Source organism: Zingiber officinale, chromosome 7A (assembly GCF_018446385.1).
Source record: "Zingiber officinale cultivar Zhangliang chromosome 7A, Zo_v1.1, whole genome shotgun sequence".
NCBI classification, from domain to species: Eukaryota; Viridiplantae; Streptophyta; class Magnoliopsida; order Zingiberales; family Zingiberaceae; genus Zingiber; species Zingiber officinale.
Genome location: NC_055998.1, coordinates 40,742,177 through 40,886,355, shown reverse-complemented (window position 1 = coordinate 40,886,355; position 144,179 = coordinate 40,742,177).

Sequence of the window (144,179 nt, the reverse complement as noted above, 5' to 3'; positions counted from 1 at the left end):
TTCACAGAGCCGACCAATTCTTTGTCTTCTGCCCGAAGTCGTCCCTCTGTGCCCTAGCCGGCTCCGACTCCACTACCGTCGCCCGATCCCTTCTCCCCTCTGCCGATCGGTCTCTCCTTTTCCTTCCCGAGCCGCACCGGACGACGCCACCACTAGAGGCTGAAGGGAGCAGTGTTGACAGTGCCTGGTGCCGCATCTCTGCAGTGCCGATCTCTCACCGTGCCCTAGGTCTTTCACCGGAACGTCTCTGCTCGGGTGGTTTCCGACCAGGAGCAAGGAGGGTCAAGTCTTAGTTCTTCCTGCTTGGTCTGATTGTTAACAGCAAGGTAAAAGATTAGGTGGTCAGGTGGGTTGTGGTTTGATGTGTGATCCCATTTATTGAACTCAACATGATCTCATCAGTGGGAAGGATTTCAGCAGGGGGATTTGGTTTCATGGGGACTTCGTTTGGTTCTAGCAGCACTCTAGTGAGCAGTTCCCTTTGTTCCAACATCAAGAGGGGCTGTGAATTTAGGTATCGTGTAAATTTTTGATACATGATGAATTAGGTTTATGTATAGAATTGGATTGGTATTGAATTTAATCCATTGCTTGTTTTGTTACATGGGATCAATTCCATTTCTAAGGAAGGATAAGGTTATTAAATAGGTTTGGAGATTTTTATTTAGCTATATAGCTAAATACAATATCAGTTTGATATCACAGGACTTTGACTTGAGACGGTGTCTCGACGAGGGATCTATTTTGGATACGACCTTTCCTATTAGTGGCGGGTACTTTTGACTTATGTCATTTGATATATATAGTAGTGAATTTAACAAATTGCATTAATTATGTTTCTCATTCTGTTTCGGTTAATCACTACCCGATACTTGTTACATGATTGATTGATTGCTTGTTTTGCATCTCATGTATTCCTTACCTGTTGATACATGCTTATAGAGGTAGTGATATAACATGCTTCACCATGTTCAGGACCTAGGTTTTATACCTTGTGTACCTTTGATTTGATTTGATTCGTTGACCTATGATGCACTTATATATATATGAATTAGGTCAGGATATGTTGTGGTTAGTGCCATGCACCATTTGCATGATTGCATGCTGTGTGATAGTTCGCTCCATTATTGTGAGCACATCGCCAGTTACATGGATCTGCACACACCACCACTCATGGGTTAGTGGTCGATTCAGGCAGAGTGTGTTGCAGCAGGGACTCTGTAAGGCACCGTTGGTCCGCTCATGGGTAGTGTGACACAACGTGTTATCCGGCAAGGATTCCTCTCTGTCAACGTGTACCGGGAGATGAGAGAATTGCGCTCCCCCATTTATGATTTGGGGTAGGAGGATAGGTGTACTTCGACAGCATCCCGTCCACTCGGTCACTCATCAGGAGTAGTGATGACAGAGTGCACGGTTGTCACAGCCCTACCCACTCGGCCTCTCTATTGTGTGAGATGATCGACTGGCGTCAGGGGTGACCAGGACGCATCATTGCCATCATATGCATGATGCATTTATTGCTTGTGTTTGTGTTTGCTGCATTTATATGTTGCATATTGTTTGGATACCTATGTTTGACATGCATACAGGATTTCCATATCTCTCGGACTGCTTGTCTTTATACCCAGGTCCTGGTTAGTACAGTATTCTCCTGTTTACTTCAGTTTGCATTACCTTTATTACATCAGGAGACTGTACACATAGTTTGTAACGCCCGCCCTCCCTGCTAACCCTAAGGGACGGGGCTACGATACTCTATGTATAAATTTTTCTTTTTAAAACAGCGGAAGACTTAAAATAATTCTCTTAGTTTAATAAAAACTTTTTCTTTTGTTTTCTCTTTCATCAAATCTGAACTACACTATCATGGCCTCAATAACATAATATCAAAATTAGTAGAAACATAATATCAAGTCACACATACGGCACTACAATTCATGATACCAAAGCATAGTTCTTTAAAAGTTTTTAAAGCAGGTTCTTATTTGGTTGCCTAGCCACTGCCACACACATCTCCTTGCCTCTCCTGCTGCTCCTCTAGCTCATCCAGCTTTTTTCCTTTATCTGTGGTACAAGGACAGTAAGCTGTGAGCACTCATGGCTCAGTAAGTTCCTTTACTACTCACTAAAATCGAAAATCATGGTATAATCAAAGAATGTCTCAACATGGCATCATTTCAACTAGTCATGATATAATGTAACATACTCTTTTAAGCATATCATGCAACATGAAGAATTCATAACTAGTCATGGCATATCATAGCGTAAAGCATAGCATGAAGCATAACATAATCGTATCTAATCATGGCATATCGTCATAAGGAGTCATGGCATATCATACACATGGACATATCATGGAACATAACATAATCATATCTAACCATGGCATATCATAAATCATCATAAGGTATATGCAATATGATTTTGAAAAACATGTATCCGAAAACATGTGTATGTCTCATGATCTTTAAAACCATTTCTTCTTACATATATATACTTGAACATAATCTCAACTTAAAGGGGATCCCGGCTATGTACCACTTACATATTGTGCGCAACCTATGTAGGTCCAAGGTAGCAAGTCTTGAACCCTACAAGGCAAACATACTAGGCTCGAGTCTTACTCCATCGACCTAGGGGCACTTAGGAGCCCATCCCTAATGAGGCCCGAGTCTTATTCCATCGACCCCGGGGCGCTTATGGAGCCCACCCTTGGTACAAGCCATATAAAGTAAAGTACATGTCATACTTATACATATCATACATCATAAAAGCATGCATCACTTAGGCACACATCCTATCATAAAAGTATGCATCACTTAGGCATACATCATGTCATAAAAGTATGCATCACTTAGGCATACATCATATCATAAAGGTATGCATCACTTAGGCATACATCATGTCATAAAGGTATGCATCACTTAGGCATACATCATACCATAAAAGTATGCATCACTTAGGCATACATCATATCATAACAATATGCATCACTTAGGCATAGATCATAAAAACATGCATATCTTAAGCATAAAGCATATCATCAAGCATGCATAATTTAACCACATAGCATATCATGAAAGCATGCATATTTTAAGCACTAAACATAGCATCAAAGCATGCATAATTTAACCACATATCATAACATAAGCATGCATATTTTCAGCTCATATCATATCATCAAAGCATGTAAAATTTACCCACATATCATAACATAAAGCATGCATATTTTGAACTCATAACATATCGTAGAAATTCTCATCTTGTATAGCTCACAAGCATACATGTCTAAGCATAAAAGTGTATCATGTGCTCATCCAATCATAAGGAACAATGTAACATGATTAATTTGGGTACTAAGCTTCCTAATCCTTTGGGTTCTTATCTTGGCCGAAACCCTCTTAGGTGCCAATTCAGGTTTTAAACAACATCTAAGCATGTAGAACCTAATTCATCCACATATCATTTTCATAGGAAGTATTATAAACAAGATTTACTTGGACTCTAAGTTCTCCAAGTCCTTAAACCTCATTTGGCCGAACCTTAACAAGTGTGAAATAAGGTTCTAAATGACATAAAGCATGGAAACCTTAACCATATTAATAGCATTTGTTTCAAGGAATATGGTAAGCACAATTGAGTTAGTTCCTAAATCCTTTAAGCCCTTAAAATTATGTCATGGCCGAAACTTACAAGTACTCATTTAGGTTTTCAAGCAAGCATACAAGCATGTGAACTTACTCTAACATCATGTATAAATTTATAAATGGCATCATACAAGTGGTCATGGCTGAAACTTCCCTTAGCATCAATTTAGGTCACTAACAACATATAGCATGTGAATTTTTAGCTTTCTACATTTCATATTTCATGGAGAGTGACATGAGCATGTTCAATGTAAGTTCTAGGGTTTCTAAGGCATGTATCCCTTCATGGCCGAGACTTTAAGGTGTCCATTTGAATCATAGTTAAATCTATAAGCATGTGAACACAATCAACATGTTATCTCAATTTCATAAGAAGCATCTTTAACACATGAGGTCTAAATTTTAAGGTTTCTAGGTCTTTAAACCCTACATGGCCGAACCTCACCAAGCATGGAATTTGTTCAAATGGCATAAAAGCATAGAAAGTCATAACACATTTCATAACATGTATAAAAGTCAAGCACTATAAGCATACATTTAAATTGTGTCTTAGGTTTCCTAGGTTTTTCCTTTCTTTATCTCATAGCATATGTTTGGCCGAAACCTTCCAAGTCTTTAAACTAGGTTTTAGGTGGCCTAAAGTATGGAAAACCTAAACAAGTTTTATGGCAAAAATATCAAAGAAACTATACATATAAGTTTGGTTCACAAACAAGCTAGGACCCTTGTGGTCATAATTATCATATATCATGCAACCAATTTTCCTATACTCTAATTAAGCATGGGAGCATCAAACAACTTTCATATCTTATTGTCATGGAGGTTTTGAGCATGTTAAAAAAATCTGTTTAAGCTATTCTAAACCATCCACCTTACCATGGCCGAAACATTAAAAGTGATGTTCATGAGTTTCTATCAACATACAAGCATGCAACTCTTTAAGAAACTCTATATTCTATCATATAAACATGGTGAGTTTAAATTCAAAGTCTTCCTAACCCTAAACCCTTCCTTGGCCGAAACTTGTGAGTGGGGTACTTTTGGTTCCAAGTAACCTTCAAGTATGAAAACAATAATGGATCCTTAACCATTTATTTAGAGGGTTTTGTGCAAGTTAGGTAAACAAATAAATTCCCTAGCCCTTATAAAACCTTTTTGGCCGAAACTCTAGGGTTAGGTACATCTCTAATCCAGCATCACATGTATATAAAAATATGAGAGAAAACCTTCTTACAAAGCATAGAAAAATTATCATGAATCAAGGCTTATATTAAACATTCCTAAGATCAACAAGTCCTTTCTTTGGCCGAATTTTCACAACTTTGTTTCTAGGTTTTAAAATCCTCATAAAATCCAAAAACACATTAAAACCACTTGTACCACAGGTGAGGGGATACTTACTTCCTTTTCGCTTGTGGTTCTAAAGTGTGGTGATGGAAGAAAGGGTCTCTTCTTCTTGTTCTCCTCCTTTGATTTCCCTTGGTAGCCTTCCTTGTATCCTAGGAGGAACCTTGTTTTGGGGGCCGAAAATGGAGGAGAGGGGGCTGAGGGCTCTCGGTGGTAGAGAGGAGAGAATGAGAGAAAAATAAAATCTTCTCTTTACATGCTCCCTTTTATGTTAAGGGGGAAGAGGTAGCAAAATTGGTTTTTGCTTTCCTTCTCCCTTAGCCCTTTTTTTTTCATTTTCTTTTTATTTTATTTATTTATTTTTTCTCATCATTAATGATGAAACAAGGGGGAATGAATCCCCTTAATTGTCCTCTTTAAGTCACGGCAAAGGGAGAGGAAGAGGGAGAGAAAAGAAGGAAGGCAAGTTGCCTTTCTCTTGCTCTTTTCTTGCTTTCTTTTGGCTAGCTTTTACTCTCATCCTTATCATGAGTTTCCCTCCTTTGCTATCAATATATCATTCCTATCCCAACTGGTTATTACCCATTAATCCTATCATTTACATCATGAGAGGTTCAAGGTTCAATCCTTGACCACTCCCTGTTTTTATTTCTTTTTATTTCTTTTTGGTTCAACATTCTACTAATATTTTTCTAAGGCAAATTCATCATTCTCATATTTATCTTAAAAGCTTAGTGGGTGTTACATAGTTAGTGCTAGGTGTTATTTCCTTACTTTGTATATCAGTTGTACCTGCTGAGTTTTGGACTCACCCCGCCTCCATTGTTGTTATTTTTCAGGTTGATGCTGTCGGGAGAGAGTTTCAGTTGCTAGTCCCCTGCAGACCACAAGCTGTTTTTTTTATCTTTTGGTTTGTTATTTATACTGTGTTAGACTTATTCTGTTTGAGGATTTGGATATTGTATGGACTCTTATGATCGATGGATTTTCGTTTGGTTTAGATTTGTTCTACTACATACCTGCCTGGACGGCAGAAGAGGTAACTTTGTCGGATTTGTGTTTTACGAGTGTAGTTGAGTAGGGTGATTTTTGAGTCAGAGTATTACTGCTTTGTTTGATTATATATAACTGCGTGGATGTTTGTGTGGTTGTGTTATATTTATTGTTATTATTCCAGCCGCATGTGGCTGAGGTATATAGTGTTTGTAGAAAGTTTCAGATTGTCCGCCATACAGGGGAGATGCTGCCGAAATTTCTTCGGACAGGGACTCCTCTGGGGCGTGACATATTTCATGCTATATGATTATGATATATGTTTTTAAAAGAACATCTTGCATATACTTATTTCATGCTATATGATTATTATGCTTTAGGAAGATGCTCTTTTGAGATATGTCTATGATATCTAGATGAACATGCTACTACCTTATGCTTATGCTCTCATATGCTATGTTTATGATTTGCCCAAATGAGTATGACACTACTTTATGCTACCATAAAATGTTAAATCTAGATGTTGGTTAAATGAATATATCACTACTCCATGTTTAATTCATGATTTATGGCTTTTGTGAGTTGGAAAGGATCTTACTAAGCCTATGTGCTTATAGTTTTAAATTTCCTTGTACTGCAGAAAAGGGTAAAGAATGACTAAACTAAAGGGAGCAGCAGGAAGGGCAAAGATGTGTGTGGCAGTGGCATGGTAGAAGAGATCTGTTTTTGTGTTTCAAGACTTATATATGTTTTAAGCTTTTGCATGTGAACTATTTCTTTCTTGCTACTTTTGATGGTTGCTACTTGATATTAATTTGGACTTGTTTGGATGGTTTATACTTAAAGTGAACTTATACTTTCTCTTGTTTCCATGAAACCTTGAAATGTTAAGCATTTGTTTAATTAGAGAATTGTTAGTTATCATGAACTCTAGAGAACAATATACATGTTTAGTTTCCCTCTTATTTAGTATGCTTTATGCTCTAGTTAAACAAGCATGTATCATGTTTCAAGTAATAGATAGTAAATTCAATTTTATATGGATGAATGCTGGCATGTTCACCTAGTTTGTTTATATGATTAAGTTTTAATTTTCTTCCGCTGCAATGATTGCATATGCATGTATGTATGTTCGCGTAGCGCCGCCCTTGCTATCAGTAGGGGAAGGGCGGGCGTTACACCTTAAGGGAAAATCATCAACCTAAATAAATAGGACACAGTTTCCTTTTATAATTAACAACACACCATATAAATGGTACTATCTCCTAACTCATCGGGCCTATTAATTTAACGAATAAATCTCACCCATTGATAAGTCAAAGAAACAAATAATAAGTATACGTGTTTGTTATTATATTGAGATTAAGAGAACACACATCCATAATAACAAAGGTTCTGTTCTTTTATGCAGTCAGTATAAATTGAATAACCTCAAATGGTCCTGCTCACTACACACATAGTGTACTAGTGTAATTTTATAGTAAAGACAAACTAATACCAAATTACACTACAACCGTTCCAATGGTTTATTCCTATCCATCTCGGTCGTGAGCTACTATTTATAATTTATAAGGAACTGATAACATGATCTTCTGTGTGGCTCCACACACCATGTTATCTACAATATAAATTAAAAGGACAACTGTATTAACATATAAAATACAATATTTGACCAAAATGATTCTCATTTCAAAATATAAATGTTCATACAAAAAGTTAGGCTTTTAGTATACGTCCTAACATGATGTGTGTGCTGTGATGTGCGTGCATGATTAAAATTTCTCAATTTAAATAACTAAGTAGGAGGGTGATTATTTGACTAAATTCTATGGTCTTCATTACTGGTTTATAAGTGATGCATTCAAACTTGCGCGTTGGCTTTAAGTGTCTTGCTCCATATCGAATGAGTTTGCTTGCGGAATACTAGATCAAACTTCCTTTATGGATGATTATAGGAAATTATTTAGGTATGTGTGATCTTCTTCATCTGAAGGGGCACAATCCTAATTAATGGACTAAGTATCAAGTAATGGTATATACTTAGACGCATTTAATAGTATCCTCCCAATCGGAGTCACAGCTATTATTTGTGTGACCAAAGATGAACCAACTATTAATTTTATTTGTCATAAAGTTAGGTTGACAAGATAATAAAATTAATGGATAAAACCTCCTCTTACAAATGTTTGAATTAGTATACGCCCACACTATTATGGCATACGAAATTCATGGTGTTTTGAGTTGTTGGTGAATTTAAATTATATTGTTTAAGGAATCAATATTATTTTAAATTCTAAAGTTTTGACCAAGTATTTTATTTTGTGTTTCTCAGGATTTCAAAATGTCTTTTAATCCTCTTGCTGTTATTTTAAAAGAAAATAAACTTACTGGTCCAAATTATATTGATTGGAAACGAAACTCGAACATTGTCTTAATTGCTGAAGAATACAAGTTCGTACTTCTTGAGGTCTGTCCTAGCATGCCTGATAAGGATTCTAGTGAAGAGGAGATAGAGAGACATAGGAAATGGGTCAAAGCATATGAGATGGTGCGGTGTTACATTTTAGCTTCTATGTCAAATGTGTTGCAACATCAGCATCAGGCCCTACCCACTGCCTATAACATGATACTCAATCTCAAGGAACTCTTCGGACACCAGAATCGGGTTGCCAGGCAGGAGAACAATAAAGGTGTATCTTATGTTAGAGTGTATACTAAAAGCCTAGCTTTTGTATAAACATTTATTTTATAAATAAATAATCACATTGGTCAAATGTTTACATTTATTTGCTAAGTGTATTTGTTCAATTAATTTATATTGTAGATAACAAGGTGTGTGGTGTCACACACAGAAGATCATGTTGTCAATTCCTTATAAATTATAAACAGTAGCCCATGACTAAGATGGAAAGGAACAAACCATTGAATAGTCGTAGTGTAATTTGGTATTAGTTTATTTTAACTATAAAATTACACTAGTACACTCAGAGTGTATTGAGCTGGACCATTTAAGGTAAGTTCTTTTTATACTGACTGAATAAAAGAATAAGACCTTTGTTATTCTGGAAGTGTGTGCTCTTAATCTTGATATAATAACAAACACATATATCTAGTATTTATTTCTTTGACTTATCAATGGGTGAGATTTAGTTCGATAAATCAAAAGGCCCGATAAGTTGGGAAATGATATTATTTATAGTGTGTGTTGTTGATTATAGAAGGAAACTGTGTCCTAGTAATCTAGGTTGATGATGCCCCCTAGAGGAGCTCATATGGATTGTCAGGTAAACCTTGCAGGTGGACTTAGTTCGACATGACGATAAGGTTGAGTGGTACTACTCTTGGAGCTAGATGCTAATTAAGTGAGTTGTCAGTAACTCATTTAATTAGTGGACATTCTCTATCTTAAACATAGGGAGACTAACACACTCATGATAAGAAAGAGCCCAAAATGTAATTTGGGATTGGTGCGGTAGTTCAATAATAATTCTTTATTGTTATGAATTATCATTGATGAAATTAAGTTGGGTGTTCGGGGCGAACACGGGAAACTTAATTTCATCGGGAGACCAAAACCAATTTCTCCTCTCGGTCCCTATCGTAGCCTCTTATTTATAAAGTGTTATACTCACATATACCCACTTTCCTACCCAACTTTAGGTGGCCGGCCAAGAAAGCTTGGAGTCCAAGCTTGGGCCCGGCCAAGCCAAAGGTTGAGCCAAGTAAAGGTGGTCGACCTTAGCTTGGAGCCCAAGCTTGGTGTGGTCGGCCACATATAAAATAAAAAGATTTTATTTTTAAAATCTTTTCTTATGTGGATATCATGGTTTTAAAAGAGAATTAAAAATTTAAATCTTTCCTTTTATAGCTTTCTACAAAAGATTAAGTGAAAGGTTTGATATCTTTCCTTATTTGTTGTTAAAAGGAAGATTTTAATTTTTGATAAAACTTTCCTTTTTTGTAACAATATTCATGATTTAAAAGAGAGTTTTAAAATTAAATCTTTCCTATTATAGTTTCAACAAAAGATTAAGAAAAAAATTTGATATCTTTCCTTATTTGTAGATTGAGAGGAAGATTTTAATTTTAAAGAAAACTTTCCTTTTTGGAAATCATCCATATGTTTTAATAGAGAGATTTTAATTTAAAAAATTTCCTTTTATAACCAACCATGAAGGGAAAAATTATTAGAGAAATTTTTATTTTAAAAATTTTTGGAAATAAATAAGGAAGTTTTAATTTTGTGTTTAAAACTTTCCTTATTTGGAGCACATGAGGTGGCTGGCCATGTAAAGCGTTAAAAGGAATTTTTAATTAAAATTTTCTTATTAACCAATGGAAAGGAGAATAAGGGAATTTTAATTATAATTAAATTTCCTTATATGCCAAGACCACGGAATATAAAAGAGGGCGTAGAGGTGCCTCACCTCACAACATATCTTCTATTATTCCTCTCTCTTTTCTTCCTTGGTGTGGCCGACCCTAATCATCTCTTCCTCTATTCTTCTAGTGGCCGAACCTATCATCCTCTTGGAGCTTGTTTTGGTGGCCGGATTTACTTGGTGAAGTAGGAGAGAAAGAAGGCTTTGTTACCTAGTTTTCCTCGGAGCTTGGTTGGTGGCCGAGACTTGCTATCTCTTGGAGAAGGTTGTTTGGCTGAAACTTGGAAGAAGGAAGAAGGAGGCTTGGTCGATTCTCATCTCGGTAGATCGTTGCCCACACAACGTTCGAGATAAGAAGAGAAATATAATAGAAGATCAAGAGGTTGTTGCTTACAAAGAAATTTATAACTAGTAATTCTATTCCGCATTATACTAGTTTTCTTTGTATAAATTTTGAAATACCAAACACAAGAGGCTAGAGATTCTAAGTTTCGAATTTGTGATTCGAGTTTGGGTTCTTTTATGTTCTTTTTCGATCTTGTGATTCGATTGTTCTTATTGGTTAAACCTTGGGTTACCATAAGGAGATTGAATATTGAATTTCTTTAAAAGGCTTTGTCAAGGAAGTGGTGGATGATCCCATAACCAAGAAGGCCTAGTGCCTCGCCATGTTTAACTTGGAAGTTAATTTTAGAAATAAATATTTAATCAACTTTGTAACATGGGTGGAATTGGATTAATAATGTTAAGCATCGTTTGCGATCCAAGTCTAAACCTCTAAGAACATATAAGTAAATTTGGAATCAATAATATTAAGTTCCGCTTGTGATTCCTAATTTAATTTCTAAAGAACACAATAGGTTGTTAGGAATGGTTCAGGACTTGTACAAAATTTTTGTACAGGAGAACCGGTACGATATTTCGAGTATCAACCAACAATTGGTATCAGAGCTAGGGTATGCCTCTGTGTGTTTGGTTTTCAGTTTAATTATGCACATGCCATACATAATTTAGGTAGGATAATAGTATGATGTGCTAACTCTGTGGTTGCAGGACCCAACTATTATGGCTTATAGATATTGTGTGTGATTGGACCCTTGGACATGTCAAGGGTATTTTTGTGTGTGCATGATTGTATGTATTAAATACAGCAGGAGCTGTATTAGTTTTAGGATTTTACATTTTTGTTTTAGACTCAAATTACATGTACATTCCTTTGTGGAATATAGGATCGATATATGTAAAATTCTATTTTTATCGCGGATCATATCCTTGCAAGGCGTGGTACTTTTTGTGGACCAGAGGCGTAGTGAAAAAAGAAGCAAGATAGACGCGACGATTGGACCCGATTGCGGTGGCTAAAGATGGCAGCAGCTAGGGTTGGCAGTACACGGAGGACAGTGATGGAAAAAGTCATAATAGTTGGAAAATTAATTTCCATATTTATTGCTTTTATTTACTATGATGTGTGTGTGCATGTGATGTGTGCTTGCATAGTTTAAAATTCCTCACCTTAAATAACTAAGTGGGAGAGGGATTAGTAAATAAATTCCACGGTCTCCATTACTGGTTTGTAAGTGATGCAACAAACTTGCGTGTTGGCTCTGAGTGCCTCCCTCCATAACGGATGAGTTTGTTTACGGATCACTAGATCAAACTTTCTTTATAAATGATTACTGGTTTGTAGGTGATGCATTCAAAGTTGCGTGTTGGCTCTGAGTGCCTTCCTCCACAACGGATGAGTTTGTTTTGCGGATCACTAGATCAAACTTCCTTTATAATTACTGGCTTGTAGGTGATGCATTCAAACTTGCATGTTGGCTCTGAGTGTCTTCCTCCACAACGGATGAGTTTGATTGTGGATCACTAGATCAAACTTCCTTTATGGGTAATTATAGAAAATTATTTAGGTTTGTGTGATCTTCTCTAGGTGAAGGAGCACAATCCTATAAGTAATCAAGTAATGGTATACATTTAGGCACATTTAATAGTATCCTCCCCAATGGAGTCACTGCTATTATTTGTGTGACCAAAGGAATACCAACTATTAATTTTATTTTTCATAAATTTTGGATGACAAGATAATAAAATTAATGGGTAAGACCCTCCTTTTACAAATGTTGAATTTGTATATGCCCACACTAACATGGCATGTAAAATTCACGGTGTTTTGAGGTGTTGGTAAATTTAAATAATATTGTTTGAGGAATCAATATTATTATAAATTTAGAGTCTTGACCAAAAGTTTATTTTGTGATTCTTACGATGACTTTCAACCCATTGGCTATTATACTGAAAGAGAACAAACTTACTGGTCCCAACTACATAGATTGGAAAAGAAACCTGGACATTGTCCTAACTGCTGAAGGCTATTAGTTTGTACTGTTAGAGGTCTGCTCTAATGTACCTAATAACGATTCTAGTGAAGAGGAGATTAAGTATCATAGGAAATGGGTCAAGGCAGACGAGATGGCGCGGAATTACATTTGGCTTTTATATCAAATGTGCTGCAACATCAGCATCAGACCACGCCTATTGCCCAAGACATGATGTGCAATCTTAAAGAACTCTTTGGACACTAGAATCGGGCTGACAGGCAAGACTGTATGATCTCTAGGTACTGGATTAAAAGCAGGAATGAAGAAACTGAAAGGCAAGTGCTTCATTTGTAAGTAGTCAGGACATTTGTAGGTGGGATGTCCTCATAGGAAGAGAGCAATATAGGTATATCTTATTATCTAGTTGTTGGAACATGATTAGTGGTGTTATCTACTGGTACTTGGCGTGTAGATATGATAACCACTGATCATCTCTACAAATCATTGCAGGGGTTCCAGGAAACCCGGCAAATACACGAAGGAGAAATCACTGTTTACATGGGCAATGCTACAGAAGTAGCAGCTGTTGTAGTGGGAGATGTTTATAGGAATAAAATATTAGTTTTAAGAAATTGTCTTTACGTACCAAGTTTTAGAAAGAACTTGATTTCAGTACAAAACAAGGATGGATATTCTATCTATTTATGATAACAAAGGTGTTATCAAGATAAATAGGGAAGTTATCTATTCTGGTATGTTGGTTGGCAATTTATAATCCAATAAATCTCACGATATAATAAATGGAAATTAATAACACATCTTCTAACTCTATTAAGAGAAAGCAACCTACGAAAATGAACTAATCATATCTTTGGCATCTAAGGATAGGTTATATTAACTTGAGTAGGATTCAAAGGATAATAGCTGATGAACTTTTGGGTTCATTGGTAGTGGAAAACTTTCCAACCTACGAGTCTTACTTGGAAGGAAAAATAACCAAGAAGCTTTTAAGTCGAAGGGGTATGGAGCCAAAGATGTGTTGGAAATAGTTCATTCTGATTTATGTGGTCCTATGTCTGTCCAGGCAATAGGTGATTTTGAATATTTTATCTCTTTTATAGATGACTATTCGAGATATGGGTACATTTACTTGATGCGCTACAAGTCTAAGTGCTTTGATAAGTTCAAATAGTACAAGACTGATGTGGAGAAACGTCAAGGTAAAAGTATCAAGACTCTACGGTGAGATCGTAGTGGCAAGTACCACTTAGGAGAGTTTAGGAGTCACTTATCAGAAGTTGGGATTCAATCCCAACTGACTGCACCTGATACACCCCAACAGAATAGTGTGGCAGAACGAAGGTATAGAACTCTTATGGAAATAGTTAGATAAATGATGAGTTATTCAGAATTACCAAATTTGTTTTGGGGATATGCTCTGGAATCAATAGTGTACATTCTGAATTTGGTACCTTCAAAGTCAGTACCCTCTACTCCCATAGAATTATGGAATGGACATAAGCCTAATTTGAGTCATATTCAGATATGGGGTAGTCCAGCACATGTGCTGAAGGGAGATACTTATAAGTTGGAATCACGTACAGATGTTTGTCTGTTTGTGGGATATCCTAAGGGAACGAAAGGTGGTTTGTTTTATAATCCTAAAAATCAGAAGATCATTGTAAGCATCAATGCTTGATTTTTTGAATAAGATTATGTAATTAACCATAAGCCCATGAGTGAAATTGTTCTAGAAGAAATTAGAGAGGACACGCCTAATTTAGTATCAATAGTGTAAGATGAAATATCACAAGAAACTGCAACACGTATCACAAATGATACACAACAACAGAAAGTGCCTCGTCGTAGTGGGAGGGTTGTTAGGCAACCTGAAAGACTCATGTTTTTGGGAGAGTCGTCGGACTTGGTCCCAGGTAAACGTGAACCTGATCCAAGAACATATGACGAAGCACTCCAAGATATAGATGCAGCATCTTGGCAAAGAGCGATGAATTCAAAAATAGAATCTATGTATTCTAATAAAGTCTGGGAGCAAGTAGAACCATCAAATAGTGTAAAAGCTATTGGATGTAAATGGATCTACAAAAGGAAAAGGCGGACAGACGGGAAGGTGGAAACCTTCAAAGCAAGACTTGTTACAAAGGGGTATACTCAGAAAGAGGAAATCGATTAGGAGGAAACTTTTTCGCTGGTGGTCATGCTTAAGTCTATCCAGATACTCTTATCCACTGCCGCTCATATGGATTATGAGGTTTGGAAAATGGATGTCAAGATAGCTTTCCTTAATGGAAGTCTGGAAGAAAACATCCATATGAAGCAACTAGAGGGGTTCATTGAAAAAGGTAAAGAGCATCTAGTGTGCAAGCTAAAGCGGTCGATTTATGGACTAAAGCAAACTTCAAGATCTTGGAACATCCGGTTTAATGAAGTAATCCAATCATATAAATTTATTCAATGTCTGAATGAGTCTTGTGTATACAAGAAGTGTGATGGAAACGTGGTGGTATTTCTTGTACTATACGTAGATGACATTTTTGTTAGAGTGTATACTAAAAGCCTAGCTTTTGTATACACATTTATTTAAAAATAAAGAATCACAGTGGTCAATATCTACATTTAATTGTTAAATATAATTTGTTCAATTAATTTATATAGTAGACAACTTGGTGTGTGGCGTCACACACAAAAGATCATGTTGTCGGTTCTTTATAAATTATAAACAGTTGCTCACGACTAAGATGGAAAGGAACAAACCGTTGAAGTAGTTGTAGTGTAATTAAGTATTAGTTTATTTTAACTAATAAATTACAATGATACACTCCAAGTGTGTTGAGTAGGACCATTTTAGGTAAGTTCTTTTTGTACCGACTTTATAAAAGAATTAGATCTTAGTTATTATGGAAGTGTGTGCTCTTAATCCTAATATAATAACAAACACATATATTTAGTATTTATTTCTTTGACTTATCAATGGGTGAGATTTAACTCGATAAGTCAATAAGCCCGATAAGTTGGGAAATGATATTACTTATAGTGTGTGTTGTTGATTATAGAAGAAATCTGTGTTCTAGTTATCTAGGTTTAGAATGTCCCCAAGAGGAGCTCATAAGGATTGTCATGTTAAACCCTGCAGGTGGACTTAGTCCGACATGACAATGAAGTTGAGTGGTACTACTCTTGGAGCTAGATATTAATTAAGAGAGTTGTCAGTAACTTACTTAATTAGTGGGCATTCGTTATCTTAAACACAGGGAGACTAACACACTCATGATAAGAAGGAGCCCATAATGTAATTTGGGATTGGTGCAGTAGTGCGATAATAACTCTCTAATTGAATGAGTTATTATCGATGAACTTGAGTTATGTGTTCAAGGCGAATACGGGATACTCAAGCTCATCGGAAGGCCAAAACTAATTTCTCCTCTAGGTCTCTTTTGTAGCCTCATTAAAGCCTCAGGTCCATCCAAAGAAAGACACATCTTGGTGTCCAAGAAGGGGGCTAGTCTATTGCTTGGTGACCAAGCAATGGTCGGCCATCATATCCTCTTAATGGGGCTGGCCCCTTGCTTGGTGCCCAAGCAAGAGGGGGCCGGCCACAATAATTCAAACAAGGAGGGGTGTTTTTGAATTTTTTAAAATCTTCTCTTTGTAGAAAACTACAAGTTTTACAAGAGAGATTTTAAATTTAAAAACTTTCCTTATTTGAATTAGGCCACATGTTTTTAAAAAAAGCTTAAAAGTTTTAAAACTTTCCTTTTTTAACCATCCTCATGGTTTAGGAAAAAAGGAAGAGAAGTTTTAAAATTTAAATTTTCTATCACCATGTTAAAAAAGAAAATTTTATAAGAGAAGTTTTAAATTTTAAAACATGGTATTAATTTTTAAAACTTTCCTTTTTTAACTCCTACTTTAGGAAATTGAAAGAGAGTTTGTAAAATTTTATAAGAGGATTTCTTCTTGTAAAATTTTATATATATATATATATTTCCTTCCTTATAGGGGCCGGCCACCCTTGCTTAGTGCCCAAGCAAGGGGTCGGAAAATAGGATTAAATCATCATCCAATTAAATATATGATTGGTGATTGATTCAATCAAGAGGAAAGAAAAGGAAAATAAAAAGGGAAAAGGAAAAACTAGAGGAATATTTTAATTTTTGTAAAAATTCTTCCCTTATTTGCCTTGGGCAAGTATTATAAAAGAAGGGGTGAGGAGGCTTCATGAGACACAATTCTTATTCACTTGGAGGAGTCTCTCTTGGTGTGGTCAGCCCTCTATCTTCTCCCTTTCCCTTTGCTCTCTTCTCCTTGGTGGTGGTGGTCGCCGGATTTTAGAGGAAGAGGAAGAAAGCTTTTGGGTGGTGTTCATCTTGGAGGATCGTCGCCCACACGACGTCCAAGGCGAGGCGAGGAATACAACAGAAGATCTCGAGGTCATTAGTTAACAAAGAGAAGGTATAATTAGCAATTGTTATCCGCATCATGCTAGTTATTTCTTTTTGTAAGAATTCCAAACACAAGAGGCATTAGATTTAGTTTTTCGAATTAGTTTTTCGAGTTTGTGTCTTCTTCTTTTTCGAATTTGTGATTCAATTGTTCTTTTTGGTTAACTTAGAGTTATTTAAGGAAATTAAATATTAGCTTTCGTTAAAAGACTTTGTCTAGGTGGTGGTGGTTGCTCCTATATCCAAGAAGGCCATGTGTCTCGCCATGCAGTCCTGGAAGCCAATTTTGGAAATTAATATTTAATGGAATTAATAACATAGGTGGATTTGAATCAATAGTATTAAGTTCCGCTTGCGATTCAAATCTAAACCATTAAGAACAGATAGGTTAAATTTGGAATCAATGATGTTAAGTTCCGTCTGCGATTCCTAATTTAACTTCTAAAGAACACAATAGGTTATTTAAGGAAAGGTTCGACACTTGTACAAAAATTTTTGTACAGTGGAACCGGTACGTTTTTCCTAGGACTAACCAACAATTGGTATCAGAGGTAGGGTTTGCCTCTGTATGTTTAGAATTCAAATAGGTTATGCACATGTCATACATAATTTAGGCAGGATAATAGTAGGATGTGCTAACTCTTTGGTTGCAGACTCTAACTATTATGGCTTATAGATGTTGTGTGTGATTGGACCCCTTGGACATGTCAAGGGCATTATTTTGTGTGTGCATGATTGTATGTAACTAATACAACAGGAGCTGTATTAGCCCTAGGATTTTAGAATTTTATTTTCGATCTAGATTACATATACATTCCCTCGAGGAATATAGGATCGATATATGTAAAATTCTATTTTTGTCGCGGATCGGATGCTTGCTAGGTGTGGTACTTTTGGAGCACCAGAGGTACAACGAAATAAGAAGCAAGATAGATGCGACGATTCGACCCGATGGCGGTGGATAAAGATGGCAGCAGCTAGGGTTGGAGCTCACGGAGGGCAGTGATGGAAAAGGTCATAATAGTTGGAAAAATAATTTCCATATTTATTGCTTTTATTTACTGTGATGTGTATGTATGCATGTGATGTATGCTAGGATAGTTTAAAATTCCTCACTTTAAATAACTAAGTGGGAGAGGGATTTATTTTAATAAATTCCACGGTCTCCATTACTGGTTTGTAAGTGATGCAAGCAAACTTGTGCGTTGGCTCTAAGTGTCTTCCTCCATATCGGATGAGTTTGTTTACGGATCACTAGACCAAACTTCCATTTAGGATGACTATAGGAAATTAATTAAGAGTGTGTGATCTTCTCCATAGGAAGGGGCACAATCTTATTAATGGACTTAGTGTCAAGTAATGGTATACACTTAGGCACGTCTAATAGTATCCCCCCCATCGGAGTCACTGCTATTATTTGTGTGACCAAAGGAAAACCAACTATTAATTTATCAAAAAGATAAGTTGACAAGATAATAAAATTGAAACCCCCTCTTACAAATGTCGAGTTTTTGTATACGTCCACACTATCGTGGCATACATGTTGGGTTTTTCGGGCCGCGAAAATCATTTTTTCGCGTCGCGGAAACCCCGAAACCCCCCGCCACTAGATCCGTGCAAAGAAAAATAAAACAAAATATGAGTACGAGTTTCTAAAGTCTAGATCTACACTAGATAAGAGCGTTACCCTCGATGCGATGCCCTTCGCTATCCCGCTAGTCCAACGGTTTGCCGGATCTCAAGATTATCAAAGTAGACAACCCTCTAGAAGTATCCACACGAACAAAATTAGGTGGAGGGGACCAAACAAAGGTGTGCTAGCACCTAGGGTGTTCAACCAAGAGAAGAGGGAGAGCAAGAAGAGAGAGCTCTAGGAGGAAGAAGATGAGAGTTACTTAACAAATGAAAACTCACCATGCTATTAATGTGGCCGGCCACATTAAGAGGAGTTGTAACCTCCATGGAATGCCAAGAGTCACAACTCTTGGTAACTCCCATGAGGTGGCATCCCACTTAAGCAACCATGATGATGTGGAGCACCATCATTGGCCCACTCAATGACAACTCACCAATGAGGTGGCATAAAGTCAAGTCAAACTTGACTCTTCATCTTCCTCTCAAGTCAAGTCAAACTTGACTTAATCTCTCTTATGGTGATCTAATCCAACCATTTAATTCAAGCCAATTTAATATAATGAATCTAATTCATTTAATTAAATTGATTCAATGGGTCATAATCTAAATTAGACTCATTAAATACATGAATCAACTTGAGTCTAACTCAATTAGCCCAATTAGGATTACTCTTAATCCAATTTGATTTATTACATGAATCTAATCCTCTTGGTTCATCATATGAACCTAATCTCCATCTAATTATCCTTAGTGTGTGACCCTATAGGTTCTTGTAACGTTGGCAATGCCCCTAAACCCATTTAGGAGCATAAGTAATGAGCGGTATCTAGAAATACATCATTACTACCCAAGTTACAAGAATGTTGAGATCCAACATCACCTTGTGTCTACTAATTGTGACTCCTCATAATATATGACAAGTGTCCTTCTATCCAAGACATCTAGATTGATCAATGTGAGGCATAGACTGTGTCATCCTCTAATCAATCTAAATCTTGAACTCCAAGTAGACTCACTAAATCAAATGAGCTCAATATCTCATATTGACTCATTTGGGCATGGTCATGCACTTCGTGGTCTCACTCTATCAAGAATATCGATGTCGCTCCCGTTATATAGGAGGGATAGATCCCATCTACATCACTCACATCCCTCTACATAATTAGTTACATACCCAGTAATCGCCTTTATAGTCCACCCAGTTACGGGTGACGTTTGACGAAACCAAAGTACATAACTCCTTATGTAGGGATCCATGGTGACTTCAGGTCTAAGGACTAGTAGTCATACTAATAGCCACATGAGAAAGTATATGAAACTCATATAACGATCCATGATACTTTCTCATGGCGGGTCATTCATTATACATTCTTCAATGCATACCCATGTGTCAACTTGATATCTCTATATCCATGACTTGTGAGATCAAGTCATCGAGTTGACCTACATGCTAGTCTTGTTGCATTAACATTGTCCTTGAATGTTAACACTCGACTAGGAATGACTAAGAGTAGTGTTCCCTATATCATCTCACTATCGGTTCAACTAACCGATTGATATAGGTGAGAACCTTTTACTCAAGGACGCTATTATACTTAGTTTATTTGGCACCAATACAAGTAAGTATAATAACCAAAACAAATGCCTTTATTTATATAAGAATATGATACAACAAGTCCATAATACAATCATCAAATGATTTGCTCTAGGGCTCTAACTAACAATCTCCCATTAGCACTAGTGCCAATCAGTCTAGGCTCTAAGCCCCAATGACCTAGTGTGACCATCATGCTTTCTCTGTGCCAAAGCCTTGGTCAAGGGATCTGCGATGTTAGCCTCTGTAGGTACTCTGCATATCTTCACATCTCCTCTCTTGATAATCTCTCGAATGAGGTGGAAGCGCCGCAGTATGTGGTTGGTCCGCTAGTGTGAGCGAGGTTCCTTAGCCTGTGCTATAGCTCCATTGTTGTCACAATAGAGCTCAATAGGGTCAGCGATACTAGGAACCACCCCAAGTTCAGTGATGAACTTGCGGATCCAAACTGCCTCCTTTGCTGCCTCTGATGCAGCAATGTACTCGGCCTCTGTCGTAGAATCAGCTACTGTGTCCTGCTTCGAACTCTTCCAGCTCACAACACCACCATTTATGCAAAATACGAACCCTGACTGTGATCGATAATCATCCTGATCGGTCTAGAAGCTAGCATCACTGTAACCCTTTACAGCTAGCTCATCATTGCCTCCATATATCAAGAAATATTCTTTAGTCTTTCTTAAGTACTTAAGAATATTTTTGACCGCTATCCAGTGACTTTCACCTGGATCTGACTGGTATCTGCTCGTCATGCTCAAAGCATACAAGATATCAGGTCGAGTACATAGCATGGCGTACATGATAGATCCTATGGCTGAGGTATAAGGGATATGATCCATGCGGTCTCTCTCCTCTTTAGAAGAGGGACCTTGTGTCTTCGAAAGACTCACACCATGTGACATCGGCAGAAATCCCTTCTTGGAGTTCTGCATGGCAAACCGAAGGAGTACCTTGTCAATCTATGTACTCTGACTTAGGCCAAGCAATCTCTTAGATCTATCTCTATAGATCTGTATCCCTAGAATGAGGGATGCCTCACCTAAGTCCTTCATTGAGAAGCAACTCCCTAGCCAGGTCTTGACAGACTGAAGCAAAGGGATGTCCTTCCCAATGAGTAGTATGTCATCCACATACAATATGAGGAAGACAACTATATCCCCTACAACTTTCTTATAGACACAAGGCTCATCTTCGTTCTTGATGAAACCAAACTATTTGATTGCATCATCGAATCGAAGATTCCAGCTCCGATAAGCTTGCTTTAGTCCATAAATGGACCTATGCAGCTTGCATGCTCTGCTAGTATGCTGTGGATCTACAAAACCCTCAGGTTGTGTCATGTACACATCCTCGAGTAGGTTTCCATTCAGAAACACGGTTTTGACATCCATCTGCCATATCTCATAGTCATGGTATGCTGCAATAGCAAGCATGATCCGAATGGACTTAAACATCGCCACTGGAGAAAAGGTTTCATCATAGTCAATACCATGAATCTGCTTGAAACCTTTAGCTACAAAGCGACCCTTATAGATAAGTCCATCCATGTCAGTCTTTCTCTTAAAGACCCACTTACACCCAATGGGTTTTACCCTTTCAGGTGGATCAACCAAAGTCTATACTTGGTTGGTGTACATGGATTCCATTTAGGATCTCATGGCCTCTAGCCATTTCTCGGAATCTGGTCTCATCACAGCTTCCTGATAGGTGGTAGGCTCATCTTCTATGAGCACAATGTCATCATGGTCAGACAAGAGAAATGAGTATCTCTCAGGCTGACGATGTACCCTATCAGACCTGCGAAGAGGTATGTCTACTTGAACTGGTTGTTGTTCCTCAACTCTTTGTGGAACAACATCATCCACAACACTTTGTGGTTCTAGTTTAACTTCCATCGAGGCTTCAGTCCTATGGTCCGCATCTTGAACTTCTTCAAGATCGAACGTGCTCCCACTAGTTTTTCTAGAAACAAAGTCACTTTCTAGAAAGACCCCAGTCTTTGCCACAACTACCTTGTGCTGACTGGGAATGTAGAAGTAATATCCCTTCGTTTCCTTGGGATATCCAATAAAGTAGCACTTGTCGGATTTGGGTCCTAACTTGTCTGAGACTTGACGTCAAACGTAAGCCTCACAACCCCAAATCCTCATGAAAGACACCTGGGCATCTCTCCCAGTCCATATCCTATATGGTGTCTTTATCACGGCCTTGGATGGAACTCTGTTGAGTATAAAAGCTGTCGTATCTAGAGCATAGCCCCAAAGGTATGTCGGAAGATCTGTGTGACTCATCATAGATCGTACCATATCTAATAGGGTACGATTTCTCCTTTTGGATACACCATTCCACTGTGGTGTTCCAGGAGGAGTGAGTTGGGATAGAATCCCACACTCAGCTAGATAGTCACGAAACTCATGGCTAAGGTATTCTCCATCTCGATCTGATCGAAGTATCTTAATACTCTTGCCAAGCTGGTTCTGTACTTCATTCTTGAATTCTTTGAACTTTTCAAAGGATTCTGACTTATGTGTCATTAAGTACACATAACCATATCTACTGAAGTTATCAGTAAATGTGATGAAGTACCTATAACCGCCTCTAGCGGCGATATTGAAAGGGCCACATACATCACTATGTATAAGTCCTAACAAATCAGTCTCTCTTTCGCTGTGCCCACTAAAGGGAGTCTTGGTCATCTTGCCTAGTAGGCATGACATTCAAAATCAAATGAGTTTAGCAAACCATCCTTATGGAGCTGGAATAAACGCTTGTCATTTATATGACCTAAGCGACAGTGCCAAAGATAGGTTTGATTCAGGTCATTTTACTTGAACCTCTTGGTATTTATGTTATAGATAGGGCTTTCAAGGTCTAGAATGTAGAGTCTGTTCATCAGAGGTGCACTACAATAGAACATATCTTTTAAATAAATAGAACAACATTTGTCCTTTATAATAAAAGAGAAACCTTTCTTGTCCAAACAAGAAACTGAAATTATGTTCTTAGTTAATGCAGACACATAACAACAATCATCCAACTGTAATACAAGCTCAGAGGGCAGAGATAGAAAATAAGTCCCTACAGCAACAGCAGCAACCCGTGCTCCATTGCCTACGCATAGGTCCACCTCGCCCTTTGCCAATGCCCTGCTATTTCTCAGCGCCTGCACATTAGTACAAATGAGAGAAGCACATCTGGTATCTAATACCCATGATGAAGAAATAGATAGATTGACTTCTATAACATATATACCTGAAGTGGAAGTCTCACTTCGCTTTTTCTTAAGATCTTCCAGGTACACCTTGCAGTTCCTCTTCCAGTGCCCGGTCTGACCGCAGTGGAAGCAGGTAGCATCCTTGGTGACCCCTCCTTTAGGCTTCAGTCCCTTGCCTTTGCCCTTGGCTTGGGACTTTCCTTTGCCTTTGGGCTTGCCCTTGCCCTTGTGTTTCTGAACCATCAGAACAGAGTGGGGCTTTACCTTCTTAAGGTTCAGCTCAATAGTTCTTAACATGCTAAGCAGCTCGGGCAGTGGCTTGTCAATTTCGTTCATATTATAGTTTAGAACGAACTGACTATAGCGATCCGGCAAGGATTTCAAGATCAGGTCAGTGGCCAGCTCTTGGCCAAGCGGGAATCCCAACCTCTGTAGGTTTTCTATGTACCCAATTATTTTGAGTATATATGGGCCTACGGGAGCCCCATCTGACATCTTGCACTGAAACAGTGTCCTTGAGATCTCAAATCTCTCATGCCGCGCTTGTCCTTGATACAATTGACGAAGATGTTCAACCATATCGTAAGCGGCCATTAACTCGTGTTGCTTCTGAAGATCAAAGTTCATGGTCACGAGCATTAGAAAGGACACATCTAATGCGCCATCTTGATGCTTCTTGTAAGCATCTTTGTCAGCTCGCGGGGCATTGACAGGAGGAGCCTCCGGAATGGGCTGCTCCAGAACGTACAGTTTACGTTCCTGGGTGAGAACTATTCTCAGATTCTTGTACCAGTCCAAGAAATTTGCTCCGTTGAGCTTGTCCTTCTCATGGACAAAACGCAGAGAGAAGGTGTTCGTATTCGACGTCATGGTTATCTACAATAAAAAAATGCAGAAAATAAATATCATATTCTTTTAAATCATTTAATTAGGCCTTTAACTAATTGATGCTTCCACTGAATTCTATAATTCATGTGGGACAAAATCCACATCATACTAACCCTTGAGTTAGCTTTGGCTAATACGCCCAAGATTTAGTATGATCGGTAGGTAACGATTTACCAATTACATCTCTATGCAACTCTTGTTTATAGGATCATTATCCGCAGTTATATTAAAACTTGAGATAGCTTTGGCTAATACGCCCAAGAATTAATATAAATGTGATTTATGTCCTATCTTTCCAACCATTGGAAGAATGCCTATAGTTGTACTCGATCCAACCGAGTTAACTAGGAATACTCAATCTAATTGAGTTTTTATTCGCCGATGCGTTGATAAGCGGGACCAAGATTGTCCCTTCGTACCCTACCAAGATAATATGTGTTGCTCTACTTTGGCAGATTCAACAACACATGTGATCGAGGTAGTGATAGGTATCACGACACGGTAGACATTAGAGTTGATGTGATTTAGATCTAATCTAATCGTTGATGTGTATCAAATACGCGATAGATCTAATCTAATCGAAAGGGTGCATCTTGTACACGATTTAGATCTAATCTAATCGTTAGACACTAATTAATTACTAATCATGTATCACATACATACAAGCAATTAATTAAATTAATTTATGATTAGTCATGGCCCTACTACGATCTTCTCAAGCCAATGAGAAGATCGAATGGTCAACCTAAGGTCAACAGCTTCTCAAGCTCCTCCCTTTGACCACCTTGTGTTGCTCGCGCCTTCCTCGTAACTCCGTCTCGAGTGGACCTTCCACCGCTCCAATTTTGTACTTTACAATTTTGAAACTCGAGTTACATTCGAGTCTAAACTAATTTACAGCAAGAATACAAAATAGAGAAAGGCACGACGCGCAGGTCGTGAATCAAATGTACAACACGCACAACACAAATGACGACGCGCAGGCCGTAATATGAATTACAACACAAATCCAATCAGATTGGGTCCTTTTGGGCCATGACTATCACAAATTATACATAATTCTAAATTATATAATTTTCATAATTTTCTGTAATTTTAATACCAATTTTTATAATTTTTACGAGTAAAAATTCCCGGCGGTCCCGTTTAGCGGTTTCCGGGCGCAATCGCGGAACGAATCCCCTTGCGGGGCCAGGGGTAGCACCCCTACCCGCGATCTAACCATCGTGAGTGTCCCTAACCGATCCTACAGTGCCTTAGTCCACTGTTCCAAAAATTTTGGGGCGAAAACTTGCCCTTTCGGAAAAAAACTTCTCGGTAGTTGAAGCCTACAAGCGTATAAACACTTGTGCTTCGCTTCTACGAGAAAATTACTCATAAAAACCATAAAAAAATTAAATTTATAGAAAATCACAGAAGCTATATTTTTCATAAAAAATCAAACTAAACTCGTACAAGTCTTCGTACGTGGCTCTGATACCACTGTTGGGTTTTTCGGGCCGTGAAAACCGCTTTTTCGCGTCACAAAAACCCCGAAACTCCCCGCCACTGGATCCGTGCGAAGAAAAATAAAACAAAATATGAGTTTCTAAAGTCTAGATCTACACTAGATAAGAGTGTTACCATCGATGCGATGCCCTTCGCTATCCTGCTAGTCCAACGGTTTGTCGGATCTCAAGATTGTCAAAGTAGACAACCCTCTAGAAGTATCACACGAACAAAATTAGGTGGAGGGGACCAAACAAAGGTGTGCTAGCACCTAGGGTGTTCAGCCAAGAGAAGAGGGAGAGCAAGAAGAGAGAGCTCTAGGAGGAAGAAGATGAGAGTTACTTCACAAATGAAAACTCACCATGCTATTATGTGGCTGGCCACATTAAGAGGAGTTGTAACCTCCATAGAATGCCAAGAGTCACAACTCTTGGTAACTCCCATGAGGTGGCATCCCACTTAAGCAACCATGATGATGTGGAGCACCATCATTGGCCCACTCAATGACAACTCACCAATGAGATGGCATAAAGTCAAGTCAAACTTGACTCTTCATCTTCCTCTCAAGTCAAGTCAAACTTGACTTAATCTCTCTCATGGTTGATCTAATCCAACCATTTAATTCAAGCCAATTTAATATAATGAATCTAATTCATTTAATTAAATTGATTCAATGAGTCATAATCTAAATTTGACTCATTAAACACATCAATCAACTTGAGTCCAACTCAATTAGCCCAATTAGGATTACTCTTAATCCAATTTGATTCATTACATGAATCTAATCCTCTTGGTTCATCATATGAACCTAATCTCCATCTAATTGTCCTTAGTGTGTGACCCTATAGGTTCTTGTAACGTTGGCAATGCTTCTAAACTCCTTTAGAAAACAAAAGCAATGAGCGACATCTAGCAATACATCATTGCTACCCAAGTTACAAGAATGTTAAGATCCAACATCACCTTGTGACTACTAATTGTGACTCCTCATAATATATGACAAGTGTCCTTCTATCCTAGACATCTAGATTGATTAATGTGAGGCATAGACCGTGTCATCCTCTAATTAATCTAAATCTTGAACTCCAAGTAGACTCACTCGATCAAATGAGCTCAATATCTCATATTGACTCATTTGGGCATGGCCATGCACTTCGTGGTCTCACTCTATCAAGAATATCGATGTCGCTCCCATCATATAGGAGGAATAGATCCCATCTACATCACTCACATCCCTCTGCATAATTAGTTACATACCCAGTAATCGCCTTTATAGTCCACCCAGTTACGGGTGACGTTTGACGAAACCAAAGTACATAACTCCTTATGTAGGGATCCATGGTGACTTCAGGTCTAAGGACTAGTAGTCATACTAATAGCCACATGAGAAAGTATATGACACTCATATAACGATCCATGATACTTTCTCATGGCGGGTCATTCAGTATACATTCTCCAATGCATACCCATGAGTCAACTTGATATCTCTATATCCATGACTTGTGAGATCAAGTCATCGAGTTGACCTACATGCTAGTCTTATTGCATTAACATTATCCCTGAATGTTAACACTCGACTAGGAATGATTAAGAGTAGTGTTCCCTATATCATCTCACTATTGGTTCAACTAACCGATTGATATAGATGAGAACCTTCTACTCAAGGACGCTATTATACTTAGTTTATTTGGCACCAATACAAGTAAGTATAATAACCAAAACAAATGCCTTTATTTATATAAGAATACGATACAACAAGTCCATAATACAATCATCGAATGATTTGCTCTAGGGCTCTAACTAACAATCTCCCACTAGCACTAGCACTAGTGCCAATCAGTGGGAAAATAAAATTATTTATTTGTCAGGATGACAAGAAAATAAAATTACTAGAAAAAACTCCTCTTACAAATGTTTGGTTTTGTATACGTCCACACTATCGTGGCATACAAAATTCACGGTATTTGTGATAATTTTATTTGTCATAAAGATTTATTGACAAGATAATTAATGGGTAAAACCCTCCTCTTACAAATGTTTGAATTTGTATACGTCCACACTATCGTGGCGTGCAAAATTCCCGGTGTTTGAGGTGTTCGTGAATTTAAATAATATTGTTTGAGGAATTAATGTTATTTTAAATTCAAAGTTTTGACCAAAATATTTGATCAAAGATAGACCAAATATAAATTTTTTTTGTCATGAAGTTAGGATGACGAAATAATAAAATTAATGGACAAAATCTCCTTTTTGAATTTATATACGTTCACACTATCGTGGCATACAAAATTCACGGGAATTTTAAAGTGTTGGTCTTAACCAAATATTTTTGTGATTCTTAGGATTTTAAATGTTTGTCAATCCCCTAGTTGTTATACTATAGAAAAGACTTAGTAGTCCCAATTATAATGATAGGACTTGGACATTAAGGTAGACTGTCCTCTTAACTGAGAACAATATAGGTGTATTTAATTCATTAGTTGTTGAAACATGTTTAGTGGTGTTATCTACCAGTACTTGGAGTGTAGATACAGATGCCACTAATCATGTCTGTAATTCATTGCAGGGTTCTAGGAAACCCGACAGCTATACGAAAAGGAAAACACCGTCTACATGAGCACTACTGCAAAAGTAACAGTTGTTGCAGTGGGAGATGTTTATCCTCTGATAGGAATAAAATATAGATTTTCAGAAATTATCTTTTCGTACTAAGTTTAGAAAGAACCTGATTTCGATTTCTAAACTATTAAAGAATAGATATTCTGTCTATTTTGATAACAAACTTATTATCAAGAAAAATAGGGAAGTTATCTGTTCTGGTACATTGGTTGACAATTTATAATCCAATAACTCCCACGATGCAATAAATGGAAATTAATAACACATTTTCTAACTTCAATAAGAGAAAGTAACCTTCGGAAATGAACCAATCATATTTTTGGCACTAAGGCTGGGTTATATTAACTTGAGTAGGATTCAAAGGATAATAACCAATGAACTCTTGGGTTCATTGGTAGTGGAAATCTTTCCAACCTGCGAGTCTTACTTGGAAGGAAAAATAACCAAGAAGCTTTAAGTCTAAGGGGTATAGTGCCAAAGATATGTTGAAATTAGTTCATTCTGATTTGTGTAGACCTTTGACTATCCAGGCAAGAGGTTGTTTCGAATATTTTGTCTCTTTTATAGACGACTATTCGAGATAAGGTTACATTTACTTGACGCACCACAAGTCTAAGTACTTTGATTAGTTCAAAGAGTACTAGGCTGATATGGAGTAATGTCAAAGTAAAAGTATCAAGACACTACGGTGAAATCGTAGTAACGAGTACCTCTTAGGAGAGTTTAGGAGTCACTTATCAGAAGTCGAGATTTAATCCCAACTAACTGCACCTGGTACACCCCAACAGAATGGTGTAGTAGAAAGAAGGTATAAGGCTCTTATGGAATAATTAGATCGATGATGAGTTATTCAGAGAATTACCAAATTCGTTTTAAGGATATACACTGGAAATGGAAGTGAACATAGTACCTTCTAAGTAAGAACTCTCTACTCCTATAGAATTGTAGAATGGGCGTAAGCCTAGTCTGAAGCATATTCGGATTTGGGTGGTCTAGCACATGAGAGACACTGATAAAGTTGGACATGAGTTCACTTGTTTGTGAGTTATCCTAGGAAAACGAAAAGAGGTTTATAGTCCTTAAAATCGGAAGGTCATTGTTGGCACTAATGCCCGATTTTAGAAAAGAACTATACTATGAACCACAAGCCCATGAGTAAAAATTGTTCTTAAGGAAATTAAAGGACACGTCTAATCTAGTACCAACTATACAAGATGAAATATCACAAGAAATTGCAACACGTATCACAAATGATACACAATTGCAGAAAGTGCCTCGTCGTAGTGGGAGGGTTGTTAGGTAACCTAAAAGATTCATGTTTTGGAAGAGTCTTTGGACTTGATCCCTGGTAGACATGAACCTGATCCCCGGACATATGATGAAGCACTCTAAGATAAAGATGCAGCATCTTTGCAAAGAATACAGAATTAGAATATATGTATTCTTATAGAGTCTCGGAGCTTATAAAATCATCAAATGGTGTAAAAGCCATTAGGTGAAAATAAGTCTACAATAGGAAAAGAGGGATAGACAGGAAGGTAGAAACTTTCAAAGCAAGGCTTGTTGAAAAAGGAAACTTTTTTACCGGTAGCCAATGCTTAAGTCTATCCGGATTCTTTTATCTATTACTTCTTATATGGACTATGAGATTTAACAAGTGGATGTCAAGACAGCTTTCCTTAATAGAAGTCTTGAAGAAAACATCCATATAAAGCAACTAGAAGGGTTCATTGCAAAGAGCAAAGAGCATCTTGTGTGTAAGCTCAATCAGTCTATGGACTGAAGTAAAGCTTCAAGGTCTTGGTACATCCAGTTTAATAAAGTAATCTAGACCTATGGATTTATTTTATAACCGAATGAGTTTTGCGTATACAAGAAGTGTGATGGAAACGTGGTGGTATTTCTTGTACTATATGTAGATAACATTTTTGGTAGTTGAAAACAATATCAAAGTGTTGTCAGAAGTAAGGGTATGGTTGTCCAAACAATTCGATATGAAGGACTTGGGAGAATGCATATATTCTTGGGATCAAAGGGATCGCAAGAAAAGAATATATTTTACTTATCCCAAGCTTCATATATCGAAACAATCCTTGCTCATTTTAAGCATGCAAAACTCCAAGAAAGGTTTCTTACCTTTTCAACTTGGAATAGCTTTATCTAAAGAGATGTCTCCGAAGATATCAAAGGAGATGGAGGAAATGAAGGTAGTTCCTTATGCTTCGGCTGTCGGAAGCCTAATGTGTGTTATACACAAGATTAGAAATCTATTTTGCCAAGGGCATAGTTAGCAGATATCAAAGTAACCCTGGACAAGGACATTGGACTGCAGTAAAGCATATATTGAAGTACCTTAGAGGCACTAGAGATTATATGCTAGCTTACAAGGTAGATAATTTGGTCCCTGTGGATTGCATGGATTTTGACTTCCAATCGGATAGGGACAATAGTAAGTCAACCTCGGGGTTTTGTGTTTACTTTAGGAGGTGAAGTCATAACTATGGAAGAGTGATAAGCAAAGGTGTTTTTTCGGACTCCACTATAGAAGCTGAGTAAGTAGCAGCCTCTGAAACAGTCATAGAAGTTGTATGGCTCAGATACTTCATATTGGATTTAGACATGTTTTCTGGTTTGCCCAAAAATTATTACAATTTATAGTAATAATAGTGGTGCAATAGCAAACTCAAAGAAACCATAAGTCCATAAGGCAAGTAAACACAATAGAGCGCAAGTACCACCCAATACGAGAAATCTTATAAATGAGGAGAAGTTGTTGCCGCCTAGATTGCATCAGGTGATGACGTGTAGATCCTTTCACTAAGGTCCTTAAGGCAAGAGATTTTGATGGGCATGTTGAAAGGTTGAGAATCAGATGTATGGTAGTATTTATGGTAGCATAGTCTTTTAGTATAAGTGGGAGATCGTTAGAGTGTATACTAGAAGCCTAGCTTTTGTATTAACATTTATTTAGAAATAAAAAATCACAGTGGTCAATATCTACATTTATTTGTTAAATGTAATTTGTTCAATTAATTTATATAGTAGACAACTTGGTGTGTGACGTCATACACAGAAGATCATGTTGTCGGTTCTTTATAAATTATAAATAGTTGCTCGCGACTAAGATGGAAAGGAACAAACCGTTGAAGTAGTCGTAGTGTAATTAAGTATTAGTTTATCTTAACTAATAAATTACACGGATACACTCCAAGTGTGTTGAGTAGAACCATTTTAGGTAAGTTCTTTTTATACTGACTTTATAAAAGAACAAGACCTTAATTATTATGGAAGTGTGTGCTCTTAATCCTAATATAATAACAAACATATATATTTAGTATTTATTTCTTTGACTTATCAATGGGTGAGATTTAACTTGATAAGTCAATAAGCCTGATAAGTTAGGAAATGATATTACTTATAGTGTGTGTTGTTGATTATAGAAGGAATTTGTGTCCTAATTATCTAGATTGAGAATGTCTCCAAGAGGAGCTCATAAGGATTGTCATGTTAAACCCTGCAGGTGGACTTAGTCCGACATGACAATGAAGTTGAGTGATACTACTCTTGTAGCTAGATATTAATTAAGTGAGTTGTCAGTAACTTACTTAATTAGTGAACATTCGTTATCTTAAAGACAAGGAGACTAACCCACTCATGATAAGAAGGAGCTCATAATGTAATTTGGGATTGGTGCGGTAGTGCGATAATAACTCTCTAGTGGAATGAGTTATTATCGATGAACTTGAGTTGTGTGTTCAGGCGAACACGAGATACTCAAGCTCATCGGAAGGCCAAAACCAATTTCTCCTCTAGGTCCCTGTCGTAGCCTCATTAAAGCCTCAAGTCCATCCAAAGAAAGACCCATCTTGGTGTCCAAGAAGAGGGCCGGTCCATTGCTTGGTGACCAAGCAATTGCCAGCCATCATATCCTCATAAGGGGGTCGGCCCCTTGCTTGGTGCCCAAGCAAGAGGGGGCCGGCCACAATAATTCAAACAAGGAGGGGTGTTTTTGAATTTTTTTTAAAATCTTCTCTTTGTAGAAAACTACACGTTTTAAAAGAGAGATTTTAAATTTAAAAACTTTCCTTATTTGAATTAGGCCACATGTTTTAAAAGAAAGTTTAAAAGTTTTAAAACTTTCCTTTTTTAACCATCCTCATGGTTTAGAAAAAAAGGAAGAGAAGTTTTAAAATTTAAATTTTCTATCACCATGTTAAAAAAGAAAATTTTATAAGAGAAGTTTTAAATTTTAAAACATGGTTTTCATTTTTAAAATTTTCCTTTTTTAACTCCAACTTTAGGAAATTGAAAGAGAGTTTGTAAGATTTTATAAGAGGATTTCTTCTTGTAAATATATATATATATATATATATCCTTCATATATATATATATATATATATCCTTCCTTATAGGGGTTGGCCACCCTTACTTGGTGCCCAAGCTAGGGGCCGGCCAATAGGATTAAATCATCATCCAATCAAATATATGATTGGTGATTGATTCAATCAAGAGGAAAGAAAAGGAAAATAAAAAGGAAAAAGGAAAAACTAGAGAAAGATTTTAATTTTTGTAAAAAATCTTCCCTTATTTGCGTTGGGCAAGTATTATAAAAGAAGGGGCGAGGAGGCTTCATGAGACACAATTCTTATTCTCTTGGAGGAGTCTCTCTTGGTGTAGTCGGCCCTCTCACTTCTCCCTTTCCCTTTTCTCTCTTCTCCATGGTGGTGGTGGTCGCCGGATTTTAGAGGAAGAGGAAGAAAGCTTTTGGGTGGTGTTCATCTTGGAGTATCGTCGCCCACACGACGTCCAAGGCGAGGCGAGGAATACGGCAGAAGATCTCGAGGTCGTTAGTTTACAAAGAGAAGGTATAATTAGCAATTGTTTTCCGCATCATGCTAGTTATTTCTTTTTATAAGAATTCCAAACACAAGAGGCATTAGATCTAGTTTTTCGAATTAGTTTTCGAGTTTGTGTTTTCTTCTTTTTTGAATTTGTGATTCAGTTGTTCTTTTTGGTTAACTTAGAGTTATTTAAGAAATTAAATATTATCTTTCCTTAAGAGGCTTTTTCTTGGCAGTGGTGGTTGCTCCCATATCCAAGAAGGTCATGTGCCTCGCCATGCAGTCCTAGAAGCCAATTTTGGATATTAATATTTAATGGAATTAATAATATAGGTGGATTTGAATCAACAGTGTTGAGTTCCGCTTGCGATTCAAATCTAAACCATTAAGAATAGATAAGTTAAATTTGTAATCAATGATGTTAAGTTCTGTCAGCGATTCCTAATTTAACTTCTAAAGAACACAATAGGTTATTTAAGGAAAGATTCGACACTTGTACAAAATTTTTGTACAGTGGAACCGGTACATTTTTCCTAGGACTAACCAATAATTTTGTTAGTTGAAAACAATATCAAAGTGTTGTTGGAAGTAAGCGTATGGTTGTCCAAACAATTCGATATAAAGGACTTAGGAGAATGCATACATATTCTTGGGATCAAAGTAATATGGGATTGCATGAAAAGGATGTTGTGCTTGTCCCAAGCTTCATATATTGATACAATCCTACCTCGTTTTAGCATGCAAGACTCCAAGAAAGGTTTTCTACCTTTTAGTCATGGAGTAGCTTTATCTAAAGATATTTCTCCGAAGACATCAAAAGAGATAGAGGACATGAAGGCAGTTCCTTATGCTTCAGCTGTCGGAAGCCTAATGTATGCTATGTTATGCACGAGACCGGATATCTGTTTTGTCGTGGGCATGGTTAGCAGATATCAAAGTAACCATGGACAAGGACATTGGACTGCTGTAAAGCATATATTAAAGTACCTGAGAATGACTAGAGATTATATGCTTGTTTACCAAGCAGATGATTTACTTCCTGTGGGTTACACGGATTTTGACTTCCAATCAGATAGGGACAAATAGTAAGTCAACCTCGGGGATTTTTGTGTTTACTTTAGAAGGTAAAGCCATATCAATGGAGGAGTGTTATGCAGAGATGTTTTTTTGGACTCCACCATAGAAGCTAAGTATGTGGCAGCCTTTGAGGCAGTCATAAAAGCTGTATGGCTCAGAAACTTCATGATGGACTTAGATGTGATTCCTGGTTTGCCCAAAATTATTACAGTGTATTGTAATAATAAATGGTGCAGTAGCAAACTCGAAGGAACCATGAGCCCATAAAGCAAGTAAACACATAGAGCGCAAGTACCACCCAATACGAGACATCGTATAACGAGGAGAAGTTGTTGTTGCCTAGATTGCATCAGATGATAACTAGAAGATCCTTTCTCTAAGGCCCTTAAGGCAAGAGCTTTTGATGGGCATGATGAAGGAATGGGAATCAGATGTATGAAAGTATTTATGGCAGCATAGTCTTTTAGTATAAGTGGGAGATTGTTAGAGTGTATACTAAAAGCCTAGATTTCGTATAGACATTTATTTTATAAATAAAGAATCACATTGGTCAAATGTCTACATTTATTTGCTAAGTATAGTTGTTCAATTAATTTATATTGTAGATAACATGATGTGTGGTGTCACACACAGAAGATCATGTTATCAATTCCTTATAAATTATAAACAGTAGTTTATGAATAAGATGGAAAGGAACAAACCATTAGAATAGTCGTAGTGTAATTTGCTATTAGTTTATCTTAACTATAAAATTACACTAGTACACTCAGAGTGTATTGAGCTGGACCATTTAAGGTAAGTTTTTTTTTATACTGACTGAATAAAAGAACAAGACTTTTGTTATTATGGAAGTGTGTGCTTTTAATCCTAGTATAATAACAAGCACATATATCTAGTATTTATTTCTTAGACTTATCAATGGGTGAGATTTAGTTCGATAAATCAAAAGGCCCGATAAGTTGGGAAATAATATTATTTATAGTGTGTGTTGTGGATTATAGAAGAAACTGTGTCCTAGTAATCTAGGTTGATGATGTCCCCAAGAGGAGCTCATAAGGATTGTCATGTAAACCCTATAGGTGGACTTAGTCCGACATGACGATAAGGTTGAGTGGTACTACTCTTGGAGCTAGATACTAATTAAGTGAGTTGTCAATAACTTATTTAATTAGTGGCCATTCTGTATCTTAAACACAGGGAGACTAACACACTCATGATAAGAAGGAGCCCAAAATATAATTTAGGATTGGTGCGGTAGTTCAATAATAATTCTTTAGTGGTATGAATTATTATTGATGAAATTAATTTGGGTGTTTGGGGCGAACATGGGAAGTTTAATTTCATCGAGAGACCAAAGCCAATTTCTCCTCTTGGTCCCTATCGTAGCCTCTTATTTATAAAGTGTTATACCCACATATACCCACCTTCCTACCTAACCTTCGGTCGCCGACCAAGCAAGCTTGGAATTCAAGCTTTGGCCGGCCAAGCCAAAGGTTGAGCCAAGTAAAGGTGGTCGGCCCTAGATTGGAGCCCAAGCTTGGTGTGGTCGGCCACATATAAAATAAAAGGATTTTATTTTTAAATTTTTTTCTTATGTGGATATCATGGTTTTAAAAGAGAATTAAAAATTTAAATCTTTCCTTTTATAGCTTTCTACAAAAGATTAAGTGAAAGGTTTGATATCTTTTCTTATTTGTAGTTAAAAGGAAGATTTTAATTTTTGATAAAACTTTTCTTTTTTGTAACCATCTTCTTGATTTAAAAGAGAATTTTAAAATTAAATCTTTCCTATTATAGTTTCTACAAAAGATTAAGAAAAGATTTGATATCTTTCCTTATTTGTAGATTGAGAGGAAGATTTTAATTTTAAAAAAAACTTTCCTTTTTGGAAATCATCCACATATTTTAATAGAGAGATTTTAATTTATAAAATTTCCTTTTATAACCAACCATGAAGGGAAAAATTTTTAGAGAAATTTTTATTTTAAAAATTTTCGAAAATAAATAAGGAAGTTTTAATTTTGTGGTTAAAACTTGTCTTATTTGGAGCACATAAGGTGGCCTGCCATGTAAAAGGTTAAAAAAAATTTTTAATTAAATTTTCCTTATTAACCAATGGCAAGGAGAATAAGGGAATTTAAATTATAATTAAATTTCCTTATATGCCAAAAGAAGGAATATAAAAGAGAGGGTAGAGGTGCCTCACCTCACAACATATCTTCTATTATTCCTCTCTCGTTTCTTCCTTGGTGTGGTCGGCCCTAATCATCTCTTCCTCTCTTCTTCTAGTGACCGAACCTATCATCCTCTTGGAGCTTGTTTTGGTGGCCGGATTTACTTGGTGAAGAAGGAGAGAAAGAAGGCTTTGTTTCCTAGTTTTCCTTGGAGCTTGGTTGGTGGTTGAGACTTGCTATCTCTTGGAGAAGGTTGCTTGGCTGAAACTTGGAAGAAGGAAGAAGGAGGCTTGGTCGATTCTCATCTCGGTAGATTGTTGCGCACACAACGTCTGAGATAAGAAGAGGAATATGATAGAAGATCGAGAGGTCGTTGCTTACAAAGAAAGGTATAACTAGTAATTATATTCCGCATTATACTAGTTTTCTTTGTATAGATTTTGAAATACCAAACACAAGAGGCTAGAGATTCTAAGATTCGAATTTGTGATTCAAGTTTGTGTTCTTTCTTTTCTTTTTCAATCTTTTGATTCGATTGTTCTTATTGGTTAAACCTAGGGTTACCATAAGGAGATTGATTATTGAATTTCTTTAAAAGGCTTTGTCAAGGAAGTGGTGGATGATCCCATAACCAAGAAGGCCTAGTGCCTCGCCATGTTTAACCTGGAAGCCAATTTTAGTAATAAATATTTAATCAACTTTGTAACATGGGTGGAATTGGATTAATAATGTTAAGCATCATTTGCGATCCAAGTCAAATCTCTAAGAACAGATAAGTTAAATTTAGAATCAATAATGTTAAGTTCCACTTGCGATTCCTAATTTAATTTCTAAAGAACACAATAGGTTGTTAGGAATGGTTCAGGACTTGTATAAAATTTTTGTACAGGAAAACTGGTACGATATTCCAAGTATCAACCAACATCTTATTCATTAGTTGTTGAAACATGTTTAGCAGTGTTATCTACCAGTACCTGGTGTAACGCCCGAAAATTTTCAAAATAATTATTAGAAATATCCTAGTATTTTTCTGGAATTTTAGGAAATTTTTACAGCATTTTTAGAGTAGCCGAAGTAGCAAAAATAAATAGAATCGTAAAATAGCCTACGCGGGAATTGAACCTGAGACCTATTGGGTCCTACGACTTATGGTGGACTCTAGTAACCAAGTGAACCCAGCAGGGCCGTGCTGAAAGAAGAGGGAATCAATTATATTTATATTTAAGTTGGGCGAGTTAAACACTTAATATAAATAGGGAAAATAATTAAGTGAGGAGTTATTTTGGATCGTGATTTTTCCTCCTCTCAAACCCTCACCGCCGAACCCTCTCCTCTTCACCCTCTCGGTGCACAAGCTCAAGGAAGCCTAGGGTTTCATCTCTAGGGTCGTAGGAGCACCTCCCGGCAACATTAAGGATACGAGGACGCTTCTCTCCGCGAGAAGAACGCATAGATGCGAGAAGAGTGTCGAAGAGATCTCTTCTCCGGGGAACCTAGCATTTAGATTTGTAAGAAACTTCGAGCAGGAGGTAAGAAACCCCTCACCTGCAGTATAAGTAGCTTTTTTTGAGGTTTTACGCATTAGTTTAGTTGTATGCAGAATTTTAGTACGAAGGGTGTGGACTAGTGCACAACATATGTTTGATAAAATGTGTAGCTCAGTTAAATGCCACCATAGGCATTTTAATAGCTCAGTAAATGCAATAGAAGCATTTTTTACAGCATGTTCAGTTTTATTACAGCTTATATGGGACTACGGTCCAATGGGTGGGCTCCCACAGTCGCCTCTAGGTTCAGATAACCTAGCTTTAGGTTCAGATAACCTAGAAATAGCAAGATAAGAAAATTCAGCTAAACCAGTATTTTATTTTCAACAGAGGCACTGTGCTAGACTAGATGTCCATTGGGTTGGGCTCCCATAGTCGTCCCTAGGTTTAGATAACCTAGTAAACCCTACTAGATTCAGAATTTGCAACCCCATGTTTAGTTATGGATGCGCGCATAGCAAGTACGATTGTCGGGCCCATCAGCAGCATGATTAGTATTTTGATCTATTATTATAAATAGTTTTTCAAAATCTCACAATCAGTTATGTGAAAATGATTTAAATTTAGTATTAGCTTAGTTCAGTTCAGCTCAGTGTTATATCAGTTTAGTTTCTTTCCATAGTTTAATGCTTAGCTCTTGATATTCCATGACTAGTTCTGATGCCATGTTTTAGTATACATGACTAATAACTTCAGTATTTATATTTTAGCATGTTCAGCACATATTTCAAATAGCATGTTTTCAAAGCATAAATTGCATCGTATGCATGGTTTTGTGAGGTAGATGGTTTCTTACTAAGCGAAAGCTTACAGATACTTTTTCCTTATACTACAGATAAAGGTAAAGGAAAGATGGACTAGCGGAGGCTGGAGGACAATGCGATGAAGGTGTGTGTGGAAGGAATTTGGAATAAAGATCTTAGGGATCTAGCGAGTTTTGTTTTAAGCATTAGAACTTTCTAGCATTTTATCATTCCGCACTTTAGTATGTTTAAATGCCTTGAACTAGTGAATTATACACTATGTCATGCTTAGAATGTCAGTTAATTGTTATTGGTATGTTTATAGCCATATTAGAACTTATGTGGGTGAATCTGGCATGAAGCAGTGCTGAAATCAGACTCCTGAAACGAAATCAGAAACCCCGATCGATCAGCCGATCGATTGGGGGTCTTCAGTCGATCAGTTGACCGATTGAGGAGTTTGTACCGCGAACAGTAAGCTTCGGGATCGATCCGCCGATCGATTCGGACGCGTTCTATCGCAAACAGAATGCCTTGGAATCGATCACTGGATCGATTGGCAAGTCTGGATCGATCAGTCGATCGATCTAGAATATTACCCCGCGCACAATAACGCATTGAATCGATCAAGGGATCGATTAGTCAGGATGGATCGATCAGCCGATCGATCCAGAATCTTGTCCGTGCACAGTAGCACGCTGGATCGATCAACGGATCGATCAGATGACTCCAATCAATCAACCGATCGATTGGAAGGCCTGATAGCAGCTGCAAACCCTATTTAGATTCCTTGACCATAGGGGATGTAATAGATGACATGTATATCTTAGGTTACACCCCTTAGCATATGTCTGATAACTAAATTCCGAATTTAGTAGCAGTTAGCAAAGATTTTAATTGGTACAGTTTTCCACACCTAGACTTAGTGATGGTCATGGATATAGCTTAGCACATCATAATGTGGCGGTCCGACCTCGCAGCCTAGCCAGTAGGAGGAGGGACGTTACACCTGGTGTGTAGATATGGGAGCCACTAATCATGTCTGTAATTCATTGCAGGGGTTCCAAGAAACCCGATGACTACATGAAGGGAATATCACCGTCTACATGGGCAATGCTACGAGAGTGGCGGCTGTTGCAGTGGGAAATGTTTATTTATCTTTTGATAAGAATAAAAATTTGATTCTGGGAAATTGTCTTTATGTACCATGTTTTAGAAAGAACTTGGTTTCAGTTTCTAAATTATTTATTGATGGATATTCTGTTTCTTTTGATGACAAAGTGGTTTTCAAGAAAAATAAGGTGGTTATCTGTTCTGGTGCGTTGGTTGGCAATTTATATACTCTTAATCCAATAACTCCCACGATGTAACAAATGGAAATTAATAACATATCTTCTAAATCTAATAAGAGAAAGCAACCTTCGGAAATGAATCAAATATATCTTTGGCATCTAAGGTTGGGTAATATTAACTTGAGTAGGATTCAAAGGTTAATAGGCGATGGACCTTTGGGTTTATTGGTAGTGGAAAATTTTCTGACCTGCGAGTCTTGCTTGGAAGAAAAAATGACCAAGAGACCTTTTAAGGCAAAGGGGTATAGAGCCAAAGAAGTTTTGGAATTGGTTCATTTTGATTTGTGTGGGCCTATGACTATCCAGCCAAGAGGTGGTTTCGAATATTTTGTCTTTTATAGACGACTATTCGAGATACAGGTACATTTACTTGATGTGTGATGTCAACCATATTTCATGTCATGTGGCACATCAAATTGTTTAGTATTGGAACCCTAATGAAACTAAAGACAATACGTGTAGTAAGGAGTCCCAAGTCGTATTTTTCCAAGGATAGCTAACTAGTGTGTGCAAATTCTAGAATTGCTTCAAATTGAATTCTTACATCAACAAGGTCCGTGGGGGCATTTCCACTTGATTCACATCACAAATTGAACTTGTCTAATAAAATCAAGAATTGAACCAGAAAAGGGTTATTCTCTTCTAAACATGATCCAATTCCTTCTCACCAAGTTAGTTTCAACTAAATTCGGATTCCTCCATTCACAATTGAATAACAACATATACAATCATCAAACAAACTTGTAGAAGCCAAAATAGTATTCCACTCACATTCATAATCAAATTCAACAACTAAACTCAAATGCTCAAACCAAATAATGTTGAATAGAAGTAACAATCAAAAGCTCAAGTTAAGAATTCAACATTTAAGCAAGATCACAGTCACAAAGATTGATTAAATAGAGCAAGGAATTACCAACTAATTAAGCTAACCTACAAACAAGCAGTAACAGAATTTCAAATTCATAACAGAACATAAAAGAATTGCAATGGTTTAATAATGTCAAGATTGAAAGCAAGAAATCAAATTCAGAATTGCAAAAACTCAAACAAAAATGAAATCGCAATGTTAAGAATCAGATTTGAAGATCTGAGAAAGTTTCATGCAAAAGAAAAACAAAGTTGTAAAGAAATAAATGTTCACACAAACTCAGATCCATGCCAAGCTTCTCCACTCTGCTATGAAAATAGAGATAAATCAGGGAACGCCCATCAATCACTCATTGGCAAAGAACCAAGCTACCAGCTAGTGCAAGCTTTCAATCACAGCCTCATGGAATGCTCATCAAGCTCACGGACTGACTGGCACTCTCATCGCACAAAGATCAAATGCCAAATTCTAGAAATTGCTTCATCCGATCAATTGATCATATCGGTTCTAATGCAGCAAATGAAATGGAAGATGGAATGAAATCTGACGCTTCTGGGAACGCCCTTCAAGCTCCGTCGACTGATGGGAATCACAAATATAGGGAACATCCTCTAATCTGGATTGCGGAAAGGGGAAACAGAGCTTTGACTCATGGACTAGGGAACACCCTCTGCCGCTCTCTAACCTCGGACAATGAACATCGGAAGCTTAGGGATCGTCGGTGATGAAGAAGGCTTGCTCACAGATCGGGAAGTGTAACGGGAGCTGCGGGATGAAGATGAACAGTGCCACAAGGTCACAAGGATGCCCGAGCTCAGGTAACAATGTAACTTCTCACGTGATTTAAATTAACCTCACATCTGATTAGACGGTCCAGATTGCGTCGAGTCTTAATCAATGGTGAATACATCTCAGATCTGGATCAAAACCTCTGGATCTTCATCAATGGTTGTGATGTGCTTCCTCGTGGCTTGGATGAACCAGATCCATGATGGATGGCTCAGATCTCTTTAATCTTCAATGAACGGTCCAAATCGCTCTAAGGCTTGATCGACCTGATTAGCCCTAGATTTGAGCCCAAATGTAGTCTGATCTGATCGGGTCCATGACCCTCTTGTGCCTACAAAGAATATAATGAATATTAGCATCTAATACCATGATTATAAGTCAATTTGTAATAAAGTCTAAGATTAAATGCAATTATGAAATGTGATGTAGATATGAGTTCAATCTATGAAAAAATCATTAAAAACTTGCATTATGAATCAAGATAATATAGCCAAAATCATGGTTATCAATGCGCCGTAAGTCTGAGTGCTTTGATAAGTTCAAAGAGTACAAGGCTGATGTGGAGAAACGTCAGGGTAAAAGTATAAGACACTACGGTCTGATCGTGATGGAGAGTACCTCTTAGGAGAGTTTAGGAGTTACTTATCAGAGGCCAGGATCCAATCCCAATTTTCTGCACCTGGTACACCTCAACAGAATGGTGTGGCAGAACGATGGAATATGAATCTTATGGAAATGGTTAGATCAATGGTGAGTTATTCAGAATTACCAAATTCGTTTTGGGATATGCTCTGGAAACAGCGACGTATATTCTAAACTTAGTACCTTCTAAATCAGTACCCTCTACTCCCACAGAATTATGGAATGGGTGAAAGCCTAGTTTGAAACACATTAGGATTTGGGATAGTCCAACACAAGTGCTGAAGGGAGACACTGATAAGTTGGAATCATGTACAAAAGTTTGCTTGTTTGTGGGTTATCCTAATGGAACGAAAGGTGGTTTGTTTTATAGTCCTAAAGATCAGAAGGTCAATGTTAACACCAATGCCCGATTTTTAGAAGAGGACTATGTAATGAACCACAAGCCCTTGAGTAAAATTATTCTTGAGTAAATAAGAGAGGGCACTTCTACGTTAGTACCAATGGTACAAGATGAGATACCATAAGTAACTACAACACGTGTCACAAATGATGCACAATTATAGGTAGTGCCTCGTCGTATTAGGAGGGTTATTAGGCAACCTGATAGATTCATGTTTTTGGGAGAGTCTTTGGACTTAATCCTGTTGGTGCAAGCTGCACCAGAATCAAACCTAAGTTTTGATGTTGTCAAAGGTTCAAGTTAAGTCTTGTTGTGATCTAACAAGTTTACTGAGTGTGCAGAATGTTTACTCAACCGGGAAAGACCTAGTTGGAGGCTAGGCAGGAGAAATCTTAGCAGATCGTGGAACCCAGGTGAAAGTCCAAGAAGGTCGAGGGGAGACGAAGCTTGGCAGTGTGATCGAGAGGTCTGAAGGACTGAAGATCAAAGGAAAAGTCCTGGGGAGCCAATCAAGGCTGAGTGAGAAGTCCAAACTAGATCTAGAGGATCAATGTTTGGCAGGTAGATTGAGGTAAGCAAACTGGAGGAGCGACAGTGAGGTCGGGTTCCCGGAGTGAACAACCTTAGGTCGCTGATCCAACTAAAGAAACCGGGAAAGTTTCCAAGTTGAGATCAAGAACAGTTCTACTGTTCTTTTATTACTCATGCATTATTATACTGTTATGCTAACATCTGTGTTGCAGGGTGTTTTTTGTTCTAACACTGTTTCGCAGGTCTAGGCGGATCGGTCGACCGAACCAGAGGACCGGTCGACCGAACCAAGTAAGATCAGCACAGAAGTCAGTCCAGATGAGAACTGAGCCAGAGGCCAGTCAAAGCTTGATAGGTCGACCGAAAAGTAAGATCGGTCGACCGAACCTATTGACTCAGCAAGCCAGTTCATCAGCACCGAATCAGCAAGCAAAGGAAAGAAGGGCTGTTCGGTCGATCGAACAAGAGGATCGGTCGACCAATCCAATCAACATTTAATCAGCATTAAAGGGTGATCTCGGCAGATTTCAGCGAACAAGGAAAAACCTTGTTCGGTCGACCGATAAAAGGATTCGGTCGACCGAACCATTGAAGGCAAATTAAAGCACAATTATGAGCCAGCGTCAGATTGCTAGCTGGAGGTGATCGAAGCTGGTTCGGTCGACCGAACCCTCAGTACTCCTATAAAACCAGGCTCGAAGACAGAGGCGAAAACAATTTTTCTGATCAACTCTTGTGCTCGTTTGCAATCTGTCCACGCTACAAGTCTTCATCAAATTTGCAAGCGACTTCATCCGATTGCCGACCGAGCTACGACTTAAATTCTGCAATTGTCGGTATAGCTTTATTTTTGTACTGCACTTTAATTCTGTAAGATAGTAGAAGTGTTACTATCTTACATATCTGTACTTGTACGATTCACTTCTTTTCGAGGAGTTCGGAAAGAAGGATTATAGTGTTTTGCCTATCGGTGCGGTCAAGGACCGCGGGCCTTCGAGTAGGAGTCAAGCTAGGCTCCGAATGAAGTAAACGATTGTGTCTCCTTTCTTATTTTCCACTACACGATTCTGACTTAAAAAGAAAAGAATAGTTTTAAAAGAAGCGATATTCACCCCCCCCCTCTATCGTGCTACTTGATCCTATCAATTGGTATCAGAGCCAAGTTAGCTCTGAAATTTCTTAACCGATTTTCTAAGCATCTTTAAAATCTTTTCTTTTCTTCAAATTTCTTTTTCATTATCTCTATTTTTTCAAGCACTACTAATCCCAAGACAAAGGTCTTGGAAATATTTTTTTTTAATATGTGCTTTGCAAGGATGTCGAATTCATATCAAGAAGGCTATAGCACGGTCCGACCTCCATTATTCAAAGGAGAAAACTTTAATTACTGGAAGAATAGGATGGAGTGTTTCCTGAAGTCTGACATCGAGCTCTGGTTCACAATCTTGAAAGGTTATACTCCTCCAATGAAGGACGGAACAACTCTAGAACCGGAAGAATGGACTCCACAAATGGTCAAAAAGGCACAACTAAATTACAAGGTGATCAACACCATTCAGTGTGGACTCACAATGGAGGAATTGAACCGAGTTGGTCCCTACGACAACATCAAAGACTTGTGGGACTCACTAATCAAATTACACGAAGGAACCAACGACTCAAAGGTAAACAAACGAGATCTTCTTTTAAATAATTTACTTAATATAAAAAGGTTTCCTGGAGAGACGGCCTCGCAACTACACGCTCGACTGAAGGACATCCTCAACGGTCTTCACCTGATCGGACACGAACTCAAAAATTGTGACACGATAAGGTATGCTCTGAACGCCTTTCCGAGGAATGCTTTGTGGGCATCAATTGTAGATGTATACAAAGTTTCCAAAGATCTTTCAATTCTTAAGTTAGACGAATTGTTTTGCGAGTTGGAATTACACGAGCAATCTAACATGAGCCATGTCGAGAAAGGAGTTTCTTTGTATGCAGGTTCAAGCAAAGAGACAAAATCAAAAACAAAGATCGAGTCTGAAAGCGAGTCAGACTCAGATTCAACAAACGAAGGAGAACTAGTCAACATGGTCCGAAGATTGTTGACTAAGAAAAAGTTCAGAAGAAATACCAAAAAGATTCCACCGAACCAGATCCAAAACAAATAAGAAATGATTTGTTATGGATGCAATAAAAAGGGGCATTTCAAAAACGAATGCCCAAATCAGAAAGAAGAACGACCCAAATCGACAAGACGGAAGAAGGCACTTCAAGCGACTTGGGACGAAACCTCTTCCGACGAATCCAACACGGAGCAAACGAAGCACTCGAGTCACCTTGCATTTATGGCAAGGAACGAAGATTCCGAGTCCGAGTCCGACGAAGAATACGAGTTCGAGATCAACCTCGATTCCGAGAGAAACCCCGGATCGAAAGATCCGAATATGGTAACGATTTATTCAAAGTCAAATTTACTTAAAGTAGTTAAATGTTTGTTTAAAAAATTAGCAAATTCGGAAAAATAAAATAACTTGTTACTTAAGGAAATAGACCACCTTAAGCAACAAGTTAGCTTGAGTGACTCGACTAACCAAGTTCAAGTCGGAACTTCTACTCAAGTTGAAAAACTTGAGGTAGAAAATTCAGATTTGAAAGGTCAAGTCGAGCGACTCAAGAAAACATTGGAAAGGTTCAAAATGAGATCCAAGTGTCTAAATATGGTACTTGGATCGCAACGAGCTGTGTACAACAAATCGGGGCTTGGCTATAAACCGAACAAAACGAACAAATCATACATGTCTCTAATTAGTCAAAATGTTAGAAGTCAAGTCCAAGCATGGGTTCAAACAAAACAACTAACCAAACCAATTAAACCAAATTTCTACTTGGTTCCCAAAAGTCAAATTCATTACTTAGATAGACCTTATCTAAGCTATGACTCAGGGGGAGCAACTAGAAAAACAATCCAACCAACTTAATTAAACCAAACTCAATACTTAGGATTAGGATTATTAGAACGGTTAGATGAAAAAGGTTTACCAAATCCTATAACATAGCACTGGAATGGATTGGGATGATAGTACGTCAAGGAAACTCTGTCGAAGGCATGTCTAGGTTGAATATGGAATTCTACCTGGTGCACTAGACTTAGTGGATCTGACCGAAGCTACCCCAGTCAAACATGGGCTAGTTAGACCAAAATTTAGTATTAAGTTTTTTGGGCGGGAACAGTTTGGAAAGCCTTCAGCAAGGGGTCTAATGATATCCAAGTAGGCCGTATGCCTCGCCACTGAGCTGAAAGCTTATCCTTATGAAGCCTGCTTGATTAACCCAAAGCTAAGTTTGAATCTAACATGGGTTCAATAATCTTTTTCAAATTCGATTAATTATCAAACCAAATTCATACCGAGTTATTTAAACTTATTTTAAAAAAGCTTAATTAAAAAATATTATTTAAACTTAATTTAAAATTATTTTAAAACTTTATTTAAACTTAATTAAAAGCATTTAAAAACATTATTTAAACTTAATTTAAAATTATTTTAAAACTTAATTAAAAATTATTTTAAGACATTATTTAAACTTAATTTAAAATTATTTTAAAAAAAACTTAATTTAAACTTAATTAAAATTAATTTAAAACATTATTTAAACTTAATTAAAATTAATTAAAAACATTATTTAAACTTAATTAAAATTAATTAAAAACATTATTTAAATTTAATTAAAATTATTTTAAAACATTATTCAAACTTATTTAAAAATTATTTTAAAACATTATTCAAACTTACTTAAAAATTATTTTAAAACATTATTTAAATTTAATTAAAATTATTTTAAAACATTATTTAAACTTAATTAAAAATTATTTTAAAACTTAATTTAAACTTAATTAAAAATTATTTTAAAACTTAATTTAAAATTAATTAAAAATTATTTTAAAACATTATTTAAACTTATTTAAAAATTATTTTAAACTTACTTAAAAATCATTTACACTTAAAAAAAAAAAATTTGGTTCCGTCGACCGATAAATTGGTTCGGTCGACCAAACCTTGTTTATGCCACACTAAGACTATTCAATTATTTGGTCGACCGGACATGGTTATCGGTCGACCGAAAACATTAAATCTCATTCGTTCAACTACCCTTCACCTTCTCTCTCTCTGTGCCAAAGTTAAAGTATCGGTCGACCGAACGTTTGTATCGGTCGACCGAATGCCTACTCACCGGTCAAAAGGATGAGAGATTTAAGGGATCGGTCGACCGAACACTTGATCGGTCGACCGATCATCTTCTATATAAGTAGACGCGAGCAACCCTCACAACTCATCCAAATTCATTCTTCTACTCCTCTATCTATTCGCCGATTCTAGCCTCTTCCTATCCGAAAATGCCTCGGTAACATTCTTTTATTCTATTCCTTTTAATATATTTTTTTGCACAATTTACTTATTGCATTTTATTTTTATATAGTGAGAAAAGTAGAGCTATTGCACAAAGAGAGGCTAGCTCTCTTAATCCTAGCCAAGATCCTAGGTTCTCTACCGACGAATTGCGTCTATCCTTTCCTAATAAAAAATTTAAGGTTATCGGTACTCGTTGTTTGGATCTCCAATTCTATCAAACCTTTTGTCCTGAGGTTATAGAGATCAATCAACACTATCAACTTGATAGCGTCATCTTTTGTAGACATGCATACAATCCTATTCTCTGTTCGAAATTTTACCACAACTTGTGCGAACTTGATCCCCATCATTTTAGGACTAGAGTTGCTACTCGAGACATGTTGTTTGATCTTGACATGTTTCTTCGATTTCTACGGATCCGACCGTCAGTTAACCGTATCTTTTTTAGTAAGTCTCTTCCTGATCCATTACCTGCTCCTTTTCTCATCTGACTTTAGACCTCATGTATGCTGACTTCTTTGAGGGACCTCGTCCTAAAACAATGTCAACTGTACCTCTTAATCCAAGAGATAACGCTTTTTGTAAGATGGTTGTGTCTTGTGTTTATCCTTTATCATCTAGAGATCAGGGCGTTTTGCATCCAGTTTATCTTTTTCTGATGTACGCCCTTAAACACAGACTAGACTTTGACCTAGGCTACTGGGTATTCAGATCTACCATTTACTATTCAGGGTACAGTACTTCACTTAAGGTTCATATGATTCAGTGTCATGTTCTCATTGCTTATATTGCCAATCTCGGAGTAGGAGTTCATCGAGGCGAGTTGATTGAGTTGTCTGACTTTGATCTTGTCGGGGTTAGGCAATTATCCTTGGCTGGGATTAAGACAAGCGCCGAAGGCCTTGTGTACAAATGAACACATCCACACTACATCCCACCGGTTGTTGACGATCTTATTGATGAGGATGATCCGGTTCCCGTTACTGCGCCTCCTCCTGTGGTCATTAATCCTGGATTTACCATGACACCCTTCTTCGATTTTCCTCAAAGCAGTTCATATGCTCCTCCTCCTCCTCCAACTAGTGACTTCTTTACCCGTCTGCGAGATGATATTTTCAGTCGCTTTGACTCATTGGAAACAAAAATGGATGATTAGTATAGCTCTCTTCAGGGACAAGTTGTTGATATTCGTCATGAGATGATAGAACGTACTGATGCATTATAGAAGGAGCAGCAGAGGATTTTTGATTATCTGAGAGATGATGAGGATGAGAATGAGTGATTTAAGGATTTATCTTTTGTGACTTATTATATCTATTACTTACCTTGAATTATGACTATGTTTAATCTTCAGTGTTTCTTTTTTCAGTCTTTAGTAGTTTTTGATAACTTTTGTAGAATAGGAAAATTACTATATAGTCTAATTTTCAAATTTATTTTTGTAAAAATCCTCATTTCAAAATTTTTGTTTTCAAAATTCTTTAAATTTTCTGGAATAGCCTAGGTCTTACCGTAGAATTGCAAGATCCTATAGTTCTAGGAGCCAGCATCTCACAAGCACAGTAGGACCCCTCGTTTGAAGACTTAGAATGAGTGAGATGCTTAGGACCTAGCCCTAGATTTAAGATGCTTATGTCAGTGCATCGTGTTGGATCGAGACCACGCTAGAGGGGGGGGAGAATAGCGTTCGTGGCTATTTCTTTCGATTCGTAAAACAAACGAGTAAAAGCGCAGCGGAATAAAGAAATAACAAACACAGAGAGACAGGAAGATTTACTTCGTTCGGAGCCTAAAGCGACTCCTACTCGAAGGCCCGCGATCCTTGATCGCTTTCCATGGGCAACAACTATAAGCACGATAAAACTATTACAGATTAACTACAATTTAAAGCAGTAAACAGATTATACCGACAACAAAAGACTAAATCGAAGCTCCGGGTTGTCGGGGTGTCGTTGCAACACTTTCTGGATCGAGTCGTTAGCAGCTTGTCGCAGGGAGATTACTTAGATTGTCATTGTTCTTTGTGCAGCACCTCGACCCTTCTTTTATGTGAGGTTCCGGGCGCCTGGATCCCTTCCGGGCGCCTGGAGTGTGACGTGGCCAACCAACCAGGATGCTCCACGTGTCAACTTCGTGCAGGGGATAAACTTTGGTCTCGGGCGCCCGGACCTGTTCCGGGCGCCCGGATCCATCACGGGCGCCCGGACAGCCTTTTTCCAGCAGGTTCCTCACCTACAAACAAAGGTTAGTCCGAGCAAAATCCCCTGCAAGACAGTGTTAGAATACGACAAAACATCGTAAAGAAGAATTGACAGTCTTCGGACTGTCCGAGTCTGACTTCGGATTTCCAACCGGAAATCCTAGGTCGACCCGACGCCTACTGTTCCCTCTACGGGGAACGCATCCTCACCTACTCCACTCAGGAGATTTACCTATTGCCAGTCGATCCTCCAGATCGACTGGACTTTTGCTCAGCACTCGATGCTTCCGGACTTTCTGCTGGACATCCGCTTCCCGGCTAGTCCAGACTTTCATCTGGTTCGCGACACCAGGACTTTCCACCTAGGGTTACCACCCCCAGGACTTTTGCCTGAAGCCATCGACCTGCCAAGACTTTCCGTATAGGGTTACCACCCCCTATGACCTAGGTTTACCACCCCCTAGGGTTTTTCCCTTTGCCTAACCGCAGCTAGGACTTTCCTGAAATACTCATTCAACCATGTTAGATTACAACAACCCTTAACTTTGAATCTTTTGCCATTATCAAAACTCAGGTTCGATCGTTGGATGCTTCCCGCACCAACAATCTCCCCCTTTTTGATTATGGTAACCCAAATTCAAAGTTAAGTAAAAAAAAACAAATGCATAAGTATATTAAGCAAGCTTAAGTATATAAATTCAAATGAACGCCTAACTTAAGCTAACACTTAAACTTTTTGTAAACTTTTTGTGAAGCTCCCCCTTAATACAGGGTTTCCTTTTTCTTTTGAGTTTCTCTACTTTGAATTTCTCTACTCTCCCCCTTTGCCATATATCAAAAATGAGCTAGTTCTGAAAAACTTAATTTTTCAAGACAGAATTAAAAACATTTTAACTTAGGCAAGGAAAGTGAAGGACAACACCTTAGAATTTATTTTGTTTGAATAGACATAGAAAAACATGAGCTCTTTTTGAGTCTATGGGGTCTATAGAAAAACATTGGTTTCCAAAATTTTCATAGAAAAATTTTCAAAATACAAGTTTCAACTTCAGAGATTTTCAAATAAATTTGCAAGGAAAAATAATTTTTAAAGCTTTAACAACTTAATGAATTTTCAAAAGGGTTTAAAAAAAATTTTCAAAGACGTATCTGAAAGTTAGAAGATATTTGAAAGTTAAGTTTGGAGAAAATTTTGATAAAACTGCTTAAGGAATGTTTTTGAGATAAATTTCAGGAATACTTAAGGCAAAGGAGAAGAGATAACCTTAATTTAGTTTTAGTAAGGTTTCAGTGTTCTAAAGTCCAAGCATGAGTCAAGATTTGGTTTTGATCAGGTATCAGAGCCCTTAAGTACAAACATGCTTAAACTTTTAATATTGCCTCCACCAACTGTCTAACAATTTAGCTACTTGCTGATTGCCTAGAGGGCAACAGTGTTCACCTGGTTAGTCAAGTCAAGTCAATTAATCTAGTTAGATTTGACTAAGGCTGGAAGACTTGATTTGATTACTGTTAATTATGTATTTAATGCCCAGACTCATATTGATGCACAGAAATAAGCATTCTTGAGTCCAGGCTGTACCCTATGCATCTTACACCGTTCTATGTTTTACAAAAACAATCAAGGTAAACCTAGGTGTTTGTGAGATGCTCTGGCTGAGTCCTGGGGGAACATGTTTTCTAAGGATAAATCCTAGGCTAAATCCAACTTTTGAAAGTCTAGCAAAGTGGGGATTTTGGAAAATCAATTTTGCCTAGAAGTTAAAAAAAAATAAAGAATATAAAGTTATAGTATCTATTCTACCCAACGCATACCTATTTGTCTTCTAAGTGAGCTGAACTCAAGTTCAGGTAAGGGTTTTGTGAAAATGTCAGCTAGGTTTGATTTTGACTCAACATAGTTGAGTATAATATCACCCTTAGCTACATGATCCCTTACAAAATGATGCTTCACCTCTATATGTTTAGTCCTTGAGTGATGAATTGGGTTTTTTGTTAGATTTATTGAGCTTATATTATCAATTGAAAATTTTGTTTTATGATAATCTAGCTGATAGTCTTTAAGAGTATGCATCATCCATAACAATTGAGATGCGCATTCACCTAAGGCTATATATTCAGCTTTAGTGGTAGATAAAGCAACACAATGTTGCTTTCTACTTGACCAACTTACAAGGCATTGCCCTAGAAATTGACAACTGCCACTTGTGCTTTTTCTATCTAACTTGCATCCAGCGTAATCTGAGTCAGAATAGCCATGAAGGTCAAGAGTGCAAGTTCTAGGGTACTAGAGTCCTATATTTAGAGTACCTTTAATGTACCTAAGTATTCTTTTAACATAGGTTAAGTGTGACTCTTTTGTACAGGATTAGTATCTTGCGCACATACCTACAGCAAACAATATATCAGGTCGGCTTGTAGTTAGGTACAATAAACTACCTATTACACTTCTATAATATTTTGGGTCTACTGGTTTTCCTACTGGGTCAGAGTCAATATTGATGTTGGTTGCCATTGGAGTGTTTATTATCTTTGAATTTTCCATGTAGAGTTTTTTAATTAACTCCTTAGCATATTTAGTTTGATAAATGTAAATTCCATCCTTAGTTTGTAAAAATTACTAAATATTTCATAGGTTTCATCTTTTGTTTTTAGGAATCTTACCCATGTAAACCTAGAGTAGTCATCAATTATTACTAAGCAATACTGGTTCTTGCTTAGTGACTTGGCTCCATGTGAATCAAATAGGTCAAGGTGAAGGAGCTCAAGTAACGAGTTGGTTCTTTCTAGATTTGTTGATTTGTGTGTTGACTTAGTTTGTTTTCCTTGTTGACAAGCATTACAGATTGAGTTTTCAATGAATTTTATTTTGGGCAAACCTCTAACTAGACCATTATGACTCATTTTTGAAATGAGTCTAGTGTGAGTGTGACCTAGTCTTCTGTGCCACAAGTCAGTTTCCTCTTCCTGTGTTATTAAACACTTTATTGAGGATGTGGGTAGATTGATTGAGTACATATTATTTTTCCTAAGTCCCTTAAGTGTGATTTCAGGATTTTTAATATTTTTGACTAAATATCTAGCTTTGTCAAAAGTGACTAAGTATCCGCTATCACACAATTGGCTTATACTTAGTAAGTTGAAATTGAAATTTTCAACTAACAGAATCTAATAATAAAATATTACCACTTCCGATTACTTTAAGTTGACCATTGTTGCCGAATGCAACTGATCCTAAATTTTTTAGTTTGAGCTTTGAAAACTTCAATTTATCTCCAGTCATATGTCTGGAGCATCCACTATCCAACATCAATTGATCCAACTCCTACACATAAAGTGAATGAATTGGTTTCTTGTTAATGGATAAAAAGATAGTTTGACTGAAGTGGACTCCTTAGAATTTTATCTTACCCAGGCTAAGTTAACAATAATTGGTCATATTGTTGCAATTGTTTAGAAAAGTGTTTTAAAGTTTTTTTTTTCATTATTATTATTATTATTAATTTAACTTAATTAACACTGTTTAGGTTGGAGATATTTGAATTAATTTGATTTTGAAGGATGTTTAACTTAACTTTAAGTAAGATTTAAAATTTAGTTTGCTTAGTCATCTCACCTGATCTAAATTGTCAATCAGGGAATCCTATAATTGATGTGAGATGATTTATTGTTGAATTCAAAGGTCTGGCTTATCTTTGTGTTAGATTCAGGTTTAGCTTTGGGTTCAACAAGTAAGCATTCTTTGGATAAACTTCTGGGCTATGGTGAGTCACAAGGAGCTCATTAAAGTAACCATGCCTTCGAGATTTTCCAAATAGTCCTACCCACTGAACTTAATACTAATCCTTGGTCTAACTAGTTAGGATCCATTTAAGGGTAGCTTCGGTCAGTTCCACTTGGCCAAATGCACCAGGTCGAAGCCATATCTTCCTAGACATACGATGCCCGAGCTTCCCTAATGTACTATCATCCAAAAATTTCACCAGTACTGTGGGTCAAGTTAAACCTAGCCCATTTTACCTAACCTTAATTACCCTGCCGGGTGGTCTACTCTTGGTTACCCTTATCGGGTATATTAAGTTCGGAGGTGCCAGATAATCCGGAGCCTTCCTTTTAATTTGATTTAATTATTTAATTTCGAATTTTGAATTTCATTTAATTCTTGAATTTAATTTTTGAATTTTGAATTTTGAATTTCATTTTTGAATTAATAATTTAATTCTTGAATTTAATTTTTGAATTTATAATTGAATTTTTGAATTTATAATTTAATTTCGAGTTTTTGATTTTTGAATTTATAATTTAATTTTGAATTTTGAATTGAATTTTTGAATTTATAGTTTAATTTCGAATTTTGAATTTCATTTTTGAATTTATAGTTTAATTTCGAATTTTGAATTGAATTTTTGAATTTATAGTTTAATTTCGAATTTTGAATTTAATTTTTGAATTTATAATTTAATTTCAAATTTTTGATTTTTGAATTTATAATTTAATTTCGATTTTTGAATTTCATTTTTGAATTTATAGTTTAATTTCGAATTTTGAATTGAATTTTTGAATTTATAGTTTAATTTCGAATTTTGAATTTCATTTTTGAATTTATAGTTTAATTTCAAATTTGAATTGAATTTTTGAATTTATAGTTTAATTTCGAATTTTGAATTTAATTTTTGAATTTATAATTTAATTTCGAATTTTGAATTTCATTTTTGAATTTATAATTTAATTTCGAATTTTGAATTTCATTTTTGAATTTATAGTTTAATTTTGAATTTTGAATTGAATTTTTGAATTTATAGTTTAATTTCGAATTTGAATTGAATTTTTGAATTTATAGTTTAAATTCGAATTTTGAATTTAATTTTTGAATTTATAATTTAATTTCGAATTTTGAATTTCATTTTTGAATTTATAATTTAATTTCGAATTTTGAATTGAATTTTTGAATTTATAATTTAATTTCGAAATATCGTTTTTCTCTTTGCTCTCCCTGGATCACGGCCACGATATGATCTATCGAGGTAATGTATTTGATCCTTCGGGACCTAGTAATGACCAAGTCCAACTTGATTGATCAATTTGGACTTGGGGACCCATGCTTGGGCTGTGTTACTACTTTGTTTGTTTATTAAGGATAAGTAAGATTTATATTTACTTTTATATCCTAGCCCAGTTCTATTGTAAATGGCCCTTTGTGTCCCAAGAATTAAGTCCAAGTTCTTGGAGCCCAAAGAAAACCGTTCTAAAGTAGTTTTTAAATCTTTAACCTGATTTTTTAGACTTGAATTTTCTTCCTCAAGTTTATGAACTTGAATTGGAAATTCAGTCTGACTCTGGTCAGGTAAGGTTTTAGTGTCAGCCACTTCTTTAAGGACAGATACTTCCTTTAGAAGTGACTTAACTTTCAGGTTTGACTTAGCTAATTTGCGTAATAAATAACTAACTGAAATGTTTAACCGGGAGATACTTACAGCGGGGTCTGGTCCTTCGGAAACGGATACGGATCCGTGGCTTTGCTCGGACTCCGCCTCGGACTCGCTCTCGCTTCCGGATTCGACGATTTGGTCCCGGGCCATTAATGCGAGTAGACTCGTCTGTTCGAGCTCGTCGTCGTCGTCCTCCGATGAAGATTCGTTCCATGTTGCCTTAAGGACCTTTTTCCTTCTTTGCTTTTTGACTTCATTCAGGTTAGGGCAGTTGGATTTGATGTGCCCTTTTTGGTTGCAGCCGTAGCATGTAACTTCAAACTTCATCTTTGAGTTCTGTGAACCTTCCTTCATTTTTACTGCCTTTTTAAGATCTCTTTTGTTGAAGCCCTTCGTTTTGTAGAGCTTCTTCACGAGGTTTACCAGCTCGGTTGTAATTTCAATGTCTTCATCGTCTGAGTCTAGTTCAACCTCCGACTCCGGTTCCGTTCTTCGTCGTGATCTCGGTTCCCGTGTTCGACTTGTACCTGCAACCAATGCAATACCTTTCTCAGTTGGCTGTGCATTAGTCTGCTCATGAAGTTCAAATTCACAAAATAATTCGTCTAATTTTATTGAAGACAAGTCCTTGGAAACTTTGTAGGCATCTACCATTGATGCCCACAATGTGTTCCTTGGAAATGAGTTTAAAACATACCTTATGACGTCCCGATTCTCTATCTTCTATCCGATTCCGTGAAGAGAATTGAGGATGTCTTGGATTCTTGCATGTAGAGAACTTGCCGTCTCGCCTTCCTGCATCTTTAGATTATATAATTTATTAAGTAAAATATCTCTTTTACTTACCTTGGTGTCGTTAGTGCCTTCGTGGAGTTCGACTAACTTTTCCCAGAGCTCCTTTGCGGAAGAGAACGGGCCGACTCTGTTGAGTTCTTCTTTCGTAAGGCCGCACTGGAGGGTGCAGGTAGCTTTGGCGTCGGCTTCCACCTTTTTGATTAGAGAGGCGTCCCACTTCTCGCAGGGGGTTGGTTTGCCGTTGTCATCGGAAGGTAGCTGAAGTCCCGTCTTAATGATCATCCATGTTTCGAACTGAATCTTCAGATACGTCTCCATTCTTCCCTTCCAATAACCGAAATCATCACCGGAGAATAGTGGCGGACGAACAGTACTGAACCCCTCTTGTTGAGCCATTTGTAATATGCAACAAAAACAACAAAAATATATGTTCCAAGACTACGTCTTGGATTAGTAGTGCGGGAATAAAGAATAGTAGTAATAACGAGCTCAAGTGGTGTTGCACCAACTTCGGGCAAAAGCCGATTCGATAAAAGAATTAGAATAAAGCTTTAAGGCTAAATTCTAATTGACTCCGAAAAATATAAAATCGAAAGAAAAATTTGTTTTGAAAGGTGGTTGCACCAATTCAAAACGACCCCGCTCTGATACCAATTGTTGGATCGAGACCACGCTAGAGGGGGGGTGAATAGCGTTCGTGGCTATTTCTTTCGATTCGTAAAACAAACGAGTAAAAGCGCAGCGAAATAAAGAAATAACAAACACAGAGAGACAGGAAGATTTACTTCGTTCGGAGCCTAAAGCGACTCCTACTCGAAGGCCCGCGATCCTTGATCGCTTTCCGTGGGCAACAACTATAAGCACGATAAAACTATTACAGATTAACTACAATTTAAAGCAGTAACAGATTATACCAACAACAAAAGACTAAATCGAAGCTCCGGGTTGTCGGGGTGTCGTTGCAGCACTTTCTGGATCGAGTCGTTAGCAGCTTGTCGCAGGGAGATTACTTAGATTGTCGTTGTTCTTTGTGCTGCACCTCGACCCTTCTTTTATATGAGGTTCCGGGCGCCTAGATCCCTTCCGGGCGCCTGGAGTGTGACGTGGCAAACCAACCAGGATGCTCCACGTGTCAACTTCGCGCAGGGGATAAACTTTGGTCCCGGGCGCCCGGACCTCCGGGCGCCCGGATCCATCCCGAGCGCCCGGACAGCCTTTTTCCAGCAGGTTCCTCACCTGCAAACAAAGGTTAGTCCGAGCAAAATCCCCTGCAAGACAGTGTTAGAATAAGACAAAACATCGTAAAGAAGAATTGACAGTCTTCGGACTGTCCGAGTCTGACTTCGGATTTCCAATCGGAAATCCTAGGTCGACCCGACGTCTACTGTTCCCTCTACGGGGAACGCGTCCTCACCTACTCCACTCAGGAGATTTACCTGTTGCCAGTCGATCCTCCAGATCGACTAGACTTTTGCTCAGCACTCGATGCTTCCGGACTTTCTGCTGGACATCCGCTTCCCGGCTAGTCCAGACTTTCACCTGGTTCGCGACACCAGGACTTTCCACCTAGGGTTACCACCCCCTAGGACTTTTGCCTGAAGCCATCGACCTGCCAAGACTTTCCGCATAGGGTTACCACCCCCTATGACCTAGGGTTACCACCCCCTAGGGTTTTTCCCTTTGCCTAATCGCAGCTAGGACTTTCCTGAAATACTCATTCAACCATGTTAGATTACAACAACCCTTAACTTTGAATCTTTTGCCATTTTCAAAACTCAGGTTCGATCTTCGGATGCTTCCCGCACCAACACATCGCTATAAATCTGGGCTTTAAATGACATATATTGATCAATTTGAGTTGACTAGTAAGTAAAAACCTTGCTAGATATAAATGCTCAAATTGACCAACCTGAGTCTATGGCTACTATCCTATGGTAGTTAGCATTGTACAAAGGTTGGACATTTCATCATAAGGATCTCTTTTCCTTAGTTTTATTACCCATGCTTGGACTTTTAGGATATATATCATTTTTAGGGGGAGTTATCTTTACAAAAATATTTTTATACTTTATTAGTACTTTCTTTACATATTTTCTCAACTTAGTAAATTTAATTTTCCAAATTGTTTTCTTCATCTTCTTCAAAAAATTTTTTAAAATCTTTTTCAAAACATTTTTTATAGTGTAATTTCAAAATTGTTTAAAATATATATATACATATATATATAAAATTATTATATTTTTAACTTAGTAGATATACTTACAAAACACTTTAGTAAAATTGTTTTTCCTTAAAAAATATTCTTCAATTAATCTTTTTTCAAAACTTATAACTTAGTAAAAATATTTTCATTAGACTTTTTACCTTAGTAAAATTACTTTACCTTAGTAAATTTTTGAATGGTTATTTTTACTAAGAGTTTTCTTTTTTAATTATTCTAACATTTAGTTTTTTAAATTTTTGTTTGTTCTGTCTTCCCCTATTTTTGATGTGTGTCAAAGGGGGAGAGTTAGTGTATTCAGGGGGAGAGGTTTATTTCAGGGGGAGAAATAAGAATTGAAATTTCTTGTTTACTTTTTGCATATTATTAACTTAACTTTGAATTGTGGTTGCCAAACATCAAAAAGGGGGAGATTGTTGGTGCAAGCTGCACCAGAATTAAACTTAAGTTTTGATGTTGTCAAAGGTTCAAGTTAAGTCTTGTTGTGATCTAACAAGTTTACTGAGTGTGCAGAATGTTTACTCAACTGGGAAAGACCTAGTTGGAGGCTAGGCAGGAGAAATCTTAGCAGATCGTGGAACCCAGGTGAAAGTCCAAGAAGGTCGAGGGGAGACGAAGCTTGGCAGTGTGATCAAGAGGTCTGAAGGACCGAAGATCAAAGGAAAAGTCTTGGGGAGCCGATCAAGGCTGAGTGAGAAGTCCAAACTAGATCTGGAGGATCAAAGTTTGGCAGGTAGGTTGAGGTAAGCAAACTGGAGGAGCGATAGTGAGGTCGGGTTCCCGGAGCGAACAACCTTAGGTCGTTGATCCAACTGAAGAAACCGGGAAGGTTTCCAAGTTGAGATCAAGAACAGTTCTACTGTTCTTTTATTACTCATGCATTATTATACTGTTATGCTAACATCTGTGTTGCAGGGTGTTTTTTGTTTTAACACTGTTTTGCAGGTCTAGGTGGATCGGTCGACCGAACCAGAGGACCGGTCGACCGAACCAAGTAAGATCAGCACAGAAGTCAGTCCAGATGAGAACTGTGCCAGAGGCCGGTCAAAGCTTGATAGGTCGATCGAAAAGTAAGATCGGTCGACCGAACCTGTTGACTCAGCAAGCCAGTTCATCAGCACCGAATCAGCAAGCAAAGGAAAGAAGGGTTGATCGGTCGACCGAACAAGAGGATCGGTCGACCGATCCAATCAACATTTAATCAGCATTAAAGGGTGATCTCGGCAGATTTCAACGAACAAGGAAAAACCTTGTTCGGTCGACCGATAAAAGGATTCGGTCGACCGAACCATTGAAGGCAAATTAAAGCACAATTATGAGCCAGCATCAGATTGCTAGCTGGAGGCGATCAAAGCTGGTTCGGTCGACCGAACAGGGGATCGGTCGACCGAACCCTCAGTACTCCTATAAAACCAGGCTCGAAGACAAAGGCAAAAATAATTTTTCTGATCAACTCTTGTGCTCGTTTGCAATCTGTCCACGCTATAAGTCTTCATCAAATTTGTAAGCGACTTCATCCCATTGTCGACCGAGCTATGACTTAAATTCTGTAATTGTCGGTATAGCTTTATTTTTGTACTGCACTTTAATTCTGTAAGATAGTAGAAGTGTTACTATCTTACATATCTGTACTTGTACGATTCACTTCTTTCCAAGGAGTTCGGAAAGAAGGATTATAGTGTTTTGCCCATCGGTGCGGTCAAGGACCGTGGGCCTTCGAGTAGGAGTCGAGCTAGGCTCCGAACGAAGTAAACGATTGTGTCTCCTTTCTTATTTTCCGCTGCACGATTCTGACTTAAAAAGAAAAGAATAGTTTTAAAAAGAAGTGATAATCACCCCCCCTCTATCGCGCTACTTGATCCTATCAAATCCCTAGTGAACATGAAGTTGATCCCTAGACATATGATGAAGCACTCTAAGATAAAGGTGCAACATCTTGGAACATCTGGTTTGATGAAGTGATCAAATCTTATGGATTCATTCAGTATCCGGATGAGTCTTGTGTATACAAGAAAAGTGACGGAAACGTGGTGATATTTCTTATACTATACATAGATGACATTTTGCTCATTGACAACAATGTCAAAGTGTTGTCAAATGTAAGGGTATGGTTGTCCAAGTAGTTTGATATGAAGGACTTGGGAGAATGTGGGCATATTCTTGGGATCAAAGTAATAAGGGATCACAAGAAAAGGATGTTGTATTTATCCCAAGCTTCATACATTGATACTATTCTAGCTTGTTTTAGCATTCAAAACTCCAAGAAAGGTTTTCTATCTTTTCGGCATGGAGTACCTTTATCTAAAGAGATGTGCCCTAAGACATCAAAGGAGATAGAGGAGATGAAGGCAGTTCCTTATGCTTCGGTTTTTGAAAGCCTAATGCATGTGACTCTATGTATGAGACCGGATATCTATTTTTTCGTGGACATGGTTAGCAGATATCAAAGTAACCCAGGGTCGAGACATTGGATTGCCGTAAAGCATATATTAAAGTACCTAAAAAGGATTAGAGATTATTTGCTGGTTTACTAGGCAGATGATTTGCTTCCTGTGGGTTACACAGATTCGGACTTCCAATCAGATAGGGACAACAGTAAATCACCCTCGGGGTATGTGTTACATTGGGAGGTGGAGCCATAGCATGGAGGAGTGTTAAGAAGAATGGATTTCAGACTCCACCATGGAAACTGAGTATGTGGCAGCCTCTGAGGTAACTAAAGAAGCTGTATGGCTCGGAACACTATGTGAAAATCGTTAATAGACTTCGGATATTATCCGAAGTAATAGGTAATTAATTACCGAAGTAGACACACGTGAAGTAAAAGGGTAAAGTTTTTACTTCACCACACATTATCGAAGTCTATCACCGGTTCAAAACTGGTTCAAAATCGAACCATTTTTGAAGTAAAAAAGTTATATTACTTCATCAAGACCTTTAAAAATACCGAAGTAAAATCGTTATATTACTTCATAAGTTACGTTATTTGACAAAGTAAAATATGTATACGACTTCACATTTTTTTAATTTTGGTATAGTAAATGTTTTATTTTACTTCCGCATAATTTGACTTAGTCGAAGTATTCATTATCGTACTACTTCATCATAGTATAGAAGTAATAGAGCATATTTTACTACAACAAAAAAAATTCAAATGTAGCGAAGTAATTGATACGAACTACTTCCCAAATTTGATCAGTAGTGAAGTAAATAGTTCCTTTAACTACACCACTATTTAAATTTATAGAAGTCTTTTGTGTTGTATTACTCCATATATCATTTATTCTTACCGTCGAAGTAATTGATAATATTTTACTACAATATAATTTTAATTGGCCAAAAGAGTATATGATCACACAATATTTTTCACCATCAAAATTAAACAAATATATCATAAATATGTATCAAATATAATCCAAAAGTGTATTCATAAAAGACACGTATAACCATAACTCAAAATTTTTTATATCCAAAAATCTCTAAATACAATCCAAAATTTATATCGCAGCCTACACTTAAGCACCAATATAGAAGTAGACGAATTCGCTCCATTCACTTCTGACTTCATCATACTGAGATTGATCGTAATACTGTTTTGTTTTTTGATGTTGCAAACTAAAACATAAACAGAAGTTTGAGAGTCAATGTAAAATGATTCAATATTTCATAAAGAAGATATTTTATAAAGAAGAAATTCACCTTCATCTCCAATTGAGGATATTCATCCAAGACCATCTCTTTCATATATTGCATTATACAATATCCACATTCAACACCACCTTTTTGTTTTAGATTACCCTAATCAAATTGAAAATGTCATCAATAAGTTATAATCTAAATAATAAGAATTATTAACTGATGTCTAAATACATAGTCACAATACATACCATCAATTGTTTAAAACCAGGTCCTTTTGAAATACCCCTTGATGCATTGTATAACTTGACCCCACTACATTGTAAAAAATAGAAAGTTATTCTTTCAACCTCTAATGAATTTAATGTATATATTCACAATCAACATAATCTACTACCTACTTGGTCACAATAGTTTGCCAAGCATGATCTCGGTTCCTATTACTCAAAGAGTCCAATAAATATATCATATTCTTATCTTCATTAATTATAGTCAGAATCCAATGGTACCTGGACAAATGAAAATATAACATTGACTAGTATGTAGTAGGAATTGATAAATAATTAAAATCTTACCCAGTATTGTATGGAATGAAGTAGATACTATCTCTGTTTGATGCTCTCAACTGCTCAGCAATATGTTGTGACAATTTACTGCCTTCTTCGCCCACACCACATATTGGTATGTGACCAGGATCCACAAATGAAACATACTCAGCTCTATTTTCTTTCTTCCAGTATTTGTAAAGGTAACTGCAAGATAATTGCAAGGTAATGATAAAGTAATGACAAATCTAAATATACCCCATGTAAACCAAACAAAAGTATGTGAATAAATATTGCAAACGAAGCATAACATTTGAATAAATATTGTAATTAAGACATAACATACCCCATGTAAACCAAAATTTGCCTAGCACCTATCTCTTTCATCTCCATAAAGCACAAGATATCTTCTCTTAGCAACCATACACTTTTAGGACGTCCAAACATTGCTTCATCGAATTCTATGTGTATACTCTCATCTTCATGCATCAATCTGATAACATACGAGTAGATATACTTGCATGCCATCGACAATGTTTTTTCAATTTCCTTGTACTTATCCTGATGACCATGAACATCCGAAGGAGAAAATAATTGTTGTTGCACATTATTCTATAATATTTTAAAACATTCTTATGAGTATTCAAATGATTGAGGTTTTTTCAAATACCAACTTTTCAAGAAAATTGAAAGTACCTTCTTCGTTGGTAGCATTACCAACTCTTTAGGCCAAGCAACAATTGTTCCAATGGCATCATTGACGAGTGTTGGTCCAGACCGAATTGGAATTGGAAAATCTGCTCCTTCATCTAACACAGCATCAATAGATACCTTGAAATTCCCTTCCCCAAGTGGAACATGATAAATCAATATATTTGGGTCTCCTTCTGATAGTATTGTACCGTATGCCACCACATTTTCACGTTGCTTCACAGCCAAGTTACATTTTTTTTCCCTTTAAGAACAATAAGAAATTGTATATAAATATCTAAATTTGAAAGAAAAATCAATTTGACATAAAATTAAGAATTATAGAACCTCCAAGTTTGAAGTGTCACATTCATAAACCTCCACATCATCTCTCCATTTTGGGTCATTCATGTTTGAGGCCAACAAAAGCCCTAATTCTATTGTTTAAACTGTACATATTTCATAATTTAGTTGTCCTCTACTAATTGGCTCATAATTTTGGATGGAATAATGCTTAGTTAGTACTTGAATTTTTGCTCATGAAATTGGCTCATGGAATAAATAGTACAGCTGCCTATCTCATTCCTTTTAACATAATAAGAGATTTATTAGCAAGAGTTTTGTATTTTTTTGATGTTATTTCCTCTAATACCTAGCAAGCTAAAGAATTGAAACTTTATATGAACATGTAATTTTGTGTGCATAGACAATCAAACTTCGTATCATTTTAAGATTATGACCGAAACTATATCCAGGTTATGTATGCATTAACCTCACATACCTAGCTAAAGAGTTGGAAGGATATTTAATTTTGTATGTGCACACTCACACTAACATTCACATTAAATTTCATATTATTTTTGGATTTGATATTAGACTTTTTCTTTATCTTAAATAGTTAGGAACCCTATCTACATTTAAATAGAATGCCCTTTGTACCTTATTGGTTGACTTATTCCTAGCTGCTCTATTCCTTCTACCCACTGCTACCCTCTCTACAGCTTCCCTTGCGTCCTGGCTTAGTACCATGGTCCTTGCTTTCACTCATATTATAGCTGGTAAACAAACCTCTGCCTTCTATATCTTATCCATTTGTTGTTACTCTATTGAGGCAAAGAAGATTGATATAAGTTAGCAACTTTCTGACCATCTAGTACTTAATCTTTGGATCATTAAACACTTGATTTAATTGAATGTGTGATTCACTTCACATTCTTTTTTTTTTACTTTAAAATTTGTGATTCACTTCAATGCAACAAGGAATTACTTGTATGGTTGGGGAATTAATCAGTCTTACTTTCATGGAGGTAGGGTTCAGATTGAAAAAATCAACAGTACAAAAAAACATAAGGTATCAGGTAACAAAGAAATACCTATAAATCTTCAGATTGATTAGACCAAAACCTCCAATCAATGCTTCCTTCTGTTCCTGCAATTGAGGTTTTAAGGTTCTCAGAATTCCATAATGGTTGTTGATCAATGACAGGGAGAATGATTTTGTTAATTTGAGGATTCAAAAGATTACTGTAAACCTAAGGAATCACAGAGGAGGCAGTGCTATGGAGGAATCGTGGTGGAGACGAGTGATGGAGGCCGGCGACGTCTGGAGGCGGCGACGACAAGGATGCGTGAACATGGGTGAGAGGAACGACAATGGCGATCGCGGGTTAGGGAGGAAAAAGGGTGAGAAGCAGCGATAGAGATGATGAGCGTGGGTGTGAGGAGTGGCGACGACAAGAGTAGGTTAGTGAGAAGAAAGGGAGAGGATCTATCGGCGCTTGAGCGGGGGTGATCTGAGGAGCGGCGATGGCGAGGGTTATGGATCGCGTGAGAAGGAAGAATCGACGAGGGAATAGCTAGGGCAAAAACTAAAGACACGGCTTGGGAAAAAATTAAGCACTAAACTATATAGGTTATAATTAAATTACTATATTATATGGTGACATTATTAAAATTTGTCATCATAAATAGTCTAAAATGATATTTTAATATTTAAAATAATCTCTTTTGATATATGTCATTAAAAAAATATTTATAATGACATTTAAAATTAAATGTCATAAAGAAAATGTCATAATAGGCCATATTTCTAGTAGTGCCAATTCAACTTTTAACCAACTATAACACTAATATTAATTCATTTAACTTATTACTTCATCAATTATCCATATAAAATTTATTTTATAACTTATTACTTCTCCGAATATATAGTATGAAGTAAAAAGTCAGATAAAATTAGAAGTGATGTTCACGTTTTTAAACCTATGAAGTATAAATTTCTATTTACTACATCAAATTTATTATCGAAGTTGATTATCATATATTACTTTGCACTTGTTGATTGACGAAGTAAACAGTGGCGAAGTCTATTGTCGATTTTCACATAGTGGAAACTTCTTGATGGACTTAAATGTGATTCCTAGTTTACCCAAAGTTATCACAATTTATTGTGACAACATTGGTGCAGTAGCAAACTCGAAGGAACCACGAGCCTATAAGGCAAGTAAACACATTGAGCGCAAGTACCACCTAATATGAGACATCGTAAAATGAGGAGAGGGTGTTGTCACCAAGATTACATCAGCTGATAACCTAGGAGATCCTTTCACTAAGGCCCTTTAGGTGAGAGCTTTTGATAGGAATATTGAGGGGATGGGAATCAGATATATGGCAGCAGCATAGTCTTTTAGTATAAGTGGGAGATTGTTGGGATATATACTATAAGCCTAACTTTTGTATGAACATCTTTTTTTTTTGAAATATTTTGAAATGAGAATCACGTTGGTCAAAGTCTGTATTTTATATTTCTATATATGTCAATGTAATTATCTATTTAATTTATATTATAGATAATATGGTGTGTGATGTCACACAGAAGATCATGTTATCGGTTCCTTATAAATTATAAATAGTAGCTGACAACCAAGATGGATTGGGACAAACCATTGGAATGGTTGTAGTGTAATTTGTTATTAGTTTGTCTTGACTATAAAATTACACTAGTACACTATGTGTGTATTGAGGAGGACCATATGAGGTTATTTGATTTATACTGACTATATAAAATAACAGAACCTCTGTTATTATGGATGTGCATCCTCTTAATCCCTATATAATAACAAGCACGTATAATTAGTATTTATTTCTTTGACTTATCAACGGATGAGATTTATCCATTAAATCAATAAGCCCGATGAGTTGGGAGATAGTATTATTTATATGGTGCATTGTTGATTATAGAAGGAATCTGTGTCCTAATTATTTAGGCTGATGATGTCCCCTTAAGGAGCTCATAAGGATTATCATGTAAACCCTGCAGGTGGATTTAGTCTAGCATGATAATAAGGTTGAGTGGTACTACACTTAGAATTAGATGTTAATTAATTGAGTTGTCAGTAACTCATTTAATTAACGAACATACAATATTTTAAACAAGGGGAGATTAACACACTCATAATAAGAAGGAGCCCATATTGTAATATGAGATTGGTGTGTTAGTTCAATAATAACCCTTTAGTGGTGTGGGTTATTATTGATGAGCATGAGTTGGGTGTTCGGGGAGAGCACGGGAAACCCAAGCTCATCGGGAGGCCTAAACCAATTCCTCCTCTAGGTCCCTGTTGTAGCATCAATATATAAGGCCTCACATCCACCTTTCCATAACCGAGTTTGGTTTAACTTGGTTTGGTTTAACTTAACTTGGTTTGGTTTAACTTAACTTGGTTTGGTTTGACATAACTTAGTTTGGTTTAACTTAACTTGGTTTGGTTTAACTTAACTTGGTTTAGTTTAACTTAACTTGGTTTGTTTTAATATAGTTTGTTTAATTTTTTTAAACAAAATTTTGTTAATTTTTCTTTCCTTGTAACCGACGGTAAGTCTAGAAAAAGGAGTAGGATGTGGCCCCTAAAATCTAACTTTCTATTATTCCATAATTCCCTTCTCTCCTAGTGGCTGCCGCCCCCTCTCCTCTTCCTTGTGGCTGGCGCCCTTTCCCTCTCCTAGCTTAGGGTTGGCGCCCCTTTCCCCCTCCTCCTCCTTGCTTAGGTTCATCACCCTTATCCCCTCCTCCTCCTTGGTGGTGGGCGCCACTTCTTCATCTTGGTGACTAGCGGCTTGAAGAAATGGAAGAAAAGCAAGAAAAGCAAGAAGAGGAAGAAGAGGAAGAAGAAGAGAAGGAAGAAAATTAGAAGGTACCCCATCCTAGAGACTCCTTTTGTAGCCGACATTTTGGAAGAGAAGAAAAGAAGGGTGGTGTCGTCTTGGTAGATCGTCACCCACTGTAACGACCCGCCTTCTACTAACTAGGCTGTAAGGCCGGACCGTCACATTATGCTGTGCTAAGCTATATCCATGACCATCACTAAGTCTAGGTGCGGAAGCTGTACTAAATAAAACTTGGCTAAACTATTATCTTTTCTTTATTCTATATATGCTAAGGGGTGTAATCAAACTATTCATGTCATATATTACATTCCCCATGGTCAAGGAACTGAAATAAGGGGTTTCCAGCTGCTATCAGGCTTCCCAATCAATCGGTGGATCGATTGGAATGGTCAAATCGATCCAGTGATCGACCCAGCATGCTACTGTATACGGAACTTAGGTTGGATCGATCCAGTGATCGATTCAGCACGCTACTGTGCTCGGGCAATATTCTGGATCGATCGGCTGATCGATCCAGACTGGCCAATCGATCTAGTGATCGATCCCAGGGCTTTCTGTTCGCGACAGAAGGCATCCGGATTGATCGCCTGATCGATCCAGGAGCTTACTATTCGCGGTACGAACTTCTCAATCGATCGACTGAGAAGCCTCCAATCGATCGGCCGATCGATTGGGGATTCTGATTTCGTACCATAAGTCTGATTTCAGCACTGTTTCGTGCCAAATTCACACACACAAGTTCTAACATGACTATAAACATCCCAATAACACTAACTGACATTCTAAGCAGGAACACTAACAATCTAAACAGGTCTTTCATGATTCATAGCATTAAAATAACTGAAATGAGGAAAGTAATAACTTAATAAAATGCTAAGGTTTCAGATTTATTTCTAGTTTCTCCTAGGTCTTTATTCCAGGTTCCATCCACACACATCTTCATCATTGCATTGACCTTCAGCCTCCGCTAGTCCATTTTTCCTTTACCTTTATCTGCAGTAAAAGGAAAATAGTATCTGTAAGCTTGAGAGCTTAGTAAGAAACCATCTACCTCACTAAAACATGCATACGATGCAATTTATGTCTTTAAAAAATGCTATTTGAAACATATGAATATTGAACATGTAAGAGTATAGCATGTCATACAAACAAACTAGTCATGGCAACAAGTGCTAACATAAGCTATCATATTGTATCAATATAAACTGAACAGATACAAAAACTGAACTGAGCTAATTCTAAACTAATGCTAAAGCTGTACTGAATCTACATAACTATTGTGAAGTTTTGAAAACTATATTCTTAAATAGATTAAAATAATAATCATACTGCTGATGGGCCCGGCAACTATACGTGCTATGCGTGCATCCCTAACTAGACCCGGGTTTGCAAGTCCCGAATTTAGTAGGGTTACTAGGTTATCTGAAGCTAGGGACGACTGTGGGAGCCCAACCCAAAGGATATCTAATCCAGTACAGTGCCACTGCTAAAATTAAAATACTGAACATAGCTAATATTTCTTGTCTTGCTTTTACTAGGTTAGCTAAACCTAGAACTAGGTTGTCTGAACCTAGAGGCGATTGTGGGAGCCCACCCATTGGACGTCTGGTCCCATAATAGCTGTAGCAAGACTAATAAGCTATAAAATGCTTCTATTGCATTTATCTAAACCAGTAAAATGCTTAAGTTGCATTTTAACTGTGCTAATAATTTAATCGAACACTTGGTATGTGCTAATTCGCATCCTTTGTGCCGAAAACCTACATACTACTAAACTGAAGCATGAAATTCATACGAAAGCTACTTATACTGTAGGTGAGGGGTTTCTTACCTCCTGTGCTAGTTTTCTTACGATTCTAATTGCTAGATTTTCGGTGGAGACGATCTTCTCGGCGGTTCCCTCGCGTCTACGTGTTCCTCTCACGAAGGAAAGCGTCCTCGTGTCGGAGTCGTCGCCGGAAGGAGCTTCTAGAGCCCTTAGGCTTGGTGCGCCGAGAGAGGAAGAGGAGGGAGAGGTGGCCGGCGGTGAGGGTTTGAGGAGGAGAAGAGTTGCGTTCAAAACCCAACCCCACTTAATAATTTCCTATTTATATCAAGTGGTTAAATTTACCCAACTCAAATATAAATATAATTGTTTCCCTTTCCTTTCAGCACGGCCCTACTGGGTTCACTTGGTTACTAGAGTCCGCTATAAGTCGTAGGACCCAATAGGTCACGGGTTCAATTCCCGCGTAGGCTATTTTCATTTTCTATTTATTTTTGCTACTTCCGCTATTCTAAAAATTCCATAAAAATATCCTAAAATTCTAGAAAAATACTAGGATATTTCTAATAATTTATTTTGAGAATTTTTGGGCGTTACAATCCCCCATACCTTATAAAAAGTTCATCCTCGAACTTAGAATAACTCTGGGTACTTCTGTCTCATGCTGGCTTCTGTCTCCCAAGTTGATTCTTCTGCTGTGTGACTTTTCCAAATTACTTTCACTAATGGTACTTCCCTATTCTGCAATTTCTTGACTGCTCGGTCTATTATCTGAATAGGCCGACTGTCATAGCTGAGGTTTTCGCGGACTTGTACCAGCTGGGGCTCAATCACCTGGGTGGCATCTGGGATATGCTTCTTCAGCATAGAGACATGAAATACATTATGGATGGCTGACATCTCTTATGGTAGCTCTAGCTCATATGCTACCTTGCCAACTCTTCTAGTGATAAGGTATGTTCGTACATATCTGGGACTTAGTTTGCCCTTCTTCCCAAAACGCATTACTCCCTTCATGGGAGCCACTCTGAGGAACACTGTATCCCCAACTGAAAATTCTAGGGGTCTGCTCCGTGTATTAGCATAGCTTTTCTGGCGGCTCTGAGCTGTCTCTATCCTCTGGCGAATCTGCTGTATAGCTGCTGTGGTGTCTGCTACTAGATCTGTCTGAAGTTCTAGTTCTTTCTGTTCACCACTCTCATACCAGCAGATTAGAGATCTACACCTCCACCCATAGAGAGCCTCGTAAGGTGCCATGCCGATAGTGGCCTGATAGCTGTTGTTGTATGCAAATTTTGCTAAGCTCAGATATTTGCACCAACTTCCTTTGAAATCTAGGGCACATGCTCGGAGCATATCTTCGAGTACCTGATTTACTCGCTCTGTTTGACCATCTGTCTGAGGATGGAAGGCTGACTGTACACACTCCCAGAAGTGTGATGTGAACCTACTGTCCCTGTCTGAAATAATGGTTCATGGGACTCCATGTAATCTAATGATCTCCTTGAGATACAACTGAGCTAGCTGCTCCATGGAGTAGGATATCCTGATAGCTAAGAAGTGGGCTGATTTAGTCAATCTATCGACTATTACCCAGATGGTATCAAAACCATTCGTGGTTCTGGGTAGTCCCACTATGAAGTCCATGGAAATATCTTCCCACTTCCATTCTGGAATCTGAATAGGCTGCAAAACTCCTCCTGGTCTCTGATGTTCTGCCTTGACCCTCTGACAGGTCAGACAAGTGCTAAAATATCTAGCGATGTCTCTCTTCATCCCAGGCCACCAAAAACGTCTCTTCAGGTCTTGGTACATCTTGGTGGAGCCAGGATGCATCGCATAAGGAGTCTTGTGAGCCTCATCTAAGATCTTCCTGCGTAGTTCCTCCTGATCCGGAACGCACAGTTTGTCACCAAAATATAATGCCCCACTATCTGATACTCTGAATTCTGCACTTTCTGATTCTGCTAACCCTTGCTTGATTTGCTGAATTTCAAGATCCTGTTCCTGAGCTGTCTGGATGTCACCAAGCAGGGTAGATGCTAATGTCATAGTAGAGAGCTGTCCCACTATGAGTTCGAGACCGAAATCTATGATCTCCTTCTGTAGGGGCAGTGACATGGCTACTAGGGATAGTAAGGTAGCACTGGACTTTCTGCTAAGTGCATCTGCTACCTTATTAGCTTTTCCTGGGTGGTAGAGGATGTCTATGTCATAGTCCTTGACCAGCTCTAGCCATTTGCGCTGTCGCATATTCAGATCCTTCTGAGTGAAGAAATACTTCAGACTCTAATGATCTGTGTACACTCTACACTGAGCTCCATACAGGTAATGTCTCCAAATTTTGAGAGCGAACACGACCGCTGTAAGCTCAAGATCATGAGTAGGATAGTTCCTCTCATAGTCTTTGAGTTGTCTGGAGGCATAGGCGATCACCTTGCCATTTTACATCAGCACTGCTCCTAGTCCCAATTTAGAGGCATCACTATAAATGTCAAAGCTGCCTGTGTTTTCTGGTAGAGTCAGAATAGGTGCACTGGTCAATCTCCTCTTTAGCTCGCTAAAGCTGTTCTCACAGTCCTCTGTCCACTGAAATCTTCTGTTCTTCCTGTTAAGAGCTGTCAGTGGGGAGGCTATCCTGGAGAAATCTTCTATGAACTTTCTGTAATAACCTGCTAATCCCAGAAAGTTTCTGATCTCACTGGCGTTCTTGGGTCTTTTCCAACTGCTCACAGCTTCTATCTTACTGGGGTCTACCATGATACCATCCTTTGAGATGATGTGACCCAGGAAGGACACCTGATCTAACCAAAATTCACATTTCGTGAACTTGGCGTACAGCTAGTTCTGCTGAAGGGTCTGCAATACTATTTTCAGGTGCTCTGCGTGTTCTTCCTGAGTTCCTGAATAGATAAGGATGTTATCGATGAATACGATAACGAACTTATCTAAGTATTCTCTGAATACCCTGTTCATGAGGTCTATGAAAGTAGCTGGAGCATTTGTCACTCCAAAAGGCATGACTACGAACTCGTAGTGTCCGTATCTAGTCTTGAATGTCGTCTTGGGTATATCCCCTTCTTTAACTTTCACCTAATGATAACCTGATCTGAGGTCTATCTTAGAGAACACTGCTGCTCCCTTTAGCTGATCAAACAGGTCATCAATTCTGGGAAGAGGATACCTATTCTTGATCGTAACTTGGTTCAGTGCCCGGTAGTCTATACACAAGCGCATGCTCCCATCTTTCTTCTTCACGAACAACACAGGCGCTCCCCATAGTGAGTGACTAGGACGTATGAAACCCTTGTCAAGAAGCTCCTGTAGTTGCTCATGGAGTTCCTTTAGTTCTACTGGAGCCATGCGATAGGGTGCTTTGGAGATAGGATTTGTACCAGAAATGAGTTCTATCTCAAATTCAATCTCCCTGTCTGGTGCTAGACCTGGTAACTCCTCAGGGAAGACTGCTGGGTAGTCACATACGATTCGGACCTCTGCTAGCTGTTGGTCCTTGTCCTGACTGACATTGACTACATGTGCTAAAAATCCCGTACATCCCGAATCCATTAACTTCTGTGCTTTTAGAGCTGAGAGAAATTTCTTGGTTTTTATCTTTGGTTCTCCAATGTACTCAAACTGCACTTCTGCTTCAGGTTGGAATACGACTTTCTGTTTACGACACTCTATAGAGGCACCGTATCTGATCAGGAAGTCCATTCCCAGGATGACATCATAATCAGTCATATCTAGCACTATCAGATCATAAAAGAGTTCTCTGTCTGCTATAATGACTGGCACTGCTCTGAGCCAGTGCGTGGATGCCATAATTTCTCCTGAAGGTAATGTTGTCAAGAACTGACCACTGAGTACCTCTGGAGGTATCACTATCTTTTCGGTAAATGCCCTGGATATATAAGAGTGGGTTGCCCCAGTATTGAATAAGACAGTTGTACTTTATTGTAATATACTAATTTGACCTGAAACAACTGTCGAGGCATTCGCTACGTCCTCTCTGGTGAGTGAGTAAATCCTCCCATTGGTCGTAGCTAGAGGGGCTTCTAGTCTGCCCTGGCTGATGTGTGGACCATCTAAAGCGGCCTGCATCTGATGTAGCTGTGCTGGCTTGACTTCATACTGAATCGGTTATGGTGGAGGAAAGCTGGACTTGTTTGGGCACTGCTTGGCCATATGCCCTTCCTGTCCACACTCAAAGCATCCTCGTGTGCCCTTACGACAAACTCCAGGGTGGAATTTCCCACAAGTAGCACACTTGGGATAACTGGGTTGTTTACCAGCTGGTCCTCCATTTGGGTAACTCCCTGGTTTGTGCTTGTTGCTAGAGTTCCCTTTCCAGTTAGAGCCGTGGGAGCTGTGGCCCTGGTGTTTCTGAGTACCGGAGCCTCCTTGCCCTTTGGACTCTGAGAGGACTTGCTTCTGCTGCTTGATATTATTCTGGTAGTGCTCGGTGGTCAGAGCACTGCTGACTAGTTCTTCGGTGGTTTGCGGCCTATGAATGCCGCCAGCCAAGTTCATCGCTATTTCCGGCCTCAGCATCTTGAGCATCAACCGAACTCGTTCTTTTTCGGTGCTGACTAGTTCAGGGCATAGGCGAGCCAATCTGTTGAATTTCTTCGCGGCTTCCTCCACTGAAAGGTTGCCCTGGCGAAACTCTGTGAACTCATCGTAGTGGCGGTTCATGACCCGCATGTGAAAGAACTCCTCGAAGAATTCTTTCTCGAAGTCAGCCCATGTCATCTGGTTTACTGGGCGCTTCGCTCTAATTCTCTCCCACAACATACGTGCATCTCCTGTCAAGCAGAAGGAGGCACACTTCACCTTCTCATGTTCTGGCCAGTCCAGAAGCTCCATCATACTCTCCAGTGTTTTGAACCAGGCCTGAGCATCCCATGGTTCACTAGTGCTTGAGAAATTCTCTGGCTTGACTCTCTGCCACTGGATCAGATAGGCTTCTCTTCTTGCCTCTGTTGCTGGGGCTACTGATGTTGTAGGATGGACTGGTGGAACCTCTATAACTACTAGAGTTGCTATGTTTGGTTCCGGGGTGACTGTGGGAGTATTCTACTGATTAGCCTTTAAGGTGGCTATCTCCTGTTGCTATTCAGCTAGCTGCTGTTGTAACTGAGCCACTAATGCTGTAAGGTCTGGGGGAGGCACTGAACTGCCTGCCTTATGCTGTGGCTCAGTAGCTGGTGCCCTTCTAGCTGGGCGTCCTCTTGCCATTTCTAAAGGAACAAAGGACATACATAACTAAATCATCACGTTCACATAGCTAATACTATCACGTTAGTTACTATCACAGATACGCATACTTTAGTTATCTACAAACATAAAAGCAATAAACATAACAAAGTGAGAGGTATTCTTACTTGGAAGCTGCAGGTTCAATGCTGATATGTGTGAAGGAAGTATGGGAACTGCTCTGATACCACTCTGTAACGACCCGCCTTCTACTAACTAGGCTATAAGGCTGGACCGTCACATTATGCTGTGATAAGCTTTATCCATGACCATCACTAAGTCTAGGTGCGGAAGCTGTACTAAATAAAACTTGGCTAAACTATTATCTTTTCTTTATTCTATATATGCTAAGGGGTGTAATCAAACTATTCATGTCATATATTACATTCCCCATGGTCAAGGAACTGAAATAAGGGGTTTCCAGCTGCTATCAGGCTTCCCAATCGATCGGTGGATCGATTGGAATGGTCTAATCGATCCAGTGATCGACCCAGCATGCTACTGTATGCGGAACTTAGGTTGGATCGATCCAGTGATCGATTCAGCACGCTACTGTGCTCGGGCAATATTCTGGATCGATCGGCTGATCGATCCAGACTGGCCAATCGATCCAGTGATCAATCCCAGGGCTTTCTGTTCGCGACAGAAGGCATCCAGAACGATCAGCTGATCGATGCAGGAGCTTACTGTTCGCGGTACGAACTTCTCAATCGATCGACTGAGAAGCCTCCAATCGATCGGCCGATCGATTGGGTTTTCTGATTTCGTACCATAAGTCTGATTTCAGCACTGTTTCGTGCCAAATTCACACACACAAGTTCTAACATGACTATAAACATCCCAATAACACTAACCGACATTCTAAGCAGGAACACTAACAATCTAAACAGGTCTTTCATGATTCATAGCATTAAAATAACTGAAATGAGGAAAGTAACAACTTAATAAAATGCTAAGGTTTCAGATTTATTTCTAGTTTCTCCTAGGTCTTTATTCCAGGTTCCATCCACACACATCTTCATCATTGCATTGACCTTCAGCCTCTGCTAGTCCATTTTTCCTTTACCTTTATCTGCAGTATAAGGAAAATAGTATCTGTAAGCTTGAGAGCTTAGTAAGAAACCATCTACCTCACTAAAACATGCATACGATGCAATTTATGTCTTTAAAACATGCTCTTTGAAACATATGAATACTGAACATGTAAGAGTATAGCATGGCATACAAACAAACTAGTCATGGCAACAAGTGCTAACATAAGCTATCATATTGTATTAATAGAAACTGAACTGATACAAAAACTGAACTGAGCTAATTCTAAACTAATGCTAAAGCTGTACTGAATCCACATAACTATTGTGAAGTTTTGAAAACTATATTCATAAATAGATTAAAATAATAATCATACTGCTGATGGGCCCGACAACTGTACATGCTATGCGCGCATCCCTAACTAGACACGGGTTTGCAAGTCCCGAATTTAGTAGGGTTACTAGGTTATCTAAAACTAGGGATGACTGTGGGAGCCCAACCCAAAGGATATCTAATCCAGTACAGTGCCACTGCTAAAAGTAAAATACTGAACATAGCTAATATTTCTTGTCTTACTTTTACTTGGTTAACTCAACCTAGAACTAGGTTGTCTGAACCTAGAGGTGACTATGGGAGCCCCCCCATTGGACGTCTAGTCTAAACCAGTAAAATGCTTAAGTTGCATTTTAACTGTGCTAATAATTTAATCGAACACTTGGTATGCGCTAATTCGCATCCTTTGTGCCGAAAACCTACATACTACTAAACTGAAGCATGAAATTCATACAAAAGCTACTTATACTGTAGGTGAGGGGTTTCTTACCTCCTGTGCTAGTTTTCTTACGATTCTAATCGCTAGATTTCCGGTGGAGACGATCTTCTCGACGGTTCAATCGCGTCTACGTGTTCCTTTCGCGAAGGAAAGCGTCCTCGTGTCGGAGTCGTCGCCGGAAGGTGCTCCTAGAGCCCTTAGGCTTGGTGCGCCGAGAGAGGAAGAGGAGGGAGAGGTGGGCGGCGGTGAGGGTTTGAGGAGGAGAAGAGTTGCGTTCAAAACCTAACCCCACTTAATAATTTCTTATTTATATCAAGTGGTTAAATTCACCCAACTCAAATATAAATATAATTGTTTCCCTTTCCTTTCAGCACGACCCTGCTGGGTTCACTTGGTTACTAGAGTCCGCTATAAGTCGTACGACCCAATAGGTCACGGGTTCAATTCCCGCGTAGGCTATTTTCGTTTTCTATTTATTTTTGCTACTTCCGCTATTCTAAAAATTCCATAAAAATATCCTAAAATTCCAGAAAAATACTAGGATATTTCTAATAATTTATTTTGAGAATTTTCGGGCGTTACACCCATACAATGTCCAAGAAGAGGAGAGGAATACGGCAGAAGATCAAAAGGTCTTTAGCTACGAAGAAATGTACAACTAGTTCTTTAATTCCGCTGTATAATTGGATTTGTTTTCTTCGTGTCGATTTTGGATATCGATTTTGAATACCAACACAAGAGGCTAGTGATCTTGTACTTCAATCAAGGTGTGCTTTGATCATTCAAGAACTTACTTGATTGATCAAACACATGTCTGATCGAATGTGCGGGTTGCTAGGAATAGTTCTGTACTTGTATAATTTTTTTACGAGAAATTTAAACAGAACAGAATTTTAGCGCCCTTCAGCACTTGCATGTTGCTAGTTGATCTCCTTTGACTTCCCCGACTTGATCATCAATGAGGAACTTTATCTTCTGGCAGAAGATGGAGACTACTGCCCAGAACTCATTTAAGGTCGGGTGGCCCAAAATAGCATTGTAGGCCGAGGGAACTGTAACACCCACTAAGCTTTTAAGAATAAATATGAGAATGATGAATTTGCCTTATAAAAATAATAAGAAGTGAGTTGAAGTAAAAAGAAATAAAATGAAATAAAAAGAAGTGATGGTCAAGGATTGAACCTTGAACCTCTTATATTATAATTCATAGAATTAATTAGTAGAAACCAATTGGGATAGAGAGAAGATATTGATAGCAAAGGAGGGAAACTCATGATAAAGGTGAGAATAAAAGATAGCCAAAAGAAAACAAGAAAAGAGCAAGAGAAAGGCAACTTGCCTTCCTCCCTTTCTCTCCCTCTTCCTCTTTGATCTTGCCGAAATTTTAAAGAGGAGTTAAGGGGATTCATTCGCCCTTATTTTATCATGAATGGTGAGAATAAATGGAAAATAAGATAAATAAAATAAAAATAGAGAAAAAGGCTAAGGGAGAAGGAAAGCAAAAATCAAGTTTGCTACCTCTTCCCCCTTAACATAAAAGGGATCAAGAAAAGAGAAAATTATTTTTCTCTCATTTTCTTTCACTCATCCTCTCCCTCACCGAGAACACCTCAGTTCCCTCTCCTCCATCTTTGGTCCCAAAGCCAAGTTTGTCCCTAAGAAAGCCTAAGATACAAGGAGGACTTAGCAAAGGAATCAAGGGAAAGGAACTAGAAGAAGAGACTATTTCTTCTTCACCATACCTTAGATCCACAAGCGAAAAGGATGTAAGCTTCCCCTCACCTGTGGTACAAGGCGTTTTATGTACTTTTCAGATTTTATGAGGATTTTAAAACCTAGAAACAAGTTTGAGAAAATTCGGCCAAGTAGAGCTTTCAAAATCTAATGATGTTTTACTAGTCTTCACTATATGATAGATTTTTCTATGCTATCTAGAGGGGTTCTTCTTCATGCTTTTATACCTATATGATGCTTGATCAGAGGAGTACTGAACCCTAGAATTTTGGCCAAAAATATTCTTAAGAGGCTAGGGAAATTTATTGTTTTACCCAACTAGTACAAGGTTCTCCCTATTAAATATTAAGGATTATGTATTGGTTTTTCTTCCTTAGAAGATATTTGAAACTAAAAGAAAACCCACTCATATGTTTCGGCCAAGGAAGGGTTTAGGATTAGGAAGACCTTTAAATTTAAATAACCATGCTCATGCTATAGAATACAAAGATCTTAAAGGATTTGTATGCTTGAATATTGCTAGAATTTCATGAACTCCTTCTTAGGGTTTTTCGGCCATGATGAGATGGATAGCTTAGAAAGCTTAAACAAAATTTTAAAATGCTCAAGACCTCTGTGCTGTTTAGATATGAAAGTTGTTTAATGCCCTCATGCTTAATTAGGGTGTAGAAAAATTAGTAGCATAACATATATCATGTATGACCACAAGGGGTCCTAGTTTACTCATGAACCAATTTGTATATATGTTTCTTAGTAACTTTTGCCATGAAACTTACTTAGATTTTTCATGCTTTAGGCCACTTAAAAACCTAGATAAAGAATGGTAGGTTTCGGCCATGGGAAAAAAATAAAAGAAAAAGAGAAAAAGAAACCTAGAAAGCCTAAGACACAATTCATATGTATACTCATTAGGCTTGTCTTTACACATGCTATGAAACTCGTATGACTTCACATGTTTTTTTTATGTTATTGAAGCAAGTTTAAACACTGATGAGTTTCGGCCAAGTAGGGTTTAAATGACCTAGAGGCCTTAGAATTTAAACCAAAGGTGTTAAAATGCTTCTTATGAAAATATGATAACCTATTGATTGTGTCACATGCTTGTATAATTTTTCCATGATCTAAAAGGACTATTGTAAGTCTCGGCCATGGAGGGTTAGACACCCTAGGGACCCTAGGACTTAAATTAAATATGCTCATGTCACCCTACATGAAATGTGATAAGTAGAAAGCCAAGGTTCAATTGCTATATGTTGTTTTATGACCTAAAATGATGCTAGGGTATGTTTCGGCCATAACTATTGTATGATGCTTTGTATGAATTTATACATAATGTTAGTCCAAGTTCACATGCTTGTATGCTTGTTTGTAGCCCTAATGAGAACTTGTTAAATTTCGGCCATGACATATGTTAAGGGCTTAAAGAACTTAGGAACTAATTCAAATATGTCAAATGTGTTTACCTTATTTCTTGGTAAAAATGTTATAAATATGATTTCAAGTTGTCTATGTTTTTATGTCATATGGAACCTTGTTTCACACCTTAAGGTTTCGGCCACATGAAATTAGGGACTTGAAGAACTTAGAAACTAAGTTAATCATGTTTATAATGCTTCCTATGAAAATGTTATGATGATAATTTAGGTACCACATGCTTGGATGTTGTGTTTAGCCTAAATTGAGCTCTAAAGGGGTTTCGGCCACAAGGGTTTAGGAAGCTTAGAACCAAGATAAATATGATACCATGTTTCCTATGATAGGATAATCACAAGATACACCCTTATGCTTAATATGTATGCTTGTGATTTATGACTTATGATATGATATGCATGCTTTTATGATATGATATGCTTTGTGCTTAAAATATGCATGCTTTTATGATAAGCTATGTGGATAAAATATGCATGCTTGATGATATGCTTTATGCTTAAGATATGCATGTTTTTATGATCTATGCCTAAGTGATGCATATTGTTATGACATGATGTATGCCTAAGTGATGCATACCTTTATGATATGATGTATGCCTAAGTGATGCATACCTTTATGATATGATGTATGCCTAAGTGATGCATACTTTTATGACATGATGTATGCCTAAGTGATGCATACTTTTATGATGTGTGCCTAAGTGATGCATGCTTTTATGATATATGATATGTATGACATGTACTTTATTTTATGTGTGAGTGGCTTGTACCAAGGGTGGGCTCCATAAGCGCCCCGGGGACTAAGGACCTCGTTAGGGATGGGCTCCTAAGTGCCCCAGGACTAAGGGCCTAGTATGTTTGCCTCGTAGGGTTCAAGACTTGCTACCTTGGACCTACAAGGTTGCGCGCAATATGTAAGTGGTACATAGCCGGGATCCCCCTTATGTTGAGATTATTTTCAAGTATATATACATATAAAAGAGAATGGTTTTAAAGATCATGAGACATACACATGTTTTTCAGATACATGTTTTCCAAAATCATATTGCATACACCTTTTGATTATGCTATGTTTCATGCTATGCTCTTGATTATGATATGCCATGATAAGGTATGTTTATGTTATGTTCATGCTATACCTTATAGACATGTTTCGCCCATGGATATGTTGATGCTTGATATATATAGATTTCGGCCATGGATTTGATGATGCCTTGATGTACATATTCGGCCATAGTTATGATGCTTTGATATACATGTTTCGGCCATGCTTTGATATACCATGATACTTGTTTGTTATGCTATGTCTAGCTATGTTTTATGCAATGCACTATGTATATGTTTCGGCCATGATGATGTTTGATATGCCATGACTAGTTGTGATTATATTATGATGCATGATAAGCTTGAATAGAATGCTATGTTATGCTATGATTAGCTGAGATTATGACTTGTTGATACATTCTTGATTATGTGCTGATTGTTGGCTTTAGTGAGTAGGAAAGGAACTTACTGAGCCATGAGTGCTCATAACTTACTTTCCTTGTACCACAGATAAAGGAAAAAGATGGATGAGTTAAAGGAGCAGCAGGAGGGGCAACGAAGATGTGTGTGGCGGTGGCTAGGCAACTAATTAAGAACCTGCTTTAAAACCTTTAAGAACTATGCTTTGGTTTTGTGAAATGTAATACAATATGAGTGACTTGATACTAAGTTTTTATTTATTTCGTTATCATGTTATGAAACCATGTTAGTGTAGTTCGGTTTTAATTAAGTTAAGAAAAAATAATTTTAAGTCTTCCGCTATAGTACGTATGTAGAGTATCGTAGCCCCGTCCCTTAGGGTTAGCAGGGAGGGCGGGCGTTACAGGTTGGTATCAGAGCGAGGTTATTGCCATCTCACTACACACACATCAAGCCTCCTACCTGCCGCTCCAAGTAAGAATGTGTATGCTAAATTTACTTGTTATATGCTTAAGTTTAATTTTCTTGTCATATGTTTATGCTTAATTTCATGTCATATGCTTATGTTTAGTTTCATGTTATATAACTTATGCTTTATTTTTCTTTCTTGTTATATTGCCTATGTTTTATTTCTTTACTACATTGCTTATGCTTTAGATTCATGTTTTACTTGCTTATATTTGATGCTTTATTCTATGCTTTTAGTTATAAATTAGATTAGGAGTACATATTGGTAGGTTAGAAATAATACCATAACAAATAGATAGGAACAAACCAGTACGTTAGAATGGCTAAAATCGATAACCACTTACACTAGTATATTTCTTTTAGATAAACATGGTTAGGACACGCAATGCCCGAACCGGAGGAACAGTGACTCCACCAGATCTGACGCAGGTAGTCGCAGACCTCCAGCATCAGATCGCAGAACAACAACAGCTGATCACTACCTTAATGGGTCAGCAAGGCAACCCAGTTACCCCACCGATGAATCCACTACCTGTCATACCTACAGCCGCACCAGTGCCCCCGGCAGCCCCTACTCCGATGGTCCGACAAGAGGCCTACCTGATGCAATGGCAAAGGCTTAAGCCAGAAGCATTCTCGGGAAACTGCGAACCATAGGACGCACAAGCCTGGCTCAAAACCGTGGAGAACATAATGAAACTATTGGATTGGCCTAAACACGAGAAGGTCAAGTGCGCGTCGTTCTGTCTTACCGGAGATGCCCGGATGTGGTGGGACAGAGTAAAGGCGAAAAGGCAAATAAACCAAATGCAGTGGGCAGATTTTGAGACAGAGTTCTTAGAGGAATTTTTCCATATGCAAGTGACCAACAAGCACTATGACGAGTTCACTGAGTTCCGGCAAGGTGATCTGTCAGTCAATGAAGCCGTCAAGAGGTTCAACCGCCTAGCTCGATTGTGCCCAGAACTGGTCCAAACTGAAAAAGAAAGGGTCCGGTTGATGTTAAAGATGCTCCGACCCGAGATAGCTCTGAACGTAGCCGGCAGAGTTAATAGACCGCAGACTGCAGAGGAGCTGGTAGCAGCGCCCTGATTACCGAGCACTATCAGGAAGCAATGAATAAGGGCAAGAACCAAGCACTGACCGGAGGATAAAAATCGCACAGTACCAGAACTGACTGGAAAGGAAACTCAAGTGGAAAGAGGAAACAGTGGAATAAAACAAAAGGTGGTCCAGCCAATAAGCAGACCAAGTACCCTCAGTGTGCCACATGTGGAAAGATGCATTCTGGTATATGTCTTCTGAGCACCAAAAAGTGCTACAACTGCGGAAGGGAAGGTCATTTGGCAAGAAATTGCCCTACTCAGTCTCAGGCACTACCTCCGCAGAACAACCAGAATATGAGTACCCCTGCACAGCTCCACCAGATGCAAGCTGCCATAGAAGGGACTTCAATCAGCCAAGGAAGATTGGAGGCCCCTCCCACTATGACCAATGCCAGAGTCTACTCTCTCACTCAGGACGACGTGGCGAACGCCTCTACTATCGCCACAGGTCAGTTATTTAATTTCAGTCAGTATGCTAGAATTTTTATTCGATGCTGAAAACAAACTGAAGGGGGAATCCATCGAAAAAAAAAAACTGAAACATGTTTCGTATCCATTAGTTGAAACCATGTCCGGACGACTCTCTACCCTCACCATAACACCAACGTTATTCGAGAACATGTTAGAGAAGCAAACCAAGGACCCGAGCCTTCAAAGAATTAAACAAGAGACCGTAGAAGGAAAGAATGACGGGTTTCGTATCGCAGACGATGGAATACTATACCTCAGGGATCGACTATGTATTCCAGAGGTTCCAGAGTTGCGGAAGAAGATACTGGAGGAAGCCCATACAACGCCTTATGCAATACACCCGGGTTCCACTAAGATGTACCAGGACCTGAAAAAGAAATTTTGGTGGTCCGGTATGAAAAGAGAAGTGGCTCAGTACGTCAGTACTTGTTTGACATGCCAAAGGGTAAAAGCTGAACACCAGAGACCCGGTAGATTATTACAACCTGTCCAAATTCCAGAATGGAAATGGGAAGAAATCTCCATGGATTTCATTTCAGGTCTACCCAAGACAACAAACGGGTATGATGCTATATGGGTGATCGTGGACAGATTGACAAAGTCTGCACACTTTTTGGCGATCAAGATGACTTATTCAACTGAACAACTAGCTCAGCTATATGTTAAGGAAATCGTCAGATTACATGGTATCCCTAAGACCATTATTTTCGATAGAGACGGACGTTTTGTCTCGCACTTTTGGGAGTGCGTTCAGAAGGCTCTCGGCACGAAGTTGTTGTTTAGCACAGCCTTCCACCCACAGACTGATGGGCAGACTGAAAGAGTAAATCAAATATTGGAGGATATGTTAAGAGCTTGTGCCCTGGACTTCAAGGGGAGCTGGTGCCGATATTTATACCTGGCAAAATTCGCCTACAATAATAGCTACCAAGCTACAATTGGAATGGCACCTTACGAAGCTCTATATGGGAGGAAGTGTAGATCTCCTATATGCTGGTATGAATTTGGTGAAAAGAAAGAAATGGGGTTCCGAACGGAACTTATTGATGACACTACCCGGGCTATACAAAAGATTCGTCAACGAATAGAAACTGCTCAGAGCCGGCAGAAGAATTTTGCCGATAAACGACGCAGACCGCTGGAATTCAACATCGGAGATTTGGTATTTCTTAAAGTATCCCCCATGAAAGGGATAATGAGGTTCGGAAGGAGGAGCAAGTTAAGACCACGATACGTAGGACCATACCAGATTTTAGAAAGAGTGGGCCAAGTCGCATACAGACTAGAACTACCTTCAGACATGGCGGCCATTCACAACGTGTTCCATGTATCGATGCTCAAGAAATGTACTCCCAGCACAGATCAAGTGATTGAGCCTCAGTCGGTACAAGTGCAGGAAGACCTGAGTTACGAAAGTAAACCCATCCAGATTCTGGACCGAGAAATCAAAAGGTTAAGGAACAAAGAAATACCCTTAGTAAAGGTCTTGTGGCGGAATCAACGATTGGAAGAAGCCACTTGGGAACGCGAGGACGATATGAAACAAAAGTACCCAGAACTATTTTAAAGTTCGAGGACGAACTTTTTATGAGGTACGGGGTACTGTAACACCCACTAAGCTTTTAAGAATAAATATGAGAATGATGAATTTGCCTTAGAAAAATAATAAGAAGTGAGTTGAAGTAAAAAGAAATAAAATGAAATAAAAAGAAGTGATGGTCAAGGATTGAACCTTGAACCTCTTATATTATAATTCATAGAATTAATTAGTAGAAACCAATTGGGATAGAGAGAAGATATTAATAGCAAAGGAGGGAAACTCATGATAAAGGTGAGAATAAAAGATAGCAAAAAAAAAAAAGAAAAGAGCAAGAGAAAGGCAACTTGCCTTCCTCCCTTTCTCTCCCTCTTCCTCTTTGATCTTGCCGAAATTTTAAAGAGGAGTTAAGGGGATTCATTCCCCCTTATTTTATCATGAATGGTGAGAATAAATGGAAAATAAGATAAATAAAATAAAAATAGAGAAAAAGGCTAAGGGAGAAGGAAAGCAAAAAATCAAATTTGCTACCTCTTCCCCCTTAACATAAAAGGGAGCAAGAAAAGAGAAAATTATTTTTCTCTCATTTTCTTTCACTCATCCTCTCCCTCACCGAGAACACCACAGTTCCCTCTCCTCCATCTTCGGCCCCAAAGCCAAGTTTGTCCCTAAGAAAGCCTAAGATACAAGGAGGACTTAGCAAAGGAATCAAGGGAAAGGAACTAGAAGAAGAGACTATTTCTTCTTCACCATACCTTAGATCCACAAGCGAAAAGGATGTAAGCTTCCCCTCACCTGTGGTACAAGGCGTTTTATGTACTTTTCAGATTTTATGAGGATTTTAAAACCTAGAAACAAGTTTGAGAAAATTCGGCCAAGAAGAGCTTTCAAAATCTAATGATGTTTAACTAGTCTTCACTATATGATAGATTTTTCTATGCTATCTAGAGGGGTTCTTCTTCATGCTTTTATACCTATATGATGCTTGATCAGAGGAGTACTGAACCCTAGAATTTCGGCCAAAAATATTCTTAAGAGGCTAGGGAAATTTATTGTTTTACCCAACTAGTACAAGGTTCTCCCTATTAAATATTAAGGATTATGTATTGGTTTTTCTTCCTTAGAAGATATTTGAAACTAAAAGAAAACCCACTCATATGTTTCATCCAAGGAAGGGTTTAGGATTAGGAAGACCTTTAAATTTAAATAACCATGCTCATGCTATAGAATACAAAGATCTTAAAGGATTTGTATGCTTGAATATTGCTAGAATTTCATGAACTCCTTCTTAGGGTTTTTCGGCCATGATGAGATGGATAGCTTAGAAAGCTTAAACAAAATTTAAAAATGCTCAAGACCTCTGTGCTGTTTAGATATGAAAGTTGTTTAATGCCCTCATGCTTAATTAGGGTGTAGAAAAATTAGTAGCATAACATATATCATGTATGACCACAAGGGGTCCTAGTTTACTCATGAACCAATTTGTATATATGTTTCTTAGTAACTTTTGCCATGAAACTTACTTAGATTTTTCATGCTTTAGGCCACTTAAAAACCTAGCTAAAGAATGGTAGGTTTCGGCCATGGAAAAAAAAAATAAAAGAAAAAGAGAAAAAGAAACCTAGAAAGCCTAAGACACAATTCATATGTATACTCATTAGGCTTGTCTTTACACATGCTATGAAACTCGTATGACTTCACATGTTTTTTTTTATGTTATTGAAGCAAGTTTAAACACTGATGAGTTTCAGCCAAGTAGGGTTTAAATGACCTAGAGGCCTTAGAATTTAAACCAAAGGTGTTAAAATGCTTCTTATGAAAATATGATAACCTATTGATTGTGTCACATGCTTGTATAATTTTTCCATGATCTTAAAGGACTATTGTAAGTCTCGGCCATGGAGGGTTAGACACCCTAGGGACCCTAGGACTTAAATTAAATATGCTCATGTCACCCTACATGAAATGTGATAAGTAGAAAGCCAAGGTTCAATTGCTATATGTTGTTTTATGACCTAAAATGATGCTAGGGTATGTTTCGGCCATAACTATTGTATGATGCTTTGTATGAATTTATACATAATGTTAGTCCAAGTTCACATGCTTGTATGCTTGTTTGTAGCCCTAATGAGAACTTGTTAAATTTCGGCCATGACATATGTTAAGGGCTTAAAGAACTTAGGAACTAATTCAAATATGTCAAATGTGTTTACCTTATTTCTTGGTAAAAATGTTATAAATATGATTTCAAGTTGTCTATGTTTTTATGTCATATGGAACCTTGTTTCACACCTTAAGGTTTCGGCCACATGAAATTAGGGACTTGAAGAACTTAGAAACAAAGTTAATCATGTTTATAATGCTTCCTATGAAAATGTTATGATGATAATTTAGGTACCACATGCTTGGATGTTGTGTTTAGCCTAAATTGAGCTCTAAAGGGGTTTCGGCCACAAGGGTTTAGGAAGCTTAGAACCAATATAAATATGATACCATGTTTCCTATGATAGGATAATCACAAGATACACCCTTATGCTTAATATGTATGCTTGTGATTTATGACTTATGATATGATATGCATGCTTTTATGATATGATATGCTTTGTGCTTAAAATATGCATGCTTTTATGATAAGCTATGTGGATAAAATATGCATGCTTGATGATATGCTTTATGCTTAAGATATGCATGTTTTTATGATCTATGCCTAAGTGATGCATATTGTTATGACATGATGTATGCCTAAGTGATGCATACCTTTATGATATGATGTATGCCTAAGTGATGCATACCTTTATGATATGATGTATGCCTAAGTGATGCATACTTTTATGACATGATGTATGCCTAAGTGATGCATACTTTTATGATGTGTGCCTAAGTGATGCATGCTTTTATGATACATGATATGTATGACATGTACTTTACTTTATGTGTGAGTGGCTTGTACCAAGGGTGAGCTCCATAAGCGCCCTGGGACTAAGGACCTCGTTAGGGATGGGCTCCTAAGTGCCCCTAGGACTAAGGGCCTAGTATGTTTGCCTCGTAGGGTTCAAGACTTGCTACCTTGGACCTACAAGGTTGCGCGCAATATGTAAGTGGTACATAGCCGGGATCCCCCTTATGTTGAGATTATTTTCAAGTATATATACATATAAAAGAGAATGGTTTTAAAGATCATGAGACATACACATGTTTTTCGGATACATGTTTTCCAAAATCATATTGCATACACCTTTTAATTATGCTATGTTTCATGCTATGCTCTTGATTATGATATGCCATGATAAGATATGTTTATGTTATGTTCATGCTATACCTTATAGACATGTTTCGGCCATGGATATGTTGATGCTTGATATATATAGATTTCGGCCATGGATTTGATGATGCCTTGATGTACATATTCAGCCATAGTTATGATGCTTTGATATACATGTTTCGGCCATGCTTTGATATACCATGATACTTGTTTGTTATGCTATGTCTAGCTATGTTTTATGCAATGCACTATGTATATGTTTCGGCCATGATGATGTTTGATATGCCATGACTAGTTGTGATTATATTATGATGCATGATAAGCTTGAATAGAATGCTATGTTATGCCATGATTAGCTGAGATTATGACTTGTTGATACATTCTTGATTATGTGCTGATTGTTGGCTTTACTCAGTAGGAAAGGAACTTACTGAGCCATGAGTGCTCATAGCTTACTTTCCTTGTACCACAGATAAAGGAAAAAGCTGGATGAGTTAAAGGAGCAGCAGGAGGGGCAACGAAGATGTGTGTGGCGGTGGCTAGGCAACTAATTAAGAACCTGCTTTAAAACCTTTAAGAACTATGCTTTGGTTTTGTGAAATGTAATACAATATGAGTGACTTGATACTAAGTTTTTATTTATTTCGTTATCATGTTATAAAACCATGTTAGTGTAGTTCGATTTTAATTAAGTTAAGAAAAAATAATTTTAAGTCTTCCGCTGTAGTACGTACGTAGAGTATCGTAGCCCCGTCCCTTAGGGTTAGCAGGGAGGGCGGGCGTTACAGGAACGCCCACTACTATGAAGGTCGATCAACACGTCCTCACTAGGCATGCCTCCTCTAAGGATATGGCCAACTTTATTTGACTGAGCAGCTGGATCTCATTACCCATGAATCCATACAAAGGAGTCATCATGGGTTAAGGCTCACTTGGATTTAGCTGCAACTCCTTGAATGCTTGTTTAAAAATGATCTGTTAACAAATGTAACGGCCCGCCTCCTACTGACTAAGCTGTGAGGCTGGGGGTTACATTATGCTTGTGCTAAGCTATTCTTGGGCTATCACCGGATATTAAGGTGTGAAAAAGCTAAACTAATTAAAACTCTCTGCTATTTACTATAAAATTTGGAAATTATACCCAGAATACACTTCTGAAGTTGTACATATATTGATCAAAAACTAAAATTAGACACTTCTAGCTGAAATTAGACATTCCAATCGATCGGTGGATCGATTGGAGTGGTTTCATCGATCCACTGGTCGATCCAACGTGCTACTGTGCATGGAAGTCCCGTCTGGATCGATCGGCTGATCGATCCAATCTGGCCAATCGATCCAGAGATCGATTCAGAAGCTCTCTGTTCGTGGGAGCAAATTTCCTGATCAATCGTCTGCTCGATCCATGGCCGATCGATCAGCTGATCGACTCATCAGCTCTCTGTATGCGGTAGATCGCTTCCCAATCGATCGGCTGATCGATCGAGGGCTCCTCAATCGATAAGCTGATCGATTCCATAGTGTTCTGTACGTGGGGACTTCATCCAATCGATCGACTGATCGATTGAGGATAGCTCAATCGATCGGCTGATCGATTGAGGACTGCTCAATCGATCGGCTGATCGATTGGGTTTCTGATTTCTATAGAAATCAGACCCCGACTAAATATAGAACTTCCAGAAATCGCTAAAACATAACATCACTCATATTTTATTATCTATTAACAAGACAATTAGCAGTCTAAGCATGGAAAAACCCTTAGGTTCATAAATCATGGGACTTAGCATCCTAAAAGTGCAGAAAAGTAACTAAAAGCTGAAATTCTAAGTCTTTAGGTGGGCTACTCCCCAAGAGTCTTTATTCCAAGTTCCTTGCACACACATCTTTATGGCATCGCCCTCCAGCCTCCGCTAATCCATCTTCCCTTTACCTGTATCTGCAGCATAAGGAAAAAGGGAAAATATAAGCTTGGGAGCTTAGTAAGAAACCATCTACCTCACAAAAACATGCATACGAAGAAATCATGCTCTTTAAAAGATGCTATGCTGATATACATAATGAGAATCATATTAAAAGTGCTAGGAGCATGGTATATGGATATGTAAATCATAGCAATCACATACTGAACATAAACTAATTACTGTACCATCAAGGAAGCTAAACCGATACATGAGCTAAGCAAGGACTTGTATCAGATTACTGCTGTCACTGAACTGTATTCATATATCTGATTTGTAAAGGTTTGAAAACTATTTCCATAATAGATAAAAATACTAAACATGCTGCTGATGGGCCCGACAACTGTACTTGCTGTGCGCGCATCCCTAACTAGGCCCGAGGTAGCAAGTCCCGAATCTAGTAGGGTACTATGTTATCTAAACCAAGGGACGACTATGGGAGCCCAACCCAAGGACAACTGAATTCCAGTACAGTGCCACTGTTAAAAGTAAAATACTATTTATAAGCTGATTTATCTTATCTTGCTTTTACTAGGTTATCTAAACCTAGAGCTAGGTTATCTAAACCTAGAGGCGACTATGGGAGCCCACCCATTGGACCGTAGTCCCATATAACTGAAGCAAGACCATGTATGTTAATGAAATACATCTATGACATTTAACTGTACTATTAAAAATGCCTACTATGGTATATGATTATACTAGTCATTTTATCGAGCACCTGGTGTGCTCTAATTCTGCATACGACTACACAAGGTCATAAAAGTGATCTAGCATCATAAAAGCATGCGAATAGCTACTTATGCTACAGGTGAGGGGTTACTTACATCCTGCGCTAGTTTCCTTACGAATCTGATCGCTAGGTTTCCGGAGAAGATGATTGTTTCGGCGATCCTCTTGCGTCTACGCTTCCTTCTCGCGGAGGGGAGCGTCCTCGTGCCGGAATCGTCGCCGGAAGGTGCTCCTACGACCCTAGGGATGGAACCCTAGGCTTCTTGGCCTTGGGCGCCGAGAGGGTGAGGAGGAGAAAGAGGTTCGGCGGTGAGGGTTTGAGGGTGAGGGAAATTGTCGTTTAGAAAATAAAATCTCCCACTTAAATTCCCTATTTATATTAAGTGATTAATTCGACCCAACTTAATCATAAATAAAATTCCTCTCCTCTTCTTTCAGCACACCCCTGCTGGGGCCCCTTGGTTACTAGAGTCATCTATAAGGCACAGAGTCTAATAGGACTTGGGTTCGATTCCCGCTTAGGCTATTTTATATTTTTATTTAATTTTGCTACTTCGGATATTCTAAAAATTCTAGAAAAATATTCTAAAATTCTAGAAAAATAATAGAATATTTCTAAAATTAATTTGAGAATTTTTGGGTGTTACAATCCCCCATACCTTATAAAAAGTTCATCCTCGAACTTAGAATAACTCTGGGTACTTCTGCCTCATACTAGCTTCTGTCTCCCAAATTGCCTCTTCTGTCGTGTGATTTTGCCAAATAACTTTTACTAATGGTACTTCCTTGTTCCGTAATTTCTTAACTGCTCGGTCTATTATCTGAATAGGCCGACTGTCATAGCTGAGGTCTTCACGGACTTGTATCGAATGGGGCTCAATCACTTGGGTGGCATCTGAGATATGCTTCTTCAGGATAGAGACATGAAATACATTATGGATAGCTGACATCTCCTGGGGTAGCTCTAGCTCATATGCTACCTTGCCAACTCTTCTATTGATAAGGTATGGTCCCATATATCTGGGACTTAATTTGCCCTTCTTCCCAAAACGCATTACTCCCTTCATGGGAACCACTCGGAGAAATACCATATCTCCAACTGAAAACTCTAAATGTCGACGCCGTGTATCGGCATAGCTTTTCTGGCGGCTTTGAGCTGTCTCTATCCTCTGACGGATCTGCTGTATAGCTGTTGTGGTATCTGCCACTAGATCTGTTTGAAGTTCTAGTTCTTTCTGTTCACCACTCTCATACCAGCAGATTGGAGAACTACACCTCCGCCCATAGAGAGCCTCGTAAGGTGTCATACCAATAGTGGTATGATAGCTATTGTTGTATGTAAATTCTGCTAAACTCAGATATTTGCACCAACTTCCCTTGAAGTCTAGGGCACATGCACAGAGCATATCTTTGAGTACCTGGTTTACTCGCTCCGTCTGACCGTCTGTCTGAGGATGGAAGGTCGTGCTAAACTTTAACTTGGTGCCCAATGCTGACTGTACACACTCCCAAAAGTGTGACGTGAATCTACTATCTCTGTCTAAAATGATGGACAGTGGGACTCCATACAGTCTGACGATCTCCTTGAGATATAACTGAGCCAGCTGCTCCATAGAGTAGGATATCCCGATAGCTAAGAAGTGGCCTGACTTAGTCAATCTGTCGACGGTCACCCAGATGGCATCAAAACCATTCGTGGTTCTGGGTAGTCCCACTATGAAATCCATAGAAATATCCTCCCACTTCCATTCTGGGATTTGAATAGGCTACAGAACTCCTCTTGGTCTCTGGTGTTCTACCTTGACCCTCTGACAGGTCAGACAGGTACTGACATATCTAGCGATGTCTCTTTTCATCCCAGGCCACCAAAAACGTTTCTTTAGGTCTTGGTACATCTTAGTGGAGCCAGGATGCATCGCATAAGGAGTCCTATGAGCCTCATCTAGGATCTTCCTTCGTAATAGTCTGTCACCAAAATACACTACCCCACTATCAGATACTCGGAACTCTCCACTTTCTGATTCTGCTAATCCTTGCTTGATTTTCTGAATTTCAGGGTCCTGATCCTGAGCTATCTGAATGTCACCAAGCAGGGTAGATGCTAATGTCATAGTAGAGAGTTGCCCAACTATATGTTCAAGACCGAAATAAGTAATCTCCTTTTGTAAGGGCGGTGACATAGCTGAGAGGGATAGTAAGGTAGCACTGGACTTCCTGCTAAGTGCGTCTGCCACCTTATTGGCCTTTCCTGGATGGTAGAGGATGTCTATGTCTTTACAAACTCTTTTTTTTTTCTAATGTGGATATTAAAAGGAAAGTTTTAAAATTTAAAACCAAGTTTTAAAATTTAAAACACCTCTAATAATATTTCTTTTTAAAAGAAAGTTTTATAAATTTTACAACTCTCTTTTAAAACCTTGTGGCCTAATTTAAATTATGAAAATTTTATAAATTTTTAAAATATCTCTTTTTACAAATTGTAAATATCTGAGGAAATTTAAAAATTCAAAAACAATCTTCTTAATTTAAATATTGTGGCCGGGCCCCCTTGCGTGTTGGTTGCTACTCGGAAAACCCAATGACTCCACTGTACAAAAATTTTGTACGTGATCTGAACCTTTCCTAGCTACCATGTGTTCTTTTAAGTTAAACTTGTATCTCCTGCGGAACTTAACACGTTTGATTCCAAATTTAACTTATATGTTCTTTTAGGTTTAGATTTGGATCTCCTACGAAACTTAACACGTTTGATCCAAATCACCTAGGCTATAAATTCAATTAAATATTAGTTTTCAAAATTGGCTTCCAGTACTGCATGGCGAGGCACTTGGCCTTCTTGGATATGGGAGCAACCACCACCGACTAGACAAAGCCTTTTAAGGAAAGTTAATATTTAATTTCCTTATATAACTCTAGTTTAACCAAAAGGAACAATCAAAACACAAGGAAAAAATAAAAAGAACACAACATCGAAATTAAATTCGAAAAACAAGAATCGAATGCCTCTTATATTTGTTATTTATACAAAGAAAAATTAACTAGTATGATGCGGAAATTAAATTGTTATGTTTTTCAAGTCCTCCCCTTCCCCCCTTTTTATATTAGTTTCCCAACGGAAAATTATGAAAAAAGTTTTATAAAAAATTAGACTAATTCCTATTTCCTTTTAATTTTTTCTTTATCTTTCCTTTTAATTAATCAATCCTAGATTGATTTATTAATTAAACAACTATTTGTTGATGTTTAATTATTTGATCGGCCCCATGCTTGGGCACCAAGCAAGGTGGCCGACCACTTATTAAAAGGGAAAGAAAGAAAATTTTTTTATAAAATTTAAAAGAAGAAAACTTCTAATAAAATTTACAAACTATTTTTTTTTCTAATGTGGATATTAAAAGGAAAGTTTTAAAATTTAAAACCAAGTTTTAAAATTTAAAACATCTCTAATAATATTTCTTTTTAAAAGAAAGTTTTATAAATTTTACAACTTTCTTTTAAAACCTTGTGGCCTAATTTAAATTAGGAAAATTTTATAAAATTTTAAAATCTCTCATTTTACAAATTGTAAATATCTGAGGAAATTTAAAAATTCAAAAGAAACCTTCCTAATTTAAATATTGCGGCCGGCCCCCTAGTCCAAGGCAAGGGCGGACCACTTCTAGAGAATATGTGGCCGGCCATTGCTTGGTCACCAAGCAATGAACCGACCTCTTCTTGGACACCAAGATAGGCTTTTCTTTGGATGGACTTGAGGCTTTATTGAGGCTACAATAGGGACCTAGAGGAGAAATTGGTTTTGGCCTTCCGATGAGCTTGAGTATCCCGTGCTCGCCCCGAACACACAACTCAAGTTCATCGATAATAACTCATTCCACTAGAGAGTTATTACCGCACTACCGCACCAATCCCAAATTACATTATGGGCTCCTTCTTTTCATGAGTGTGTTAATCTCCCTGTGTTTAAGATTACGAATGCCCACTAATTAAGTGAGTTACTGACAACTCATTTAATTAATATCTAGCTCGAAGAGTAGTACCACCCAACTTTATTGTCATGTTGGACTAGGTCCACCTGCTGGGTTTAACATGGCAATACTTATGAGCTCCTCTTGGGGGCATTCTCAACCTAGATAACTAGGACACAGATTCCTTCTATAATCAACAATACATACTATAAGTAATATCATTTCCTAACTTATCAGGCATATTGATTTATCAAGCTAAACCTCACCTTTTGATAAGTCAAAGAAATAAATACTAAATATACATGCTTGTTATTATATTAGGATTAAGAGCACACACTTCCATAATAACTAAGGTCTAGTTATTTTACTAAGTCAGTACAAAAAGAACTTTCCTAAATGATCCTACTCAATACACTTAAAGTGTATCAGTGTAATTTATTAGTCAAGATAAACTAATACTTAATTACATTACGTCTATTCTGATGGTTTGTTCCTTTCCATCTTAGTCGTGAGCAACTGTTTATAATTTATAGAGAACTGACAACATGATCTTCTAAGTGTGACTCCACACTCCATGTTATCTACTATATAAATTAATTGAACAATTACATTTAACAAATAAATGTAAACATTTGACCAATGTGATTCTTTATTTCAAAATAAATGTGTATAAAAGTGAAACAATCTCCCACTTATACTAAAAGTCTAAGCTGCCATATCTGTTGCCATACATCTGATTCCCATCCCCTCCACATGCCAATCAAAAGCTTTCACCGGAAGGGCCTTAGTGAAAGGATCTGCCAGGTTATCTGCTGATGCTATCTTGGCGACGACAACTTCTCCTCGCTTGATAATGTCTCGTATCAGGTGGTACTTGCGCTCTATATGTTTACTTGCCTTATGGGCTCATGGTTCCTTCTAGTTTGCAACTGCTCCACTATTATCACAATAAATTGTGACGATCTTGAGCAAACCAGGAATCACATCTAAGTCCATTAGAAAGTTCCTGACCCATACAGCTTCTTTAGCTGCCTCAGAGGCTGCCACATACTCAGCTTCCATGGTTGAGTCTGAGACGCATTTATGCTTAACACTCCTCGATGCAATGACTCTGCCTCCTAAATTAAACACATAGCCTGATGTAGACTTACTGTTGTCCCTATTTGATTGGAAGTCCGAATCCGTGTAACTCATAGGGAGTAAATCGTCTGCTTGGTAAACTAGCATATAATCTCTAGTCCTTCTCAGGTACTTTAATATATGTTTTACTGCAGTCCAATGTCCTTGTCCAGGGTTACTTTGATATCTGCTAACCATGCCCACGGCAAAACAGATATCAGGTCTCGTACACAACATTGCATACATAAGGCTTCCTATAGCCGAAGCATAAGGAACTGCCTTCATGTCCTCAATCTCTTTTGATGTTTTTGGAGACATCTTTTTAGATAAGGCTACTCCATGCCTAAAAGGTAAGAAACCTTTCTTGGAGTTTTGCATGCTAAAACGAGCAAGGATTGTATCTATATATAAAGCTTGGGATAGGCACAATATTCTTTTCTTGCGATCCCTTATAACTTTGATCCCAAGGATGTGTGCACATTCTCCTAAGTCCTTCATATCAAATTGTTTGGACAACCATTCCCTTATGTCTGATAATACCTTGACATTGTTGTCAATTAACAAAATATCATCTACGTATAGTACAAGAAATACCACCATGTTTCCGTTACACTTCTTGTATACACAAGACTCATCCGGATACTGAATAAATCCATATGAATGGATTACTTCATTAAACCGGATGTTCGAAGATCTTGAAGCTTGCTTCAGTCCATAAATGGACCGATTAAGTTTGCACACTAGATGCTCTTTGCCCTTTTCAATGAACCCTTCTGGTTGCTTCATATGGATGTTTTCTTCAAGACTTCCATTAAGGAAAGTTGTCTTGACATCCATTTGCCAAATCTCATAATCCATATGAGCGGCAATGGATAAGAGTATCCGGATAGACTTAAGCATAGCTACCGGTGAAAAGGTCTCCTCATAATCGATTCCCTCTTTCTGAGTGTACCCCTTCGCAACAAGCCTTACTTTGAAGGTTTCTACCTTCCCATCTGTCCCTCTTTTCCTTTTATAGATCCACGTACATCCAATGGCTTTTACACCATCAGGTGGTTCTACAAGCTCCCAGACCTTATTAGAATACATAGATTCTATTTCGGAATTCATTACCTTTTGCCAAGATACTGCATCTATATCTTGGAGTGCTTCATCATATGTCCGAGGATCTGGTTCATGTTTGCCTGGGATCAAGTCCAAAGACTCACCCAAAAACATGAATATCTCGGGCTGCCTTACAACCCTCCCACTACGACGAGGCACCGTCTATGGTTGTGTATCATGTGTGACACGTGTTGCAGTCTCTTGTGGTATTTCATCTTGTACTGTTGGTACTGAAGTAGAAGTGTCCTCTCTAAGTTCTTCTAGAACAATTTTACTACTGGGCTTGTGATCCATTATATAGTCTTCTTCTAAAAACTGGGCGTTGGTGCAAATAATGACCATCTGGTCTTTAGAACTATAAAATAAACTGCCTTTCGTTCCACTGGGATACCCCACAAACATACGAACTTCTGTACGAGATCAGCATCTTGTTTCAGCACATGTGCTGGACTACCCCAAATCCGAATATGTCTTAGACTAGGCTTCCGCCCATTCCATAATTCTGTGGGAGTAGAAGATACTGATTTAGAAGGTACTAAGTTCAGAATGTGCGCTGCTGTTTCCAGAGCGTATCCCCAAAACGAATTTGGTAATTCTGAATAACTCATCATCGATCTAACCATCTCCATAAGAGTCATATTCCTTCGTTTTGCCACACCATTCTGTTAGGGTGTACCAGGTACGGATAATTGGGATTGAATCCCGACCTCTGATAAGTAATTCCTAAACTCTCCTAAGAGGTATTCACCACCACGATCAGACCGTAGTGTCTTGATACTTTTACCTAGACATTTCTCCACATCAGCCTTGTACTCTTTGAACTTATCAAAGCACTCAGACTTGCGGCGCATTAGGTAAATGTATCCATATCTTGAATAATCGTCTATAAAAGAGACAACATATTCAAAGCCACCTCTAGCCTGGATAGACATAGGACCACACAAATCATAATGAACCAATTCTAACGCTTCTTTGGCTCTATACCCCTTGGCCTTAAAAGGTCTCTTGGTCATCTTACCTTCCAAGCAGGATTCACACGTTGGAAAGTTTTCCAACTCTAATGGACCCAAGAGTCCATCGGCTACAAGCCTTTGAATCCTACTTACGTTAATATGACCAAGCCTTAGATGCCAAAGATGTGTTTGGTTCATTTCCGAAGGTTCTTTTCTCTTATTAGAGTTAGAAGATGTGTTATTAATTTCCATATTTTGCTTTATGGGAGAAATTGGATTTAAAGTATATAAATTACCAACCAATGCACTAGAACAGATAATCACTTTATTTCTCTTTATAACCACATTGTTACTAAAGGAAACTTGATCCTGTCTGAGAAGCTGACCGTGAAGGAGATCCGGAAGAAGGCGACCCACTGTAATGACGAACAATAATGCCGGTGAAACCTCGACCCGAGAAACCCAAAGCGGATCGGAAGAAAAACCCGAGTCACCGAAGGAATCTGATAAGTAGGAAGAAATCCCCGTCCAAATAGGAGAAAGCCGAACCTTCAAGCTCCCGAGGCTCCCTACGCACAAGAGACCAACCAACACTATCGTCATTGACCTAAGACCGGGGTGGGAATCCCTGGTTAGGCCCTCCGACGCTCAAGTTAGTGATCTCTCTTGATGCCGAGGAAAGAAGAAGAAAGAAGATGAACAGTAGCCCCAGAATTAGAGATGTGAACTTACCCAGCCAACGGAGAGGATTCCCCCTTTTATACCACTTCATATAACCTCCGTAGTCATGAAGTGGACCCCGGTTTGTTAGAGTTCGTTATGACATCAGCTGCGTACTTGGGGAAGATGATTTTTAAGGAATCTTTTTTGTGCCCCAGATGTACCTTCTTTGTCGTTTAGCGCCTGCAAGACAAGCTGAAAGCATATTTCCTGCCAAAATATATATTCTCTATCATGAATTATTCTATTCGGTATATTCATGTATGATTTTCCTTCATGTGCCTTTTGTTTGTATTTTTGTTATGTTAAAAAATAACATTTTATTCAACATGTTTCTAAGGTATTCATTGAAGGAACTATGCGGGTTCTTTGCTCGAAAGAACCCTCTTGACTCATATTGGTCTATTTTTGCTTCAGAGTATGCAGCGGTCGTTATTGGCTTATCTTCATACGGCAAGCATGTGTCGACCGATATTGGCCTACCTTCGTTTGGCAGGCATGTATCGACCGATATTGGCCTACCTTCGTTCGGCAGGCATGTATCGACCGATATTGGCCTACCATTCATTCGGCAGGCATGTGTCGACCGATATTGGTCTATCTTTACTTTGGAGTGTGCATCGGTCGTTATTAACTTACCTTCATACGGCAAGCATGTATCGACCGATATTGGCCTACCTTCGTTCGGCAGGCATGTATCGACCGATATTGGCCTACCTTCGTTCGGCAGGCATTTATCGACCGATATTGGCCTACCTTCGTTCGGCAGGCATGTATCGACCGATATTGGTCTATCTTTGCTTTGGAGTGTGCATCGGTCGTTATTAACTTACCTTCATACGGCAAGCATGTATCGACCGATATTGGCCTACCTTCGTTCGGCAGGCATGTATCGACCGATATTGGCCTACCTTCGTTCGACAGGCATGTATCGACCGATATTGGCCTGCCTTCGTTCGGCAGGCATGTATCGACCGATATTGGCTTATCTTTGTTCTGAAAGTATGTTTCGGCCGTTATTGGCTTTCCTCCTTTGACTCTTTTCTTCCTTTTCTTTCCTCATCTGAAGACCCACAAACTCTAACCCATATCACTAGCCTTCCCTTCAAGTCTAGTCGAAGGAGGTGTAGACGACTGACTAGACAGAAGTATGATCTTGTTTTTTCCTACCCGTGACTCTGCTCCAGATTTTGAAATGACCTCACAGATTTTGTGTACCACTGTCTTAATAGATTAAGTGTGGCCATACTGTAAGCCTTTTTCTCCTTTAAATAGGGCTACAACCTTCTCTTCACCCACAACCTCTCTCAGTTCTTTTTCTTCCTTGCCACTTTTTGTTGCTAAGGCCATGGTCGTGGATCCTCCTTTTTGGAGGCAACTTTTGTTGGACTAGGTGAGATCTATATATGAGTTTATCGGGATTTTTTCTTTGGCTACTTCAGAGGTTCAAGGGATCGTCTTAAGAGAGGAAACTTCACAGTTCAAATCTTCTATGCAAAGATGTAGGTACTCTGAAGGACCCAAGAAACTTCAGAGAAATTTTTCCTACTTATAGAGGGGCAGCCAAATGACCCAGGGGTGTTGTGTGAAGGGCACAGCACATGTTACCCTTGGGCTAAAATTGGTTGCTTCACTTGTTGAGCTCATATGTCTTGAGAAGGGAAGTGGTTTTCACATTTACTTTTCCATCATGGAATGAATCAATGTTTCCCTGTCTCGTTGCCCTTGAGCTTTTGTTTTTTGTTGCTTTCTTCGTCTCGGGCAAAATATTGCCTCTTATGAGCCTTGACAAGCTCGGACGAAGTGGGCTATTTCTATCTCTGCTCCATGGTAAGTTTGAATCCAGTGGGACTAAAATTTTCTAAGTGCCCTATGAGTTTATGTTTGTAATATTTGTTATCTATTTGAGGTTGGCTGTTCCTGAGGAAATGTGACGCTATGTATTTGATCAGATTCTAAGTGTAAAGACAAATTTTGTATCTAATCAAAGGCTTTTATGGAATCCTTCTATCATTTACAATGTGGTGTTGTGTTCATCATTTCTTCATGTATCCTATATATCATTTATCATAGCTAAGGTTATTTTAACTATTTGTACAGTTTGATATTATAACCAATGTTATATCAACTGATGTTGTCTTATTGACTGAAGTCAATATCATGTTTATCCAACATAACCACACTTGCCCTCGTTAATAAAAATATTTTCAATAAATACTAAGTCATATTCTGCACTGACAGATTAACATTTGTCACTCTTCTAAACTTTTACTCTTAAAATATTCTTGTCTTTAGCCTGGGTAGGGTCAAAAAGTTTAGTCCTTTTTATTTTATTATGCCCAGTCGATCACATTTTCTTTCGAGGTTTCTGAACTGGTGATTGGCTCTCCTTCGGGTGAGAAAATGTTCGAGGCACTACCAACCCCCATCGCGATCTGATTCGTCACGTCTGATATAAATGCCCCTCCCTTTTTTATGATGACCTGACACATGCCTTTTCTGATCACCACGTCACATAGGCCTTTTGTCCTTCTATTGCGATCCTCAGCGTCTGTTGAGCTACCAACATCCTAATCTGACGACCGTCTGGCATTTTCCAAACCCTAAACCTTTCGTCTTCTCTTTAAACCTCGTCCTTCCTTTTTCCTTCTCTAAAGCTCTTTTCCTGTTGCTGTCTTCAACTAGTCTTCGTGCTCGCCGTTGCACGACAATCCCTTTTCTTGTCTTCAGTAAGTAATACTTTTATTGCTCTAGCCCATACCTTTGTCCATGGCTGAAGAAGTGATTGCTCCTTGGTATGTCCATATGTCTTCTATCTTTGATAAGAATGCTAGATTATCCATCCGTCGTCAATATGAAATTCCTAAGGAATATAAAATCATACTCCCAGCACCGACTGATCGACCTCATCATCCCCCTGATAACTGCGTGACTTTTTTCAGGGATCAGTTGATAGGGGGCTTAAGGTTCCCCATTCCTCCTTTCTTAATTGAAATAAGTCGATATTTTGATATTCCTTTGCAACAATTTGCTCCAAATGCCTTTCGTTATCTATGCGGCACTTATATGTTGTTTCGTCTACGAGATATTCCCCCTACTCCTCAAAATTTCTTCATGTTTTCCTACCCCAAGCTTTCGGAACCTGGTGTCTTCTTATTCCAATCGAGAACTAAAATGGTCCTTTTTGGAGATATGCCATCGTCTCTCAAAGCCTGGAAATCTCATTTTTTCTTTTTAAAGTTTCCGGGACCTATTCCTTGGTCTCATGCTTGGAAGTCTTTCTTGCCTCCCTTACCCGATGTTAGAGAGTTTCATCTCCTTCCTACTTTTCCTATTTATTGTGAGAAGTTATTAGGTCACCGGCTCTCGATCCCAAAATGGTTGAAGGTCGAGCTGCTATACCTGTTTGGTTTAAGCCCAGTTAGACCCAATACTCACATTTCCTTAGGTAACATCTTGTTCCTTTCTTTTTGTTTATAACTGCCTAAATTATTTCTCTATCTTATACAGTGGAGAGTTTTTATGATGCTTTGATTGACGAAGAAATATGCGTGGAAGAAGAATTGCTTCGCGCCAAGGAGGCCGAATTTCTGGCCGCTATCGCCCCTCCACTGTCAACTGAAGAGCCGGCTATCTCAGCTGAAATACCTAGCTCTTCTGGGCTTCATGAGACTCCAGGAGGTTCTTCTAGGGATCCTGCTGTGCAGATCCTCCCTAATCCTGCTCCCGCTATTACGTCTCCTGTAGCTGTTACTGTCTCCCCCTCTGCCTCTGTTCCTCTTATCGAGCTTGCATCCCCTGGTAGCTCTAATAAACCCATAACTGAGATTTCTGCGGGCAAGCGTCCGGGACGCAAACTGACCAGGGCTCCTCCTCCAAAAAGGAGGCTAATCCTTTCTGCTAATGAGCTTGGTTGAGAAGATTTTGCCTCAACTGATCTTCTTTCCGATGAGCCCACATTAGCAGAACTTTATCCTTCCTTGAATTTTCCTACCTCTCCTTTTCATAAAACTAGTACTTCTGGTGACGTTTCTTTTACTTTTCCTTTGTCTATTCCGACTTCAGGATCTCTACCCTCTTCGCCTTCTTCTTACTTGGTTTTTGCTCCACCATCTATCCCTACTTCTTCCTTCTCAACTGGCTCTTCTACCATTCCTGTTCTCCCCATATTACTGGGGGGTTCTTTCACTAGTTCTTGGGATGAGGTGCGTCCCCTCTTTGAGGGGCTTTCCATTCCTGAAGCGATTGACCGCTTTTCTAATAAAGAGAATAAGGTATGTTTACATACTTCTGCTTTCTGTTTATGAAGTATCGTCTTACGGTTTTGAATATGCTCCCAGCGGTGGCTAGAAAACATGGGTTTCTCCCGACTATTGCATAATCTGTACACTGAGAACGAGAAATTGAAATCAGAGAACAAGGGGTTGCGACAGCAGGTTATTGAATTGTCTTCTGCCGAGTTTTCTGCTGCCGCCAAGAAGCAATTTGAAATTCAAATTGAGAACCTTGAAGCCCGATTCAAATTGGTTACAGACCTCAATTAAGAGCTAACCTCAAAACTTGACAAACTAAAAGAGAATTATGAAGCAGAATTGGCTGAGAAACTTAAAGCCTTACAGCTGAAAGAGGAGGAGGTAGCTTCTTTGACCACCTCCCTTGATTCGGCTAAAGCCGAGGCTTCTGCCAGAACAGATGAATTAAAATCCTCTCAAATGGCGCTGGTAGTCTACAAAGGGGGCGAGGACGTTCGTTATAAGGAACGAGCCACCGCCATGATCGAGTCTACTGAGTTCAACCGGCCGATTGTGAGATCCATCTTGTCTGCTTTTACGGCAGGGGCCAAAGGAGTGATTCGACAATTGGAAGAGGAGGGCTACTTAGCGCGCGTTCCTCCTCTCAATTTCCTGAATCGTCGTAGACTCATTGAAGAAAGACCTCCTGATTTGTACCCCAAACTAGTTCTAAGTCATTCTCCAGTGGTTGTAGAGAAGGGGAATTAAGGTTTTACAAACTTACGTGAATCTGAATAGTCTCTTTTGATTGCTGTTCTTATTCAAATTTTTGGAAAATTTGTCGGTTTCATGTACGTGTACTAAATGCTACTTAGCTTGTTAGTGTCCAATTTTTCCCTATGACCCATTCTTCAATGACCCGGTCGATATATGTATAAACATTGGTAAGTACCATCCGATATTTCGGAGATACCCCCAATTATCCTCATTCTATACTGACCCGGTCGACTTAGGTATAATCATTGATAGGTATCGTTCGATATTTCGAAGATACCCTTAATTATCCTCATTCTTTACTGACCCGGTCGACTTAGGTATAAGCATTGGTAGGTATCGTTCAATATTTCAAAGATACCCCCAATTATCGGTCGATTTATTAAGATGGTTCAATTTAACCAGGTTGTTTTCATTAATCAATATTCGAGGCTTTGACCCGTGCTTTAAACCTATTAATTTTTGTTTTTGTCTCATCAAGTTTCTTCCAAAATTATTTCTAGGGAAATTTTACGTTTTTTCCGAGATAGTTTATTTGACTTCATCTCTTTCCCTTTATTCTATGATATTATTACCTTTTATGACGCTTGACATTCTGAGCACCTTTTATTTCCCTTTCGTATCTTATGTTTAGAGGTTTTAGCATAGGACTAGAAAAGGGACAAGGGTTTACGGAATCTTATTCTGCTTCCCTCCGTCCATCTTCTCGCTTCTCAATTCCTCTTCTTTCGACCTTCTCTCTTCATGGTGGTTTCTTCTCCGGCATGGTTCCTCTCTTGCTCTTCCGACCTCACAGATACAGAAGAAGTGGACTTACAGACAACCTATGGTTTTCCCTCTTACATTGTCCGCACTGCTCCCCACGAGGGTCCTCACCTTCCTCCCTTAGACTGTATCTCCATCTTCAGGGACCAAGTCCTGCAAGTTTTCAGATTTCCTCTTCACTCCTTTTTTTGTGAGGTTAGCCGTTATTTTGCTATCCCGTTAAACCAGTTCGTCCCTCAATCCTTTTCCATTCTAGTGGGCTTCATTGGAGTATCCAAACTGTTAGATTTCCCACTGTCTCCTCATCTTTTCCATCATTTCTTTATCCCTCGTCGGGTAGATGTTGGTATTTTTAAGTTTCAGTCTCGTCCCAAAGCCATTCTATTTAATCATATTCCCCCTTAAGGTGAATGGTATAAAAAAATTTTCTATATGCGTCTACCTTCTCCCCCTCCTTTTCCTATTCAATGGATACATGATCTGCCCTCGCTTCCTGACACTCAAGGTCTTCTCAATGATCCTTCTGTGGCCTCTGCCTTGCCTAAACTACGGGGAGCAAAATTCAGTTTACCGCATCTAATTGAAGAGGGCTTAATGTTTCCCTTTGGGATAGGCAACATTAATACTCCTTTGGATAGTTCCTTTGGTGAGTATAATTATTTTACTTCGCCTTTGCTGATTAGTATATCTCTATAACCATGATGTTTATACTCTGTTTTTCAGCCGACGCTATTCTTCCGGCTCTTATGTACAGGAATTCTGCTATGACCAAGTCCTTTATCAATAATCTTGGAGAACAATGGTTACTGGCTCGCCAATCTGACCCCAATCCCTCTACCTTGGTCTTGCTTTCTGAAGAAGAACAACAAGCAGAGGGTGTCGCACTCATGGAAGAGGAAGAAGAAGAGCCTTTTGTCACTTTAGTTAAAAAGCCAAATCTTACCAAGGATTCTCCCTTTGGTGATTTCTTTGGTACCTTTGTACAAACTCCTCTTGTTCCGGCGCCTATTTCTTTTGAAAGAGGTAAAGCACCGATGACTCCCACCAATATCATCTCCAATCATACTCTTCGAATGATGAGGCCTGGTCTGCTTATCTCTTCTTCTTCTACTGTTTCAGCTTCTCCTGCTCCTGCTTCTGAGATGGCCGCTATCTCTCCTGTGCCTTCTACATCCTTGGCATTGGCCTTGCCTCCCTTGGTTTATAGGCCTCGAGCGAAACGAACACCTTGCCGGAGATCTTCTCCCATTGTCAGCCCTTCAACCGCTAGTGTTTCCACAATTGTAACAACCCCTCCTGCACTACTACCTTCGATTCCCTCTAGCTCCCACTCTGCTCCTCCTGCTTTTACTATCCCTTTTCCTCAGATTGCCTCCTCTTCTTCTCCATCTCCGGATTCCTCTCATCCCCCTCCTTTATTTAGAGTGGCTGCGGGCTTACCTTCTCAATTGGGACAACCTTCTAGTCCTCCTGGCTATGGCACTTTGCAACTGCAAGGTTTATTGGCTGAATCTTGGTCACAAGGTTATGAACAATTACGAGGCCTTAGTCTCCCACATCGAGCGGATCGCCATAGTCGTCAGGCAGTGGCTGTAAGTATTCCTAGTTATGTGTTTATTAGCTTTGTAACTTTATCTCTAACTAACATTATCCTTTTATTTAGTTTCTAGCCATAAGTCTGCATATCGATCAGCTACTCACAGCTAAAGATCATGAGAATACTAAATTGAAAGCTCAATTGGAAACATTGAGGGCCGCGTCTCCTTCTTCCGCTAGCGACCCGACTCAATTGCAGGAGAAGGTGGCCTTGCAGGATCAACAGTTGGGGATCCTAAAACAAGAGTTGGAAGAATGCCAGCAACTATTAAAAGACAAAGAGCTGGCTAGAAAAACCTTAGAATTACAGGTGGATCGACTGCATTCCGGTCTTCATTTGGAGATCGCTCTAAAAGAGAAAGCTCTCTTAGATGCTTCTCAAAAAAGTCTTATCTTAGAGAAAGTAGAGAAGCTTCATAATGCCTGTCTTTCTGACCAAGCTTAGGACCTGGCTTCTCATGATTTCACTATTCTACAGGAACAAGAGCTGAGGAAAGCTCAAGATAACGAATTATCACTGCTCCAGAAGGAATTGGAACAGCTAAGATCGGAGAAAGATGCTTTAAAAGAACAAAACACAAAGCTGCAAGCTGATTTCCAGAATTATAAGGAGCAGGAAAAGGGTCGGTGGGAAGAATGGCGGCAAGTTTACTTATAGTCCCCGGCATTTGCCCGGGAATTTGTTCGCAGGATAGTGGGTGCGCTAAATCATTCCGTATCGGGAGTTCTACGACAGTTAAAAGAGGATGGATATCTACCCAAAGAACCTCCCCTATCTTTCATAAATCGCCGCAGGCTTAATGAAGAACTACCCTCAGATTTGAAAGGCCCTTTTCCTAATGTCTAAGGAAATTATTCATAAAAACTTGTAAAGTAAGAACTGACAGTGGAAAAAGTGCATTTGATACTGAGTAATTAAGTACTGGCAAGGTGTAAGAAAAACTTTAACACTTACTTGCTTCTCCTTTATGCTAGTTCAAGAATACCCCTTCCTGACATGCTTTTGATTGCTAAGTATAAACTTTATTGGAAAAATCCCTTGTTTATCTTTCAGAGTTAAACCTTATCTTGATGGATTCTTCCTTAAGTAACATCCGGTATGCTTTGTATCTCCCCGAGGATGAATGATCTTAGTTGAGACTAGATACAGAATTGTATTATTGATCTTCAGGTTAAGTATAATATCCCAACCGGATTTTGAATAAAGACTTTCATATATCTGAGCTCCCATATAGAATCCCTTCTCAATTCCTGCTTAATTAAGCTTCGAAGCCCGGAGATTCCCTGATTAATTATACCTTGTGTTAGTTCGAAATCTCTGATTTCATCCGTGAAATCTTGCCTGATGTATTTCATAGAATTTCTCGATCGACTTTGGTTTATAGTCTCCAAGTCTTCCTATGAAAGCCCGACCGGATTACTTCATAGAATCTTCCCGATCGACTTTGGTTTATAGTCTCCGAGTATTCCTATGAATGCCCGACCGGGTTACTTCATAGGATTTTCTCGATCGACTTTGGTTTATAGTCTCCGAGTCTTCCTATGAAAACCCGACCGGGTTACTTCATAGGATTTTCTCGATCGACTTTGCTTTGTCTCAGTTTATAGTCTCCGGTTTTTCCTATGAAGGCCTGCCGGGTTACTTCATAGAATCTTCCCGATCGACTTTGGTTTATAGTCTCCGAGTCTTCCTATGAAAACCCAACCGGGTTACTTCATAGGATTTTCTCGATCGACTTTGGTTTATAGTCTCCGATTTTTCCTATGAAGGCCTGCCGGGTTACTTCATAGAATCTTCTCGATCGACTTTGGTTTATAGTCTCCGAGTCTTCCTATGAATGCCCGACCGGGTTACTTCATAGGATTTTCTCGATCGACTTTGATCTGTCTCAGTTTATAGTCTCCGGTTTTTCCTATGAAGGCCTGCCGGATTACTTCATAGAATCTTCCTGATCGACTTTGGTTTATAGTCTCCGAGTATTCCTATGAAGGCCCGACTGGGTTACTTCATAGGATTTTCTCAATCGACCTTGATCTGTCTCAGTTTATAGTCTCCGGTTTTTCCTATGAAGGCCTGCCGGGTTACTTCATAGAATCTTCCCGATCGACTTTGGTTTATAGTCTCCGAGTATTCCTATGAAGGCCCGACCGGGTTACTTCATAGGATTTTCTCGATCGACTTTGATCTGTCTCAGTTTATAGTCTCCGGTTTTTCCTATGAAGGCCTGCCGGGTTACTTCATAGAATCTTCCCGATCGACTTTGGTTTATAGTCTCCGAGTATTCCTATGAAGGCCCGACCGGGTTACTTCATATGATTTTCTCGATCGACTTTGATCTGTACGAAAGTATAATACTTGGGCTAACCTCGTGTTGGCCTGTAATTCCTTGAGGGGAGCTGAATAGGCCTTTATGATTTCCCCTTATTTTACTGCTTGAAAAATAGAAAGGAGGCTTCTCCTGATATTTATCAATTTGTATGAACCATATTTATCTCCTGTGTCAATATTTATCTTGCTTGACTTTCATCAAATAAACAAAGTACATAAACTGCAAGTATCTCAACTTGCCTGGGAATTCCAATAACTGTGAACATATTTAAAGTAATATGATCAAATCAGGCTCGATAGGGTTGCAAATGATTAGCACTCCAAGGGCGTTCCAACATTCTTCCTTCGGCATCTTGGAGATAGTATGAGCCTGACGCGAGCTTTTCTATCACTTTATAAGGCCCTCCCCATTGTGGTGCCAACTTGCTGACATCTCCCACAGGCTTAACTCGTTTCCATACCAAATCCCCTACTTGGAAGAATCTGGGGATGACCCTTTTGTTATAATTCTGTCTCATCCTTTGTCGATATGATATAAGACGAGTAGTAGCTTTATCCCTTATTTCCTCGATTAAGTCCAGCTCCATAAGTCGTCGGTCTCTATTATCTTCATCATACAATTGTCTTCTGTCAGACTCTACTCCTACCTTAATGGGGATTACTGCTTTTCCTCCATAGACTAATTGGAAAGGAGTGATTCCTGTAGCTTCACGAGGCGTAGTACGATATGCCCAGAGAACACTGGGTAACTCGTCTACCCAGCTACCTCCAACATGATCTAGCTTAGTTTTTAGTCCTCTAATAATCTCCCTATTAGTTACTTCTGCTTGACCATTGCTCTGCGGGTAAGCTATAGAGGTGAAGGCCTGGGTAATCCCATAACTCTGACACCAGTCTAGGATTCTATCACCTTGAAACTGCCTTCCATTATCAGAGACCAACTTATGAGGAATGCCAAACCTACAAATTATATTTTTCCATAAGAATTTAATGACCGCATCTTCTGTAATTCTAGCAAGTGGTTCTGCTTCCACCCATTTAGAGAAATAATCCACAGCCACCAGCAAGAACCTCCTCTGTGCAGCAGCCATAGGAAATGGACCCACTATGTCCATACCCCATTGATCAAAGGGACACGAGACTATAGAGGTTCTTAATAACTGGGTAGGGTGATGTAATATATTCTGATGCTTTTGACAAGAAATAAAAGTTCTTACCAATTTAGCGGCATCTTCATGTAGAGTAGGCCAAAAATATCCCGCTAGGAGGATTTTACGAGCCAAAGATCTTCCTCCTATATGACTACCACAAGAGCCCTGATGCACCTCCTGTAAAATAAATTGTGTGTCTTCTGTGCCTACACACTTGAGTAAAGGTCTGGAAAAAGCCCTTTTATATAATTGCTCCCCCACCATAGTATATTGAGCAGCTCGTTTCTTAAATACCCTGGCTTGTTCTGTATCTCTCGGAAGAAGACCTTGCTCAAAATATAATATAATTTGAGCTCGCCAATCACCTTGAATTTCTATATCAGTCTGTCTTTCAATACAGGAAATTAACAGGGTCTGTTCCACTAGTCGATCAAGACTCCATGGTACTACAGCAGAGGCTAGCTTAGCTAATTCATCTGCCACTTGATTCTCTGATCGAGGAATTTTTTGTATGCTCACATCTTGAAATTGAGACTTCAACTTATCGAATGCCTCTGCATATAACTTAAGCCTGTCATTATTGATTTCAAAATTACCTGATAATTGTTGAGCTGCTAGCTGAGAATCAGAATATATAAGGACTCGAACTGCTCCTACATGCCGAGCAGCTTGTAAGCCAGCTATGAGAGCTTCATATTCAGCCTCATTGTTGGTGGCTCTGTAATTTAATCTAATGGAGAGTTGAAGTCTGTCTTCTTTAGGGGATATAAGAAGAATACCAATCCCACTGCCTTGTCTAGTTGCAGAGCCATCCACATAAATTTTCCAGGTATCTTCTTCTTCTAGGCCTTGAACCTCTATGATGAAATCTGCTAGAGCTTGTGCCTTGATGGCCGAGCGAGGTTGATATTGGATGTCATATTCCCCAAGCTCGGTCATCCATTTGACTAACCGTCCTGATGCTTCTGGGTTGAGCAATACCCGTCCGAGAGTGCTATTGGTTAAGACAATAATCTCATGTGCTAAGAAATATGGGCGCAACCTCCGAGCAGTCAATATCAGAGCATAAGCCAGTTTTTCTAGTGTAGTGTATCTACACTCCGCTCCTTTTAATAAATGACTAGAAAAATATACAGGTTGTTGCTCTTTTCCTTCCTGTCTGACTAATACAGAGCCTACGGCGTTTTCATTAGCCGACAAATACACCCACAAAGTCTCTCCTGCCATAGGTTTAGCCAACACAGGGAGGGTAGCTAAATAATCTTTCAACTCCTGAAAAGCCTTATCGGATTCTTCATTCCATTGAAACTTAGTAGCCTTTCTGAGTATTTTAAAGAAATGAAAACTGCGATCGGCTGATCTGGAAATAAATCTAGACAAGGCTGTGATTCGGCCTGTCAATCTTTGAGCTTCTCTCAGGCTGCGGGGTGGCTCCATGCTCTGCAATGCCTTGACCTTGCTCGGGTTGGCCTCTATCCCCCGTTCGGACACCATATATCCCAGGAATTTTCCTCCCTTTGCGCCGAACAAGCATTTGCTTGGGTTCAACTTGAGCCCATACTGTCTTAATGTCTTGCAAGTCTCCTCTATATCCCTGCATAGATCAGCAGCTTGAAGAGACTTAATTAAGATGTCATCAACATATACTTCCATATTTCTACCAATCTGCTTCTGAAAGACCTTATTCATAAGCCTTTGATAGGTTGCTCCTGCATTCTTTAGTCCAAAGGGCATAACATCATAACAATAAGTGCCTTTAGATGTTATAAAACTAACCTTTTCTTGGTCCTCTTTGGCCAAGGGGACTTGATGATAACCTTGATATGCATCCAGCATGGAAATATATTCGCATCCGGCAGTAGAATCAACTAGTTGATCAATCCTGGGTAAGGGATAGTAATCCTTCGGGCAAGCTTTGTTGAGATCTCGAAAGTCAATGTACACTCACCATTTATTCCCAGGTTTAGAGACTAACACCACATTAGCCAACCAACTTGGGAATTGCACTTCCCTAATGTATCCGGCCTCCATAAGCTTGGTTATTTCTTCCTTGATAATCTGATTTTGCTCCATACTGAAACTCCTCTTCCTTTGCATGACGGGGCGGGCATCCGGAAAGACATGCAAGGAATGTTCCATGACAGCAGGAGAAATGCCCGAAACTTCTTTGGGAGTCCAGGCAAATACATCATTATTCTTCTTCAAACATTGCACCAACTCAGCTTTAAGATCAGGATCGAGATCGGCTGCAACATAGGTGGTAGCTTCTAGCCGCCCAGTCTGGATTTGAACTTCTTCCTTTTCCTCATAAACTAGGACCGGCTGCTTTTCGCGAATGGCATTAACTTCCATTCTTTGAATCTTCCGAGCAGTGTTAGCCTCAGTCCGAATGATTTCTACGTAACATTTTTGGGCTGTCTTTTGATCACCCCGTACTTCTCCGACCTGATCCTCCACGGGAAACTTAATCTTCTGACAGAAAGTAGAAACGACCGCCCTGAACTCATTCAGGGCAGGCCGACCTAATATCACTTTATAAGAAGATGGAGCATCTACTACCATAAAGTAGGATCTCCTGGTTCTCATCAGGGGTTCCTCTCCCAGAGAAATGACCAATTTTATTTGACCCAAAGGTTGCACTTCATTGCCTGTGAATCCATACAGAGGAGTTGCAATCGGTTGAAGTTCACTGGGGTCAACTTGTAGCTGATCAAAAGCCTTTTGGAATATAATGTTGACTGAGCTGCCAGTGTCTATGAAGGTACGGGCGATGGCGTAGTTAGCTATCATAGCTTTGATGATTAATGCGTCATCATGAGGTATCTCTACCCCCTCAAGATCCTTTGGCCCGAAGCTTATTTCAGGACCGGCTGCTCGTTCCATGCTGCATCCTACTGCATGAATCTCCAACCTTCGGGCATGTGCTTTTCTGGCTCTGTTAGAATCCTCATCAGTGGGTCCGCCCATAATCATGTTAATATTGCCCCGAGCAGCATTGTTTCTGTTCTCTTCCTAACGAGTCATTGTGGCTTCGGAAGGTGCTTTATCTGATACTTGGCTGGTACCAGCTGGGACCGACATTGCTTCTTGCCGAGTTCCATCCGGGTGATATTCCATTTTGAGTGGACTTTGCTGCCTGGGGTATTGTTGCCGGTAATAGTTCTGCTTCTGATAGCGCTCTTTATTGACTCTTCTATTTCTCAAAACAAAACAGTCATCAGAGTGATGATTGCTAGTTTTATGATAAGTACACCATCTCCTCGGTGCCTCCGGCTGCATCTCTACATGCTGTACAGCTTGTGGACGATAATCTGGTTGCCGATGAGGTGGATGAGTAGTTCTAGGTCCTCTTGGTGGGGGTACCGGGGTTGGAGCCTTCTCCTTCGCATGAGTAGGAGAAGAGGGAACACCTTCTTTCCTACGAGCAGCTTGGGCTTCTTCTACGTTAATGAACTCAGTGGCACGTTCAATCAGGAAATCATTATCATTTAGCCCCTGAGAGAAAGCACTTACTAATATTTCAGTAGTAGCATTAGGTACATCTATAGCTACCAGATTGAACCTTTTAATATATGCCCGGATGGATTCTTTAGACGTCTGCTTAATTGAAAATAGGCTCCACGGGTTCTTATGATACCTTTTGTTGCTGGAGAAATGATGTAGAAAGACTTTCTTGAAATCTTTAAATTTTCGAATAGACTTTTCAAGCAATCTCTTGAACCAGCGTTGCGCTGCTCCCCCAAGAGTAGTGAGAAACATCCGACACTTCACCCCATCGGAGAATTGTTGCAACAAGGATACATTCTCAAATTTTAACAAGTGATCTTCCGGATCTGTGGTTCCGGTATATTCTCCAATTTGCAGATTCTGATATCGCTTAGGAAGTGGGTCATCTAATACACTTTGTGAAAATGGGGAGATGACCTTTTCCGGTGAACTATCACTAGTTATCATTTTAATCTTACGCTTCTCTCTGTCCGGCGCCTCACCAGAGGACTCTTGGAACACAGGCCTCTTACCCCCTGGATCCAAGGGAGTGCGAAGGAAAGCTCGTGGACGCCTGGTTGGAGAAACAGTAGCTGGTGGAAAATACAAAGGTTCTTCTTCTTCCATCTCCTTTCCTTTCCGATGCTCAGTAGTTGATATCGCCGGATGATGAGCCGTCGGCAAAGTGGCCCCAGTATGAGCTTGCAGTTGTTGCTGGTGTTGTTGTAGGGCTTTCTGGACATGAGAATTAATGAGGAGATCCAAATCTTCACGATTGATAGTAAGTAGGTTCGACTTCCCTGCCTCTTCCATCACGTAGTCTCAGATTCAGGCGAAGCTTCCCACAGACGGCGCCAAATTTGATCCTGTCTGAGAAGCTGACCGTGAAGGAGATCCGGAAGAAGGAGACCCACTGTAATGATGAAGAATAATGCCGGTGAAACCTCGACCCGAGAAACTCAAAGCGGATCGGAAGAAAAACCCGAGGCACTGAAGGAAATCTGATAAGTAGGAAGAAATCCCCGTCCAAATAGGAGAAAGCCGAACCTTCAAGCTCCCGAGGCTCCCTGCGCACAAGAGACCAACCAACACTATCGTCAGTGACCTAAGACCGGGGTGGGAATCCCTGGCTAGGCCCTCCGACGCTCAAGTTAGTGATCTCTCTTGATGCCGAGGAAAGAAGAAGAAAGAAGATGAACAGTAGCCCCAGAATTAGAGATGTGAACTTACCCAGTCAACGGAGAGGATTCCCCCTTTTATACCACTTCATATAACCTCCGTAGTCATGAAGTGGACCCCGATTTGTTAGAGTTCGTTATGACATCAGCTGCGTACTTGGGGAAGATGATTTTTAAGGAATCTTTTTTGTACCCCAGATGTACCTTCTTTGTCGTTTAGCGCCTGCAAGACAAGCTGAAAGCATATTTCCCGCCAAAATATATATTCTCTATCATGAATTATTCTATTCGGTATATTCATGTATGATTTTCCTTCATGTGCCTTCTGTTTGTATTTTTGTTATGTTAAAAAATAACATTTTATTCAACATGTTTCTAAGGTATTCATTGAAGGAACTATGCGGGTTCTTTGCTCGAAAGAACCCTCTTGACTGATATTAGTCTATTTTTGCTTCAGAGTATGCAGTAGTCGTTATTGGCTCATCTTCATACGGCAAGAATGTGTCGACCGATATTGGCCTACCTTCGTTTGGCAGGCATGTATCGACCAATATTGGCCTACCTTCGTTCGGCAGGCATGTATCGACCGATATTGGCCTACCTTCGTTCGGCAGGCATGTGTCGACCGATATTGGTCTATCTTTACTTTGGAGTGTGCATCGGTCGTTATTAACTTACCTTCATACGGCAAGCATGTATCGACCGATATTGTCCTACCTTCGTTCGGCAGGCATGTATCGACCGATATTGGCCTACCTTCGTTCGGCAGGCATTTATCGACCGATATTGGCCTACCTTCGTTCGGCAGGCATGTATCGACCGATATTGGTCTATCTTTGCTTTGGAGTGTGCATCGGTCGTTATTAACTTACCTTCATACGGCAAGCATGTATCGACCGATATTGGCCTACCTTCGTTCGGCAAGCATTTATCGACCGATATTGGCCTACCTTCGTTCGGCAGGCATGTATCGACCAATATTGGCCTACCTTCATTCGGCAGGCATGTATCGACCGATATTGGCCTGTCTTCGTTTGACAGGCATGTATCGACCGATATTGGCTTATCTTTGTTCTGAAAGTATGTTTCGGCCGTTATTGGCTTTCCTCCTTTGACTCTTTTCTTCCTTTTCTTTCCTCATCTGAACACCCACAAACCCTAACCCATATCAAAACTAAATATCCATCCAAATACAATTTAGAAACTGAAATTAAATTCTTTCAAAAACTGGGTACATAAAGACAATTCCTTAAAACCAATTTCCTATTCCTATCAAATGATAAGTAGACGTCTCCCACTGCAACAGTCGCCACCTTGGTAGCATTGCCCATATAGACAGTTATCTCTCTATTAAATAGTCACCGGGTTTTTTGGAACCCTGCAAAGAATTGCAGACATGATCAGTGGCTCCCGTATCTACACACCAGGTGCTGGTAGATAACACCGCTAAACATGTTTCAACTACTAGAGTATGAGATATACCTTTGTTGTTCTGTTTCTATGAGAACAGTCCGCCTTCCAATGTCCAGTCATCTTGCAAATAAAGCACTTGCCCTTTGGCTTCTTTATTCCAGCTTTTTGTCCTGCACCTTGAGGTTTATTCACCTTCTTTGCTGAGCCATTTTGTTTCTTCTTCTTCTTCTTGCCTTTCGGCTTAGAAGTAGAACCATTTTCAGTATAATGAATTTGAGAATGTTGACGAAACAACCCTTCGGCTGCCTGAAGTTCTGTTAGAAGTTCCGCCAATGAATACATCCATTAATTCATCTTATAGTTCAGGCGAAAATGCTCAAAACTTCTGGGCAGCGTTTGGAGGATGATATCAACCACGGTTTCCCCATCAATTTCCCCTCCAAGAACTTGTATTTCGTTTAAGTAAGCCATCATCTTGAGAATATGATCCCTCACGGGAGTCCCCTCAGTCATGGTGGCTGTCATCAGTTTTCTCATTGCCTCTTGCCTAGCAGCCTGATTTTGATGTCCGAAGAGTTCCTTGAAATTGTTCATTATATCATAGGCTGTTGGTAAGTCCTAATGCTGATGTTGTAATACATTTGACATCGAAGCCAAGATGTAACACCGCGCCATCTCATCAGCTTTTACCCATTTACTATGATGCTGAATTTCCTCTGGGGTAGAATCATTGCTAGGTGTTTCTGAGCATTCCTCTGACAGTACAAACTTATAGCCCTCAGCAGTTAAAACAATGTCCAGGTTTCTTTTCCAATCTATATATTTGGGACCTGTAAGTCTGTTTTCTTTTAGAATAATGGCCAGTGGGTTGAAAGTTATCCTAAGAATCACAAAATAAATTTTGGTCAGAACTCTAAATTTAGAATAATATTAATTCCTCAAACAATACTATTTTAAATTAACCAACACCTTAAAACACCATGAATTTTGTATGCCACGATAGTGTGGACGTATACAAATTCAACATTTGTAAAAGGAGTGTGTATCACATTAATTTTATTATCTTGTCAACCTAACTTTTTGACAAATAAAATTAATAGTTGGTTTCCTTTGGTCACACAAATAATAGCAGTGACTCCGATGGGGAGGATACTATTAGACGTGCCTAAGTGTATACCATTACTTGACACTAAGTCCATTAATAAGATTGTGCCTCATCCGATGGGGAAGATCGCATGCTCTTAATTAATTTCCTATAGTCATCCAAAATGGAAGTTTGGTGTAGTGATCCGTAAACAAACTCATCCAATATGGAGGAAGGCACTCAGAGCCAACGCGCAAGTTTGTTTGCATCAATTACAAACTAGTAATGGAGACCGTGGAATTCACCAAAAAAATTCCTCTCCCACTTAGTTATTTAAAGTGGGGAATTTTGATGATGCTAGCCTACTAAACATGTACACTAACATTCACACACAGCACAATACAAAAGAAATAAATAAAAAACTAATTTTCAACTATTATGGATTTTATCTATTGTTGTCCTCCGTGTGTCATCATCCCTAGCTGCTGCCATCTTTGGCCACCGCCACCAGGTTTAGTTGTCTTATCCATCTTGCTCCTTGTTACGCTGCGCCACTCTGATCCTCAAAAGGTTCCACGTCTTGCAAGATTCGATCCGCGATATAAATAGAATTTTATATTTTTTGATCCTATATTCCTCGAAAGAATGTATATGTAAACTAGATCGAACATAAAATAAAATTTACATCCATCGATCATATATTCCATAAAAGGAATGTACATGCATCTAGATCAAAAAATAAAATTCTAATAAAACTAAATACAGCTCCTACTGTATTTTATAAAACAATCATGCACACATAATAAATGACCTTGACATGTCCAAGGGTCCAATCACACACATAATAACTATAAGCCATAATAGTTGGATCCTGCATTCACAAAGTTAGCACATCCTACTATTAACCTGCCTAAATTATGTATGACATGTGCATAATTAAACTAATACCAAATACAAAGAGGTAAAACCCTAGCTCTGATACCAATTGTTGGTTTCTACTCGGAAAACCCAATGGCTCCACTGTACAAAAATTTTGTACGTGATCTGAACCTTTCCTAGCTACCATGTGTTCTTTTAAGTTAAACTTGTATCTCCTGCGGAACTTAACACGTTTGATTCCAAGTTTAACTTATATGTTCTTTTAGGTATAGATTTGGATCTCCTGCGGAACTTAACATGTTTGATCCAAATCACCTAGGTTATAAATTCAATTAAATATTAGTTTCCAAAATTGGCTTCCAGTACTGCATGGCGAGGCACTTGGCCTTCTTGGATATGGGAGCAACCACCACGGACTAGACAAAGCCTTTTAAGGAAAGTTAATATTTAATTTCCTTATATAACTCTAGGTTAACCAAAAGGAACAATCAAAACACAAGCAAAAAAGAAAAAGAACACAACATCGAAATTAAATTCGAAAAATAAGAATCGAATGCCTCTTGTATTTGGTATTTATACAAAGAAAAATTAATTAGTATGATGTGGAAATTAAATACTAGTTATACCTCTTCCTTGTATGCTAAAAACCTCGAGATCTTCTGCCGTATCCCTCGCCTCCTCTTAGACGTCGTGTGGGCGACGATCCTGTAAGACGAACACCACCCGGAAAGCTTCTCCTCCTTCTCTAGAATTCGGCCACCACCACCACAAAGGAGCAAAAGAGAGCAAAGGGAAGAGAGGGAGAGGGGCCGACCACTTGATGATCTCCAACAACACAATTTCAATTGTTATGTTTTTCAAGGCCTCCCCTTCCCCCCCTTTTTATATTTGTTTCCCAACGAAAAATTTTGGAAAGAGTTTTATAAAAAATTTGACTCATTCCTATTTCGTTTTAATTTTTTCTTTTTCTTACCTTTTAATAAATCAATCCTAGATTGATTTATTAATTAAACAACTATTTGTTGATGTTTAATTATTTGATCGGCCCCTTGCTTGGGCACCAAGTAAAGTGGCCGACCACTTATTAAAAGGGAAAGAAAGAAAAAAATTTTATAAAATTTAAAAGAAGAAAACTTCTAATAAAATTTTACAAACTCTCTTTTTTTTCTAATGTGGATATTAAAAGGAAAGTTTTAAAATTTAAAACCAAGTTTTAAAATTTAAAACATCTCTAATAATATTTCTTTTTAAAAGAAAGTTTTATAAATTTTACAACTCTCTTTTAAAACCTTGTGGCCTAATATAAATTAGGAAATTTTATAAATTTTTAAAATCTCTCTTTTTACAAATTGTAAATATCTGAGGAAATTTAAAAATTCAAAAACAACCTTCCTAATTTAAATATTGCGGCCGGCCCTCTTGCGTGTTGGTTGCTACTCAGAAAACCCAATGACTCCACTGTACAAAAATTTTGTACATGATCTGAACCTTTCCTAGCTATCATGTGTTCTTTTAAGTTAAACTTATATCTCCTGCGGAACTTAACACGTTTGATTCCAAGTTTAACTTATATGTTCTTTTAGGTTTAGATTTAGATCTCCTGCGGAACTTAACACTTTTGATCCAAATAACCTAGGTTATAAATTCAATTAAATATTAGTTTCCAAAATTGGCTTCCAGTACTACATGGCGAGGCACTTGGCCTTCTTGGATATGCGAGCAACCACCACCGGCTAGACAAAGCCTTTTAAGCAAAGTTAATATTTAATTTTCTTATATAACTCTACGTTAACCAAAAGGAACAATCAAATCACAAGCAAAAAAGAAAAATAACACAACATCGAAATTAAATTCGAAAAAAAAAATCGAATGTCTCTTGTATTTGGTATTTATACAAAAGAAAAATTAACTAGTATGATGCGGAAATTAAATATTAGTTATACCTCTTCCTTGTATGCTAAAAACCTCGAGATCTTCTGCCGTATCCCTCGCCTCCTCTTAGATGTCGTGTGGGCGACGATCCTCAAAGACGAACACCACCCGGAAAGCTTCTCCTCCTTCTCTAGAATTCGGCCACCACCACCATAAAGGAGCAAAAGAGAGCAAAGGGAAGAGAGGGAGAGGGGCCGGCCACTTGATGATCTCCAACAACACAATATCAATTGTTATTTTTCAAGGCCTCCCCTTTCCCCCTTTTTATATTAGTTTCCCAACGGAAAATTATGGAAAGAGTTTTATAAAAAATTAGACTCATTCCTATTTCCTTTTAATATTTTCTTTTTCTTTCCTTTTAATTAATCAATCCTAGATTGATTTATTAATTAAAAAACTATTTGTTGATGTTTAATTATTTGACCGGCCCCTTGCTTGGGCACCAAGCAAGGTGGCCGGCCACTTATTAAAAGGGAAAGAAAGAAAAATTTTTTATAAAATTTAAAAGAAGAAAACTTCTAATAAAATTTTCCAAATTTTTTTTTCTAATGTGGATATTAAAAGGAAAGTTTTAAAATTTAAAACCAAGTTTTAAAATTTAAAACAACTCTAATATTATTTCTTTTTAAAATAAAGTTTTATAAATTTTACAACTCTCTTTTAAAACCTTGTGGCCTAATTTAAATTAGGAAAATTTTATAAATTTTTAAAATCTCTCTTTTTACAAATTGTAAATATCTGAGAAAATTTAAAAATTCAAAAACAACCTTCCTAATTTAAATATTGCGGCCGACCACTTCTAGAGAATATGTGGCTGGCCATTGCTTGGTCACCAAGCAATGAACCGGCCCCTTCTTGGACACCAAGATAGGCTTTTTTTTTATGGACTTGAGGCTTTATTGAGGTTACAACAGGGACCTAGAGGAGAAATTGGTTTTGGCCTTCCGATGAGCTCGAGTATCCCGTGCTCGCCCCGAACACACAACTCAAGTTCATCGATAATAACTCATTCCACTAAAGAGTTATTACCGCACTACCGCACCAATCCCAAATTACATTATGGGCTCCTTCTTATCATGAGTGTGTTAGTCTCCCTATGTTTAAGATTACGAATGTCCACTAATTAAGTGAGTTACTGACAACTCATTTAATTAATATCTAGCTCCAAGAGTAGTACCAACCAACTTTATTGTCATGTTGGACTAGGTCCACCTGCAGGGTTTAACATGGCAATCCTTATGAGCTCCTCTTGGGGACATTCTCAACCTAGATAACTAGGACACAGATTCCTTCTATAATCAACAACACATACTATAAGTAATATCATTTCCCAACTTATCGGGCATATTGATTTATCGAGCTAAACCTTACCCTTTGATAAGTCAAAGAAATAAATATTAAATATACATGATTGTTATTATATTAGAATTAAGAGCACACACTTCCATAATAACTATGGTCTAGTTCTTTTACTAAGTCAGTACAAAAAGAACTTACCTAAATGATTCTACTCAATACATTTAAAGTGTATCAGTGTAATTTATTAGTCAAGATAAACTAATACTTAATTACATTACGCCTATTCTGATGGTTTGTTCCTTTTCATCTTAGTCGTGAGCAACTGTTTATAATTTATAGAGAACCGACAACATGATCTTCTAAGTGTGACTCTACACTCCATGTTATCTACTATATAAATTAATTAAACAATTACATTTAACAAATAAATGTAAACATTTGACCAATATGAGTCTTTATTTCAAAATAAATGTGTACAAAAGCTAAACTTTTAAGTATACACTCCAATAATCTCCCACTTATACTAAAAGTTTAAGCTGTCATATCTGTTGCCATACATCTGATTCTCATCCCCTCCACATGCCGATCAAAAGCTTTCGCCGTAAGGGCCTTAGTGAAAGGATCTGCCAGGTTATCTGCTGATGCTATCTTGGCGACGACAACTTCTCCTTGCTTGACGATGTCTTGTATCAGGTGGTACTTGCGCTCTATATGTTTACTTGCCTTATGGGCTCGTGGTTCCTTCGAGTTTGCAACTGCTCCACTATTATCACAATAAATTGTGACGATCTTGGGCAAACCAGGAATCACATCTAAGTCCATTAGAAAGTTCTTGAGCCATACATCTTCTTTGGCAGCCTTAGAGGCTGCCACATACTCAGCTTCCATGGTTGAGTCTGAGACGCATTTCTGCTTAACACTCCTCCATGCAATGGCTCCACCTCCTAAAGTAAACACATAGCCTGATGTACACTTACTGTTGTCCCTATCTGATTGGAAGTCTGAATCCATGTAACCCACAGGGAGTAAATTGTCTGCTTGGTAAAATAGCATATAATCTCTAGTCCTTCTCAGGTACTTTAATATATGCTTTACTACAGTCCAATGTCCTTGTCCAGGGTTACTTTGATATCTTCTAACCATGCCCACGGCAAAACAGATATCAGGTCTCGTACACAACATTGCATACATAAGGCTTCCTACAGCCGAAACATAAGGAACTGCCTTCATGTCCTCAATCTCCATTGATGTTTTTGGAAACATCTCTTTAGATAAGGCTACTCCATGCCTAAAAGGTAAGAAACCCTTCTTGGAGTTTTGCATGCTAAAATGAGCAAGGATTGTATCTATATATAAAGCTTGCGATAGGCACAACATTCTTTTCTTGCGATCCGTTATAACTTTAATCCCAAGGATGTGTGCACATTCTCCTAAGTCCTTCATATCAAATTGTTTGGACAACCATACCCTTATGTCTGATAATACCTTGACATTGTTGCCAATTAACAAAATATCATCTACGTAGAGTACAAGAAATATCACCATGTTTCCGTTACACTTCTTGTATACACAAGACTCATCCGGACACTGAATAAATCCATATGACTGGATTACTTCATTAAACCGGATGTTCCAAGATCTTGAAGCTTGCTTCAGTACATAAATGGACCGATTAAGCTTGCACACTAGATGCTCTTTGCCCTTTTCAATGAACCCTTCTGGTTGCTTCATATGGATGTTTTCTTCAAGACTTCCATTAAGGAAAGTTGTCTTGACATCCATTTGCCAAATCTCATAATCCATATGAGTGGCAATGGATAAGAGTATCCGGATAGACTTAAGCATAGCTACCGGCGAAAATGCCACCCTTCGCAACAAGCCTTGCTTTGAAGGTTTCTACCTTCCCATCTATCCCTCTTTTCCTTTTATAGATCCACTTGCATCCAATGGCTTTTACACCATCAGGTGGTTCTACAAGCTCCCAGACCTTATTAGAATACATAGATTCTATTTCAGAATTCATTGCTTTTTGCCAAGATACTGCATCTATATCTTGGAGTGCTTCATCATATGTCCGGGGATCTGGTTCATGTTTGCATGGGATCAAGTCCGAAGACTCACCCAAAAACATGAATCTCTCGGGCTGCCTTACAACCCTCCCACTACGACGAGGCACTGTCTGTGGTTGTGTATCATGTGTGACACGTGTTGCAGTCTCTTGTGGTACTTCATCTTGTACTATTGGTACTGAAGTAGACGTGTCCTCTCTAAGTTCTTCTAGAACAATTTTACTACTGGGCTTGTGATCCATTATATAATCTTCTTCTAAAAACTGGGCATTGGTGCTAACAATGACCTTCTGGTCTTTAGGACTATAAAATAAACCGCCTTTCGTTCCTCTGGGATACCCCACAAACATACGAACTTCTGTATGAGATTCTAACTTATCAGCATCTTGTTTCAGCACATGTGTTGGACTACCCCAAATCCAAATATGTCTTAGACTGGGCTTCCACCCATTCCATAATTTTGTGGGAGTAGAAGATACTGATTTAGAAGGTACTAAGTTCAGAATGTGCGCTGTTGTTTCCAGAGCGTATCCCCAAAATGAATTTGGTAATTATGAATAACTCATCATCGATCTAACCATCTCCATAAGAGTCCTATTCCTTCATTCTGCCACACCATTCTGTTGGAGTGTACCAGGTGTGAATAATTGGGATTGAATCCCTGCCTCTAATAAGTAATTCCTAAACTCTCCTAAGAGGTATTCGCCACCATGATCAAACCATAGTATCTTGATACTTTTACGTAGATGTTTCTCCACATCAGCCTTGTACTCTTTGAACTTATCAAAGCACTCAGACTTGCGACGCATTAGGTAAATGTATCCATATCTTAAATAATCATCTATAAAAGAGACAAAATATTCAAAGCCACCTCTAGCCTAGATAGACATAAGACCACACAAATCAGAATGAACCAATTCTAATGCTTCTTTGGCTCTATACCCCTTGGTCTTAAAAGGTCTCTTGGTCATGTTACCTTCCAAGCAGGATTCACACGTTGGAAAGTTTTCCAACTCTAATGGACCCAAGAGTCCATCGGCTACAAGACTTTGAATCCTACTTAAGTTAATATGACCAAGCCTTAGATGCCAAAGATGTGTTTGGTTCATTTCCGAAGGTTCTTTTCTCTTATTAGAGTTAGAAGATGTGTTATTAATTTCCATATTTTGCTTTGTGGGAGAAATTGGATTTAAAGTATATAAATTGCCAACCAATGCACCAGAACAGATAATCACTTTATTTCTCTTTATAACCACATTGTTACTAAAGGAAACTGAATATCCATCCAAATACAGTTTAGAAACTGAAATTAAAATCTTTCTAAAACTGGGTACATAAAGACAATTCCTTAAAACCAATTTCATATTCCTATTAAATGATAAGTAGACGTCTCCCACTGCAACAGCCGCCACCTTAGTAGCATTGCCCATGTAGACAGTTATCTCTCTATCAAATAGTCATCGGGTTACCTGGAACCCCTGCAAAGAATTGCAGACATGATCAGTGGCTCCCGTATCTATACACCAGGTGCTGGTAGATAACACCGCTAAACATGTTTCAACTACTAGAGTATGAGATATACCTTTATTAACCTATTTCCTACGAGGACAGTCTGCCTTCCAATGTCCAATCTGCTTGCAAATAAAGCACTTGACCTTCGGCTTCTTTATTCCATCTTTTTGTCCTGCACCTTGAGGTTTATTCACCTTCTTTGCTGAGTCATTTTGTTTCTTCTTCTTGCCTTTCGGCTTAGAAGTAGAACCATTTTCAGCATAGTGAATTTGAGAATGTTGACGAATAACCCTTCGGCTGCCTGAAGTTCTGTCAGAAGTTCCGCCAATGAATACATCCTTTTATTCTTATTATAGTTCAGGTGAAAATGCTCAAAACTTCTGGGCAGCGTTTGGAGGATGATATCAACCACGGTTTCCCCATCAATTTCCCCTCCAAGAAATTGTATTTCGTTTAAGTAAGTCATCATCTTGAGAATATGATCCCTCACGGGAGTCCCCTCAGTCATGGTAGTTGTCATAAGTTTTCTCATTGCCTCTTGCCTAGCAGCCCGATTCTGATGGGCAGCCCGATTCTGATGTTCGAAGAGTTCCTTGAGATTGTTCATTATATCATAGGCTGTTGGTAAGTCCTGATGCTGATGTTGTAATACATTTGACATCGAAGCCAAGATGTAACACCACGCCATCTCATCAACTTTTACCCATTTACTATGATGCTGAATCTCCTCTGGGGTAGAATCATTACTAGGTGTTTCTGGGCATTTCTCTGACAGTACAAACTTATAGCCCTCAGTAGTTAAAACAATACCTAGGTTTCTTTTCCAATCTATATAGTTGGGAATAGTGAGTCTGTTTCCTTTTAGAATAATGGCCAGTGGGTTGAAAGTCATCCTAAGAATCACAAAATAAATTTTGGTCAGAACTCTAAATTTAGAATAATATTGATTCCTCAAACAATACTATTTTAAATTAACCAACACCTTAAAACACCGTGAATTTTGTATGCCATGATAGTGTGGACGTATACAAATTCAACATTTGTAAAAGGAGGGTATATCCCATTAATTTTATTATCTTGTCAACCTAACTTTTTGACAAATAAAATTAATAGTTGGTTTCCTTTGGTCACACAAATAATAGCAGTAACTCCGATGGGGAAGATACTATTAGACGTGTCTAAGTGTATACCATTACCTGACACTAAGTCCATTAATAAGATTGTGCCCCTTCCGATGGAGAAGATCACACGCTCTTAATTAATTTCCTATAGTCATCCGAAATGGAAGTTTGATCTAGTGATCCGCAAACAAACTCATTCGATATGGAGGAAGGCACTCAGAGCCAACGCGCAAATTTGTTTGCATTACTTACAAACCAGTAATGGAGACCATGAAATTCACTAAAATGAATTCCTCTCCCACTTAGTTATTTAAAGTGAGGAATTTTGATGATGCTAGCCTATTAAACATGTACATTAACATTCACACACAGCACAATACAAAAGCAATAAATAGAAAAACTAATTTTCAACTATTATGACTTTTATCTATTGTTGTCCTCCGTGTGTCGTCATCCCTAGCTGCTGCCATCTTTGGCCACCACCACCGGGTCTAGTTGTCACATCCATCTTGCTCCTTGTTCCGCTGCGCCACTCTGATCCTCAAAAGGTTGCACGCCTTGCAATATTCGATCCGCCACATAAATAGAATTTTACATTTTTCGATCCTATATTCCTCGAAGGAATGTACATGTAAACTAGATCGAACATAAAATAAAATTTACATCCATCGATCATATATTCCATAAAAGGAATGTACATGTATCTAGATCAAAAAATAAAATCCTAATAAAACTAAATACAGCTCCTGCTGTATTTTATAATACAATCATGCACACATAATAAATTCCCTTAATATGTCCAAGGGTCCAATCACACACATAATAACTATAAGCCATAATAGTTGGATCCTGCATCCACAAAGTTAGCACATCCTACTATTAACCTGCCTAAATTATGTATGACATGTGCATAATTAAACTAATACCAAATACAAAGAGGCAAAACCCTAGCTCTGATACCAATTGTTGGTTTCTACTCGGAAAACCCAATGGCTCCACTGTACAAAAATTTTGTACGTGATCTGAACCTTTCCTAGCTACCATGTGTTGTTTTAAGTTAAACTTGTATCTCCTGCGGAACTTAACATGTTTGATTCCAAGTTTAACTTATATGTTCTTTTAGGTTTAGATTTGGATCTCCTGCGGAACTTAACACGTTTGATCCAAATCACCTAGATTATAAATTCAATTAAATATTAGTTTCCAAAATTGGCTTCCAGTACTGCATGGCGAGGCACTTGGCCTTCTTGGATATGGGAGCAGCCACCAACGACTAGACAAAGCCTTTTAAGGAAAGTTAATATTTAATTTCCTTATATAACTCTAGGTTAACCAAAAGGAACACTCAAATCACAAGGAAAAAAGAAAAAGAACACAACATCAAAATTAAATTCGAAAAACAAGAATCGAATGCCTCTTGTATTTGGTATTTATACAAAGAAAAATTAACTAGTATGATGCGGAAATTAAATACTAGTTATACCTTTTCCTTGTATGCTAAAAACCTCGAGATCTTCTGCCGTATCCCTCGCCTCCTCTTAGATGTCGTGTGGGCGACGATCCTCCAAGATGAACACCACTCGGAAAGCTTCTCCTCCTTCTCTAGAATTCGGCCACCACCACCACAAAGGAGCAAAAGAGAGCAAAGGGAAGAGAGGGAGAGGGGTCGGCCACTTGATGATCTCCAACAACACAATATCAATTGTTATTTTTCAAGGCCTCCCCTTCCCCCCTTTTTATATTAGTTTCCCAACGGAAAATTATGGAAAGAGTTTTATAAAAAATTAGACTCATTCCTATTTCCTTTTTATTTTTTTCTTTTTCTTTCCTTTTAATTAATCAATCCTAGATTGATTTATTAATTAAACAACTATTTGTTGATGTTTAATTATTTAACTGACCCCTTGCTTGGGCACCAAGCAAGGTGGTCGGCCACTTATTAAAAGGGAAAGAAAGAAATTTTTTTTATGAAATTTAAAAGAAGAAAACTTCTAATAAAATTTTACAAACTCTATTTTTTTTCTAATGTGGATATTAAAAGGAAAGTTTTAAAATTTAAAACCAAGTTTTAAAATTTAAAACATCTCTAATAATATTTCTTTTTAAAAGAAAGTTTTATAAATTTTACAACTCTCTTTTAAAACCTTGCGGCCTAATTTAAATTAGGAAAATTTTATAAATTTTAAAAATCTCTCTTTTTACAAATTTTAAATATCTGAGGAAATTTAAAAATTCAAAAACAACCTTCCTAATTTAAATATTGCGCCGGCTCCCTTGCCCAAGGCAAGGGTCGGCCACTTCTAGAGAATATGTGGCCGGCCATTGCTTGGTCACCAAGCAATGAACCGACCCCTTCTTGGACACCAAGATAGGCTTTTCTTTGGATGGACTTGAGGCTTTATTGAGGTTACAACAGGGACCTAGAGGAGAAATTGGTTTTGGCCTTTCGATGAGCTCGAGTATCCCGTGCTCGCCCGGAACACACAACTCAAGTTCATCGATAATAACTCATTCCACTAGAGAGTTATTACCGCACTACCGCACTAATCCCAAATTACATTATGGGGTCCTTCTTATCATGAGTGTGTTAGTCTCCCTGTGTTTAAGATTACGAATGTCCACTAATTAAGTGAGTTACTGACAACTCATTTAATTAATATCTTACTCTAAGAGTAGTACCACCCAACTTTATTGTCATGTTGGACTAGGTCCACCTACAGGGTTTAACATGGCAATCCTTATGAGCTCCTCTTGGGGACATTCTCAACCTAGATAACTAGGACACAGATTCCTTCTATAATCAACAACACATACTATAAGTAATATCATTTCCCAACTTATCAGGCATATTGATTTATCGAGCTAAACCTCACCCTTTGATAAGTCAAAGAAATAAATATTAAATATACATGCTTGTTATTATATTAGGATTAAGAGCACACACTTCCATAATAACTAAGGTCTAGTTCTTTTACAAAGTCAGTACAAAAAGAACTTACCTAAATGATCCTACTCAATACATTTAAAGTGTATCAGTGTAATTTATTAGTCAAGATAAACTAATACTTAATTACATTACGTCTATTCTGATGGTTTGTTCCTTTCCATCTTAGTCGTGAGCAACTGTTTATAATTTATAGAGAACCGACAACATGATCTTCTAAGTGTAACTCCCACTCTATGCTATCTACTATATAAATTAATTGAACAATTATATTTAACAAATAAATATAAACATTTGACCAATGTGATTCTTTATTTCAAAATAAATGTGTACAAACGCTAAACTTTTAAGTATACACTCCAACACTGTATACATTCTGCACTGAGCTCCATACAGGTAATGTCTCTAAATTTTAAGGGCGAACACAACTGCTGCAAGCTCAAGGTCATGAGTAGGGTTGTTCCTCTCGTAGTCCTTGAGTTGTCTGGAGGTATAGGCGATCACCTTGCCATTTTACATCAGTATTGCTCCTAGTCCCAATTTAGAGGCATCGCTATAAATATCAAAGCTATCTGTGTTTTCTGGCAGAGTCAGAATGGGTGCACTGGTCAATCTTCTTTTGAGCTACATGAAACTGTTCTCACAGTCCTCTGTCCACTGAAATTTTCTGTTCTTTCTGGTGAGAGCTATCAGTGGGGAGGCTATCCTGGAGAAATCCTCTATAAATTTTCTGTAATAGCCTGCTAGTCCCTAAAAGATTTTGATTTCACTGGCGTTCTTAGGTCTTTTCCAGTTACTCACAGCCTCTATCTTACTGGGTGTTGGGTTTTTCGGGCCGCGAAAATCGCTTTTCGCGTCACGGAAACCCGAATCACCCAAAGCCGTAGATCCATGCAAGGAAAAACCGAATGAAATACAAGTACGAGTTTCAAAAATTTTAGATCTACTCCTAGATCTACATGTTAAGAGTTTTACCCTTGAAGCGTGCCCTCGCAAATCCCGCTCGTCCAACGGTACGCCGGATCTCGAGAGTGTCAACGTAGACACTCCTCTAATGATATCCACACGAACAAGGACTGTCTCTCACACTCAAAGGATGGAGAATAGAGCCCCAAGTGTGCTAGTACTTTCTAGAGCTCTCGGGTGGGATTGGAAAGGAAGAAAAGAAGAAGATACAAAAAGGAAATCTTATACACTCAAGAAGTAGTATTCCTCCTTTGTGATCTTCACTCTTCCTTTGCTCATGGAACTCACTCAACCACATTCACCTTCCCTTGGAACCCACGGCAACAGCAAGAGAAGAGGAGGAAGAAGCTAGGACGAAGATGCATTCACCACACTTAATTGCAAAATAAAAACTCCCATTACAATATGTGGTCGGCCACACATGTAACTCCCATTCCATTTAATGTGGTCGGCCACATTAAATGAGAATGGGATTTGTAACCTCCTTGACAACTTGGAGATGATGTGGCTGCCATGTAGGATGAGTCATCCTCCATGATGTGGCAATGCACCAAGTCAAATTTGATGTTTCAACTTCCATTTGGTCAAGTCAAAATTGACCAATTCTCTTCCTTGTTGAGTCAAATCCAACATTTGATTCAAGTCAATTTTAATTTAATGAATCTCAATTCATTAATACAAATGACTCAATGAATCAAATTTAAATTAGACTCATTCAACAATTGAATCTAATTGAGTCTAACTCAATAAGTCTAATTTAAATCAATCCGAATCCAATTGGTTCATCATATGAACCTAATCCAATTGGTTCATCCTATGAACCTAATCTCCATCCACTTGTTCTTTGTGTGTGACCCAATAGGTTCTTGTAACGTTGGTAATGTTTCTAAACTCCTTTAGAAACATAAGCAATGAGCGGCATCTAGCAATACATCATTGCTACCCAAGTTACAAGAAATGTTGAGATCCAACATCACCTTGTGACTACTAATTGTGACTCCTCACAATATATGACAAGTGTCCTTCTATCCTAGACATCTAGATTGGTCAATGTGAGGCATAGACCGTGTCATCCTCTGACCAATCTAAATCTTGAACTCCAAGTAGACTCACAAAATCAAATGAGCTCAATATCCTATATTGACTCATTTGGGCATGGCCATGCACTTCGTGGTCTCACTCTATCAAGAATACCGATGTCACTCCCATCATATGGGAGGGATAGATCCCATCTACATCACTCACATCCCTCTACATAATTCGTTATATACCCAGTAATCGCCTTTATAGTCCACCCAGTTACGGGTGACGTTTGACGAAACCAAAGTACATAACTCCTTATGTAGGGATCCATGGTGACTTCAGGTCTAAGGACTAATAGTCATACTAATAGCCACATGAGAAAGTATATGACACTCATATAACGATTCATGATACTTTCTCATGGCGGGTCATTCAGTATACATTCTCCAATGCATACCCATGTGTCAACTTGATATCTCCATATCCATGACTTGTGAGATCAAGTCATCGAGTTGACCTACATGCTAGTCTTATTGCATTAACATTGTCCCTTAATGTTAATACTCGACTAGGAATGATTTAGAGTAGTATTCCCTATATCATCTCACTATCGATTCAACTAACCGATTGATATAGGTGAGAACCATCTACTCAAGGACATTATTATACTTAGTTTATTTGGCACCAATTCAAGTAAGTATAATAACCAAAATCCAAATGTCTTTATTTATGTAGAATATGATACAATAAGTCCTAAATACAATCATCAAATGATTGACTCTAGGGCTCTAGCTAACAATCTCCCACTAGCACTAGTGCCAATCAGTGTAGGCTCTAAGCCCAAATGACCTAGTGTGACCATCATGCTTCTTTTGTGCCAAAGCCTTGGTCAAGGGATCTACGATGTTAGCCTCTGTAGGTACTCTGCAAATTTTCACATCTCCTCTCTCGATGATCTCTCGAATGAGATGGAAACGTCGTAGTATGTGTTTGGTCCGCTGGTGTGAGCGAGGTCCCTTCGCCTGTGCTATAGCTCCATTGTTGTCACAATAGAGCTCAATGGGGTCAGCAATGCTAGGAACCACCCCAAGTTCAGTGATGAACTTGCGGATCAAAGCGCCTCCTTTGCGCCTCGATGCGAATGTACTTTGTAGAATCAGCCATCGTATCCCGCTTCAAACTCTTCCGACAAAGACCACCATTAATGCAAAATACGAACCCCGATTGCGATCTATAGTCATCCCGGTCGGTCAGCTAGCATCACTGTAACCCTTTACAGCTAGCTCATCATCGCCTCCATATATCAAGAAATATTCTTTAGTCCTTCTTAAGTACTTAAGAATATTCTTGACCGCTATCCAGTGACTTTCACCTGGATCTGACTGGTATCTGCTCGTCATGCTCAAAGCATACGAGACATCAGGTCGAGTACATAGCATGACGTACATGATCGATCCTATGGCTGAGGCATAAGGGATCTGATCCATGCGGTCTCTCTCCTCTCTAGAAGAGGGACCTTGAGTCTTCGAAAGACTCACGCCATGTGACATCGGCAGAAATCCCTTCTTGGAGTTCTGCATGGCAAACCGTCGGAGTACCTTGTCAATATATGTACTCTAACTTAGGCCAAGCAATCTCTTAGATCTATCTCTATAGATCTGTATCCCTAGAATGCGGGATGCCTCACCTAAATCCTTCATTGAGAAGCAACTCCCTAGCCAAGTCTTGACATACTGATGCAAAGGGATGTTCTTCCCAATGAGTAGTATGTCATCCACATACAATATGAGGAAGACAACTGTGTTCTCTACAACCTTCTTGTAGACACAAGGCTCATCTTCGTTCTTGATGAATCCAAACTGTTTGATTGCATCATCGAATCGAAGATTCCAGCTCCGAGATGCTTGCTTTAGTCCATATATGGACCTATGTAGCTTGCATACTCTGTTAGTATGCTGTGGATCTACAAAACCCTCAGGTTGTGTCATGTACACATCCTCGAGTAGGTTTCCATTCAGAAATGTGGTTTTGACATCCATCTGCCATATCTCATAGTCATGGTAGGCTGCAATAGCAAGCATGATCCGAATGGATTTAAACATCGCTACTGGAGAAAAGGTTTCATCATAGTCAATACCATGAATCTGCTTGAAACCTTTAGCTACCAAGAGACCCTTATAGATAAGGCCATCCATGTCAGTCTTTCTCTTAAAGACCCACTTACACCCAATGAGTTTTACCCCTTCAGGTGGATCAACCAAAGTCCATACTTGGTTGGTGTACATGGATTCCATTTCGGATCTCATGGCCTCTATCCATTTCTTGGAATCTGGTCTCATCACAGCTTCCTGATAGGTGGTAGGCTCATCCTCTATGAGCACAATGTCATCATGGTCAGACAAGAGAAATGAGTATCTCTCAGGCTGACGACGTACCCTATCAGACCTGCGAAGAGGTATATCTACTTGAACCGGTTGTTGTTCCTCAACTCCTTGTGGAACAACATCATCCACAACACTTTGTGGTTCCAATTCAATTTCTATCGAGGCATCAGTGCTATTGTTCGCATCTTGAACTTCTTCAAGATCGAACGCGCTCCCACTAGTCTTTCTAGAAACAAAGTCCCTTTCTAGAAAAACCCAAGTCTTTGCCACAACTACCTTGTGCTGACTGGGAATGTAGAAGTAATAGCCCTTAGTTTCCTTGGGATATCCGATAAAATAGCACTTGTCGGATTTGGGTCCTAACTTGTCTGAGACTTGACGTCGAACGTAAGCCTCACAACCCCAAATCCTCATGAAAGACACCTGGGCATCTCTCCCAGTTCATATCCTATATGGTATCTTTATCACGGCCTTGGATGGAACTCGGTTGAGAATGAAAGCTGCCGTGTCTAGAGCATATCCCCATAGATATGTCGGAAGATCTGTGTGACTCATCATAGATCGTATCATATCTAATAAGGTACGATTCCTCCATTCGGATACACCATTCCACTGTGGTGTTCCAGGAGGAGTGAGTTGGGATAGAATCCCACACTCAGCTAGATAGTCACGGAACTCATGGCTAAGGTATTCTCCACCTCGATCGGATCGAAGTATGTTAATACTCTTGCCAAGCTGGTTCTGTACTTTATTCCTGAATTTTTTGAACTTTTCAAAGGATTCAGACTTATGTGTCATCAAATACACATAACCATATCTACTGAAGTCATCAGTAAACGTGATGAAGTACCTATAACCGCCTCTAGCGGCGACATTGAAAGGGCCACATACATCACTATGTATGTGTCCTAACAAATCAGTCGCTCTTTCGCTGTGCCCACTAAAGGGAGTCTTGGTCATCTTGCCTCGTAGGCATGACTCACATACCTCATATGATTCAAAATCAAATGAGTCCAGCAAACCATCCTTATGGAGCTAGGATAAGCGCTTGTCATTTATATGACATAAGCGACAGTGCCAGAGATAGGTGTGGTTCATATTGTTCGATTTGAACCTCTTGGTACTAACGTTATAGATAGAGCTCTCAAGGTCTAGAATATAGAGTCCGTTCATCAGAGGTGCACTACAATAGAACATATCGTTTAAATAGACAGAACAACATTTGTTCTTTATTATAAACGAGAATCCTTTCTTGTCCAAACAAGAAACTGATATAATGTTCTTAGTCAATGCAGGCACATAACAACAATCGTCTAAATCTAGTATAAGCCCAGAGAGCAGAGATAGAAAATAAGTCCCTACAGCAACAGCAGCAACCCGTGCTCCATTGCCTACTCGTAGGTGTATCTCGCCTTTTGTCAATGCTCTGCTATTTCTCAGTGCTTATACATTAGTACAAATGTGCGAAGCACATCCGGTATCTAATACCCACGACGAAGAAATAGAGAGGTTGACTTCTATAACATTTATACCTGAAGTAGAAATCTTATTTCTCTTCTTGTTAAGATCTTCTAGGTATCCTGTGAAGTTCCTCTTCCAGTGCCCTGCTTGTCCTTGATATAGTTGACGAAGATGTTCAACCATATCGTAAGCACACATCAACTCATGTTGCTTCTGAAGCTCAGAGTTCATGGTTGCGAGCATTAGACAGGACACATCTAATGCGTCATCTTGATGCTTCTTGTAAGCATCCCGGTCAGCTCGCGTGGCAGTGGCCTCCAGAACGTACAGTTTACGTTCCTGAGTGAGAACTATTCTCAGGTTCCTGTACCAGTCCAGGAAATTTGCTCCGTTGAGCTTGTCCTTCTTAAGGACAGAACGCAGGGAGAAAGAGTTCGTATTCGACGTCATGGTTATCTACAACAGAAAATTTGCAGAAATAAATATCATATTCTTTTAAAATCATTTAATTAGGCCTTTAATTAAATGATGCTCCCACTGAATTCTATAATTCTTGTGGGACAAGATCTACATCATACTAACCCTTGAGTTAGCTTTGGCTAATACGCCCAAGGCTTAGTATGATCGGTAGGTAACGATTACCAATTACATCTCTATGCAGCTCTTGTTTATAGGATCAAGATCCATATTTATATTAAAACTCGAGTTAGCTTTGTCTAATACGCCCGAGAGTTAATATAAACGTGATTTTGTCCTACCTTTCCAACTATTGGAAGAATGCCTATAGTTGACTCAATCCAACCGAGTAACTAATTGAGTTTGTATTCACCCATGCGTTGATAGGCGGGGCCAAGATTGTCCCTCCGTACCCTACCAAGATAATATGTATTGCTCTGCTTTGGCAGATTCAACAATACATGTGATCGAGGTAGTGATAGGTATCACGGCACAGCTAGGCATTAGAGTTGAGTCGATTGAGATCTAATCTAATCGAAAAGGATGCATCTTATGCACGACTTAGATCTAATCTAATCGCAAGGGTGCATCATGTGCACGACTTAGATCTAATCTAATCGTAAGGCACTAATTAATTAATTACTTATTAAACATGCATCATATACATAAGCAATTAACTAATTAATCTATTTGTGATTTAGTCATGACCCCACTATGATCTTCTCAAGACAATGAGAAGATCAAATGGTCAACCTAGGGTCAACAGCTTCTCCAAGCTCCTCCCTTTGACCACCTTGTGTTGCTCGTGCCCGCCTCGAAACTCCATCTCGTGTGGACCCTCCACCGCTCCAATTTGTACATTACAATTTGAAACTCGAGTAACATTCGAGTCTAAGTCTAATTTACAACCAGAATATATGAGAAAGGCACGACGCGCAGGTCGCGGAAAAATAAAAACATACAACACGCACAAACACATAACGGCACGCAGGCCGTATTATGAATTACAACACAATCCAATCATATTGGATTTTTGGGCCATGACTATCACAAAATTAATATATAATTTAAAATTATATATTTGTCATAATTTTTTGTAATTTTAAAATTAATTTTTACAATTTTTACGAGTAAAATTTCCCGGCGGACCCGTTTAGCGGTTTCGGGCGCAATCGCGGAACGGATCCCCTTGCGGGGCCAGGGGCAGCGCCCCTACCCGCGATCTAACCATCGCGAGGGTTCCTTTGCGATCCAACAGCGCCTAAACCCGCTGTCCCAAAATGATTTGGGCCGAGACATTGCCGTTTCGGAAAAATCTTCCCGGCAGGTTCGTTTTTAGTGATTTCGGGTGCAATCGCGGAGCAAATGCCCTTGCGGGGTTAGGGGCAGTACCCCTACCCACGATCTAACCATCGTGAGTTGCTCCTTTACGATCTAATGGCACCTAAGCCCGCTGTCCCAAACGGATTTGGGGCAAAACGAAGCCGTTTAAGGAAAAACTTCTCGGTAGCCGAAGCCTACAAGTGCCAAGATACTTGTGCTTCGCTTCTACGGAAAAATTATCCATAAAAACATAAAAAACTAAATTTTTACAGAAAATCACAGAAGGTTTAGTTTTCGTAAAACCAAAAATTAAACTCGTACAAGCCTTGCACATGGCTCTGATACCACTGTTGGATTTTTCGGGCCGTGAAAACCGCTTTTCGCGTCGCGGAAACCCCGAATCACCCAAAGCCGTAGATCCGTGCAAGGAAAAATCGAATGAAATACAAGTACGAATTTCAAAAACTTTAGATCTACTCCTAGATCTACATGTTAAGAGTTTTACCCTTGAAGCGTGCCCTCGTAAATCCCACTCGTCCAACGGTACGCCGGATCTCGAGAGTGTCAACGTAGACACTCCTCTAATGATATCCACATGAACAAGGAGTGTCTCTCACACTCAAAGGATTGAGAAGAGAGCCCCAAGTGTGCTAGCACTTTATAGAGCTCTCGGGTGGGATTGGAAAGGAAGAAAAGAAGAAGATACAAAAAGGAAATCTTATACACTCAAGAAGTAGTATTCCTGCTTTGTGATCTTCACTCTTCCTTTGCTCATGGAACTCACTCAACCACATTCACCTTCCCTTGGAACCCACGGCAACAGCAAGAGAAGAGGAGGAAGAAGCTAGGAAGAAGATGCATTCACCACACTTAATTGCAAAATAAAAACTCCCATTACAATATGTGGTCGGCCACACATGTAACTCCCATTCCATTTAATGTGGCCGGCCACATTAAATGAGAATGGGATTTGTAACCTCCTTGACAACTTGGAGATGATGTGGCTGCCATGTAGGATGAGTCATCCTCCATGATGTGGCAATGCATCAAGTCAAACTTGATGTTTCAACTTCCATTTGGTCAAGTCAAAATTGACCAATTCTCTTCCTTGTTGAGTCAAATCCAACATTTGATTCAAGTCAATTTTAATTTAATGAATCTAAATTCATTAATACAAATTGACTCAATGAATCAAATTTAAATTAGACTCATTCAACAATTGAATCTAATTGAGTCTAACTCAATAAGTCTAATTTAAATCAATCCGAATCCAATTGGTTCATCATATGAACCTAATCCAATTGGTTCATCCTATGAACCTAATCTCCATCCACTTGTTCTTTGTGTGTGACCCAATAGGTTCTTGTAACGTTGGCAATGTTTCTAAACTCCTTTAGAAACATAAGCAATGAGCAGCATCTAGCAATACATCATTGCTACCCAAGTTACAAGAAATGTTGAGATCCAACATCACCTTGTGACTACTAATTGTGACTCCTCACAATATATGACAAATGTCCTTCTATCCTAGACATCTAGATTGGTCAATGTGAGGCATAGACCGTGTCATCCTCTGACCAATCTAAATCTTGAACTCCAAGTAGACTCACTAAATCAAATGAGCTTAATATCCTATATTGACTCATTTGGGCATGGCCATGCACTTCGTGGTCTCACTCTATCAAGAATACCGATGTCGTTCCCGTCATATGGGAGGGATAGATCCCATCTACATCACTCACATCTCTCTACATAATTCGTTATATACCCAGTAATCGCCTTTATAGTCCACCCAGTTACGGGTGACGTTTGACGAAACCAAAGTACATAACTCCTTATGTAGGGATCCATGGTGACTTCAGGTCTAAGGAATAATAGTCATACTAATAGCCACATGAGAAAATATGTGACACTCATATAACGATCCATGATACTTTCTCATGGCGGGTCATTCAGTATACATTCTCCAATGCATACCCATGTGTCAACTTGATATCTCCATATCCATGACTTGTGAGATCAAGTCATCGAGTTGACCTACATGCTAGTCTTATTGCATTAACATTGTCCCTGAATGTTAATACTGAACTAGGAATGATTTAGAGTAGTGTTCCCTATATCATCTCACTATCGATTCAACTAACCGATTGATATAGGTGAGAATCATCTACTCAAGGACATTATTATACTTAGTTTATTTGGCACCAATACAAGTAAGTATAATAACCAAAATCCAAATGCCTTTATTTATGTAGAATATGATACAATAAGTCCTAAATACAATCATCAAATTATTGGCTCTAGGGCTCTAGCTAACACTGGGGTCTACCATGATACCATTTTTGGAGATGATGTGACCCAGAAAGAATACCTGATCGAGCCAGAATTCACATTTCCTGAACTTGGCGTACAGCTGGTTCTGATGAAGGGTCTGCAGTACTATCTTCAGGTGCTCTGTGTGTTCTTCCTGAGTCCTAGAATAAATAAGAATGTCGTCGATAAACATGATAACAAACTTATCTAAGTATTTTCTGAATACTCTGTTCATGAGATCCATGAAAGTAGCTAGAGCATTCGTCACACCAAAGGACATGACTACGAACTCATAATGTTCGTATCTGGTCCTGAAAGTTGTCTTGGGTATGTCACCTTCTTTAACTTTCACCTGGTGATATCCCGATCTGAGGTCTATTTTAGAGAACACTGCTGCTCCCTTTAGCTGATCAAACAGGTCATCTATCCTGGGAAGAGGTTACCTGTTCTTAATCGTGACTTGGTTTAGTGCTCGGTAGTCTATACACAGGCGCATGCTCCCATCCTTCTTCTTCACGAACAATACAGGTGCTCCCCATGGTGAGTGACTAGAGCGTATGAAGCCTTTGTCAAGCAGCTCCTGTAGTTTCTCCTGAAGTTCCTTCAGTTCTGCTGGAGCCATGCGGTAAGGTGCTTTGGAGATGGGGTTTGTATTGGAAATAAGTTCTATCTCAAATTCAATCTCCCTGTCTGGTGCTAGGCCTGGTAACTCCTCAGGGAAGACTGCTGGGTAGTCACATACAAGTCAGACCTCCTCTAGCTTTCGGTCCTTGTCCTGACTGGTACTGACTGCATGCGCTAGGAATCCCGTACATCCTGAATCAAGTAGTTTCTGTGCTTTCAGAGCTAAGAGAAACTTCTTGGCCTTCCTCTTTGGTTCTCCGATGTATCCAAACTGCACTCCTGCTTCGGGTTGGAATACAACTCTCTATTTACGGCACTCTATGGAGGCACCATACTTGATCAAAAAGTCCATTCCCAAGATGACGTCGTAGTCAGTCATATCTAGCACTATCAGATCACCAAAAAGCTCTCTGTCTGCTATAATGACTGGCACTGCTCGAAGCTAGTGCGTGGATGCCATGATTTCTCCTGACGGTAGTGTTGTAAGAAATTGGCCACTGAGTACTTCTGAAGGTATTGCTAACTTTTTGGCAAATGCCCTGGATATATAAGAATGTGTTGCCACAGTATCGAATAAGACAGTTGCACTTTGCTATAAAATACTAATTTGACCTGTAACAACCGTCGAGGCATTCGCTACATCCTCTCTGGTGAGTGAGTAGATCCTCGCGTTCATCGTGGCTGAGGGGGCTTCTAGTCTGCCCTGGCTGATGTGTGGTCCATTTATAGCAGCCTGCATCTGATGTAACTGTGCTGGGTTACTTCTATATTGAATTGACTGTGGTGTAGGAGTACTGGTCTTGTTCGGACATTGTTTAGCCATATGCCCCTCCTGGCCACATTTGAAGCATCCTCGCGTGCCCTTGCGACAAACTCCAGGGTGAAATTTCCCACAAGTGGAACACTTGGGATAGCTAGGCTATTTACTAGCTGGTCCTCCTTTTGGGTAACTCCCTGGCTTTCATTTGTGGCCCTGGTGTTTCTGAGTACCTGAGCCTCCTTGGCCCTTAGGCTCTGAAATGGCTTGCTTCTGCTGTTTGATGTTGTTCTGGTAATGCTCGGTGGTCAGAGCACTACTTACTAGTTCTTAAGTAGTTTGCGGCCTATGTACGTCGCTGGCCACATTAATTGCTATTTCCGGCCTTAGCATTTTAAGCATCAACCGGACTTGTTCTCTTTCAGTGCTGACTAATTCGGGGCATAGACGAGCTAGTTTGTTGAATTTCTTCACGGCCTCCTCAACTGAAAGGTTGTCCTGACGAAATTCAGTGAACTCGTCATAGTGGTAGTTCGTGACCCGCATATGAAAGAACTCCTCAAAGAATTCTCTCTCAAAGTCGGCCCATGTCATCTGGTTCACTGGACACTTCACTTTAATTCTCTCCCACCACATACGTGCGTCCCCTGTCAGGCAGAAAGAGGCGCATTTCACCTTTCATACTCTGGCCAGTCCAGAAACTCTATCTTACTCTCTAGTGTTTTGAACCAGGCTTGGGCATCCCATGGTTCACTTGTGCCTGAGAAATTCTCTGGCTTGATTTTCTGCCACTGGATCAGATAAGCTTCTCTCCTTGCCCCTGTTGCTGGGGCTACTGGTGTTGCAGGTTGGACTGGTGGAACCTCTATCACTACTGGGGTTGCTAAGTTAGGTTCTGGAGTGACAGTGGGAGTGTTCTGCTGATTAGCCCTTAGGGTGGCTATCTCCTGTTGCTATTCAGCTAGTTGCTTCTGTAACTGAGCCACTACTGCTGTAAGGTCTGGAGGAGGCACTGAACTGCCTGCCTCATGCTGGGGCTCAGTAGCTGGTGCCTTTCTAGCTGGACGTCCTCGTACCATTTTCTAAAGAAATAGAGGGCATACATAACTAATACAATCATGTTTACATAACTACTATTACCGTGTTAGATGTTGTCATATATAAACAAGCTTTAGTTTCTATAAACATGAAAGCAAACAAAACATAAATAAAGTGAGAGGTATTCTTACTTGGAAGCTACAGGTTCAATGCTGAAGTGTGTGTGAGGAAGTATGGAACTTGCTCTGATACCACTCTGTAACGCCCCGCCTCCTATTGACTAAGCTGTAAGGTCGGGGGTTACATTATGCTTGTGCTAAGCTATTCTTGGGCTATCACTGGATATTAAGGTGTGGAAAAACTAAACTAATTAAAACTCTCTGCTATTTACTATAAAATCTGGAAATTATACCCAGAATACACTTCTGAAGTTGTACATATATTGATCAAAAACTAAAATTAGACACTTCTAGCTGAAATTAGACATTCCAATCGATCGGCGGATCGATTGGAGTGGTTTGATCGATTCACTGGTCGATCCAACATGCTACTGTGCACGGAAGTCCCGGCTGGATCGATCGGCTGATCGATCCAGTCTGGCCAATCGATCCAGAGATCGATTCAGAAGCTCTTTGTTCGCGAGAGCAAATTTCCCAATCGATCGACTGATCGATCCATGGCCGATCAATCAGCTGATCGACTCATCAGCTCTCTGTATGCGGCAGATCGCTTCCCAATCGATCGGCTGATCGATCGAGGGCTCCTCAATCGATCAGCTGATCGATTTCATAGTGTTCTGTACGCGGGGACTTCATCTAATTGATCGGCTGATCGATTGAGGACTGCTCAATCAATCGGCTGATCGATTGAGTTTCTGATTTCTGTAGAAATCAGACCCGACTTCATACAGAACTTCCAGAAATCGCTAAAACATAACATCACTCATAATTTACTATCTATTAACAAGACAATTAGCAGTCTAAGCATGGCAAAACCCTTAGGTTCATAAATCATGGGACTTAGCATCCTAAAAGTGCAGAAAAGTAAATAAAAGCTGAAATTCTAAGTCTTTAGGTGGGCTACTCCCCAAGAGTCTTTATTCCAAATTCCTTGCACACACATCTTTATCGCATCGCCCTCCAGCCTCCGCTAATCCATCTTCCCTTTACCTTTATCTACAGCATAAGGAAAAAGGGAAACTATAAGCTTAGGAGCTTAGTAAGAAACCATCTACCTCACAAAAACATGCATACGAAGAAATCATGCTCTTTAAAAGATGCTATGCTGATATACATAATGAGAATCATACTAAAAGTGCTAGGAGCATGGTATATGGATATGTAAATCATAGCAATCACATACTGAACATAAACTAATTACTGTACCATCAAGGAAGCTAAACCGATACATGAGCTAAGCAAGGACTTGTATCAGATTACTGCTGTCACTGAACTGTATTCATATATCTGATTTGTAAAGGTTTGAAAACTATTTCCATAATAGATAAAAATACTAAACATGCTGCTGATGGGCCTGACAACTGTACTTGCTGTGCGCGCATCCCTAACTAGGCCCGAGGTAGCAAGTCCCGAATCTAGTAGGGTACTATGTTATCTAAACCAAGGGACGACTATGGGAGCCCAACCCAAGGACAACTGAAGTCCAGTATAGTGCCACTGTTAAAAGTAAAATACTGTTTATAAGCTGATTTATCTTATCTTGCTTTTACTAGGTTATCTAAACCTAGAGCTAGGTTATCTAAACCTAGAGGCGACTATGGGAGCCCACCCATTGGACCGTAGTCCTATATAACTAAAGCAAGACCATGTATGTTAATGAAATACATCTATGGCATTTAACTGTACTATTAAAAATGCATACTGTGGTATATGATTATACTAGTCATTTTATCGAGCACCTGGTGTGCTCTAATTCTGCATACGACTACACTAAGGTCATAAAAGTGATCTAGCATCATAAAAGCATGCGAATAGCTACTTATGCTGCAGGTGAGGGGTTACTTACATCATGCGCTAGTTTCCTTACGAATCTGATCGCTAGGTTTCCGGAGAAGATGATCGTTTCGGCGATCCTCTTGCGTCTACGCTTCCTTCTCGCGGAGGGGAGCATCCTTGTGTCGGAATCATCGCCGGAAGGTGCTCCTACGACCCTAGGGACGGAACCCTAGGCTTCTTGGGCTTGGGCGCTGAGAGGGTGAGGAGGAGAAAGAGGTTCGGCGGTGAGGGTTTGAGGTTGAGGGAAATTGTCGTTCAAAAAAAAAATCTCCCACTTAAATTCCCTATTTATATTAAGTGATTAATTCTATCCAACTCAATCATAAATAAAATTCCTCTCCTCTTCTTTCAGCACACCCCTGCTGGGGCCCCTTGGTTACTAGAGTCATCTATAAGCCATAGAGTCTAATAGGTCTCGGGTTCAATTCCCGCTTAGGCTATTTTACGTTTTTATTTAATTTTGCTACTTCAGCTATTCTAAAAATTCCAGAAAAAATATTCTAAAATTCCAGAAAAATAATAGAATATTTCTAAAATTAATTTGAGAATTTTTAGGCATTACAACAAAAGTATGAAAGATATTATAATTGACTATAACCGCCTTAATTATTAATGCATTATCATCGGGTATTTCCACCCCCTCCAAATCCTTAGGTCCGAATCTAATCTCAGGTCTGGTGACATGCTCTGTGCTACAACCGACAACATAAATCTCCAAACGCTGAACATGTGACTTTCTTGCTCAGTGGAAATCTCCATCGGTCAGACCTCCAACTATTATGTTGATGTTGCCTCGGGTGGCATTGTTGTGATTCTCCTCCTACAGAGTTGGTAGATCTAGTTGGATCTGGGATGGAACTTGTTCCTGGTCTGCTAGTGATGGAGGTGTTCTTTGCCACTTCCTGGCCTCTCATTGGTTTCTCTTGTGCGACCTATTTGTCCTGCGATAAGGGCGATGATTGGGTGGAAAAGAGAGCTAGTGGAATCTCTAATCATTTTTCTAATGATTTGCTAGACTATAACAGTCCTCCGTATCATGGGTAGCGGATCAGTGGTATGTGCACCACCATCGCGAGACTTCCCAAGGGGGCTCAGCATATCTTTCTTGCTTGACCTCCACATGTTGTACTACCTTAGGCCATGGTTCTTGATGTCGGGGTTGAGGACCCGCTCGAGGTCCCCTGGGCAGAGGAGCGAGTAAGGCTCGACTTTCGATCACTAAAGCTTGAGTCAGTGTAGTGATCTCTTTCCTCTTGTTGACTTGCATCTCTTCAATATTGATGAATTCAATCATCTGATCTAGTATATAATAAAAGTTCCTTGGAGGTCTTTTAGCCAAAGAGACGAAGAAATCATTATTATTGAGCCCTTGGGAAAAGATACTCACCAAAATCTCAGTAGTAGCTTTAGGAACATCCATGACAACTTGATTGAATTTTTTAATGTAAGTTCTACGTGACTCCTTATGCCCTTGCTTGAGTGAGAAGAGGCTTAGGGGAGTCTTTTGGTAGCATTGTCTATTGGCAAAGTGATTGAGAAAAACCTTACGAAAATCCTTGAAATTGTGAA